We start from the raw sequence: 125,786 nt of genomic DNA on the forward strand, positions 1-125,786 counted from the left end.
GCACAGCGGGGGCTCAGAGTAGGCACTTAATAAATGCTTGTTTATCGATTTTTTTTTTTTTACCAATTCTGTGAGGTTGGCAGGGGCTGATTATCATCATTTGGATTAGGGAATTTCATTGTCGAAAGGACATTAGAGATCATTAGACCCAACCCATCTTCAGAAGAGAAAAACTCCAAGAAGTTAGGTGACTCATCTAAGATCAAAGACAATGAGAGGCAGAGCCATAAATAAAACTCCCATCTCTTCACTTTCTGTCTACAGTTCATATGCTCCCTATTTTCTATTTCCTGTGTAAAGTCCACGATCAGCCATTATTAGAGCTGTAGACCCTCGTCATCGTCTAGCTCTAGTCCAAAGGCTCTTAACCTGAAGTTCCCAGGCTCCCCATCCCTAAGAATCCACGAACTTGGATGAGAAAAAAAAATCTTTCTTTTCACTAGCCTCTCAAGGAAATTTAGCGTTTCCTTCCATTATTTATTCTGAGAAGAGGTCCATAGGCTTCGCCAGACTGCCAAAGGGGTCCATGAAACAAGAAAGGTTAAGGAGCCGGGGGTTATCCAATCCTCTCATTTTATAGATGGGAAAACTAAGGCTGAGGAGAGAGGGGCGCCGTTTGAGCCTTAAGTTACTCAGGCTGTCTCAGTAGTGGAGGGAGATACCGAGGTTCCTTATCCTCCACCCCCCCCCCATGAAGAGATTAGCCTCCAGGCTGGGGCTCAAGAGCCTCCGGCAGATTGGAAAGAAGGAATGCACAGGAAGAAAGGGAAACCGAGACCCTGACAGGCGTGGGCGGAGCAGAGTTGGGTGGTGGAAAGAGGATCTAAGGCAGAGCGAGGGAAGAGCCTTCTTCCTCCTCTTTACCGCAGATACCTCAGCTCCTCCTCCCCAAGCTGCTCAGCGGCAGAAGGCTTTGCTCCCTGGCAACGGTCCCCGTAGGATCCACATACTCTCACCATCGAGTTCCGCCCTCGCCGCCAATCAGTGTCATCATAGCAACGGTGGTCTCTTGCGTCATCTCGGTGCGCCGGAAGTTCCTCTTGTTGGTACTGGCGACAATAGGTAGGGCAGACTGCGGAAAAGAATAGAACTAAGGCGAGATGGGCTGCGATGGTGGAACGATTCCGAAAAGGCACGAGCTGGTGAAGGGGCCGAAGAAGGTGGAAAAGGTCAGAACCGGGCCCCAGAGTCAGGGAGGAGAATCACGCGAATTGCGGCCTCCCGGGGAATCCTATGGGAGGGGAGGCACTGAAATGGGTTTGGGAACGGAGCTGAATAGTAACAGTCCCCTCCCCCCACCCCCTTTTTAGCGTGATTTTCTTACGTCTGTCCCTCCTGACTCCTTCGGGATCTCGCCCTTTGGGATCAGTCCCTCCTTTTGGACTGACTCCTTTCTTGGCCTACAGACACGCCCTGGTCTCCTCAAACCTGAAAAAATAAACAGCACGCACTTGGGTTCGCTGTCTCTTCCAGTTGGCATCGTGAATCTCTTCCTCCGTCCATAGCCAAATTCCTGGGAAGAGTTGTCTGTAATCGTCGCCTCAACTTCCTCACTTCTCCCTATTTTTCAATCTTTTTATAATATGGCATCTAACCCCACCATCACTAAATATATTGGAACTTCTTTCCCAAAAGTCACCGATGATTTCTTAATAACTAAATTGAAAAGCTTTTTATCAGTACCCATCTTTGATATCTCTGTCGTTTTTGACACCGTTGACGAGTCTCTTCTTGAATACTTTCTCCTACCTTTTTTTTTTGGAGGGGGGAAGGCAGCGCAGTTGGGATTAAGTGATTTGCCCAAGGTCACCCAGCTCGTAAGTGTTAAGTGTCTGAGGCTGGATTTGAACTCAGGTCCCCGGAGTCCAGGGTCGGTGTCTACTCACTGCACCACCTAGTTGCCCTGCACTTTTTCTTTTAAAACCTTACCTCTACTGTTTCTCCTCTTGTCTTTTCTTCCCAGTCTGTTTCTCGGGATCATCATTTGCTGTCAATGGGATTGTCATGCATTGAAATCTTTCTAGAGAGCTTCAGCCTCTGGTCCTGGGCCTTGTAGTTTTTTATTAGTTTCTTAGTGATCTCATCTTCCCTTATGGATTCAGTTTTCTCTCTCTTTATGATTCCTACATTTGCATATCCAGCTTTAATTTCACGGCAGGACTCTAGCCCCGCAGAATAATAGCTAACGTTTCTATAGTGCTTACTATGTGCCAGGCACTGTGGTAAGAATTTTAAAATTATTATCTCATTTGCACCTTATAACAACCCTGAGAAATAGATACTGTTACTGTCCCTATTTTATAGATGAAGAAACTGAGGCAAGCAAGAGGTTAAGTGACTTACCCAGGATCAGATAACTAGTGTCTGAGGCTATATTTGAACTCAAGTCTTTCTGATTCCAGTCCCTGTGCTTTATTCGCTTTGCCATCAGCTGTCTCCCACATCCAGGCTCACACCCACACCTCTAGTTACCTGCTGGACATCTACATTTGGGAGTCCTGTAAACATCTCAAACATACAGTTTCCAAGGTGAAACTCATTTATTTCCCTCTAAACATTCCCCTCTCCAAACTTAACTATTTCTGATAAGAACACTGCCATCCTCTCAGTTATTAAATCTCATAACCTCCAGCTAATCCTTTGTTTTTCCTCTCCCTTAAATATCATATCTATTTTATTTGCCAGCGCTTGTTGCTTCTTTGTCTTTATCCTTTGCATCTGCCTTCTTCTACTCTGCTCCTAGCCTTAATTCAGAGCAACATCCCTTTCAGTGAAATGTTGTAATAAATTCCTAACTGGTCATCCCAACTTCATCTGTCTCCCTCTCCAATCCATTGTCCACATAGCTATCAAAATAATCTTCCTAAGGCACAGATATGACCAAATCCCTGTCCCATTGAAGATTATCAGTGGCTCACTATTGCCTTCAGAATTAAACACAAACGGAGCCTGGCATTCATGTACCTTCATAGTGTGACTGACCTACCTTTCTAGTCTTATTTTACAGTATTCCCCTTCAAGCACTTGTATCCAAACTGGGCACTACCTGTTCCCCAATGTGACCTTTCATTTACCCTTTCCTTATAGTTGTATAAGCCACCCCCCATGTTTTGGAACTCTCCTTCATCTCTGCCTTTGAGGGCCTTGCCTTTCCTTCTGGGCTCAACTCAGACACCACCTCTTCTGTGAAGCCTTCCTTGCCTCTCCCACTAATTGCTAGTGTTCTCTGTAGTCAAATTACCTTGTGTTATCTGTGTACGTGCTGTAAGAGTGAAAGCTAAAAAGCAGGGATTGAAGTGGTTTTTTGTTTTGTTTTATTTTTTTATACCCAGCTCAGTCCCTTGCACATACTAAGGGTCTAGTAAAGGTTTGTTGAATGTCCCTGTGATGTAGACAGTGATAGTATTATGAGGTAGGGTTGATTCTAATAGATGAAATGTAATAGGAATAAATATAGTGTGTCCTACACTTAGTTTCAAAAACTTGACTTTACCAGTACAAGATTGGAGAGGAAAGTGACTAGATTAGATAGTAGTTGATCTAAAGATCCTGAGAGTTTTTAATGGACTGAAAGTTCAATTTGAGCTAACAGTGTGACAGAATAATCAAAAAGTTAATGCCATCTTAGGCTGCAATAGGAGTGTTAGGTGTTCAAAACAAGGGATATGGTAGTCCTGCTGTGTAGAGTATTGGCAACTAGGTGATACAATTGATAGAATGCTGGGCCTGGAAGACGAGTTCAAACCTGGCCTCAGTCACTAGCTGTGTAATCCTGGACAAGTCACTTAACCTGTTTGCCTCAGTTTCCTTATCTGTAAAATGAAGATAGTAGTAACACCTACCTCGAAGGATTGTTGTGAGGATCAAATGAGATAATTATTGTAAAGCACTTAGCACAGTGTCTGTCACAGAGTAAGGGCAATACAAATGTTAGCTATCATTATTATTATTACAGTGGATGAACACTTGTTGGAAATGTTTAACGATGATTGTATGATTTTTCTTTAATGATATAGCCTTCCCACTTTCTCCTTCAAAGAATTTATTTTGTACACTGGGGGTTGAATGGTTAGAGAATTGGGAGGAGGAGAATACATCATAACAAAGATTAAGTTTTGTCAGGGATGGTCATATATAGACAGGAAATATCTAAACAAAATGATCCAGAAAATTTTGAGGAGAGAGAGAACGTTTTTTGATTGAGATTAAAATCTATGTAAAATTTTATTGACATGACAGGCAAAATTGCTTGTTTAATCTCAGAGTTTAGAGAAGCCTGAGACATCCGTCACTCCAAGCTTTTTTTTTTAATGGAGAATACTGCACAAGCACTAACTCCAATATTGTCATCCTGTTATCCCTATTTAAATAGTTGCTTTTGCCTGAAATGCTCAAAGCAGTCAGCTGACATTAACTCAGCAATCTATCCAAACTGCTGTGAGGTAGGTAGAAGGCAAGTATTATTATTGCCTGTATTTCACAGAGAAACAGATAATGGAAAATGACTTTAAAATCCTGCATGAAGTCAAAAGGCAACATTGCATAAGGAGGAGAAAAACAAACTAGATTTAGAGTCAAGGAACTGGTTTGAATTCCTCCCTTGAGGTGTGCCGATATGGAAAACTACTCATCCATTGTCACACTTGTACAAGTCAGTGGTATACACTAGACTGCCATCTAGGTCTCTTGACTTCTACTCATACCTGCATTGGACTTCTCTCTGTAAACTTGAAAGAAGAATTTTGAGCATCTATACTTTTCCTTCCTTTGCCTGCCTTTAACCAGATATCCACTGGTCTCTGCTGAACTCTGATATTAGGAAGTTTGAAACAATACCTTCACAGCTTTTGAGTTTTTGAATTTTAAAAGACATAGCAGCATGGAAAAATATTTAATAAACAGATATATCACCTATGATAAAGTTTCAGGCACCAGAAGAGAATTGTGGGGAGGGCTTTTTTGATAGCTCTTCTGCCAGTTTTTCTGATAGATTCATTTTTGAGGTTTAGTAATTTATTCTTCTTCTTGGATTGTTTGTCTAATGAATGACAAGTGTAAAAGTTAAAAAGTAGAATGAAAGCTGCTCTCAAAAGAGTAAGGAGGGAGATTGATGTTAGGGGCACGGAGCCTTATATAGCTACTTTCTGCATTTTTAGAAATATCAGGTTAGCTATATGAGTTCAATATTATTCAGAATTTTGTATTTGTGTATTTATATATTTCATAGTACTTTGGTTTACAAGTCAGTGTTACCTTTAATCCAAATTTAATGGCATGATATGCCCCCTGGTGGACAGATTATATGATACATTTATTTTAATTAAATTGATAGTATTATTTTGTGTTTTTAATAGACATTTAGAAGACTTATACTGAAAGCAAATGGTAATATTTATTCTCTGATGATCTTTAAAATCTCCTATTTTTACTTCTTTTATGTTTTGATACACCTTATTGTTTACTCCATTTTCTGAACTATTTACAGGATCATTGATTTAGCATTAGAAGGGATCTCTGTGCCATCTAGACCAGTTCTCTCATTCTAAGAAGCTAAGGTGAAGAGGAAGTAAAATTCTAGATTGTCCCCTGTACAAAGGAATAGCTTGATATAAAGATTTTTTCTTCCATTACCATTTTAAGAAACCGTTGTATTTATTTAACCACTCCTATAGTCTTGGTGAGAGGGAATGAAGGTTTGAACCAGGGTGGTAACTTTGTGATGGGGAGAATAGGATGATATGAGGGATGTTGTGGAGGCAGAATCAAACAGGATTTGGCAAGTGATTGGATGTGTCAGGTGAACATGAGTTGAGAAAAACCTCGGAAACTAGGTGGCATATTGGATAGAGCACAGGACTTAGAGTCAGGAAGACTCAGGAAAACTGCCGTAGACATTTATTAGCAGTGTGATCCTGGGCAAGTCATTTAGCCACTTTGTTGTGAGGATCAAATGAGATAGGATATGTAAAGTGCTTTGCAAACTTTAAAGTGCAATATGAATTCTGACTTTTATTTTTTTATTTTTTATTTTTTAAAGCAATCGGGGTTAAGTAACTTGCTCAAGGTTACATGGCCAGTTATTTCTGGGTGTGGTGCTGAGTGTCTGAGCCCGGGATTTGATCCAGGTCTTCTCAACACTGGAACCGGTGCTCTTACTCGCTGTGCTACCTGGCCGCCCCTGAATTCTGACTTTTATGATGCTAAGGTTGCAAATCTGGGTGACTAAAAAAATAGATCTCTCTCCTGAACTCCAGTGCTGCATTATAAACTGCCTTTCAGCAATTTTGAACTAAAGGTCCCACAGGCGTTTCAAACTCAGAGAACTTATTATCTTCCTCCCCAGTACCTCAAACCTCCTTCTCTCCTAAACTTGAGCAGTTTGGGGAAGCTTAGGAGAGGAGGAGGTTTGAGGTATTGGGGAGGAGACAATAAATTCTCTTTGAGTTTGAAACGCCCGTGAGACCTGTAGTTCAAAATTGCTGAAAGGCAGTTTATAATGCAGGACTGGAGTCCTGGAGATAGATGAAGGCTGCATGTATCTGCATAAAGATAATTGAACCCATGGGGACTCAGTGAGATCACCAAACAAGCGTGTAGAGAAGAGACTTAGGGGATATCTGCAGTTAGCAAGCATGATATAGATGATGATCCAGGCTAAGAAGGATCAGCCAAAAGAATGGAGCAGTATAGGAAAATCTAGAAAGGAAAGAGAATCTGGGTAGTCGTGTCAAATGCTACAGAGATATCAGAAGGGATGAGGATTGAGAAAAGCCATTAGAATTGGTAGTTAAAAGTTCATTGGTAACTTAGAACAAGGCAGTTTGAGTTGAATGGCAAAGTCAAAAGCCAAATTGCAGAGGGTTTACAAGAGGGGGAAAGGAGAGGAAATGGGGGCATTGAGTATACATGGATGGCTTTTTCAAGAAGTTTAGCTGGGGGGTTGGGGGCCGGTAGGTGGTACAGTGAATAGAGCACTGGCCCTGGAGTCAGGAGGACCTGAGTTCAAATGTGGCCTCAGACACTTAACAGTTACTAGCAGTGTGACCTTGGGCAAGTCACTTAACCACAATTGCCTTGCCTTCCCCCCTCCAAAAAAAAGTTGTTTAGCTGAGATGCAGAGAGAGGAAAGACATAAGATGATAACTAGTGGGAATAGTAGGGTCAAATGAGGGTTTTAAAGGTGGCAGGGAATAAAAGGGGATAGGAAGAAATGTAAGATTAGAGGGAAGCAAGAATTATAGTGGTGACAGTCTTCCGGAGATCATGAATACATGAAGGAGTCGGTGGCCTTGGCAAGGCCACCTCTAAGATCCCTTTAAGCTCAAACATCCTATGTTTCTAAAAGTATTTAATCAAGTCTTTATACCTATCCATCAATCAACAAGTATTTATTAAATGCCTTCTGTGTGCCAAGCATTTTGCTGTGTGCTGAGTATAGAAATACAGAAAATGAAACAATCCTTACTCTCATAGAACTTACATTTTAGTGGGGGAAACAAGTGTGTGTATGTGTGTGTGAGTAGATATGTATGTATATACATATCTATACACACACATACATACATACAGAATAAATATTTATTTGCTACTAGGGAAGCAAATCCTGTGGAGAAGGGTCAGCCATCCCTACTGGCTGCCAACTAAATGCCACAGAGGGGAGACAAACCAGCCAAGCTGAAGTGGCAAGGCACCCTCAGGGAGAAACGGGAGTCAGCATATGCTGTCAAACCATCTCTACCACCAGTACACTGAATCCATTCCCCACCCCACTTGCTGGCTCCTAAAGGAGATAGCCCAGGACCCTAAACTTAAGAGCTTTGGGAATAGCAATGCTTTCAGCCCACTGCTTGAAGCAAGGAAGCAACCTGTGTTGAGGCCTAGCAACTGCTCTTCTCAGTGCTATAGCCACATCTATTGAAGACCCAGAAAACAAAGTTCTCATCACCAGGCTTTGGCACTGTCAAATGATTCAACATCAGAAACTGGTCTTATTTTTATCAGTGGAAATGACATTAAGGAAGAGACATTACTATTTGCTTCCTAAAGCCAGTGGGACCTTTGCAGTTGAAACCTTCCATGTGTGTTGTTTCCCACAGTAAAATGTGAGCACCTAGACAACAGGGACTTTTTTATTTGCGTCCCTAACACTTAGCACAGTGCTTTGTGCCTTATAAGCACTTAATAAACATTTTATTCTTTATTCATTCATTCATTCATTCAAATATGAAGAGTGAAAACAAATAAATATAAAGTAATTCATTATGGAGATAGTCTGAGAAAAAGGGTATGCCAGGTAATAGTTAGAGGATCAAAAAAGGCTTCATAAAAGAACTCTGTTTAGTGCTTAAGCTGTATCTTGAAGGAAAAGAGGGATATATATGAGTCAGAGGTGAAGTGGGAGTTCATTCTAGGCATGGGAGACAGCTAGTACAAAGGCAGAGATAGGTGATGGAGTGTCCTGTGTGAAGACTTGAGAGAAGACCAATTTCACTGCAATTCAGTGAAACCAGAAATGTAGTTGGGGGTCAAGTTGTGAGTAGCTCTAAAAGCTAACTGTAGGAATTTATATTTGATTCTTGAGGCAATAGAGAGTCAATGGAGTTAATTGAGTAGGGGAGTTAGATGGTCAGATCTCTAAGGAAAATTTCTTTGGCAGTAGTATGTAGAATGGACTGGAATGGGGAGAGACTTGAAGCAAAGACACCTTTTAGAAGGCTGTTAAAATGATCTAGGTGACAAATGATGAGGGCCTGAATGAAACTTGTAGCTGTGAGAAGAGAGGAAGTCAGAAGCAACAGATGTTGTGAAGGAAGAAATGCCAAGATTTGGCCACTGATTGGATATGTGGGGTGGGATAGTGGGGTCACATATTGAGGATAATGTCAAGTTTGGGACCTGGGAGACTAGAAGGATGATGGAACCTTTCATAGAAATAGGGAAGTTTGGAAGGTTATAGGGTTTGGCGAAAATATGATAAGTTAATTTTTGGACATGTTGAGTCCAAAATGTTTGAGGTGTCTCCAAGATATTTCGTTTAAAATGTCTAGGGGCGGCTAGGTGGCACAGTAAATAGAGCACAGGCCGTGGAGTCAGGAGGACCTGAGTTCAAATCCATCCTCAGATGCTTAACACACAAACTAGCCGTGTGATCTTAGGCAAGTCACTTAATTCCAATTGCCCCTCAAAAAAAAAAAGGCAAAAATAAAATGTCTAGTAAGCAACTAGTGATGCAGGGCTGAAGCTCAGAGAGATATTGGTGTTGGATGTATAGAACTGAGAGTGTTCATAGGGATGCTTGTTAAACCCATGTGACCCAATGAGATTACCAAAAGAGAAATTGTAGAGAGAAAAGAGGGCCTAGGTTAGTGCTTTGGAGAACACCCACACTTAAGGGGTTTGATGTGGATGATGAACCACCCAAGGAGATGAAGAAAAAGCAGTCAGGCAGATACAAAAAGCAACAGGAAAGTAATTCCATGAAAACCAAGATTTGAGAGAGGACCTAAGGAAAAGAGTGGTTAGTATCAAATGGAGAAGATAGATAAAGAGGATGAGGACTGAGAAAAGACCATAAGATTTGAAAATAAATCATTTGTGACTTTGGAAAGAGCAGTTTCAGTTGAGTGATAAAGTGAGAAGCCTGATATCAAAGGATTGAGGAAGTAAGTGAGAGGAGAGGTAGTGGAAGCAGTGAGTATGGACTAATTTTTCTATTAGTTTGGCTAAGGAAGACAAGAGACATATGTGATGATAGCTTAAGGAGGTGGTTAGGTTCAGTGAAAGTTATTTGAGGATGCAGTAGACTTGGCCATGTTTGAAAGGCAGTAGGGAAGGAACCATTATATTGGGAGAAGTTGAAGACTGAAGTGAATAAAAGACATTCTACTGAAGAAGAAGGGAGGGGATAAGATCAAGTGTGTCTGTAGAGAGGTTGGCCTTGGCAAGAATAAGGTCTACCTGTCATGTCTGGGTATAAGTGGAGGATAATATCAAGGGATTTTGAAATGAAGGGAATGGAGGAAGAGGGGACTAATGTTGAATGACCTCAATTTTCTTGGTAAAGTAAGAGGCAAGTTCTTCTGCTAAAAAGAGTAGGGAGGGGAAGTGTGTATGTGTGATTTGAGGAGAGAAGAAAAGGTTTAGAAAAGCATCTGTGGGTAATGAGATAAGGCATTTAATTAGGGAGAAATAAAAGGACTGCCTTGCTGCAGTGGACCCAGTTGAAGTTGGCTAACATGAATGTATAATTTTTTATTTATTTTTATTCAGCAGATTTATTCAGCAATTCCTTCTTCTTTCAGTTCCATTTAGTTACCTTTGAGAAAGAACAGCAATCTAGTGGTGAGTTTTGGAAAGAGATGAACCAGGGCAAGACAAGGGAAGTCAGAAGCAGAAGAGAGTATGGAGTTCAAGTGGCTAACAATAGGGTTGAAATTGGAAGGGAAAGAAGCATCAATAGCCTGGGAAAATGAAGGGATTGGAGATATCAGTGAAGATGATTTTGGTTTAGGAGGGGTAAAACATAAGAGATAGAGTTATGAAAGTTATGATCAGATAGAGAAATGGCTAATTAAGGAAGTGAAATACTTGTGCATAGTGATGAGATCCCATGTGTGACCATCCTAGTGTGCTTGAAGTGGAATGAAGGAATAAATAATGGGGAAAAATCTGAACCACACATCAAACAGAAAATGGAAGTAATTTAAAAGCAAATGTGTCTTTTTTTTTTCTTTTTTCACTTCTTAGGTTGACAAAAATGCTGAATTAGTGGCCCAATGGAACTATTGTACTTTAAGCCAAGAAATACTAAGAAGACCAATAGTAGCTTGTGAACTTGGCAGGTATGCTTGTGTTATTTGAATGATTACTCTCTTTTAAAAATTAATTTAAAGTAAATTTCTATTTGTAAGTAAGGCTATTATCCTCAGCAAATATCTTCATTCTGGATTCCTTTTTCCTCTGAACATATCTATTCTTCAAGCCCAATCCTTCCTTAAGACTTCTTTTAAAATCAGTTGCCTTCCTTTTACACACTGCACATATCTAAGTCAATTCTAATGATAATAATACATTCTTGTTTATATTTCTCTGAAATACACTTAAAAGAAACATTATGTAATTACATTCCATTGTCAAATGTAAACAGTTTATACCATCCTTATCACTGCTTCAAGCATTTAATGAATTCTGCCTTCATTAGCACAGATATTTTATTGTCTACATATAACATTTTCACTACTTCTTTTTATTACAGACTTTATAACAAAGATGCCGTCATTGAGTTTTTATTGGACAAATCTAATGAAAAAGCCCTTGGGCAGGCAGCATCTCACATTAAGAGCATTAAGGTAATACTAATAATTCTGAAATTATTCAAGAGTCACAAATGTTTGCTTTGTTAGTGGTATACTTAAAGAAGGGAATCATAAGTGTAAGTTCCAATAATAGCTTTACTAACTTGCTTTGTAACTCTAAGCAAGCCACTTAATGTCCTTGAGCTTCATGTAACTCATCTTTAAAATGGACATAATATTTGTCTTCTCTACAGACTGTTTGTGAGGGATTAAATTGGATAATTTAATATATTAAATATAAATATATAAATAAATATATATATATATGACCTAATAATTAGGTCACACAACTAGTAACTTGGTTGTAGTTGGGCTCTGGGTGGTCTCCTGACTCTCAGGCTAGTCCTTTTTCCATTATGTCATGCTCTGTGTTTTAATTTGTCTTGTGGAAATTATTATTAACAATATTTCTTTTGTAAAGAGAAAAAAAACTTAACTGTATCATTGAGATCAGTGCAGTTTTTGTCTCAAGATTTAATTTTTAATTATGAAAGTTATTTCTTTCTCTCAAAATACAGTAAAATAGTGCTTTGCATCTAGTAGGTGTTCGATATGTGTTGGTTGATTAGGTTGAAAATTGAAATTTAAAATGACCAAATATTTATTAGCTCATCTGTGGATAAGTAAAACACTAATTCCTTTCATAATTTTAGAGTAATGTTCTCTCCAGGTTTGAAATTACTTAGATCATATGATTCATTTATTCATTTGAATAACATTTAACATGCAATTACTATGTTCCAAATCTGTTATTTACTGGTGATACAGAATTTTTTTTTAAAAAAAGCAAAATAATCCCTGTCCTCAAGGAGGGTTTCCTTAAGGGAACAACACACAAATGTAAGTAAATACAGAATACTTTTTTGATGGGGAAAAAACATTAGCAACTGGGAGATCAGGATAGTCTTCATGTAGGAGATGGCATAAAAAAAACCTAATGATAAATGAAAAGTTTGACCAGGGAGGGAGTAAAATAATAATTTCTGTCTTGGTTTTATGCATTATTAAGGGGAAATGGGCAGTTACTGGTTTTTTAAAATGTTGATGATTTTTCCTAGAATGTGACACAGCTGAAACTCTCTAATAATCCAGCCTGGAGTGATGATAACGAAAATACAAAAGGTGATAAATATGATGACCTCCAGCGTGCCCGATTTATTTGCCCTGTTGTAGGTCTGGAGATGAATGGTCGGCACAGGTCAGTAATTCATAAATAGTTGGTATGAAGTCCTGCCTTGAACTTTTGTCTTCTAAAGGTGCTATTGAGTCACAAGTTGGTATTCACATTAATCCCTTTGTAATGTAACTTCTAAGTCCAGTGGAATTTTAAAGAAATCTTTTTGTATTTTAAAATGTTATTTACTATGCACTAGTTCCCACATGTGACCCATTTAAAACTCAGTTTGCTTGCCTGATATATTTGAGCCTGGGAAAGGAAGTAAGGGGCAAATGTTTCCCATAAAGTGAGTTTCTTTTCCTTGTAACTACAGCTACAAATTACCACAGTGGAAAAATGTTATGGAGTATGTGGTTGATTCATTGGCTTTCTGCCCAGCAGATAGTGATAAAAAAATAGCCTTGAATTTCTTCTCACTTCAGTACTTCAAAGATAGTCTTTTCTTTAATTACGTGGATACTCTTTCCACTGATACAGATCACATCCCCTCTAATGAGTTAGTCAGATACCTTTTTGAATTGCTGTGGACAAATACCTTCATAACCTTTCAACCAGACTCTTGATAAGACACTTTGAACTTCCCTAGGCTGATCCTTGGACAACAGGCCAAATGTTTTCAGCTTAGTAAGATATACCAGAGTAGGCATTCTACTGATAGAATTTTTGGTAACTCAGAGTCAGTTCCCAGCCACAGTGAGGCACTGAAGTTGTACTTTAATGGAGAGCCTTGAGTTCATTGGAACCTTGGTAGCATAAATCTTTTAATCTAGATTTGTACTGTTGAATTCATGTTACAGTAGACAGAAGGTGGGTGTGAGTACACTGCAACACATTATAAGGAAGACATTATGAAGGAGAACTGAAATAAAAGATATTATCAGAAATGTATGAGCAAAAAAAAAAAAGATGAACTAATTGATCGTGTTGAAAGCAAAGTATAACTTATGAACAGACCTTGTGCTCTGCAAGTGTTTTCACAGTGTTAAGAAATAACAAGGAAGACCTCTTGCACTAAGTAGACTCCCTGTGGTGAATTTATGAGAGGATCTGGCAATATTCACATTGGATGGGTAGCCATCTCTCTTGTTGGAGGGAATGCCCACCTCGATGAAATGATAGGCCTGTTTTAGTAATATGCAAGCCTTTATTTGATAAAAGAAGAGTTTGTTTTTGTCTTTTCTCCTTACAATGAAGGTGACAATTTTTTTTGTATGGATACTTGATATATTTTAGGCAGTGAATACTATTATCAGTCAAATGTTCCTTCACAATAAATAATAAATAGTTTGTGAAAAATTAATTTGAGAATTTTCAAGCAACAACCCATTTTGACATTTTTAAAAAATCATACTTCATTTCAGATTTACAATTTAGACACAGAATTTCACATTACAAATACATTTGTTGAAAAAGGAGCGCAATACCTTTCACAACTATGAATACATGAAGAATTCATGACTGTACAAGAAATAGAAAGATTCAGCTCACAAAAGTTAAAATGAGCTAATTTCAGTTATATAAAATTTAAAAGGTTTTGTGTAAACAAGAAAGCAATCAAAATTAGAAGGAAAATAGTTAACTAGGGGAAAAAAATCTTCACAGCAAGTTTCTCTGCTAAAAGTCTCATGTCCAAGATACATACTTCATTCTAAATTTAAGTTTATTTTGTTCATGATAAATATCTGTGTTAGAGAGGCTCTGGCTTCTTACCTTGAGTCTAAGTCACTACTTCATTCTTTGCTTCTGTGATGCAGTAAATGCCCACTTAGCCTCTCATTCTTCAGGTGCAATCAGAGTCTAATATCCGAAAAGTTTAAGGACAAATAGTTGAAGTGTTGTTAACATTGGTTAACTCCTTAATTAGCATTTCATTGAGTAGTAAAAATAAAGGCTCTGCATCTTTCCCCTTCATTATAGAGGTGGGTGACTATGAATGTTTGTAATGCCCTGTTTAAAGTACAGATTCTTTTATTGAAATGAGGATTATTGTGGAAAATCTAGGATGAATGGTTTCTATATGGAAAGTGCTTGTGGATATATTGTGCCTTGTTGGGTATATGCTTTTCCCCAGACAACCACAAGGGGTCATGTGGAAAATAGGCATTTAACTTATTTTTGTAAGATATTAACTTCTTCATGGATACAGTATCTTTTCTACCAAGATTATTTAAAAGCATTTAACCCCCAGAATTTTAAAAACAATTAATTCCCAAGTTTAGAAGCTAAGATTCCACAGAATAAAAGTAGAACAAACAGAAAAAGGAGAATGTTCTGTCTCTTTGACTTGCATTCTTTTAATAGAACTTGTTAACTTTCTACATATAGAACTCAGTCACTTTAAACTGATACTGTCAAACAATATATGTGGACATATTGCAGGAATGTAAATTATGTTCAGCAAATTTTAGGTAATAATATAATTATTAATTTGTAATATACATATAACTTGTGTTATAGTTGTGTAATAATATGCTGTTTGTTTACAATATAATGATATTGTGATTGTTTATAATAAGCATTAATACATTAATAATAATTAGTATCTAAAATAATCCTTGTATTTTATTTTCAAGGTTTTGCTTCTTGCGCTCCTGTGGTTGTGTATTTTCTGAACGAGCCTTGAAAGAAATCAAAGCTGAAGTTTGTCATACAGTAAGTAAATTCTTTGAACTCCATCATCTTTGCCATAGTGTCTGTTGAGAATAGCTTTTGATTTGACATGAAGCATGGTTCTATGATTTTATATAATGAGAAATCACAAATAGCTGTGTAGTGAGCCAGGAAAGTTCATAAGTATTGATAGTGGTAATATCAGTCAATAAACAGTAAGTACCAGTAATGTACCAGGTGCTCTGCCAAGCACTAGGGATACAAAAAGAAAAAAAAAATTCCCTTCCCTCAAAGAACTTACAGTGTAATGGGAGAGAAGACATACAAACAAATATATACAGAGCAAATTACATATGACATAAATAGGAAATAAGTAAAAAAGAAAGCACTAGAATTAAGAGTATTTAGGGAAGACCCTTAGAAGGTGGGATTTTAATTGGGAACTTAATGGAAGCCAAGGAAGTCAGTAGTTGGAGCAGAGGAGGGAAAACATCTTAGGCATGGGGAGCAGCCAGAGAAAATGCCTGGAGCTGAATGATGGAGTGTCTTATTTGTGGAACAGCCAGGAGGTCAGTGTTAGTGGATCAAAGAGTTTTTGTTGGGGAGTAAAGTGTAAGAAGACTGGAAAGGTAGGAGGGGGGCAAGGTTCTGAAGGTTTGAAAGCCAAACAGAGCATTTTTATTTGGAGGCAATAGGAAGCCACTGGAGTTTGTTGAGTTTGAAGGGGCAAGTTGTGTGATATGATCAGACTTGTGCTTTAAGAAAATCATTTTAGTGGCCGAATGGAGTAGGGAGGGACTTGATGCAAGCAGACCCACCAACAGGTTATTACAGTAATCAAAGAGGTGATGAGGGCCTCTGCTAGAGTGGTGTTCGTGTGGATGGAGAGAAGAGAGCATACTCAAGAGATGTTGCAGAGGTGAAATCAGCAGGCCTTGAAAACAACTTGAATATGGGAGGTTGGGGGTGGGGTGTGAAAGATAATGAGGAAACCTGGATGACTCCTAGGTTTTGAGCCTGAGGGATTAGGAGCATGGTGTTGGCCTCTACAGTAATAGGGAAAATAGAAGTGGAGAGGATTTAGATGGTCAAAGATGAGTTCTGTTTTGTACATATTAAGTTTAGGATGTCTATTGAACATCCAGTTTGAGATGCCTGAAAGGCAGTTGGAAATGCAAGATTGGAATTTAGCAGAGTATTGTTAAAATGATGTTGCCAGGAAAAATAGCCTTAATTTGTTTCCTATTCATTTATTCTACATACATTTATCACAGTTGCTTATTTGCAAGGAAAGCTGTATTAGGTGCTGGGAGAATACAGTTTTGATTAGACATGATAAGCCCTTGCTTTCATAGAGGTGACCATGATATAAAGACAGATTATGATAATATACAGTATTAGATGATAAGTGCATTAAACAATTGTAAAATGCTATGTGTGGTTCAAGCTCAGGGAAGGTTACTGATAGATAACCATGTTTTTAACTATATGGTTTAGTATGACAATTTAGTTTTTAATAGAATACTCATTATAAACAAATAAATGCAAAAGTATTTGTTAGGTAGCTACTATGTATCAAACACTTTGCCAGGCACTGGAGATACAAATAAAAAAATGAGAAATTGTGTATTGTATAGTCAAACAAAACAAATTTTCCCTATTGGCAGTGTCCAAAAATGTATATTTCATTCAGCATATTAGTCCATTACTTTTCAGTAAGGAAGTTCATTTTTCCTCATTAATCTGCTGGATTCATGCGTTGATCAGTTAAGTCTTTCAAAATTGTTTTTGCAATATTGCTGTTGTAATATAAATTATTCTCCAAGTTCTGCTCACTTCACTCTGCCTTAGTCCATGCATATTTTCCAGTTTCTCTGAAACCATACTTCTTCATACAGTAGTAGTCTATTATATCCGTATGCTACAATTTATTCAGCTATTCCCCAGTTGATGGGTACCTCTCAGTTTCCCCCCAGTTTTCAGTTCTTTGCTACCACAAAAAGAGCTGCCATAAATATTTTCATACATGAGTCCATTTCCTTTTTCTTTGATTTCTTTAGGGTATAGGCCTAGTAGTGGTATTGCTGAGTCAAAGGTCATATACGCACAGCTGAATGATTTGGCAGGTATAGTTCCCAAATTGCTTTTTAGAACGTCTAGATCAGCTCATAGCCCCACCATTAGTGCATTAGTGAATCTATTTTCTCACAGCCTTTCCAACTCTAGTTATTTTCCTTTTTTGTCAAATTTGCTAATTTGAAGGATGTGAAATGGCACCTTAGTGTTGCTTTGATTGGCATTTCTTCAATCATTGTTGATTTTGAGCAAATTTTTATTTGATTGTTCATAGCTTGAAATTCTTCTTTTGAAAACTTCTTGTTCATATCCTTTGACCATTTATCAGATGGGGAGTGACTATTATTCTTACAAATTTGTATCAGTTCCTTATATATCTTAGAAATGAAACTTTTATCAGAGCAACATACTGTAAAGATATTTTTCCCCGATTAACTATTTCCCTTTGAATCTTAGCAGCATTGGTTTAATTTACGCCAAAACTTTTAAATTTTATTTCCCTTCATCCTATTATATTTTTTCCTCTCTTTGCTCCCTGCCTCCCTTTTTACATAGAAGAAGAGGGGCATGGAATAGGAGTGTGTTCAGCCCCAGTGTTCAGTTTGATGCCAGCAGCTTCCAGTCCCTTGCCCCTGTTAACTTCCCTTCACTCTCTGTTCTTTTTTTTCCCTTTTAAACCTCTCTTCAGATCACTCCTCTGTATACTTAAGGTTTGTTTTGCCCTTACTAATTTCTCCCTAAATCTACCCTCCTTATTTTCCCCTTTCCCCTCTCCCTGTTTCTTCCTGTTTCCCTGTTGAGTTGAATATATTTATGTACCAAAACATGTACTTGTGTATGTTTGTGTGTGTGTCTGTTCTACCATCCCCTGAACAGTTAAATGAAAGTGGATTTAATACTCAACCCCCCTCCATTTTCCCCCCCAGCCTTTCCTCATTTATATAGACTTCAATTTGTGCTCCTTGATTATGTGAGAGAATAAATGCCCCCCATTCCTGTTTTTCTTCCCCCGTGTATACTTTTTCACCTCCCTTTCCTTTCTTCTTTTAAGATCATCAAAACATAATAAAAATTACCCCTAAGACCTCTATTTGATTCCCTCTATGACCCCTGATGATATTATGGGTTTTAAGGTATGTTTATATCATTCCCTTCTCCCCCTTACCTAATACTTCATCCCTAGAAAGTATTTTCTGAATGCTCACTTGTATTTACCTTTTTAATTTTCTTTTTACTCCTGTGCTTATATTTTAGTTTCTAGTCTTTTCATTAGGAATGTTTTTAAGTCTTCTGTTTCATTAAAATTTCATTTTTTACTCTGTAAGATTATACTCAGTCTTAGTATGTAAGTTATTCCTAGCTATAAACCTATGTCTTTTGTTTTTCTTGGAATATCATATCCCATGTTCTCTGCTCCTTTATAGTTGTATCTGCTAAATTATGTGTTGTACTGATGACTGTGGTTCCTCAGTAGTTAAACTATTTCTTTCTGATTACTTGTTGTATTTTTTTTTCCTTTGACCTGGAACCTGTGCATTTTGGTCTGTAAGGTTCCTGGCAGTTTCTTCTTTTTTTCAAGCTTTTGAATTGCCTTGGTTATTACTATTTGCCCATAAGTTTAATTTGTGATCCTGGGATGGAAAGATGACCTACTGTGGTTTTTCCTGTTTTCCAATGACTACTTGGTGTCTGGTGTTCTTAAGTTATTGGAGCACTTGTGAAGGGCTTTGGATTGTACTACTTTATTCAATCCACCTGTTCCTGACCTCCAAATCATACTGTTTCATCTTAGAACTTCCAACAGTGCCTAGAGCCTCCTTAACCAGGAACATTTAGCCATCCCTGCAGCATTCTCGCCTGGCACATCCCTTTGTAAGGTCCGCCCATTTTCCGCATTAATGTGTTGCTCCTGAACCCTCCATTTTGTGGAGGGGGCCTTTATTCTCCTCCCAGCCCTCTTTTTCGCTTCTGGACTCTATACCATATGCCTATGCTGGGTGCCCTGTTTGCTTTCTTTCCCCATTAGAATGTAAGATCATCACAGGCAAAGACTGTCTTTCTTTTTGCTTGTATTTGTATTCCCAGTGCTTGATATAATGCCTAGCACATTGTAACTACTAATACTTATTACCTTCCTTCCATCCATCCATCCTTCCTTTTTTTTTTTTTTTAAAGCAATCAGGGTTAAGTAACTTGCTCAAGGTTACATAGCCAGTTATTATTTCTGGGTGTGGTGCTGAGTATCTGAGCCTGGATTTGATCCAGGTCATCCCGACACTGGAGTCGGTGCTCTTGCTCACTGAGCCACCTGGCCGCCCCTAAGCAATTGGGGTTAAGTAACTTGCTCAAGGTTACACGGCCAGGTGTTTCTGGGTGGATGCACAGTGTCTGAGCCCGGGATTCGATCTCCAGGTCTTCTCAACACTGGAGCCGGTGCTCTTACTTGCTGTGCTACCTGGCCGCCCCTCCATCCTTCCTTTTAATCATGGAAGTGGGACACTTTTAGATGATGGTGAGATCAGTAGTATGACAGTCTTTGTTTTTGGCTGAAGTAATGAAGTAGGTGGTAGGAATTGAAAAGATTAAAGAATCAGGATACCACAGTGTTCGAGGGAACATCAACATGTATGTTGAAATGCCCTTGTACAAGAGGAGTGGATGGTGAGACTGTGAGCCTGATACTGAAGTCCTTGAGAAAGAAAAGAGCATGACCTGGGGTCTGGTAGATACTGACAGCAGCAGGGTTTGTATTGAATGATATTTCTGAATAGAGTGACCCTCAGAGGAGAAGAGGCTGCTGAGTGATGAGAGAATCTGGATATGGCAAAGGGAAGAAAGAAGTTTGCTGATTCTCCTTCCCTGACCTGTGGGGGAACAGGAGAGGAGGTACATCCAGCATTGGGAAAGGTGTTGAGAGATACACTGTCTTTCTGTGCAGAGCTGGTTCTCCTTGAACATCAGAGGGTGGACGGAACATAAAGGGAAGAGGTTTAAGATGAAGGGAAATTTGTTGATAATGGAAATGACCAGTAACCAGCCCTTTTATGTCTGTTAAGACATAGTCAGTTTCATTTTTTGGTGCTGTTTGGTGCTTGCCATATCCAGTGCCTATAGTTGGTGCATTATAGAAAATACTTTTTATTTTAGATTGATGTAAAACTGTTTTGAGTTCGTTAACTTTCTTTTTCATGTGAATTCATTCATTCATCACACGTTTTAAAATGCTTATTGTGTGCCAAGCACAGTGCTAGGTACTGGTCGGGGAAAGACCCAATTTAGATAAGATCAGTGCTTCTCTTTATAGAGATTACAGACCAATTGGTTGAAATAGCTAGCAGAACAATTCTTTACAGATTTTTATTTTACATATTACTCAAATGAAGATAATGAGGTTAAGTATTCCTTTCTCTAAGTAGAATGGGTTTTAATTGTTCCATTTGGACCTTAAAGAAGAGAAAAACTTAATTTATAAAAATTGATTTCATTTATGTCAGAAGGTAAATTAGGTATAAGGATTTTTGAATTTAAATTTTTTTAACCTTTTCAATAATTTGCATGTTTTAAAGTGTAGGATATATTAAATACTTGTGGTTTTTAGTATTTCAAAATAGTGAAAAAATAAGTGTCTTTTGGATATAATTTCTTGTTCTTTTGGTCATAATACAATTTATAATTATCTTTATATTACTTTCATAAATTTTTGAGATTTTGCAAATCACTAGGCAGTGAGTAGAAAAAATTCTTGATTAAAGATAAAGAAATGTGATAGCTTTTGTGTTGTCTCCACCACTATCTCTTTGACTTTGGGCAAGTCACTTAACCAGCTGCTCTAAGCCTCAGTTTCTTAAACTGTAAGATGACGGAGTTGGACTAGATTTCCAACTTTGCAATTCTTTTTTTTTCTTTTTTGGAGGGCAGTTGAGGTTAAGTAACTTGCCCAAGGTTACACAGTTAGTATTTTTTTATGTGGGTGTTAAGTGTCTGAGGCTGGAACTGAACTTGGGTCCTCCTGACTTCAGGGCCGGCGCTTTACTCACTGCGCCACCTAGCCATCCCGAACTTTGCAATTCTTTATTTTTATGAAAGCAAAAATTAATTTGTCTAAACAATATTTTCTTTCAAATAATGACAATTCTAGTTCCAAAAACCAAATTTCTAGTTGTTTCCAAATTTTAAATTCATTATGGGAAGACTTCAATGCACCACTCCAGTTTGTATTAACTACAATATGTAATAGTTAGGGTTTTTTCTGAGATTTAATCTTTGTAAGTAGTATACATATTTGCCCCACATAGGAAAATCTTTATCTTTGACAGTGAGTTAGTGAGCCATTTTATTCTGTTACCTCTGCAAGAGAAGCTTCCATCACTCCAAATCTGAGGGTCTAAACTTGGGTGATAGTTGACTGGTGAATCCTGATTTAAGAATGACAACTTTTGTATCCATTCTACCACTGATTATCTTGATAATACCCAGTTTGGTACACAAGACTGCAGTGTTTGAAATTGCCCTGGTTCCATGTTTTAAAGCAGATAGGATGGGCAGTTTAGAAAATGGGTTCCTAAGAGATGTGGTTGCTAGGTTTTCTGTTTGCTAATGATTTGTTTATATTAAAAAGAAAATTTAATTGTATTCCCCACAGTATTCTGTGCCTCATGTAGTAATGAGAAACAAATTGGGTGAATGTAAGTTGCACAGCAAGAAACAATGCAGCATTTTATGTTATATTAGTGGTGTATTTAGTAATAGTAAACTTAACTAATTTTCTAGACTGGTTAGGTTAGGACAGTGAAATATTTGTGAAGTAAGTGATGTCTCTGTTTTACCAAAAGCCCCGCTATAACAACAGCTTATAGGTGAGTGTATTTTGTTAGGAGAAACAGCAAATAAGGTGTAACCATATGGATGCCAGGTCTCAGGTGTGTGTGTATATGTTTTAAATAAGAGAAGAGAAGAAACCTCACTACAGGTTGTATGGCTTATTCTAATTTCCAGGTTCTGTACTGAATATCATTATCCAAGGTCATGATAACCAACTCGATGCACTCTTTGTGAGGCTGTTTGGGATTCTTTTAAATAATACTTCCAGAGCCATACTGTCCATTAATTCTTTCCAGCCCTGCTTTTTCCAGTAACAAAATGAACAAGACATATTTGTTTTCTGTGAATCCATGATGACATATTTTCTTTTTTTTTTTTCTTTTAAGCAATTGGGGTTAAGCAACTTGCTCAAGGTTACACGGCCAGTTATTTCTGGGTGTGGTTCTGAGTGTCTGAGCCCGGGATTCGATCTCCAGGTCGTCCTAACACTGGAGCCGGTGCTCTTACTCGCTGAGCCACCTGGCCGCCCCTAAGCAATTGGGGTTAAGTAACTTGCTCAAGGTTACACAGCCAGGTGTTTCTGGGTGGATGCAAAGTGTCTGAGCCCGGGATTCGATCTCCAGGTCTTCTCAACACTGGAGCCGGTGCTCTTACTTGCTGTGCTACCTGGCCGCCCCCATGATGACATATTTTCAAAGATAGAAACTGGCATTTCTACCAAGATAACCATAGAACATTTTCCAGGTTAAAAAAAATCCTGAAAATACTTAATATAGAGAATTTTAAAAATAGTGTTTGTTATACTCTTGAGTAGCATCTAATGCTCTTTTTTCATTAACTTTGTGAATCCTCTTTATAAGCCTCTGCTTATAAAGCTGCTCTTCAGAAAATACTTATTTTCTTCTCTGTTCTAACTAGCGACTTGAATTGCTAGTTCTTTCAGTAGCCTGAGTATCATTCTTTAAAAAGAAAAAGGCTTTTGTAGTTTTATGTCAAATCGTGCCCTCAGTGGAATACTCTATCAGCTGAGAGACTTTGGGGAGCAGGGGGAAGTGCATGAGGACGGTATGTTAGGACACCAGGTTTTTCATCTCATTTTTACTTAGTAACTTGGTACAAACTTAGGCAGTATGACCTTTAACTTCTCTGGATCTTAATTTCCTCATCTCTAAAATTTGGGTGTTAAATTAGATCTCTTAAGCTTCCTTTCTGCTCTAACATTCTCCAATTTTAAAATTCATATTCCCTACTTCTATATGTAACATGTATTGTATTCTGTACCACAGAAAGTATAAAAGGGGGTTTTTATTCATCTATTATGTTAACCATTTAAAGTCTGTTTTCCAAGTCCATTGCCTCTTGTCTTCTGTTTTCAAGCTGAAAGCATTCAGACCAAGTGTATCTCTTTTTTCCAACTTAGAAATTAACCATTTGCCTGTTTGGCTGTCAGGACCCAGTTTTTGGATATAATTTCTTGTTCTTTTGGTCACAATACATTTTATAGATACTGTCATTCCCCTTCCTCACCCACCCCCTGCCACCATGAGTCACCTTGGTGATCAAAGGGTATTAGAAATAATTAAGCAGGACTTTACTGTCTAACCTTTAAAAAAATTTTACTGAGAAGGTTCTTGTCACTTGCCGAAACTTAATTAAATTTGGGCATGTGATTAAAATAACCCTGGAAAGGCTATTTTTATAAACTTTTTTTAACTTTATGGTTGATAACCCAAGGAATATAATTATGGTGAATCTGAGCTTTATAAACAGCCAACCTCAAATAAATTTGAATGAGACACAGAAGAAAATTTTTACAAAGTATTATCTCCAATGTGTTAATTTTAGGAGAGTTGTTGTAAATATAATCATAAATTGACTTTTTAAAAATTCTTTTAAAAAACCGTTCAATACTTAAATACTCATTGAAACCACACATTTTTGTGAGGAATGTTTTCAAAAGGTAGCGTTTCAAGGTCACTTTGGTTTTTCTTCATTTGGTAGACTATTCCTTTTTCTCTTCCACTGCTTGCTTTCAAGGGCAGTTTCTTGTATTTCTGCCACCATTTTGGATACATTTGCCAATTTGAGGGCTCTCAAAATTTGCTTATATTTTATATATTTTTTTCATGATGCCCTTCCTTTTTATATCATTTGATCTTGGCTCTTTCCTTATTTCCTTTCTCTATTATTTTTATTGTGTTGTTATTGTATTACATATATACATATATTCATATTTTATGTTGTTCTGAGGTGCTTAGAACTCTTTTGGAGGAAAGACATTTTATAACTTTTTATCTCCTTAGTCAGGGTGCAGGTAGCCATTGGTTAAATTCATATCATTGTTGGGGAGTGATTCAGGTCAAATAGTGATATTAAAATGTTAGCTGACAATTTTTAGATAAACTATAAACTTCTTAATGACTGTTTACCATAATAGACTCCTTTTTACTTCAGAATAATACAGTCTTCATCCTATTCCTATAACAAAGTTGCTCGTTTCACCATTAAGGATAACTATAGACAAACTAATGTTTAAATAAAGTATATTTGTTTCTTTACAGCTTTCTGTAAGATAGCACAGAATTTCAAAATGTGATTTGCCCATTTTATCCAGCCTTTATTCTCCTTTGATTGGTTCTTGAACATTCTTTATATTACCCAGTGCTTAGCATATAGCAAATGTTTAGTAAATGCTTGTTAATTGATTATTCTAGAACTATGTTAAAGAGTTATTTTAGTTTTCAGTGACTCATATCGTAAAGCAATTTGAAGTTTGAGGATTTCTTCAATGAATAATATGGTATTATGATTTTCCTTTGCTTCCCTGAATTTATGAAGGTTCAGCATATAATATTCTTCATTTCTAAATCCATTGTTCAGTTTTTAATGGGAGTGATAGATGTAGGCTGTCAGTGTTTGTATTCATTTCTTCTTATTTGGATCTGTGTTCCTTTCCTTCTAATCAAGGGAAACACAACAGATTACTAGAAATAAAAAAGTGAACTAGAAGGCTTGATAGTTTTTCTCTTTATTCTTTGACAGTATTAATTATTTGTTGATCAAATATTTATTTTCATATTAAAATAGCAAGTCTCTTGCAAATGCCAATGTGATTCTGAAGGGACCTCTGCCTGATTTAGTACTTTAAGTCTATATCTTCTCTCTAAGCATTCCATCACAAGTGGATATGTTGTAAGCTCAAATTTGTTGGCAAATAAGTGAGGGGATTCAATAATCCACTGCAAGTCTCCCAATCCATATACACAGATATTTCGAACATAATGGCCTGTTAAGATAAATTAAAACCATAGTTAGTACAAGCTCAGCTGCCCTTGTTTACACAATAAAATTCTAGTTCTGTAAAAATAACTTTCTATAACAGGACATCATCTGTGAGTTTGTTGGTTTGCTTGATGTGTGTTGAAATTATAAACTGGTTACCTGAGGTTACCATAGTAGCTTTGATGGCAGGGCTTTTAGAGTTTGGCTTATAAATAGCTAATTGGAAGTTTTTATTCCCATTGACTATAGTTTTTGAACAAAGTTTAATGGCTGTCATGGGTGAATGCTGTGGAATCCTTTGGCTGGCTAAAAGCACAAGGGAACTGGATTCAAAAAGCAAAAATCAAAAACAAAAACAAAACACGGTGGGGGAGGGAAGGTTACAAAAATAAGGCAAGCCAGTACTGCTTCTTCTAAGGCATTGCAGGGGGGTTTGGTAATCCAAGGCCTGGGGTGTAGTGTTCTCTTGGGTTAGACTAGATGGGCAAATATGTTAAATTTTTAAGGGATGATTTCCAAATGGAGAGCATAACTATTTTATTATGCATAATAAAATTTTTTTAAATTAGGAATTAAAGCCCCAAAGCATAATAGTGATGTTGTATTGGTTTTTTACATCTAAATTATAGTCTCATGGTAACACAAGAATCTGATAATTTGTACTTCATTGTATTCTGGTTACAGATGCAAGAAAATGAGTTTATGAAGAACACCATTGATTTGTCAAAAACTTACATTTAGATTTTTCATGAAACTTTGACCAGAGCCTTTTCCTATACAAGTACCTCTTCCACCTTATTTCATGTTTGTTTTTCATGCTCTCCACACTCCAGCCAAACTGTACTGTCCGCCTTTCCTCTCAGCTGCATTTGTAATCTCCAGCCTCCTACTATTCATGAAGATTATTCTCCATGCCTAGTATGTATTCTCCTCTCCTCTTCCTACAGGCTCAGCTCAGGGCACTGCCTCTCCAATGTTTTCCCTAAACTTTCCCTCCCCGGCCCCTTAACAGCTGAAAAGAATTCTCTTCTTCCTCAAATTTTTTGTAGAGCAATCTCTTTTTTACCTGTCACTGTCCACTTTGTGTTATACTTACCTAGGTGCATGTCATATCCTCTCCAGAAGAGAATAAGTTTCCCAAGGGTTTAGATATGTTTAAATATGTGACTTATTTTTATCATTTTATCCCTAGAGCCTCACACAGTGTCTTGCACCTAGTAGGTGCTTAAACAATGTTTATTGAATGAATTAAATTTCTCTGGAATGTGAATGCATGTTTAAATAGAGATGTCTAGAAATATGTGGTTAAAATATAAATAATTTTTTTTTGTATTTCAAATTTTAAGCAAAATATTACTAGTTAAAGTTTAACTTTGGAAAGAAAAAATAATTTTGTCATAAAATTTCAAATATTCAGGTTTTCTCTTACCTTATTAATAATAGAATCAATGCTTTATAACTTTATGTACCATCTTTTCTATTATATGATAACTGACATAAGTGATTAGAACTGACATAAGTGATTAGTATAAGTGTTGGTCCCCAACTTCTCTTGATAAAACTGAACTCCCTCAAACTCTTATAAACACAATAATTCTACACAGCTGCAACTGAAGTAGTTAAATGTTATTCAGATGTGTGAGCCTTCCACCAAAGCTTCTAATGCAGAGGTGTGAGACACACAACGTGTAGCTCACATTCCCTAGTGTATCCCAAACCAGATTAAAATATAATTGGGAAATGTTAGCAAAATAAATTTTAAAAATACAATAAATAATATGTATTACCAGTTTCTATTTAACTTTGACATCTCTTCCCTAATGCCCCCCATATGGCATGAAGGTGACCCTGGGTTCTTAAAGGCTGTGTCAGTTGAATACATGTGTTCTGGTATTGAACCAGTGGTAAACTGTCTGTAAATAAATCAACAAGCATTACTGGCCACTTGTATACTTTACATCTCTTCACCAGATTGGCTTCGGGTTGATGATTTTTTTTTTGTTTTAGTTAAAAGCAGTTCTCAAAGATGATCTACCAAAGTTATAGATTGTGATGTATGTTGATGGAGGGAGTACCAATACCAGGGAAATTATAGATACTTGGAGTATTCATTTATTTTACACTTGAGCAGCTATTGAATAAAACCGTAATAAACTATTGAAGAATCTTACTTTGTTACCTATATGTGATCTTGGGCAAGTCGCTTAACTCACCTAATCCTCAGTTTCTAACTGTAAATCTAGTAGTTCTACATTTTCAACATTTACCTGTCAAAGGATCATGCCATTGAATATTACTGCTTGAAGATCATACTTTTATCTTACTCTAATACTTCAAATCAGCAATTTCTTCCATTAAGACAACAACTCCTCTAAGCCTTAATGTAGATGGTTTTCATAAATTATTATGGGCAAAAAAAATCTACCAGGTGGCCAATGTCCTCATGAGGAGACCATGTTCTTGTCTGATTAAAATTCTTATTAAGCCCACACAGCCTGTTTGTTTTAGCCAGGCCTGGCTTTCTTCCAGCTCGTTGGTCTGGTGCACCTGATTCATTTGCATGACCAGTGTATCATAATCAAATAAAGAATTGTACCAAATTTGAACTTGTGAATTTGCAAGTTCATTCTCTAGAACTGATTCAACATATACAAATCAAACTCTATGTAATATAAGAATAGGTAAATAAGCTATTTACATCATCGTGAGAGGCAGTGCGCCATAATGGATAGAATTCAAGAATGTGGAGTCAGGAGACCCAGATTCAGATTCTGCTTTGTCGTGTAGGAAATGCTTATATGATAATGGACAAGCCATTCAGAGTCTCAGAGCTTGTTTCCCAACCTGTAAAATGGGGATAGTGTTATTAGCACTATGTAGTTCACAGAGTTGTTGGGAGAATCAAGTGAGCCAGTGTCTATAAAGTGTTCTACAGATCTTAAGGTGTTATCTAAATGTGAGCTACTATTATATTTTCTTTCATTTCTATGGATAGGAGATTGATTATAGTCAGAAATGACTGACTCTTTACAAAATGCTTAGTGTATAAATGGTGCACAGATGTCTTTGGTTGGGTAGAATTTTTTCTCTCAAGCATCTTGCTTAAATAGCCCATACACAGTGAAATTCATTTTGTATGTGTTCATTCCCCCAGCTAAATATTGTAAAGTCCTTAAAAGACAGAAATAATTTTTTTTTCTTTTCAGTCCATTTTGAGGCCTCTTGAACATGTTTAACTCAGGTAAATAAATGGGTTTGACTTTTTTTCCAACTTAAGAATGCCACTGACTATTCATTTAATGGGCAGAAACATAGTCTGCTGAATGTCATTGGAGGGAAGTTGAATTTTGTACCTTAAACATTTTGAAACAAAGTTTAAACAATGTTGCACCTTAAATCTAATTTTAAAATCATATTCTATTCTTTCTCTGCATTATTAGTACACAGAAAGAGAACTAGAAGAGACAGGTTGACAATTGCTTTATTATAAAACCTTAATTTATCTATTCTAGTTAAATATTGAGCACTAGTTTATAAGATAATATCCAGTTTGTTTATAGATGTTTTTGTCAGGTGGAAGAGTACTGTTTAAGAGTCAGTGCTTTTATTATTCTCATGCCATTTGAATATTACAGAATCTCAAAATTACAAGGGATCTCAGAGGCTACCTTGCATAACACATACCTTCCCAGGAACCCCTTCCATAACATATTTGAGAAGTGGGTGTGCAACTTTTGTTCAAGGACTTATAGTGAGGGGTAACCTCTTAACTCCCAAAGCAACTCTGATTTGTAGGAAGTGTTTCTATCAAATTGGAGCCTATTACTTCTGCAACCTGCATCCACTATTGGCTTTCTGGAGCCAAGCAAAAGAAGTCATCATATTTTTTCTATATGACAGTACTCCAGATACTTGCACACAGTTCTCATGCCTCTTCCCACCCCTACAGATTTAATAAACATGCCATCTTTACTTTAATCCCAGAAATTGATGATAATTCAAGCTTTTTTCCAAGGAGAAATGGAAGTAGCATTCAGCTAGTTCTGAATCCACGTACCTACTCTTCCTTCTCTTTCATATATCTCTCATGAGAGGAGCACAGGGAAACTTGGGCCTAGTACTCTGCTAAAATTCAGCTGAACTATATGTACAGCATTCTCCTGGCTTACCAGTGTCTCTACTTTGTTTAAAAAAAAAAGGGAGAAGAAGAAATTTTCTGACTTGGCCTGTGCTTAATGACTTAATGACCCTTAATAATATGTTTTAGATCTTTAGTAACAATTTTAAATCAAATTTACTGGTCTATAGGTTATAGACACTACCATTTTCCCACTTAAGAAAGTCAGAACATTTACTCTTCTTGCTATTTCTATAATACCTTTTATGTTCTTCACAATCTTTCAGAGATAACTGTATATTTAACTATAATTTGACGTTTAATATTACCTTTGCAGCCATTATGAACAACTCCTTCCATATCTTTCCATTTAATAGCCCGAATATGCCCTTCCCACTCAGCGTTTGGGGTAGCCCCTGGAGCATCTAAGAAAAAAAAGATAATTTCAGTTGTGGGAGATTAAAAATAACCATAATTATCCATAAAGAATACCTTTCCTTCCTCAAATTCAAGAACTAGTGAACTGATATTTTAGAACAGAATTTTAAAGTATATGTGGGAAGTCATTAACAGTAATTAGTATTTTTTGTTTGTTTGTTTATACTTTGTTGGGCACAGAAGTAAAAAAAATGCCACATGGTCTAGTAAAAAGAATACTGGGGGTGGGCAGGTAGCACAGTGAGTAAGAGCACCGGCTCCAGTGTTGGGATGACCTGGGGATCAAATCCGGGCTCAGATACTTAGCACCACACCCAGAAATAACTGGCCATGTAACCTTGAGGAAGTTATTTAACCCCAATTGCTTTAAAAAAAAAAAAAAAGAATACTGAATTTAGAATTAAGGGAATTTATGTTTGAACCCTCTCTGCCTTTTATTATCCATATGACCTTGAGCAAGTTATCAAATGGTTTCTGCGCCTTAATTTCCTCATCTGTTAAATGAGAAAGTTAGATTGGATGATCACTAAAGTTCATCACAACTGAATTCTGTGAATTCCAACTAAACATTATTCCCTTTAAGTACTTCTCTAGCAGTTTCACCTCCTTTTTTTTTGTAGGATTAAGAAGGAATATTTGCCTCATTTTGCTCTCTAGTGAGATCATAGCTTCTGCAAAGGAGAAAAAGAAATTGAATTTGCAGCCCCTATTGTTAACAACTAACAAAGATATATGGATATTAAGGGGTCCAGGACCACTAAGAGAACTCAATAGTTAATATTCTTTCTTAACATTATGTAAACCATGAAGAATCACCTTAATACTTAACCATTAAAGTTGCATTTCATCCATTTTGGCTGCATAAACTGAATGGGTATTTTTCTAAATATTTTCTTAAACTCTCTCATAAATAGTACAGAATGTGGCTCTAAAGAGTCCATGAAAAGTTACTTCTGTTTACTAAAGGAAAACCAAAATGAAGAGGTCTAACTTCTCCAAGACAGAAGAAAAAATAGTTGACCTCACCAAATAATATAGCTATGTGTTTAGATTTCATTTCTTCTGTCCTTATCATGCAACATTTATAAAGCACTTTGCCCCAATAATATGTTTTTCACATTATTTAGTTTGCTAAAATTAGCAACTGTTTAATTTTTTCTTTGTATCCCCAGAACCGAACATGATACCTGACCCATAGTAAATGCTTAACAAATGTTTGTTAATCTTTTGAAATAAAATTAATCAGGATGAGAGAAGATTAAATCCAAAATTATCATTCAAGTTAATGATACATTTTGTGTATTATTTTATTACCTCTGAATTTCTAACATATCGTCTTTTGGTATTGGAAGTCTACCAACATGTGCCAGTTTTCTTTTGTTAAGACTTGGAAAAAATGTAAAGCAGATTTCCTTAAAAGATAATATAAAGGAAAATAAATTTAATCTCCTTATTTTAATTATTTTTCCTAAATAGTAGATTAAATTTGGAACCTGTCAAAAACAGTTCAAAGAAAGTAATAACTACAAACATTATTATAAATAACATTTATATTTCTAAATAGTATTTCAGAAGATTTGTATTCGGGCAGTCTCATAACTTTCAAATTGAGGCTTTTGAGGATTCTGTATAATTGTTTGGGAAAAGGAGGGAGGAGAGCCAACTCCACAGGTTTTGAAGCCTTGGTCTTGGCTGGTTTTATACCATTGATAAAGAGATGTGCCTTGTTACTCCTACCATGGGATGCACATCCCATTTGGCAGCAGCTTAAAGAGCTCTTGGGGAAATTGTTGGAATGGATAAAGTTTGAAATGGAATGAATCTTAGTTGGAGCTGAACGGCTTGCTACTATCCGTTCATGTTCCCCTAGAACCCAGACAGCCCAGCATTCATCTTACCTCTTAATCTATTCAGTGTAACCCAGTAATGTTCATCGGGACTGTATGTATCTTTTGACCACTCAAGCAAGTCTTTTGCCCTAACATCTGTCAGTGTAAATTCAACAAACTGCCTAGTGAGTATATAATAAGCACTTCCAAAGTATATTGTTAAGTTATGCGGGGGATCTTTTTTTTCTTTTTTAGTTGGATAAACATAAGCATTTCCTTGATGAACATATTCTTTGTAACTTTGGTGTGTCCTGTATTTCATGTGTGCAGGCTGAATTACTCCTGGAGTCATATTTTTACCATTCCATTTGCTTTTGATATATTGTATGATTTCTTTGTTTGTCTTGATTGGATAATCTTGCCCACAGAGGTTTATTACATATTTCCACCGAAATGTGGAGCTCACTAGGTCTTTCATACAATTAATATCTGCTTGTAGTCTTGAAAATCCGCCATAAATCACAGTCTCTCTCTTTGATGAAATAAAAATGTTTTCAAAACAGTCAACCAGGTTTTTCACTGCAGCTTTATAATTCTGGGGTGATTTTTCATCAATGTGTATGCAGTAAACATTCTGAGGGACATAAATAGCTCTGAGAAGCTTCACAAACATAGCTAACTCCTTATGAATGGTTATGATATATGCCAAGGAGAAATTACCCTCTTCTGCAGACAGGGGTCTTGTTATGAAATGTAGCCCCTGAAAAATCAGAGAACAGTTACAGCTGCCTGGTGTCCCTAGGCAAGGGCTTATTTCAGGTTGGTTAGTGTTTTGCTGACAGAGTTGTCCAATTTGAGGGGCAGCTCCTTTTCCTTCAAAAAGGGCTGAACATATTTCATCTGGATAAAAACCACAGTCTGTTGATTCTGGGTATGTTGGTTCTTCTTTTGGTTCATTTGGACTTGTATTCTTCACATAAAGAAAAATGAAGATAAAAAGGCAAATACCAATGCACACTAAAAATCCTGACTTTGTTGCATCCAGCTGGTTCATTTTTTATCCTCTGGGCACTTTCTTTTCACCATAGTTTGAACAAATATTTGTTTAAGCCACCTAAAAAAAGTACATAAAATTTAAGAGTAACTTTTTAAAAATGAACTTTTTATGTCTTTTTTATGTTCATTTCTGAAAAAAAAAATCCATAAATGAATTTTTTTTGCATTGCTCTTACAGAAATAGTTAATAAAAATAAAATGCATGCAAAAGAACTGCTAGAAAACCTAAGCTATGTAAAACATGTATGTCTATACCAACCCATATTCTCATGGATAGTAATAGTAAAGCATTTATTTAGCGTCTTCTAGTTTCTGCACTTTTTTTTTTTTTGCTGTAGTAGCCTTGTGAAGTAGCTAGTGTAAATACTACTGTCCTTGCTTTGCAAATGAGGAAAATGAGACTTAGAGAAATTAAGTGATTTGCCCAGGCTCACGTTATCTATCAAGAGCCTGGTCATCTAACATTATCATACCATGTTACCTCTTTTGGATATAGATACTGAAGGAATGTGGCTTATTTTATAGTCATATCACCATTTTTTTACACTGCACTTTCTTAAAAAATGGTTTTTGCTTTGATCAGTCTAATCTAACAAATATTTATTAAACATCTACTACATGCTAAGCTGTTGTTGTTTGTCCTTAGACACTGAGGAGACAAATACAAAACACAGAAATATTCCCTGTCCTTAAGGAACTTACATTCTGCCGCTAGAATAGAGGGTTATGGCTCAAGACCCCTTCTAGCCACTACCCACAATTCAAGAGTGATGATATTTGTTCCCTAGGAACCGTTTGCCACAACCCTAAAGGAAAAGCACCCCAGCCAAAGCTCCACAGGCCAACAGTGACCTTTATAACCCAGGACCTTTTCCAGACCACACTCTATCCAGGCCTCAATAGCCACAACTCATACCCCTTTTTGTTCATTTTGGGGGCACCTGCCTCACGCTGATAGAATGTGTTGGCCATAACCCCAGGTTATTAATTTCTTCTGTGAATTCTTCAGTCACAATCCACCAGGATCCCTCCCAAATATACCCTGGGACTCCTTCGTGCTGGACTATTACAGTCAAAGGACATTGACAGTCAGAGGGACCTCTGAGCCCTACAAAGCCTGGTCTGTAATTTCTTATTCTGAGAATTCTTATTCTTATTCTGAGAACTATTCATTGTGCCTTATTAATTGATTTATGGAATCCAATGTAAGGAAACTGCCTCTCTGTGAATTCAACTGCTGCTCTGCCATTTATAGTGTGAGGGGAGGGAGGGCACTGAGACATTAAGAGATTCACCTAAAGTAACATTCTTTATGTATCTCAGAAGAGGAATTTAAATCCAGGTGTTCTTAACTCCCTATCCTTTATAGGAGGCTGTCTCTTATTATTGTGCTATAAGAGAGGTTACATTTAAATGGTTTATTTTTGTCAAAATTTTAAAGGTCATTATACTTTTAGTTGTGCTGTAAAATATTTTAATCTGTAATGAGAATTGGTGGGGGAGGGGGACCTGTCATCTCTTATTAAGCCAGGCTTAAATTGTGGAGAGAATCAGTGAATTCCATTGTAGATTATGTAAAAGCTTGCTTGTAAGAGGAGCAAAGTAAAACTTTTCATGTTTAGAACCAAATATATTTCTCTCCTTCATATCGTTTTTTAAACTTGGTATAAATTCACTTTCCTCATATGTAAAATCAGAGAGTTGGAGATGATTTCACAGGTACCTTTCAGCTTTAACATTCTGTGGCTTTTATATTGTAAAAATTTTGTATTTGTATTATATTTGTAAAAATCTTTTTTTTCATTTAAGGCATCTTTTGGGGATATACTTTCAAAATTTTACTCTTAGACTAACAATGGATAAACTAAAAGTAACTTAAAGATGCAAAAGGCTTCTTTTAGATAGTTTAGTTTCCTCCTATCCTTTCCCCTTCCAAGCATATTTAATTAGACCTGAAGAATTGAAAAATACTGATTTTGATCTGTCTTGATTACTCCTTACCTGATCACTCCCTAAAGATGCTAATGAGAGGAATGGTGAGGGGGAGGGAGCTAAATAGGCCCTGAATAATTGAAAACTGATAACCCTGATAAAACTAATGAATATGGAATATATTGTCAGTGAAAATTTGCAGAATGCTGTATATCAAAAGAGACTTTCTTATTATGAGAACCATTTGTTGTATTAATACAACCCATTTTAGATTTTTTCTAGCAAGAGCCCTAACCCAAAGAAATGAGTTGAAAAAATGACCAATTTGCTGTAGTTGAATTAACATAGGCCAGAATAATCTGAAATGTTACATATTTTTACTTTCAAACATGCTTCAAATATTTTATTACTTTATTAGCTTTGCCATTTTTGTATTTTATTTTTAAAAAATTCCCTCGCCCTGGGTGCTGCCATTTCCTGGCAGTCTTCCTCTTCAAAAAATCAAGTGACAAACAGGGAGAGTACTCCCATTTTATAGTACCTACCCCCCATCACACCAGAAAAAACCCACACACTTTTACCTCTCTCTTCCTCCAATGGTTACAGGTATAAGGAGCCATAATCTTCCTTGCTGCTCAGTAGATGAGTTCCCTCCCTTTTCCTGGGGTGCATTAGGTGTTTCAAAATGGCAGGGCCCTTAAAATAGAGCAGATGCAAAAGAGTTACCAGCTAACTTCAAGATTTGGTCTTGTAGGAAGGAGGTGTATGCAGCATGAGCATATGATCGTAGGCTTTTCCTGGTGTCTCCTTAAATTTCTATCTTAAATGCTTGTATCTTCTATAATAGTAGTCATTCAGCAAATTTGTTTCCTAGAATAAACCCCTTTTCTTTTACCTGGAGATAATTCACATTACTATAGCAAAAAGAACATTACTCACAACAAAGCTGTGTGACGTAGGTAGGGCTAACTCTTTAATTTTGTCTATATTAAACCATCTGCTTCCTCTCCCATGAATTCCTACCCCTTTTCTTTGACTGTTCCTTTCTGTTGAGTCCTGAGGCCTCCTGTTAAATCATGAGATCTCTTATAGCTGAAAGATTTTCTCCTTGGGTTGGAAAAAAATGCCCACTCCTCTTAAAAATAAACCAAAATCTTCCCTTTACCTCCGTTTCTTGCTCCCCTCTTCCTAGTCTACCTGCAAACATGTGTCTTCTCTGATACTTCCAAAATTGCCTAGGAACTCTTATGAGTTTGGAGGGAAAACATATCTAAAAAGCTCTTGAGGCTTCTAGTTTTAAAGGAAACAGTCAGGAAGCAGTCCCACACCCTGTGCATTGTTTATTTTTCACTGTGAACCAAATTCTGAATTTTAAAGTCATATTACCGATTTAGTGGTTAAGGCAATATTAAGCTATGAAATTCCCCTTTTAAAAATCACTGGCTTTAAGGGATATGGATCTGGTATGGGGTTTTTTTTGTTTGTTTTTTAATCAGGGAGGCAGGGCCTATCTAGGTCTTCTAGGTTTGGATGAAGTATAGTGGAAGTAGTCACATGGTGGTTGAATAAAGGGGAATTAAGCTGAGTATCCTTCCTCCTCCTCCTCCTCCTCCTCCTCCTCCTCCTCCTCCTCCTCCTCGAATGTTTCAACCAAGTAAGGAAAGTGAGAACTTAACTTTCCTGAAATGAGAAGAGTGGCCAGTGGGGAATTATTGCTAAGAAGGAGACTGTAATAAATGGTTCTTTTAGCCTTCTGATAGATGAAAAGGAGAGGCTTGACAAAGTTCTGTGTATCTCTATCAGTTTGTTCTTCTTTCCTTTGCGGGTCTCAGTCATTTCATTTAAGTGTTTTTATACTATCCAAGTTAGTTGAGGTTTAATCCCCCAAACTGGATGCCCAGGGTGAAATTAATGTGGAGTATAGGGATAAGGATTAACAGATGGGTACACAGGCAATGCACTGAGGCTCTGCCCCTAAATGAGAAGCTGGAGAGGTGTCCAGAAAATGTATATGCAGCTCAGGTTCTGTTAGGCAGTGTATTCCCATTTTAACCTTAGATTGTGGATCTTTGGTCAGGGAGTCCAGCATCTTACTTAGTCCATATACATCTGTGTTGTCAGAGACAAGAATACATCACTTTCCAATTGAAAAATTCAAAGTACAATACATTTTTCCTTAAGAGAGTCGAATGGGAATGTGAAGTGGGAGAAAAGTGAGGGAAGGAGGTTGCTTGATACACATCTCATTTCAAGATAAGATCTTCCAAAGTAGATTATTCAGACCCTTGTTTCCCTCACCACCACCACTGGGTCTTTGCTGCTTTTCCTTTTGCTACTTAGAAGTGCTAGAGATCATTAGTTTTACTTACTGATTTTGAATATTGGATGCCACCTTAATTGCGGGGTGTTCTTCTGGATTACCTAGAACAAGAAGGACGTAGTGTTTTTTGAGAGGCATAGGCCTTGTGTTCATATCCCACTTCACACACTACCCACATGATCCTTGGTTATTCCCCAATTTAACCTCAGTTTCCTCATCTGTAAAAAGAGGAGTTTAGACTTGATGACTTCTGTGGTCCCTTTCAGCTCCAAGTCTTTGTTTCTATTATATTAGGGAGTAAAAACATTATCTAAATGGAAATGGAAATAATTCTGTTAACTTAGACATTTGAAGATGTTTAAATTGATTTTTTTTGTGCAGTGGAAAAAAGGTCTAGGTTTAAACCCTGGCTCTTCTCTACTTCTATATTTGTATTACCTTGGGTGAGTCACTTAACTTCTCTAGGCCTCCATTTCCTCCTCTGTAAAATGAGAAAGTTGCAGATTTTCATATCAGCATTCTTCATGGTTACAGAGAACCAGAAACAAAATGGATGCCCATCGATTGGGGAATGGCTGGAAAAATTATGGCATATAATTATAATGAGATATTGTGCAGTAAGAAGGGAAAGTGAGAAAACCATACAAAGATTTGTATGAATTGAAACAGAATGAGACAATTATATACATGATTATAACAATGTAAAATAAAATTCTGAACACTAAAAGAAAGTTGAAAGTTTTTATTGAGTGCCTACTATGTACCAGGTACTATGCCAGATACTAGGGATACAAAGACAAAAATAAAACTGCCACCAAGGGGTCTACAGCCTGTGAGGGGAAACACCATATACACAAATAAATCAATTCAAAGCATTTATGAAATACTTTGGAAGTAAAAGGGAAATACACTCAGCTGGGAGAACTGGAATGAGCTTCCTCTTGTAGGAGTTGTCACTTGGGCTGTGCTTTGAAGGAAGCTTGGGATTCCAAGAGGTGTAAGTGAGAAGAGGGGAGGTATTCAAGGCACAGAGGAGAAGGTAGCCTGTGCAAATACATATGGGGTGAAATGCCCTATCACATATAGGAGATAGGAAGTAGACCAGTTTGGCCGAGTGCCTAAGAGGAGTAATGTGAAATCATTTCAGGAAACATGGATTGGATCTAGGCTGTGAGGGGTTTTAAATGTCAGAGGGATTTGATCATAGAAGCAAAGGGGAGTGCCTCAAGTTTTTGGAGCAAAGTAATCAAACTTCTCAGACCTGTGTTTTACAAATCACTTTGGAGGCTGTTTGAAGGACAAGTTGGAGAGGTGAGGAAACTGGAAGCTGGGAGAACAATTAGAAAGCTATTAATAGTGGTCCAGTGGTGAGAGGTGGATGAGGGTTTGAGTAGTGACTGGATGGGTGGAGAGAAAGAAGTGGGTGTGGGTAATTTAAAGGTAGAATTGATCAAATTTAGCAACTGATTATCGTAATGAAAAAATAATGACTGTTTCAGAAAATATAACGGGGGTGGCTAGGTGGCGAAGTGAATGGAGCACCGGTCCTCCTCAGGAGGACCTGAGTTCAAATTTGGCCTCAGACACTTGACAGTTACTAGCTTTGTGCCCTTGGGCAAGTTACTTCACCCAATTGCCCTGCCTTCCCCCCTCCAAAAAGCAAAAAGAAAATACAATGAAACATCCTTCCACAACATAGGTGAGGAATTACTGTAATAGAATATTGCATACATTATCAGATATGGTCTTTGAATTGGATATTTTTTGTTTAGTTATTTTTTGTTGTCACACAGGAAGATTCAATGTGGAGGGAGGGGGGAAATGACTCTTGTAAAAACAAAAGTATCAATAAAATGTATTTTTTTTCAAGGAAGTTGTTCAGTTAACTGGTCCCTAAGGTCCCTTTCCTCCCTAAATCTTACTTGATTGTTTGGGAAATACTACTTTTTGAAAGGTCTTATTTTCTTTTTTTTTTTTTTAAAGCGATAGGGGTTAAGTAACTTGCTCAGTGTTACACGGCCAGTTACTTCTGGGTGTGGTGCTGAGTATCTGAGCCCAGATTCAATACCAGGTCATCCCAACTCTGGGCTGGTGCTCTTACTCACTTCGCCACCTGGCCACCCCTAAGCAATTGGGGTTAAGTAACTTGCTCAAGGTTACACGGCCAGGTGTTTCTGGGTGGGTGCTAAGTGTCTGAGCCCAGATTCAATCCCAGGTCATCCCGACACTGGGGCCGGTGCTCTTACTTGCTGTGCTACCTGACCACCCCAGGGTCTTATTTTCTTATGATCTGTACAAAATTAATCAAATTGCACCTCTTTTCAGCTAACTTTATCAAATTTTTTTTTCAGAAATTGTTCTTAGGTTTCATTAAAAAAAAATCACCTGCTGTTTGACATTAGATAGAATCCATGTATTCTGACTGCTGATCTTTTACATTATCCAAGGATGCTGTTTCATTATGTTTGAAATATTGGCTTAAGCAGGAGTCTCTCCTAAGAAGGAAGAAAAACAATTATTCTGATTAATCATTTCATTCTGTAGCAAGTGGATCAAGTGTTCTTTATTTCTTTTCCAAAGATGCAGTTAAAATTTTAAAGTTGAGTAAATTTTTTTTTTATTTTAGAGTTGTACTATAAATTTTTTTAATAAATTATGGTGAAAATACTTTACTTTTTCAAATAGTTAAGTGTTCTTTCTTTCCCCAGCTGGGGAAAGCTTGCTCCTCACAACTTCCATATTTTTGGTGATGCAATGTTCATTTCCTCGGGTCATCTTTGTCTCCTTCACTCCACACTTCAGTGGATTATTAAGGACTACTGAATATGCCTACACAATATCACAATAATGTCCATCCTTCCTTTCCACTTACAATGCCAGCATTCCTGTTACGTACCCTGGTCAGCTGTCATGCATACCAATAAATGGCCTCCTCACTCAGAGGTTCTTAATCTGGGGTTTGTGGATTTAGATAAGAAAAAAATTACATATTTATTTTCACTAGCCTTTAGTTTCCTTTGTAATCATATGTATTTAATGCTTTTAAAAACATTATTCTGATAAGGGATCCATAGACTTCACTAGACTGCCAGAGGGGTCCATGACACACAAAATAGGTTAAGAACGCACACACACACACACACACACACACACACACACACACACATCCACATCCTCCCCACCCCCATCCTAACAGAACTTCTGGACTCCAGACTTTTAACTAGTCTTAGATCTCCCTCTGACCCATTCTTCACAAGATTGCCAAAGTAATATACTGAAATACACAGGACCAAAGAACTTTGGTGAATTTCCATTGTCTACCAAGTAAAATATGCATTTCTTACAAATATTTCACAGCCTTTCACAATCTGACTTAAACCTGTATCTTTAGCTTTATTTCCCATTACTCCATTCATATTATCTACACTCAGACCGGATTGGATTACTTTGTTCCTTCTGCCATCTTGATCTCTTCTGCCTTTGGACATTAATGCATGCTCTCTTGTTTATTCCTTGAACAGACTTGCCCCACATCATCTTTTTTCAAGGCTGGGCCCAGTTACTACCCCCTGCATAAAGCCTTCTCTGATTCATCCAACTGGAAACAGTTCTTCCCACCTAGAGTAACTACCTTGATGTGTAACTTCCTCTACCCACTTCATTACATTATTATTTTGAGTGTAAAGTGAGAGAGCACTAGATTTTCAGACCCTGGTGTCCAGTCTCAGCCTCTTCGCTTACTACATGTGAATCTGGCCAAATCACTTAACCCTCCTCTTCTCCCCTCCCCTCCACCCAACCTCAGATTGCTCATCTATAAAAATTAGAGATTGGCCGAGGTGGCCCCCGGGCTCACTTCCAGCTGTAGATCTATGACATCATAAGTTTGTATTATAATTATTTGTAGATGTCTCACTTCTTCACTATCTTCTAAACTCCTCAGAGGCATCTCTGTACCTCTAGTACGGTCAGCATATAATATGTGCTTAATACTTATTTGTTTAATTAAATTGAATACAGTTCCTTTGTCAGATGCCTCCCTCCCTACCCACCTCAAACTAGTTCATGTTTGTATTCTAAAAAAAAATAAGTAAAAGTACTATTATAAACCACAGTAGCTTATTTCCTTAGGAGACTGTGACCCAAATTATCTTTGTTAATTCCCCTCTGATCCCCCATTAACTAAGAATAACATGGCAAGAATACAGTAGCATTTAATTTATCTGGTGTAATGTGTATTCCAGATAAAATTTCCACATAATGAAGCCTGTATCTTTAAATGTCCCAACTTAAAAAAAATTAATGAAAAGCTTTCTAAATCTACCTGACTTCTTAGAAAATAATGTTTAATAACACAGGATCATCATTGTAAAAATAAAATATTATGATTTGATGCAATATAGTAGTGCCCTTGGGTACACTGTAAAGTTCTGAATTGTGCTTCTTTTTAGTTTTTGTCTGTAGTTTTTCTGTGTTTTCCTTACTGTCGAGCTGTCACTTTTCATCTTATTGTTTTTCTGTGTGCCTGCTACTAGCTAGGCCCTACCTTCCCTTTTCTAATTTATTGATTCTGACCTGCTTTGGTCTATGAAATTAATTAAGCAAGCTTATTGGAATTGTGTACAAAATAAAGATAAATAGGCTGTAAGTGAGAACCAGAGGGGCTCTTCTATGGCTGTAATGTTTAGGTGCTTCAGTACATAGACTGTGATGCCTGTTTTGGTTGCTCAGAAGCTTTTTTGCGTTACTTTCTGGTTCATGAAATCATAAAATTTAGAGCTGAAAAAGAAGTCATTTACAGATAATGTAATGATTAATGGCTCACTGCTGTATTGTTGCCAAATAAGTGGCCTCCAGATAAGTGAAATACTAGTATAATAAGAAAACAGATTTAGCTGGGGAAGATTTTAAGATTTAATCTCTTACTGTATCAAGAGACTTTTTCACAAGTTTTTTCAGCTTTTTCCTTGGAGAGAAAAGACTACATTAACAGTGCTTCCTTAAAAACAAATTTTGTAACAAGATAACAGAGATTAGCTTGTGAAATATTGTTGCAAACAACTTAGATATTGAACCCATTTGATACTATGTTGTGACTACATATTTGGCAGCATATGAACTTGGCATGTGTCTAAAGGAAAATGTTGCTTTCTAGGCATTTTGTTTTTAGTAGGTTGTGGCAAGTCAGTATGGAATGTTGACAAGTTCTTGTGAATCTTCTGTGCCTTTTTCCTTTATTTTGATTTTTTGACATTGAGTCATTGTAGGATCATAGTTTAAAATTGGAAGGGATATTAGAGGCCCTTGTTCGTTTCCTTTATCTTACAGATAAGGAAACTGAGTCATAGAACAGTTAAATGAACAATCTCACATCTGAAAGTGTTGGATATGGAGTTGAAGCCTAGCTTGCCCTTGTTTTAAGTCTGGTATTCAATCCACTATAAGAGTCTGCCTTTCAAGGTTTGAACTTGGAAAATGTGGGAGAAAAAGTTTTTGGAAGCTGGCCTTATGATATTTTCCCCAGCAAGATTGAGATAGGCTCATTTGGGTTCTTTATCATTCTGTTTGAGGAACAAAACATTTCCAAAAATAGATTAACTGGTGGACATTCTGTACCCAGTAGCCAAGCCCCAGGAGGGAAGGGGAGAAGGCTTGTGTGTGCATTGAGGAACTAAGATACGATAATGCCTTTCAATAGGGAATACCTCAGGAAGAAAAAAAAAATGTTACTTTGATTTATTAAACACCAAGTAATATTTGTTGCAAAATTTTTAAAAATTAAAAACTAAATTAAACTATAACTCTAGGTCATATGCCTTCGCTCTGGATAACATAACAGAAATCTGACAACTAAATAGGTCATGAATTTCAGGCAGTATTTTAATACAGTAAGAAATTTGGATAGCTTGAGTTTGTTTCAGTAGAATATGACTCATAACTTTGTGATGCCATAATTTTAACAAATATAATTTAGAGAATTTCCTTCATTCCTAGGGTATAAACAGTCATAGATATGCACATGCACTTATGCTTGTCTTTTAAAAGTTTGATGTTAAGGGGCGGCCAGGTAGCACAGCGAGTAAGAGTACCGGCTCCAGTGTCAGAACGACCTGGAGATCGAATCCCGGGCTCAGACACTTAGCACCCACCCAGAAACACCTGGCCGTGTAACCTTGAGCAAGTTACTTAACCCCAATTGCTTAGAGGCAGCCAGGTGGCTCAGCGAGTAAGAGTACCGGCTGCAGGGTTGGGACGACCTGGAGATCGAATCCCGGACTCAGACACTCAGCACCACACCCAGAAATAACTGGCTGTGTAACCTTGAACAAGTTACTTAACCCTGATTGCTTTAAAAAAAAAAAAAAAGTTTGATGTTATTTAGGAAATGAAGACAGACAATAGGATTTCTTTTTTCCAAATGCATATAGTGATTCTTAGATATGACATGTAAGGTAAATCACAGTGATGATTTACTATTCCATATAAGGAAATTAACTGTTACATAAACAAGGAATCAGATTTCCAGCATTCATTACAAAAACGGTCTGTTTTATCAAAACAAAATAAAGAGCAGATTAAGATTGTTAGATGGCAAAAATCGAGCCATCAAATTGATAGCCTTCTGTTTTTCTTTAAGATGGAAAGAAAATTCTCTGTAAGTATGGAGAGAAAATTATATGCTATCAAGACAAATTTAAGGATGGATTAATTTGTTTTTAAATATGAACTCATACCTAGGGCCTTGCAGGCCCACTAGGCTTAGCTAAAAGAAAAACTGTTTCATGACTTCACTCTAAAACCTTTGCTCTAGCCAGTGTCTCATAGTTTTATATCTCTGGTCAGAATTTGTATGAAATACCTAGGTGTGGTCCATCATAACCAGAAATTAAATTCAAAGTACCTATTATGACAAAAGGTTATCTTCCTATATTCTAGGACATTTACTACTAGTAGAATTTAAAACAAATCTTTGCACAAGCTGGAGCTGTAAGTGTGTTAGTTAGTCAAATCATTTTTGGAGAGTTATATTATTGGTGATAGATTTGGACTGATAATTGCATAGTGAATCAGACTTTATTTTTAAAAGGGTTGTGAAATGATGCATTTATTTTCATAATTATCAAATTGTGAAGATGAAAATTTTCTAAGTCAGTCATTAAGTATTGAGTTCTACAGGTGCTGTTTTTATTATAGTGTCTTTTAAAGTTGTGATAAAATTATCTGGGCATATAAAAACAAGAATTGACTTTGAACTTATAAAGGGTGCTATCAGCAATACAGAACAGCTTTTATTACTTAAATTACTAAGGTATGAATGAACATTGGCCCAATTTCTCACTACTCATTGGAGTGATCTGATAACTTATTTTACTGAAGATTAGAGTAACAATAATATATACTTATTAAATTAGAAGAAACATCTAATGTCATTATCAATTAATATTTCTTTAGTGTCAGGGGGTATATGAGAATGAACTAGATAAACAAATGCACATTTCCCAATCACTTCCTGCTATTAATAAAAGTCATTTGGGAATGTACACTGTTATCCTATAAACCTAATCATTTTATTGCACCTGCTACTCTTCTCTGCAATCCCCAACTCCCCCATACCCATATGTAATAAGGAAAGTTCTTTTAAAGGTAATAAACTAATCTTTCCTCACAGTTCTAATTCTGAAAAAGTTTTACATCTTTTTTCTTTTTATTACTTGAATGGGAGGTGGAAATGCAATATTTGTACATTTGTGTTTTATTCCTAATTTGAAACCTGACAGTTTGCCCCAAGTCCTCACACATCTTTATAACTAATGCCATTTGAAAGAGTGAGTTGAAGCAGTTTTTGACTTATCTTTTGGTTAAGCATGATAAAATCAAAGTATAAATGTATAATGGAAATAAAAGGGGGAAAATTTAGAAATAAAAGTCTTTTTCATGGACTCAGAATTCAGCATTATCATATGTAAGTAGCAATGTTTTAAGATTTTTTTCAGTTTCTTTTTAAAGAAACTTAAGTACTTTGATTTTCTGATTTGCAATAGGTTTGTTTCTTTATTTTATAGATTAATATAATGTGGATTCTTTTCCATTAAAAACGTATTCTCAAATTATTGTTTTAGTTTTTATTACATTACATTTTCATAAATCTAACATATCAATAAGCCCCCTTTTAAAAAGTTATTCTTATGTATATCTCAAAATTTTGAGTAAGAAATAAGCCATATACTGTAGACTTGCTACATTTTATACTTACTTGTTTTTGTATATTAAAATATTTTCTCTCAAAACATCAACTAAAAAGGCTCCTTTGACACCATTCTCAAGCACTGCATTTACTACAGTTCATACTGCTATAAGGTCCTAGCACTCAATAATTGATAAAGTATAGAATTCTTGAATGTTAAATTGAAACCTATTTAAATGTGCCTCCTTGTAGAACTAAACCTAGGGAATTTACATTTTTTTTTTTTAGTAGTTTGTGATAACTAAATGAAGGTAAATCCCATATGTAATCCATTATCCTTCAGGCAATACTGAGACTGAGGGTTTCATTACACCTTTCTGAGATAGTCACATGAAATTAGTTAAATATTAATCTGTACCTTTCTGCTAAGTTGGATTAGTCCAGCATCACCAAGTTGCCCGTAGAACCTTTGTTTGGTTGAAAATCCTTTAAAAATTCAGAACCTGATGCACTTTCGGATGCAGTGTGGAGTGGAAGTCTGCTGGCCCTCAGATTTTTGCTTTGTGTCATTGTTCCAGTACAAGCCTTTTAAGGCAGCAAAGCCAGTCTTTGTAAATGAGATCTGTGGAGACTGCATTGCTGTTGATTATAAATAGTCTTGCTGCAGCTTTAACCTTTAGATTGCTAGCAGATCTAGTGAATAATATGAAAATCCCCAATGGATTTAACTCTTTGTGACCAGTTTTTCTCTGAAGAACACCTTGAAAGTTTAGTGAACCCATTAAGCCCTCCTTTGTCTAATTTAGGAAAAATATTCTGTGAAAGTATCTAAATTATGTGGTGGTGATTGTTTTAATTTTGCTAAAAATGTGCTTGCTAAAGCCTATGAGCTTTACAAAAAAAAATGCATTTCCAATTTCAATGTGTTTGCTTTTGTCCATCAAGCTCTCCTTCTTAGCAAAACTGGTTCTATTAGAAGTTTGATCCAATGGAACACATGACCATGTTTGTTGATTGACTAAAAGAGAGGAACTGATTTACTAAATTTACTCCTAAAAGACTACAGCAAGTCCATTCCACAGACATTTATTGGGCATTAGGGATAAAAGAATGACAGTTCTTGCCCTTGAGGAACTTACAATCAAAGTGGGGGAGGGGATTGTGTGTGGAGAAGACAAATGAGTACACAATAAAGACAGAATGTGATAGGGGCAAAGGAAGAGGCCAAGCAAATTTTTTAGGAAAATTTGAGGAGCATAAAAACTTTTTCAGCTGGAGACTAGTGAGCTTCTTGAGAAAAGGCACCTGAGCTGAGCATTTAAGGATTTCAGCAGAAATATATGAGGATAGGAATGGGCTTGGAGGATGATAAAATCAAGGGAACACAGCTGATCATCATTTTGGCTGTTCTCATATAGGTTTTGTGAAAGGGAGCAGTGTGATGGAAAGGTTGGAGTCAGGTTGTAGAGAATCTTAAGTGCCAGGCTAAGGAGTTTGCCAATAGGAAATAAGGGAACCATGAAAGTTTTTTAGTAGGGGAATGCTATGGTCACACCTGAGTATTACGAACATTATTATTTCAGTTATGCAAGGAATGGATTGAGAAGAGTGAGACTGTAGGCAGGAAGCCATTTAGGATGCTGGCTTATTAGTCTTGTCCATTAGAGATGAAGGTCTAATTATTCTAACTGATTCTCCAGTAGAGCGGAGATGAGATGGTGGGTGCTAGAGATAGGGCTCTCCCCCACTTCTTAACTATTGCCAGAGGCTCTGAATCCTTCCCTATCCAGGGATCCATTACTCTTCAATTTCAATTCAACAAAGACTTATTCCTGTTGGGGGGTGAAAACTGTTAAGCACACAGCATTTTAGAAAATTATGTAGTACCTACCTTCAAGAAATTTCTGTTCTCCTAGAGGGTGAGGATAGGGGGCAACATACAGCTAATAAAATATAAGGTAGGGAATGGAGGGCACAAAGTAAGTGCCAAGTAAGGTGCTCCAGGGAAATATGAGGAAGGACAGAATATTTTTAGGTGAGGAAGGATTACGGAAGGTTCCACCAGGGGCAGTTGAACTGTGAAGGAAGAGAGGGATTGTGACAAGTAGAGGTGAGGGTATATGTTCCATCATTCCTTCAGCAGATATCTATTAGTTGTCTGTGTACCATGCACTGTGGGGGATAAAAAGACAAAAGGGAAATTGCCCCTGTCCTCAAGGGGCTTATATTTTAACCAGGGAGCCACCCTAGCTTTCAAAGATCCAGAGTTAGGGAAAAGATAGTCTTTAAACCATTTAACTGTTAACCTAGGCAGTGTGTTAACTGTTAACATTTAACTGTTAACCTAAGTGGTGCGGTTGATAGATCCTGAGGTTAGGAAAACCTGAGTTCAGTCTCACCTCAGACACTTAGTAGCTGTGTGACCTTGGCAAGTCATAGAACCCCTGTTTGCCTCAGTGTCCTCATCTATAAAATGGAGATAATAATATCACTTACCTTCCCAGGTTGTTGTGGGAATCCAGTGAGATATTTGAAAAGTGCCATGCACAGTACCTGGCACATAGTAAGCACTAGGTATGTCTTCCTCTGTTTTCTAAAAAAGTACTTTAATACTAGGTCCAGGGAGTTAGGCCAGTAGGGGTTAGAGATAGGATTTGAATCCATGTCTTAAGACTCCAGGTTTAGTGTTCTTTTCACAAGTCCTTTTCACTGACTGCTTTCCCATCCTTCAAGGCCCAGATCAAATGCTGTTTTCTTCATAGAGCCATTCCTGATGCTTCCAACTAGAAATTACTTCTTCATCTGACTTAATACTTTTATTCTCTTAATTGCATTTATCTATATACTAGTGTTATTCTCCCTTTATTAAACTGTAAGGTCTTTAAGGGCAAGATTTGTCTTAAGTTATTTTGGCACCTTTTCTTTAAAGACTGAGAATAGTACATTTTTCTTGGTAGAACAAATGAATGAGCCTAGAAGTCAGTGGTGATTAATAAGTTTTTAGAATGCTATATTGATCTAATATAAAATATTTTTCACAGGAGATATGTGTGTGTGTATATATATATATATATGTACATATATATATACACACAGTGATTAAAAAACATTGCTTCTTGGTTCACTCTTGTGTTTTATACAGATTCTGGGGGGTGGGGTGGAATATGGTTTATATTTGAATCTATATAGTAAGTATTTGATAGAAGGATTTCTGTTGATGGGTAATTTTTTCAAATGTACATCTAACCTTCCCTTCCCTACTCCTCAAAGAATAAGTAACTTGCTTTGCAATTTATAGATCATAGGTCTAAGGCTATTGCCCAAATCAATTTCTGCCACTTCAGCGTTTATGTAAATTTTAAATTGTTAGAAACAATTTTAAAGTTTGATAATTCTTAAACATCTTGCTAATCTATAACTTTATAATCCTATTCAGTCACCTGTAAATGATTTTTAGTTTTTCTTTATTCTTTTGTAAAAGCTAATTATTTTCCTTTTTCCGTTTCTGAACCTATAAATTCCTCTGGTAATTCAGTTTCATATAAATATTAGTTTAGGAATGGTAGATTACATGATGAGCTAGTTTCCTGTAATTATTTCTAATAAAAAATATCTCACAGTGCCTTTAGAAGCTATGAATCCTGTTAACTGCCTGCCTCTACTTTATAGAAAAAAAAAATCCTTGTAATGAGATCTGCTTAATTTAGTTCATCTTTTTATATATATAAAACACCTGGAACGCTACAGCTCTATAGAGATGATTTTCTGTTTATGGTTAGTAATTGCATTTCTGTATGTGATTTTGTACACTGGTTTGTAAGGGTTAATGAGGCATGCTGTTCTTCCCAAGTAGCAATATATGTTTTTCTATGTCACAGTGGTAAATTTCAAATCATTTTACCAGTGGGACCCAGTAAGAGGTACCGTATTCTAAGTTCTTTCTCACTACTTTTGCCCTGAGAACCCTGAAAATTAATGCCATGAGCTCATATAGATAGTTTCTGATTGTAGAAAATTGTGTGGAGAGAGGGAGAAGGGGAAGGCCTTTTGAGTGTCTTTAAATGGGATTCCCCCTTGTGGCAAAAGGTTTTGGGGTTTTTTTTTTCATTTGTTTGGGGTTTTTTTTTTTTTTTTATCTTTCACGGCCCTCTCCCCCCCCCCCCCCACTAGAGGCCTTGGCAGTTTTCTCTCTAAATTCATCGATTTTCCCTTGGGCTAGCTATACCTCCCTGCGTGGTGATGAATATGTTCTATATAAATGTGGAAGTATTTTTTAGGTGCTTCTTCCCTTTAGCATATGTTTGGGTATATTATATACAGTTTTAAGGCATTTAAGAGCTCACTGATATTAACTTTTATCTGTAATACCAGAGAAATAGACTTCAGTTTGATGGAGTGATTATTAAAAATCACTATAAAGAAACTTAAAAGAACAGAGTTGTCCTAAGAATATGGTGATATAAAGCTGAATGTTTGTTCTGTCTTAGCCTCATCCTCTCTACCCCAATACCAAATTTTAAATATTAACCTATTTCTTCTTTTTACTGAAGTAGATGGAAATATTGATTTTTATTTTTCCAGAAAAAACATATCTACAGAAATGAAAAATGTACACTTGTAATTTAATTGTTTTTAGTCCTAAAATAACAGTGACAGTATCCTAAAAGAATGCCACAATACTTCAAAATCAAATAAATTAACTATAAAACATGTTTATAACTGAAACTTTCTGTTACCAGTTAAGGTTACATACCATTAAAATCTATATTAGAATTTTATTAAATTATAAGGATCATCATTTTTTTTTTAAAGAAAACATTTTTTTTTTAGGCATGACTAATGCAGTAGAATGAAACCATTAGCTTTTAGTCCCAGTACAGTGTGGGACAAGAGAGCTTTATATGTGGCTTTAATGACTCTTCTATTTCTGAATTTAAGAACAGTGCTAGTATATTTCAAGCACAGTTGTTCCAATACTTTGACATATCCCTATTCATTTTATTTATTCAGTTTAAACAGAATGCTAACAGCTGCTCTGTGAGGAGAGATGCCTAAAGATCCTTCAGTTCAAAATATAGCCACAGTAATGGCTGGTTTAAATCCAAAGAAGAGAACAAATAAAAACATTTTTGTTCCAAACTAATACCAGCTTTAACACATGCCACTTACACCCCCACAGTATTAAAGGAAACACTCACTAAAAGGCAACTCTCAGATCCCACGGAGCAGAATCACAGCAGGGTTCATTCCTGGATTTGTTTTCGACTTCTATCAGTGTCCTCTCTTTCAGCAGATCCAGCTTGAATCACATGAACAGAGTTGCTTGGCAGGTTTTGTTGCCCTTTTGTCCCCTGAGAATTTCAGTCTCATTTATTTTGACCTGTGGGTCTCTTAGCTGTGAGTCTTTGAAGAATAGAGAAGAAGCAAAAGCATCAGCCCAGCATAGTGCAGCAAATTTTTTTCTCTTTCATAGTATCAGATTTGGAAACTCTCATAGGTGGAGGTTAAAAGATGATGATTCATATAAGCTAAGAATTCTTTTGGCTGAAATATTGAGCAAGGGTAGATGAAATTCCTCTGGTTTAAATAAATTGTGGTAGGACCAGATGTCACACCTTCCATATTTTATCTAGTGTTTCATTAGGAGGGTAAACTAGTACTAGAAAAAAATGGTCAGTTTCATATTAGCATTTAGGAAAATCTAAATACTTCATATTTCAGCGTTAATCTCTTGAGTACCTTACTGCAGGGGCTGTAGTAAACCTGGGCAGTGTTTCTGTCCTCTAGGACTGCAGGTGATAGAACTCCATTGTTGGTGGAGCTGTGTCAAAATATACTGCAAAGATGGAGTCTGTTTGTCTTCATCTCCAGGATGCTTTTACTTTAAAATCTCCCCACTTTCACTGCTTATAAAGGCATTCTCCGACGTTTGTTGCTTTTACATAGCCAGACCTCTTGGGAATAGGGGAGCAAGCAGAAAATGGGCTCTAAGTGGTTGATAATTTTGTAATCTCTTTACCTTTTCTTTTATGCATCTGAATCAGCTGAGGTCCTGTATTTAATTAATGAGTACAGATTTTATTTATTTATGGTTCCTTGGACTTCGAGACTTGTGTTTGAAGAAAAATTTTGAAATGTTTCTATGAAAGAATCAAGATGTTCCTTTCGTATGAGTAGGATAATGTTGACATTTTTATATCTTTTCTAGAATTACTGAACTCCAATAAAGTCCAGTGTTTTAAAGTCCTAAGTTTAAGCCTCTGAGGTGGGATACTAATTTCATCCAACAAAAGCCAAGAAACAAAAGGTCCTGTTGTGAATAGAAAAGATTAGCTTTTAGCAAATTCAGAAGTTCAGTGCCATGTAGCATCTCTGTTGACCCTGCTATACTTTGTAGTGGGCTGTACTGTGGATAATTTTGAGGAAAGCAGTTTGGTTACTGAAAGCATTAGCTGGTGCCTTTGGACCTGCCTACTTCCTTTTCTGAGCTGCTACTTCCAACTTCTCATAGATTATAAGTTTGTTGTCAAGGATTCATTCATGCCTTCAACAAATACTCAGCTAGTAAATATGCCTAGAGCTGAACACTGTGTGTGAGTTATTAGCTAAGTTAGAAAGCTTAGGTAAGGCAAGCGTCTTGCCTTCATGGAGTTTATATCTAGTGAGACGCAAACACAGTCAGTATAAAGCAAAGCATTACATGGTCAAGAGATATTGGGTAATATGCTTAGAAGCTAGCTGTCCCTAAACTAGCTTGGGTATCTTATCATCTCTTACCAGCTTCCTTCGCTTGTTCATTTGACTCCTTCTGTATTTACTTTATATTTTTTGTATGTGTGTTATAGCCTCCTCAGTAGAATGTAAGCTTCTTGAGGCTAGAGTCTGTTTTGGTTTGGAATTGTAGCCTCAAGTCTAGTATATAGTACCTCGTACATCAGAGACTTCAACTTTGGAAGAGATCTTAAACTTTGTCAGTCTGGTGAAACTTATAGACCTCTTCTTAGAATAATATATCTAATGCGCAAAATAAAATACATAGGATTACAAAGGAAACCAGTTGTATTGAAATAGTTTTCAAAATATTTAAAACGGGTGGCTAGGTGGCACAGTGAGTAAAGCACTGGCCTTGGAATCAGGAGGATCCGAGTTCAGTTCTGGCCTCAGACACTTAACACCCACACACACACACACAAAAAAAAACTAGCCGTGTAACCTTGGGCAAGTTACTTAACCCCAGTTGCCCTCCAAAAGGCAAAAAAAAGAAAATTTTTAAAACAAAGTTCACAGATTCCAGGTTAAGAACTCCTTCCTTAGATCACAAACTGGCAGAGAAGGACCTTAAAATAGTGGTGTCGGGGCAGCCAGGTAGCACAGTGAGTAAGAGCACTGGCCCCAGTGTCAGGATGACATGGGATCGAATCTGGGCTCAGATACTTAGGCACCCACCCAGAAACACCTGGCTGTGTAACCTTAAGCAACTTACTTAACCCCAATTGCTTAAAAAAAAAAAATAGTGGTGTCAAATTCAAATAGAAAAGAGAGCCAACAATCTAAACCCCCTGCAGGCCCCATATTGACTTAGTTTTAAAATGTAATCTGTTGGGACTGCTAGGTAGCGCAGTGAATAGAGCCCTGGCCCTGGAGTCAGGAGGACCTGAGTTCAGATTCTATCTCAGACACTTAACACGTACTAACCGTGTGACCTTGAGCAAGTCACTTAACCCCAATTGCCCTGCCTTCCCCCTTCAAAAAAAATTTAAAATAAAAATAAAATGTAATCTGTTTAATTGCATTTTTATTTATTTTTTTAAATATTTCCCAATTATATTCTAATCTGGTTTAGGCTGCCAGGCAGCGGGTTGGATGCCTCTGCTTTAGAGCAGAAACAGTGAGCATTTAAGTATTTGTTAATTAAAGTGATAGATTTTGACTTGGAAAATAATGTTGAAGGTAGAAACTTATTATAAAAGGATAAGTTTGAGAAACCTGGAGATGTTTTGTTTAGAAAGACAGTTAGCTGGTATAATTGACCTCTAGACTTGGGGTCAGGAAAAAACCTTGTGCAAGTCACTTAAACGCTGTATTCAGTTTCTTCATCTGTAAAATGGAGATGATAATAGCCAGTATTGTTCTATGGCAAAAGTAAGATAATATATGATATGAAGCACTTTCCAAGCCCTAAAGTGCTATATAAATGTTAGCTACTGTCAGTACTAATTAAAGAAGAGGGAGGGAGGGACTTCACAGAGGGAAGAACATGATAGATGTCCTCAAGAATTTGAAGGTCCACATTGTGGAAGAAATGTTTGGTTTGTTTGAGTCCCTTTTCTGTAGTGCATCATGTTATAAATAGTAAATGCTTAATAAATGTTGCTTGATGACAAAAAATAATTCACATTTTTTTATAACACCTTAAGGTTTACCAAGCACTTTATTTACAGTAACCCTATTATTATTCTTACTTGTAAAATGAGAAAACTAAGACTATATTACAAAGAGAGTTCTATTTGGAAGTGAAAGTGGTGTAAAAAAGAAAGTATCTTTAAAACATTTTTTAAAAAACTGAAGCTCACTGTATTGGATTGCATGCCTGCCATAGGCAGGAAAGGGAGAGGAGCAGGTCGGGGAGAAAATTTGGAACTCAGAAGCTTGTGGAACTGAATGTTGTAAACTAAAAGTAAATAAATAAAATGTTTAAGAAAAAGAAAAAACCTTGGAACCCAGAGACATTAAATGACTTCCCTGTGATCACACTCGTAATAAGTGTGGAGTCTCATTCAAACCTAAATCTCATGGTCCACAACCAGTACTCTTTGTGCTGATTTACATTATACTTCCTGAATGACTAAATGACCTTTTAACAAAGAAAATAAGCAACAGTTGCATATCTGTCCTCATTCCCTAAATATTCCTATAAGAGCTACATCCTGAACTCTGAACAATAGCTTAAGCATCAGTCTGATTTTTTTTTGTTGTTAAACACAAGCTCTGTCCCTCATTGCTTGGGTAGGAAATAAGCCAGTATCCTGGTTCCTCCCAGTATCAGTATGATGACATACTAAACAGACACTCATGCTGCTTCCTGTTAACTTCCCTGAGTTTCCTTGAGTATTTTAGGAATCTTTGATTTCTGATTTCATCAGGGTTAACACTTCCTCTGTCATAGTTCACAACCCCTTTATCATTTAGTGGGTGGTCTTCTGACTTACCATGGCTATTGAATTTAGTACCCTGGGGCCTTTTAGGTGAAGAGCCCCTCTACTCTTAAGCTATTAAATGTTGGAAAGAACCTGCAAGAGCATGTACCTTCAAGAACCCACACTCACCTGCTTTGAACAGCAAGGTTTTAGCTAAACTTGAAAAATTATGCAAAAATATAAGCATTTTTTTGAAATGCATGACTTCTCTTTATTGAAAAAAATAAAGGACCTGTAAGATTTAAAAGATAAAGAGCCATTTTGTCTGTGCTACTTCTTTTTAATTGGTGTATCATGTACTCCAGCCATTAGATAGTAATGAAATAATGACTTAAGATAAAACGATGTCACTTGAACTTAATTTCTTTCCATCTTTAGTTAGGATTTTTTTTATTAATTTAAAAATATTGCTTAAATTTTCACATGCCTTTATTTCCTGCTCTCCCTCCCATCTCCCCATTAAGGAAGAAAAGCAGTTAGATAAGAGTGCCTGAATTTTGTAATGGAAAGGGGGAATGTTGCCAGCTTTGCTCTCTAGCTTAGTTTCCATTACAGGAAAAGTAAATTTTGATTATGGTAAATGATAGTTCAGATATTATGAAACATTCTTTGAATTTCTTGAGAAGATGCCATACTAGATATAGCAACTGGATCTAGCACCCAAAATTGTTATTGGGGGAAGGTAAAAGTCAACTTTTATTTTTTACCTGATTCTGTTAATAATAAATGTGCTCAGGGCAGCTAGGTGGCACAGTGAATAGAGCACCGGCCCTGGAGTCAGGAGGACTTGAGTTCAAATCCAGCCTCAGACACTTAACACAAAATTAGCCATGTGACCTTGGGCAAGTCAACCCCAATCGCCCTTCCCCCAAAAAATAATAAATGGGCTCATTTGACTTTACTAATAATTGTGAACTGCCATAGGACTAAGATGTAGGAAAGCTACAAAGATAAGACCTTGTTTTACATTGAGGGCATTAGCACATTCCAAATTCTTTCATTCTTAGACTGTACTTTACTGTTATTCAGGATCAAGACCATGACCCTCCATTTTTGCATCTGAAAGAAGTAGGCGGTATGTTGTCATGTTCTCCATTATTGCCCCAAAGGTTTATGCTTGGTAGCCTGTCATGACTCACAAATGATTCTTAGTTTCTGTTCCAAAGGCAGAATTCAGCAGGGCCTAAAGAAGCAGAGACTGGATGAAAGTAGAACTAGGTCACCAAGGATACTCCAGAAGGATGTCTGATCATTGATTTAAAGTTGGAAGAGACCTAATAAGGCATCTAGTCCAACCCCCTCTTTGCAGATGAGGTAAATGAGTTTAATGTGTCCATGGTCACACAGACAATAAGTGGCAGGTGAACTGTAGCAGGTGCACTGTAGAATGTGTGAATTTCAACCAATACATAGATACTAAGTCATTTTTCCATGGCCTCTGATGTAATCAGGAACAGATTCTGAACTGAATAAGCCCACGGTCCTAAACTGTTCTCTCCCCTTGTTTTAATAGTTATTTCTTAAACTCTTCAGATGAACGTAGGCGTTTTGTCTTTTGTAAAACAACTTATCTCTTTATTTGCAGCTCTCAATAGTAAGAGTGCAGAACTTCATCCATCCTGTAAACATGGTGCTTACAGATTACAGTCGCTGCACTATATTTCCTTTCACTAGAATGAACTCTTTCTACGTGCAGAACTCTGTGGCCACCTGTGCAACAGTCATAGTTAGAAATTCAAGGCTGTCAGCCATCTACCAATTTTAGAATTTCTTGAAATTCTTCTTGAAGACATGGAAGCAAAGGCAGGTAACAGCATAAATGCAAAAGCAAAGCATGGTACTCTAGGAATAGTGTTAGAAGTGGTATAGTTCAGAACTGAGACCAGCATGGTAAACAGATAACAGGTTTTTATTTGAAACCTAGATGAGAAAAAGAATAGAATCAAAGAAGACCATTGTTGTGGGTGGGTGATAATGGGTGACAGAAAATGCAGCTTCTTGCTTATTTTGTTTCATTTTTTTCTTGGAGGACAATGGATGAGGAAAAAACAGACAGAAATGACTAATATAGAGCTGAAATCCAAGATCAGTAGATAGAGACAGGAGCTGCCCTTGACAAATTCCAGCCACTTGGCCAAAATAAATTACATCTCAGGGTACATGGGTAGATGTGATTGTTGAAGTGCTCTGAATATTTGAAAAATCACAAAGAATGAGAAAGGCACTTCAAGATTGGAGAAGGCAAACTCTGTCCTGATTTTCTAATAAGGAAATAGAGTGAAGTTTTCAGACCACATAGATCACTAAGTTTGACTTAACATTCCTGGTAAAATTATAGAACATCTTAAGGGGAAGGTTAGTAAAAAAGAAGCATTGGTTACATAGAGCTGTCATGGCTTCATCAAGACTTTGTCACGCCAGACTAACTTTATTTCCTTTTTTAAATGGAGTTACTAAATTGACAGATTAGGGGGATTCTGAATGTTTTTTATTAGATTTTTAAAAGGCATCTGATAAAGTCCTTCCTGCTCCTCAGGTGATCTAAAAGCAAAGTGTAATTTCAGAACTGCTTAAATGGCTGAACCCAAAGAGTTGTTTACTGGGTCATTATCAGCTTGAAGGGTTTCATAGAGTAACTCAGGGATCTTATGTTGCTTCTGTTCTTTTGAACATTTTTAGCAGTGACTTAAATAAAGACATGATGTCACACTTTGACATGCTGTCAGATTTGTAGATGACACAAAAATGCCCTTTGTGACCAAACTCCTTAAAAAGATCATCTACAATGTTTCTACTTTCTCTCCCTTCACTCTTGTAACTCTTTATAATCTGGCTCCCTACTTCATAATTGCACTGAAACCACTCTGTCTAAAGTTGCTAGTGATCTCTTAGTTGCCAAATCTAATGACCTTTTCTCAATCCTCATTCTCCTCAACCTCTCTGCAGCCTTTGACACTTTGACCCTGACCATTATCTTTCTTCCTTGATAATCTCCTTTCTCTAGGTTTTTGGAACACCAATTAGGGAGTGGAAGGTTGGAATTACCCTCATTTTTGAAATAAAGGAAGAGGTAGATTCTGCAAGTTATTGGCTAATGAGGTTGATTTTCATTCCTGAAAAATTGGGTGGGTTTGTGACAATTTAGGAAAAGTAGTGATAGCTTCATCAAGATCAGGTAACCATAGGGACACTACCTGTAATACCTACCTCAGAGGACCTGAGGCAACAATGAGGTGTTGTATGTAAAACCTTTCACAAACTTGAGAGCACTTTATAAATGCCATTTATTATTTTATTGGTCAGTCAGGGGAATGCTGTATATATGTCAGATATCTAGATTTTAGCAAAATATTTGATAGTGTATCTCATCCTGCCCTTTGTGATAACAGGGGTTCACTGCAATCTCACCAGTTCTTTCTGGATGCTGTTCATTTGGGATCAGTGGCTGGAAAACCTACAGGGCCTCCCTTCTTATCTCCTTATCTTGGGCCTGACCTCCATGTTAGGCCTTGTCATTCTGTCCTTTTGGTTGTACAGCCCTATAGATGGGCAGCTCTGCCTTCCTTGACAGTAGTGATCCTCCCCCTCTGTCTTCTCTCCGGTATAGCTTTTAAAAAATCCTGTTTGTTTTCCTTGCCAGCCTAGCTTGCTCTGAGCTTTCTCATTCTTGATGCTATTTTGACTTGGCAGGTAGGTGACTCAGAGATAGAATGTGAAGTGCATGTGAAAGAGCTAAGTTTGAAATCAGCCTCAAACTCATGAAAACGGTGTGACCCTGTGTAAATCATTTAAACCTCTTTTAGCCTCAATTTGCTCATCTATAAAATGGAGATAATAATACCTATTTTAGAGGGTTTTTTTTAAAGCTTAAATGAATTTATATATAAAAAGCACTTTAGAAACCTTAAAGAGATAAATTATGTTTCTATTATTATTATTCATTACTTTTCCTCACTTCCATATTTTACACGTCTTTTAAAATCTTAAGTTGTTGGTGAGTTTCTTTTATATCCATATCAATAACTTTAGTTACTTTCAAAATATTCTTCTTCATTGGAATTAATTCTTATTGTGTCTTCACAGTTTTTTTCTAGAGAGTTACCCATTCTTCCTGGGTTTACTTTCCTTGCAGAATTTTGGTCTATGTGATCCTTCCTATTGTTTCTTGTGTACATATTAGGGATAGTTAGCACAGTGGATAGAGCACCTGGCCTGATGTCAGGAAGACCTGAGTTCAAATCCCATCTCAGATACTTACTGGCTGAGCAAGTCAGTTAGCCTCTGTTTGCTTCAGTTTCCTCATTTTCAAAATGTGGATAATAACATTACCTAATTCCCAGCGCTGTGAGGATCAAAAGAGATAATAATTACAAAGCATTTAGCACAGTACCTGGCACAGTAAGTGCTCTATAAATGTTATTGTTGTTATTGTTACATATTATGTCTGCATGATGATGTAAAGATGAATAACTCTTGACTTGTGTGATTGAGCAAAACTCTAGTCATTTTCTACCCTGCCAGTGACTATCTAAATTGTGTACCCTTTGCTCACTTTTGCACATGTAAATGCTAAATAAATGCTTGTATTTGCTGAATGAGTAAGGAAACATTAACTCTGGGTTCTGGAGTGATATATAAGAGAAGAATTTAAGAAAAGGAGAAGAAAACTTAGAAATTAAGCAAAAGATGTTTCATAAAAGTGGTGCTAAGTGTCAGGAAGCACAATATGAAAACGGGACTGTGAGAATCTCTGGTGTAAGTGTCAGCTCTGGTATGGTGACTTCTCTTTTCTTTTTCCCTTTACTCCAGTGTGGTGTCCCTTTTCAGGAAGACGATATCATTGTCCTTAATGGCAATAAAGAGGATGTCGAGGTGTTAAAGAAGAGAATGGAAGACAGACGACTCAAAATGAAACTGGAAAAGGTGATGTACTTTGCTTCTCTCTCCAGCATATGTGCCAATGTGTTTATCTTTAATGGTTTTAGATGTCTTTTTGGCAAGATTAGTATTCAACTGAACAATCATGAATGTATTTTTAATGAGGATAAATACAATTTACATTATTCCTCAGCTTCTTAATAGCTGTTAAGAGAATGTTGGTCAAAGTCTTAATACGTTCCACTGTAATCTAGGATAATTATAGAGCACTGGCCAGTTATCCAGTTCAAGGTTTAGAGGTACTTACTGACTTATTCTTCATCAGTTTCACTTCACTTTCAGCTATATAGCCAGTATGACATAGTAGATTGAGTACCAGGCTTGCTTTCAGGAAGATCTGGGTTTAAGTCCAGCCTTTCTTGCTAGCCTTGTGACTCTGAATAAATCATTTAACCTTTGCATGCCATAAAAAACTTCCTTGAGAGTTTCTCTATCTGTTGAATCTGAAATGGTTGCAATCTGCATTTGGCGGGATAATTTCCAACCCTGGAATCCTCAGATACTTTGATAGTAGGAGAAGTGCAAAGAACCAAGCAGCCTTCCCACCAGCAGGGATTATAGGTGTGGACCTCTATCCCATACAAAACAAATGTGATTTTTTTTTAAACAAGACATTAATAAAAATAAGAATTTTTAAAGACAGAAATTGCAATGTGACCTTTTTTTTAAGGCAGAAAAGTAGATAAAATGCATTTTGGAATATTTTCCAAAAAAATAGTTTTTTAGAAATTCGTTTATCTCAAGGGGAGTCACGCAGAATGACACATATCATAGAATGTTTCAGTTAAAAGGAACTTCAGAAGACATATACTTCAACCTCCATGACATTTGCTGGCTCAGCACTCACTCGAGAAATGCCACTGGAGTCTTTCTTTTGTACGTGACTTCCTGAGATTTCCAGATAGCCAGAACTTTATTGTACTTCTGCAGTATTTCACATCTTTAAAAAAATAGTGTTACTATTAAATGTGATATTCAAAGTAATTTGTGTAGATTTTTTTGTGTAGATGATTATTCTGTTATTACATTGTCATCAAATCTTGGAGTACAAATTTAAAAATTAAGAGTGTAGTGGATAAAATATTGGACTTGGAATCAGGAATACCTGGTTTTGAATCTCACCTTGGACACTTAATAAATTTTTACCCTTGAACAGGACAGCTAGGTGGTGCAGTAGAGTGCCAGACTGAGTCAGGAAGATTTGTCTTCCTGATAGCTGTGAGACCCTGGGCAAGTCATTTAACACTTTTTGCCTCAGTTTCCTCATCTGTAAAATGAGCTGGAGAAGGAAATGGCAACCATTCCAGTGTCTTTGCCAAGAAAACTCCAGATGGGGTTGAACAAACCCCTGAATAGGACATTTATTTCTCAACTGTAAAATGAAGGAGTTGAACTAGATGTCTAGTAAGGTTCCCTTCCAGTTCTGAATACAGTTGATTCTTGTCCTTTGAGGTAGTTAAATTCTTTTTTTTTTTTAATCTTCATTTTATGTCATAACTGACTTCTTTGTAACGGAACATTTTTTTTTTTGGAGGAGCAGTTGGGGTTCAGTGACTTGCCCAAGGTCACACGGCTAGTTTTTGTGTTAAATGTCTGAGGCCAGATTTGAACTCAGGTCCTCCTGACTCCAGGGCCTGTGCTTTATTCACTGTACCACCTAGCTGCCCCAGTAGTTAAATCTTTAAAGTCGCTGTGAACCCTGAATTAGTGAATACTGAACCATTGCTCCTAGGGGAATGCTGGGGTAGGTTCCTGAGAGCCTTTGGTCTAATATTTACTTTAGTACTTTACAGAGCAGCCTTACATATCGATGAGCAAATTTCTTCCTTACTCTGGATGTACCATATTATTGATTCATTAACATTGAACCTATGGCCAACAGAACTATAATCATGCCTGATCTTTATCTAAAACACATATTTTCTCTGTAAGGCACATCGCAGCTTTCTTGAGCTTAGAAACACTAGGCAGCACTTAGGCTTAGGGACCATTTTAAATAATAAAATCATGAACAAAAAGCATAAAATATGAAAAACATGACACTAAATAGAACATGAAAAGGACACTTGTGTACAGTATGAGAGCTAAAAGAAGGCAGTATTGCTTTGTTTGACCTCCCTTCAGGCAGATGATTCAGATTTTTCACTGTTCTATGCATGTCTCCAAATATCATAAAAGCATTATGGGCATTGAATTTGGGGATACATAACAAATTTCAGTGAATAGACAAATTTGCAAATCTGGTATCCAGAGATAATAAGGATTGACTATATATGATTTAACTAAATTCCACATCATTTCCCTGAACCTTGACTATGCTATAGCAAATGGTCAACAAGAGAGACGGTTTGAATTCGTAAAGTCAGGAGTCTGGTCAGGAAGATCTGGTTTGAATCCAGACACTTACTGACAATGTGACCCTGGTCAAGTTTCTTCATCTGTGAGATGAGGATAATAGAAACACCCATGCATGCTGTAGGGTTGTTATAAGCCTCAAGTGACTTTATGTATGTAAAGCTCTTTGTGAACTATTACTATTCTATATCATTATACCCTTGCTAGTTAATGGCGCATCCATTTAACCCAACCTTTTTTGTATCAGATTAAAGTGTTAGCTATATTATATAATAAAATTTGGGGAGTCTTTGGATAGGAACGGTCAAGTTTACACCATAGTGGAATACAACAAGACTCCAGAATGATCAGAAGTCATTAGATAAAAGAAAAGTAAGGCAGACTTGAAGAGCAAAGACATAAATAATTCAATTCAGAAATGTTTAAAAAGTGCCTGCTACATTCAAACACTGCACTGGGATGTCTGGGAAAAAGGTGGTGCGGACTGCCAGCTCAACATGAGTCATCACTGCCATGTGGTAACCAAAAACCATTAAGAAACCTAGCATGTGGGAAGTAGGTGAGATTGCTCAGTGCTTTGCCTCCCTCGATCATATCTAGAATATCTTGTTTGATTCTGGACTCCACATTTTAGGAGGACATCGATTAGCTATAGAAAACACAAAGGCGGGCAGGCAGATGGTGAAAGGCTTTGGATGCAAGTCACAGGGGGATTAGTCAGAGGAACTAAAGATGCTTAGCCTGGAGAAGGCTCCTCGTGCACGTGGCTGCTGCCTTCAGTTGTTCACAGGGCCCTCACATAGAAGCATTAGACTTCCATTAGGCCCAAAAGGGTAGAAGCCAGAACAATGGAGAGACATTCCCGAGTGGCAGACTTCCTAATATAATGATTAGAGTTGTCCAAAAGTAGAATGAGCTGCCTCAGGAGGTGGGGTTCATAGTACTCACCCACCTATACCACACTGGAGAGTTTTAAGCAGAAGATAGATGACCAGTGTGTTGAGTATGTTATCATGGAAGGAGTCATTTGGGGGCATGGACCGATTACTTTCTGAGGTCTCTTCCAGCTTTGAAATTCTGTAATTCTTTGACTTAGACCTGGGGATACCAAGACAATGCAATCCCTGCCTTCCAGAAGCTTACCTTCTTCTGGATTGGGGCACAAACCATGTGCATAAGTAGATAAATACAAGGTATGTACAAAGTAAAATACTGACTTCAGGAGGAAGAGTGTGTGCTATAAATGAGAGGATCAGAAAAGACCTCATTTTGGGAGGTTGCATCTGAGCTGTGCTTTATCGGAAGCTGGGGTTCTCCAGGGTGGAGGTGAGGTACAAGTAAAATTAATGACATGAGGGAGGGAGCTGTGTAGAGACCCAGAGACAGGAATGGAGTGTTGTGTAGGAAGGTCAGTTAGCAGGGCAGTTTGACTGTAACAGAATACAGAGAAGGAAAGCATATTAAATAGGTAGGACTGAAAAGCCAGGTGGGGGCCAGATCATAGAGGGCCAGGCTGAGGATTTGGTGTTTTATCCCATGGGCAATAGAGAGTAGGGAGCCATGAGAAACTGGTGGAAAGACAGTGAATGGTGGAGTAGCATGAGCAAACCTCTGCTTTAGGAATATCTATTTGGCAGCTGTTTGAAAGAGGGATTCAAGAGAGAATGGATGAGAAACAGGAAGACTAGTTAGGAGACGTATTCAAACAGTACAGGTGAGAGTTAAGGAGAAACCAGAACTGTAGGTATAAAACTCTGAGAGTAGAGAGAAAGGGACACGTGCAAGAGATGTGAAAACAGAAATGTTGGCAGTATGCCAGGCCTGGCATCCCAAAGACCAGAATTCAGATCTGGCCTCTGACACTTACTAGCTGTGTGTCGTTGGGCAAGCCCCTTGACCTCTGTTTGTCTCACTTTCCTCATCTGTAAAATAGAGTAACAACACCTACCTTCAAGGGTGGTTTTGAGGTTCAAATGAGATAATATGTGTAAAGTATTTAGCACATTGCCTGGCACACACATGGTAGGTATCATGTGAATGGTAGCTATTGAGATGATGATGATGATGATGATGATGATGATGATGATGATGATGATGATAGTGCTGGTGATGGTGGTGGTGGTGGTGGTGGTGGTGGTGGTGATGGTTTTGACAGAAACTGTATGTCTTGGTGACTAATTAGATATAGAAATTGAGAATAGTTGGGGGGAAGAGTCAAGAATGAATCCAAAGTTGAGAACCTAAGTAGATAGAAAAATAATGGTTTCCTCAACAGAAAGGGGAAAATTGGGAGAAAAAATTGGTTGATGGAGAAATGAATTCTGTTTTTGTTGAGTCTGAGATGCCTCCAAGTCATGCAGGTGGAGATATTCAGTAGGCAGTAACATGGGACTTCAGTTCAGGGGAGATGTTAAGCCTGGATATATAGATTTGGGAGTTGATAAGGTAGAGGTGATCATTGAACTCATAGAAGCTGATGAGATCATTTTCTTTGTATTTAAACCTAGAAGGAATTTTAGAAATTGCCAAATCAGTTCAATTCAGCCTACATTTATTAAGTGCCTGTTTTTCCGGTTCTCTGCCAGGTGCTTGAAATACAAATAAAAATTCAACAGCATGTACCCTCAAAGAACTTATCTTTCTATTAGGAGAGATTATATGTGAAGGAAGAGTAGAAGGCCCAAAATAGAGAACCTTGTGGGACACATTTAACCCACCCACATGACAGATCTCCTAGGGTATTCCTTGACTCTAGTTTACACGCATGATTTGCTAAAGCTGTGTTATGTAAAGCAGTTCTACAGATGTGTTCCAGGATGGCTTAGGCAGGCAGCCCCATGACCCACTTGATGGTCTGTAAAATCAAAACTATTTTCTTAATACTAAGATATTTTCATTTTTAATGTGGTTTAAATATTGATAGGTATAACCAAGGGGAGGATTCCTCAATAATTTTTTAAGTATAAAGGAGTCCTGAGATCAGAGAGTTTAAGGAACTGCTGGTATAGAGAGCACGACCAATATCAGTGGCCTAAAGCATGGCCTTAGATCAGTTAGGTCTAAATGTCCTTACATTCGTTTTCTTTCCTTAACTGGTACTTTATTGCTGTATAAGCCATGCAGTGAAAATCTCATAAATGTTATTACAAAATAGTAAACAATTTATCAGAAAGGTTATATCTGAGCATGAATGGTGGAAATTTTTTTTTTTTAAGCAATTGGGGTTAAGTAACTTGCTCAAGGTTACACAGCCAGTTATTTCTGGGTGTGGTGCTGAGTGTCTGAGCCCGGGATTCGATCTCCAGGTCGTCCCAACACTGGAACCGGTGCTCTTACTCGCTGAGCCACCTGGCCTCCCCAATGGTGGAAATTTTGAAGAAACTTTTAGCTTTTAAAAATCAGCACTTTGTTTTAGCCATGTTTCTTTTTACTAAGAAATCACTTTAGCAAAGTGTTTAAAGATTATTATTTTAAAGAAAACCACCAGAGAATGATAGTGTTGCTAAAAGTTCCTCAAAAGCCAATGAAAATGTTAATTTGGCTGAACTTTTTTTCCCCTTCCTTAGTCTTCTTTGTTAGTAGGACTTGCTCTCCAGGAACAAAGGGAGGATCTGTTGGGAAAAGTAGGTAAGAGCAAAAGACAAAAAGAAAAATATTTTTAAATCCAGTGAAAATAATGTACAGTCCTATTACCAGATCAGAGATTCCTTATAATATTACCTTATGATGTTAGTTGTTGCCATGTTTAGAAAGTGATTTCCACTTGAAGTGAATATTTTATTGCTCATGATTATAATCAGATATCTTTAAAGTTTGTGAACTTTTCAAAACTAAACTGACTAATTTTTTGAAAAAATGAGTGTCTCTCCACCACCTCAATTAGGATCATAAATCACAGATTCAGAGTTGGAATGGCCATCTAGTATCAATCTCATTGATTTTACACTAGCCCCTGAGAGGTGTTTAGTGATCTGTGTCACTCAGGTACCAGATAGCACAGGGGCTGGCTTTCAAACTCAGCTCTTCCTCTGAGGCTCCTTCCAACTTGTAATGTAATGCCAAGGAAAGGCAACTTCCCAAGGTTCAAAATACCAGCATAGGTGCTCTCCATTTTATTCAGTGACAAACCCAGAACAGAGAAGATCAAAACATGACATCATTCAAAATACAGCATTTAACTAAGTGTGATTGAATAATCTCCAAGTACTACCCCACCCCAGGACCTTCCATTCATTCAATCAATTACAAAGTTCCTGTTCTAAATTCTACTCCACCCCTAGGCTGTACCTTTATTTAGTCCAACACAAAGTCCCTCTTCTCAAATGGAGATTAGTTTCCAAACATAAGTAAAGTACATTCATTTGCTCAACCATAGAACACAAAAAGGTCAAAAGTTCCCCACCCTTGGATCACAATTGAATCTACCCCAGAGTTACATCAAGTTTAAGCACAGCACTTAATACTCAAATGGAGGTCTTTTCTTCATCTTGACAGGAGGCAAGTTCTCAGCAATCTTAGTTCCTGGGGAGACAAGGCTTAGCAAGGCCACAAGATACATTGCCAGTCCCTTCATTAATTCATCCTCTGTCTGTAGGACAGTCCTAGAACCCCTGAAAACATTAGCAAAACCCTCTCCCAGGATTTCTGTAAACATACAACAAGAAAATCCTTCTTCAGGGCTTCTGAACCAACAGAAAGATTCCCAGACCCCTGCAACAACAGCACTGTCCTTCACTAGTGGACAGTATTCACTCTGTCTGCAGGACAGTCTCCAGACCCCTGCAACAACAGCACTGTCCTTCACCAGTGGACAGTATTCACTCTCTGTCTGCAGGAGAGTCTCAGGAGCTCTTAGCCAACAGCCAGGTTCCAGGACTTCTTCAACAGGACTGTCTTTCACCAGTGGACAAATCTGGCAAAACAACATCAAAACAGACAGACAAAGTACCAGCAAAACAGCCATGTCTCCTCAGTCCTTGGTAGCTCAGGGGCTAGGTCTCAAAAGTCCAGGGCGATTCAAAGTGGCCCCCAGCAATTCTCTCAGTCTCTCTCTGCCTCCACGAGGTGCTGCTTCCAAAAAAGTTCTTCTGCCTCTCTCTTGTGTCTCTCCAAATCAACGTACCAGCTCCTCCCAGTTCAGGACTTTCTTTTCACATCAACAAGTCCATCCCACAGGTGGGATTAACAAGCTCTGGGTTTTAACACAATCAGTTTGAAAACCAAGCCAATACAGGGGAATCTTTAAATGCCATTACTATCACACAACTCCAGCTCCATGAACCTAGGAACCTCTTCCTTAAATCCAGGACTTTTCCCACCATACTATATGCTTCCTTTATGAGAAATGGGCAGAGGTAATTAAAAAAACAACAAACTTTGAATTTTCAGTGCAGTGTGCTTTGTATAAACAGACCTCAGGATCTTTAATATATATATGTATATGTATGTATGTATATGAAGTGAAGAAAAAGAGCATTTGCTTGCTCTGACGCTAATCTCCATAGAAGCTCCATTTCTAGATTCTCCTCTTCCCTCCACAGTGGCCCAAAAAGTCACCCCCACTGAAACAGAGAGATGCATTGAGTCCATGATAGCTGTTTTCCAGAAGTATGCTGGCCTGGAGATAACGAACTCCCCAAATACCCTCTCCAAGACTGAATTCTTTACCTTCATGAATACAGAGCTGGCTTCCTTCACACAGAACCAGAAGGATAGAGGTGTTCTGGATCAAATAATGAAGAAACTGGATATCAACTGTGATGGGCAGTTAGACTTTCAAGAATTCTTTAATCTAATTAGAGGCTTGGCACAGGCTTGCCATGCCTCCTTCACAGAATCTGGCCAGCCCATCAAGAAAATGTGAATGGACCTCCCAGCCAATTTTCCAAATACATCCATCCTCCAAACCAGCAAATATGCACCCATTCCTCAGTCACACACTGAACCCTAAGAAACCAAGGCTACAATACAGAGCTATTTCTTTGTAGCAATAAAACGTGATTTAAAAAAAAAAATAAACTCACAGTTGAGGGGGAAAAAACACAGTGAACTCTCATTTAACAAAGGTTCTCCTTTTTGTATGGTGTTATTTTATTTTTTAAATTTCTGCTGGTGATGCATCTGGTTGATTGATACCTCCTGAAATATCTCTTTAGCACCATCTGCTGGGTGCCAGTGAAGTAGTACTTAATTTCTTTTAAAGAGAAAATTCTATTTGTACTGTAACATTCCAATGATTCCTGTTTTAGAATGGTAGTACTAGAAGGAATATTCAAGATATTCTGATACAGCTCCTTTAATTTTACAGAGAAGGAAACTAAAACCCAGAGAGATCATATGGGTCTGTCCAAGAGTCTACAGCCAGCTAGTCAAAAAAACGGGATTAGAATGCAGGGGTCCTTACTCATAGTCTAGTGTTCATTCCAGTATTTAAACATTTACAAGTTTTACTTTGCTACATTTATTTTTGTTTTGAGGGGGAAAGTGCCCTAGAGAATTACTCTTTTGGAATTTGATGACAAAATTAACTGAGTTCATTGATTAAAGTGGTTCTTTAGCTTGGAGGCCTCTATGTTTATTCTAAATGTCAATGAAGATAACTTAATTGTAAAAGTATCCTGAATACTCTGCTAGCTTTCTGTCAGACTATCTAGAGATTTTACTGCCAATAGGGATGTCATGTTGGGAATAATCATTGCTTGCCTATCTTGTCCTGTCATTTCTCTTTTGGATGCCTTTGCATGTTGTGTCTCCCATAAGTCTGGAATTGTCTTCTCTTTCCCCCTTTGAAACCTTTAAGTTAAATGCCCAAGCCAGAGCCCACTTCCTCCTTGAAGCCTTCCCTGATGATTTAGAGGGCAGCAGGGTACAGTGGTGGAAAGTACTGAATTTGGAGTCAGAGGACAAGGGCTCAACTTTCTGTTTTGTCATTTTGTATTTTTTATGGCGTTGGACGAGTCATTTAATCTCTCCAGACCTAAATTCCCATGTCTGTAAAATGAGGGAGCTGGCCTAGATGACTCTAGGTTTCTTTTCATGAGAAATATGATTCTGGGATCTCCCGTTTTCCCCAGTCCTTTAAGTGCTTCCTACATACAAGGCAAAGATTTTTTTAAAAGACAATTTTTGCCAGTGGTCTCTAAGGTTCCTTCCAGCTCTCATTCTGTGGTCCTATGATCCCTCAAAGATCTTACTTTTTGCTGGGGGAGGCTGTTTTGAAACAGCTGTACTCACAGATAAGCACACTACAAGCTAGAGTACAGAAGAGGTATAGCCTTGATCCAGACCAAGTGTTAGAGGAAAATTTTAACTGGAAAGATACTTCTCAGAAAGTGCAACCCGGGCTTTGATGCACTTAACTCTGTTATAATTTTGATTGTAGTTATTTGGGTTTTTTGTCTTCACTCTACTCCCTAGTTAATTCTGTGCTCCTGAGAGCAGGGATTATGGCATCATCTCATCTTTGTATTCCTAATTCCTTACACAGTGCGGTGAACATAATCAGACAATTAATAAACATTGGATTGAAATTCCATAGATGTTTGGTAGGTGCATACTGGATTGTGAAATAAACGCTACATTATTAGAATTTTGGTGTTTAGTGGAAAAAGCCCTAGATCAGAGGTCAGAGCCCCACTGGCATTCTGGCACTTACTCTGCTGCTAAACTAACTTATAATCTGGGGAAATCACAACCACAGTCTTTGAATCTCTGTTCGCCTCTAAAATGAGAGATGAAAAGATCCCTGTGATGATACCTTCCAACTCTGGGATCCCTGTGAACTAATTGAGTCCCAGAGGCAAACTCCAGAGAGAGCAAATCCACTGGATAAAGCACATTCACATGACTGATAGATGTAAATCTGTTTCCAAGTTAAAATCTGTAAATCACATTTGGCAGTATGCCTCTCCCCAGCTGCTTAAGCATAATCTCACATTTCACTCTCTTCTCCCTTTTTTTTTTTGCCAGAAATCCAAAAAACCCAAGGCAGAAGCAGCTTCTAAGCCAGATGTCACTGAAGGTAAATTTTTAATATAGCTTCATTATACTGAAAAGCTACTTTCTCTGCCCTCCTCTCCCTCCCTTCCTAATTTCATGTCTCTAATTCTTTTACAGAATCTCCAGGGCCCTCAAAAGTTAAGGGTTTAAAACATGAAGAAACAAACTTTAATTCTAGAGAGAAGAAGCTCAACTGTACTCAGAAAAGTGCAGGTTTGTTTGTCTAGAGAAAATAATTTCTGGTTTAGGGTAAGGGTTTGATTAAATTATACACACACATACACACTCTCACTTTCTCTCATAACCATTTCGATATAATTGGTTCCTTTTGTAATGCTATGTATTTTATTTTATACATCTAAAAACATTCTAAGAAGGGTTCCAAAGGCTTCACCGGACTGCCAAAGGGGTAGAAGCTCTACCTTGGTTTCGGGAAAACTAGAAACACTCATTTTCCACTGTCTACTGCTTAATGGAGTAGTCAAATAAGAAAACCTAAAATTGAAATTAGTATTGATTTAAGTTACTACTTCATTTAGTATAAAAGGTTAATTGGACAAAATTGTGATTTGGCAACTGACTTACTGACTTGAACAAATCTCTTCGATATCCATTTTATCATTATTATTTATTTTACAGATGAGGCAACTCAGGTTAAGTTATTTACTTACCCAGAACCACACAGTAAAAGGCAATCAGGAATTGAACCCAGGTCCTTTGTTCTGACTGCAAATACTTTTACAATCCGTCCTTTATTTTAAGGGGGCTGGGGGATGGGGTGTATACCCTGATATAAAACATATATGAAGCAATATAAAATAAAATTACCCTAATGAATCTGTCATTAAAATAAGATATTACTGCATAGAAATTCCCAAATGCAGAACTAAATTTCCTAGCTATGTCAATATTTGGGGAGTTAGGACTGATGATTATCATCATTCATATAATTTATGATTCATATAATTTTTATGTTTATATAATTTGTGATTATTAGGAAAATAGAAGGAAAATGTACCTGAGGAACAGATTGACATTTATGAGTAAATGCAACATGGAATGTTTTTTCTCAAAGGGAAAAAGAATGTTCACTTGCTATGCTAGAATTAAAACTAGTGCCTTTTTTGTTGTTGTTTTTCTAGGAACAAATGGAAGTTCTTCAGGAAAAGTCAGTAAGTCTTCTGGAACCACTAAGAGATCCATAGCAGACAGTGAAGAATCAGAGGCCTACAAATCTATTTTTACAACACACAGCTCAGCCAAACGCTCTAAGGAAGAGTCCTCCAATTGGGTTACTCACACATCATATTGTTTCTAAAGTATTATCCTGTATGATTGCAGCTTCTCTTCCCCAAGGAAGAATAGTTTTTCACATAGGCTAGTTGTAATCTAATGTTATCTGGTTTGTTATATTTTGAAAAGTGTTTATAAACTTGCCTTTGCCTGTGTGAAATATAATTGTTGTAATTATTGTGTGTAGAAAAGCTAGCAGATGCTCAGATAATTGAGAAATTGAGTATTTCTCCAAGTTTATTTCTGGAGTATATTAAATTGTTAAGGCATTAAATGCTTAAAGTAAATTTGATTTCATCTTGACTTTAGAAATTTTAATTATTTTAGGCATTAAAATAATTAAAATCTTAGCAACAGTCTTTTTCATCTTAAATGTCAGATGCAGGTTAAGTTAAAATAAAGCATACATTAATGATGAAATTATCCCTTATTTGTCTTGATTTTGTGTCCAACAGTAAAGTTGAACTGAACAGAGGAGAAAGAATACCTGCTTTGGTCTCCTAGAAGCATTTCAGAAGAAGTCATGCCCTTAACTTCAGTCATAGAGAAAACCAGAAAGTTGCATTTCTCTAAAGTAATTAGAGAAAATGTCTTTGATCTGTGGCTTTAAAGATAGAAGAAGTATAGTTTGACACTGGTGTTCTATATGTAAAATGCAGCTTTGGTGAAAGATTAGATAAAGAGAAAAGACAACAGTCTTTTGGTGAGCTACTGTAATGGGTGGCAGTGACTTAGGACATTGGTATCATCCAAATGAATCTGATCAATGTAATCAAATGAAGAGCCCCCTATTACTAGAATATCTCTGCTTCTCAAGGTCTTAGTCCTTTGTCACCAGTTTTGGTGTTCAATACTACCTCTTTATGTAAGAACTTTTTTTTCTATAAAACCATTGTTCTAACATTGTTAATTTTCCCATCGATATAAGTTTCATTGTAATGTTTCCAAAGATGCATAATAACTATGTGTATGTCCTCTTTTTTCATGTTTTGGTGATTTGGTAGAAATTGGTTAATATTTTTATTAATGTGTAGATTTTAGTCCCAATAGAATACAAGTTCCCTAAGGACAGCACCACATTTTGTCCCCAAACTGGCATGGCCATCTTTCAGTTATTAGGTACTTAGCAAATGTTGAATTGAATCGTCTCTATTCATTTCAGCACTGCTGATTGTGTGCCTTTTCTATACAGAACACTATATCCCAGATGCTGGAGGTAAATAAAAAGATAATTAGGAAACGATGATGAGTAATTGAAGCTTTACCCTCAAGGAGCTAAAGTTATATTTAGTAGGGAGATAATTAGCTGTATTGTGCCCTTGGTTAATCAGATCCATTTTTTGTACCTCAATTTCTTCCATAAAATGAGAGAGTTGAACTCAAACAGTTACTACCATCCTTTCCAATTCTAAAAGTACACGATTCTGTAGTAGGAGGTAGTATGCTCCAGGGGCTCAGAGGAGAGAGTTCACATCTCATTTGTGAAATGGGGGAAATCATGGAAGAGGAGGATGTTGTAAAGGGTCTTAAAGGATGTGTAAGATTTCAGCAAGTGGAGTTGGGGGGGGGGGGGAAGGGGGAGAGGAGCATTCTGGTTGAATGGCATATCCAGTAGCATGAAGGAAGGAACATCTAGAGTGTTTATCAGAACAGTATTTCAGTGCACCTGCAGTCTAGGGGAGTAGAGAGAAGGCAGGAAGGCCACTGTATGGAGGACAAACTACCAGTGGCTTTGACACTACTTTGGTTAGATGTGACTGGTTTGGTTAGATGTGACTTCAGTGACTGTTGCTTCCTGAATGATTTGGCAGTGCTACCGTAGACTGAACTGGAGGGAGGAGGAGACATGAAAGCAGGGGAGACTAATCAGGAGGCTATTTGCAGGATTGCAGTCCAATTCAACAAATGTTTATGAAGCACCAATGTGCTTCAACAACCAGGTATCTGATGACAAAGATGAACATTTCCTATCCTCAAGAAGCTTCTCTTTTACTAGGACTGAGAAGTGATGAGGGCCTGGACTTAGGATAGTGACTGAGAAGGAGAAGGGACAGGTTAGAGACATGCCAGTTATAGGCCTTCATATCCTGAAATCACTGTATTTCATTCCAAGTATAGTTTCTGAAGATACTTTTTCACCAGAACCTAAGCTTTTATTAAATGAAAACATGCTAAAATATTATCTTCTCTAGACTTAGCTCTTCAGTATTCATCAATGAGCTAAAATTTGTTTTACTCCTTTTGGTTCCCATTTTAAAAAATAAAAGTTCCACCAGCCAAAGGTACTTTTTAACATAAAAGTGAAAGAAAAGACATGTTTGTAAATAAACATAATTTTCCTGTTGTGAACTCTGTAAATAGGTATATGCCAATACTGAAAATTCTGAAACTATTTGTTGGAATTTAACTTTTTATGTTTAATGCAGTTCACCACTACTTCCTTCCCCCCCAGACTAGCATATATCCATTGCTTAAAATATCCTTCAAGATCTTGGTCAGTTACCAGCTCCTCTATGAAGCCTTTTTCCATAAAACCTTGTTTTCTCCTTGAAGTCTCCCTGACTTCATGGATATGTCACTGAAGTCTTCAAGAGATGTTGTGAGGGATTCTTGTTTACAAACAGGTTGGCCTCAATCTCTCAGAGGGTTCTCTCAGCCCTGAGATTGTTGGATTCTGACTATTCCATCCGTTATTCATCTTCCTTCTTTGAACTTAGACCACCATATCATTAGCCCCAGGCAATTTTGCCTTGATAACGCCCTATCTTGTACGAGTTATTATGTGTGTGTGCACGTGCATGTATGTGCACACATATGCCGTTTTCTAAACGAAGCTGTGAGCTTGAAGAAGGACCATGACCTAGACTAATCTGCATTCCTTCTACTACACAGCTTAACCCAAGGCTGAGTTCATAGCAGGTATTCAGTAAAAAGTATGATGATATTAAGCACTAAACAAAGTCTTGTGTCGGTAAATATAGAATATTCCCTACTTCCGGATACACATTGGCATGCGACTCCATATATAACCAGGGTCTTTCTCTTTGTGTAAGCTTAAAAAAAAGTTTACAATCTGTGATAAAGACTTATATGCCTAGAACTCAAGGTGTTGTTTGTTGAGAAGACGTATTTGGAATAAGGGCTTATGGTCCACAGGCAGCAAAAAGAAGGAACAGGGAAGCAGATTGTGCTTCAGATGAATTCAGCTTAATCTCTCTTGCCCTGCCCCTTCCTTTAAAAGGCCCTTCTTTCTGACCTGGTGGCATGGGCCATTACATACACACTTCCCCGCCCCCCATCTTCCGAGCAGCTATGATGTATTCTGGTGATTCAGGCAGTTGGTGATGTCACAAGAGACAGACAACTTGGCTTTCAGTTTCCCAGATGTCTGGGGAAACACACTCACCATGAGCAAATATTCACCCCTTTCTGCTCATCATGCATGTACTGAAATGCTTTTTGTTCTTCCTGCTGTGCACTACTTTAGGTTATGCCTTTATGTTCTCTTCTCTGAAAGAGAAAGCCAAGGAACCTGCGGGTGATGTGCCTTGTGGAGGCCACTTTCGGATGAGACAGAAAATATCTGACCAGGCCAAAGGCTGGCTTGGGAGTAAATGGATCTGGCTATTGTTTGTTGGACTACTCTATGCTATAGTAAGATTCCGAGGGGAAGGTGACAAAAATAAGGTGAGAATTCAGTTCTGAATGGAAGAGAAGTATTGGGTTGCCTTTCTATTGTTTGTGTCTGAGTTCGATCAGGCTTTATTTTCAGTAGAGGTGTCAGAAGAGGTAAATGTTACCTGTGTCAAGGAAGTCATTGGATTAAAAAATAACCATATAGGGGTGGCTAGGTGATGCAGTGAATAGAGCACCGGCCCTGGAGTCAGGAGGACCTGAGTTCAAAGCCGGCCTCAGACACTTAACACTTACTAGCCATGTGACTCTGGGCAAGTAACTTAACCCCAATTACCCTACCTGCCCCCCTCCAAAAAAAAAAAGGAAGAAATAACTATGTCAGGAAGAGAAACTAACTAAACAGAGGTTTAGAATCAGCTTCTTAAATGAACCCTTTAAAACTTGTTGTCTAAACTTGACAAGATAAGGAGCCATCATTTCTTAAGTGATTAACTGGCAGAAAGTATCCAAAGGTCTTGTCCTGAAGCTAACTAACTACACAAGCAAATTCAAATACACAAACTCCTCAGATTGGATTTTCCTTCAGAAAATAGGCATTAATGATGACAAGGTAGGAAAATTAAAACACTGGGGTTTTTTGGATGAAAATTGGCTCATCTATTTGAATACAGCTGTGTTTTTCCTAGTGGCTAACAACATGAAAATAATTCTATAAGTATCTTCTATAATATACATACAATATAACTAAAATACAGTAGGATTCTGATCATATTTATGATATTGATGCTGATATGAGTCTGATAACTTAGGTTATCCTGCCATCTGGGTAGGGAATGGCAATTAGTGTGTTTAAGTTACACTTTGACAAGAACCACTGCTTTAGATTGATCCACACTCCTCCCTCCCCACCCCCAAGTATATGACTCATTACTAATATTTTTTTTGACAGGATAAGGACCTAAGCAGTGGAAGCTCTTTGTGCCGCCCCCTACAAAAGAAAAATCAGAATGCTGCCCCTAACAAAGACTATGCACTGAATACCTTAACCCAGCTGGAAATGGATCTGGTGACATTTGTGTCTAAAGTGCGAAGTCTCAAAGTGGCCATGGCAACTGGTAATTCCCTCAAGCTTCCAGACTCAGAGGTCCCTTCAGATCCACACAACAATATTACAATATATGAAATATGGGGGGATGACTCTGACTAGATTGATTTGGATGTCAAAGTAGGAGAGGAAAAAAAAAGTCGAATGATTGACAAACACTATACAGACTAATAAACTATTCCCAAGAAAATAATTCCCTCATTTCATACCTTTTTTAATATTTTAAAAACTTTAACTTCTCTGTCATATGAGACTGGTGACTTGAGGTTTTATTTTTATTTCAATGGGGAATTTTTATGTTAGTAGTCAACACATTCTCCCCAAAATAACAAGGGAAACTTTCTACTTTGCCATAATACTAATTATCTTTCCTCTATTATAACTGGGTCTGGGGAATTATTGGAAAAATACAGTTGTAGAAAGGACAAAATTTTTCATACAACCTTTTTTCTTCCCCAGTTACAAAAATATATGTTCAACCAAGAGTATTATTATTTCTGTTTCAATGTTACATATCTCAGAAATGTGACACTTGATACAGCTGCCTAAATAAAGAGTTTCTATGATCTCTAGGGAGATGGTATTAAAGTTGGACAAAGGTCGAATTCAACTTTTGGAATGTATAACCCTGCAGAATGTGTCATGTAGCTATAATTCTTCTCACCATTCCCAAGAGTTTAAATGTTAGATCAGATGAAAATTCTTTCTTCCCTGCCCCTTGTCTTTTGATATTGATGGAGTCATAGAGTTCCTCAGGAGTGGATTTTATAAGCATGAAAACTTTAGCACTTAGAGCCATCATTTTTCCCTTTGTTTCACATCATGGAAGCTGAAGAAGTAGATTTACATCCAAGTCAATAATTATCAAATGTGTATTTGTTTATAAATACTTAATACAATAATCCGTAATAAAGTTCATGTGATTTCAGAACATGTAGATGATGAAAACTATTCCTACACTAAAATGAATGCAGCCACATTGTTTTCCATCAGTAGAAGGTAAGTGATTAACCCCTGAAATATTGAAGAGCATCATAAACCCCACAAAAAGGGACCTTTGCCAACAGGATGGTTGTAAGCTGTTAAGAGAAGCAACAAGCAGTAACAGCTTTGAAAACATGGAAAAATTCTGGTAAAGTGTCCATACCACAGTCCTCTGATTTAGGAAAAATGAAGCATTTTTTGCGTTAGCAAAGTAAAGATAATTTGATGCTGATTGAATTCACAAATATCCCTGGCATGCTTTCCATTATGAAGTATATAAATTGAGGAACACAGTTTGATATATACTACCTGAAAATCTGGATTTACAATATTGGCCTAGAATAACCCCGTACCATCCTGGCTCCAAAATTGTCTGAAAAAGCCTTCTGATAGGCCAGCCGACATTTGTGTTTTGTAATGGGCAGCTAGGTGGTGCTGTGGATAAAGCATCAGGAAAAGCTGAGTTCAGATGTGATCTCAGACACTAGCTGTGTGACCCTGCACAAGTCACTTAACCCTATTTGCCTCATTTTCCTCATCTGTAAAGTGGGCTGGAGAAAGAAATGGCAAACCACTCCAATATCTTTGCCAAAAAAAAAAAAAAGCCAAATGGGATCATGAAGAGTTGGATACAATTGAAACAATTGAACAAGTTTAGATTAGCAGTGGAAAGGAAACAATGTGTTCCAAATTCCAAACAACTAATTTACAAATGTTTTGTATTGCAAGAGCTCATTTTTGAGTGGTGAGACTTTCTGGATCATTTATAAGGGCTAGATCCTATAGCCATGAGACTAAAAGATCTTATGTATATATCCACATATAATTGGATTTTTAAAAATAACTGATCACTGTCTTCAACAATGTAGTCCCCTTTAACAGGTCACATGTTCTGAGAAATGAATCCCTCCTTGGAATATCTAGAAATTGCTTTGCTACCTGTAACATGGGAAGAATTCCCATTCTTTTTGAATTGAAAGTTTTTTCAATTATAGCAAATCTGCCTCCTTTAAATGTTGATTTAATTTTGAAAACAGCCCCAAATCATATGGATCCAAGATGTTATGACTATAAAGTGATGAGAAAAGCTTTATTCTGTGTATTCTAAGTTGACTCCAAGGGCAGTCCAGTAGATAAGTCTCTAGATGTTGGTACACTAAAAGTGTCCTTTCAAAGTACTTACCAAGTAATGAGACTGATTTTTATCATAGTCTGTGTATAAATATATAGGTGGAGATGGAGATAATTATTTGCATTAAAGTCAACCTTTTGGGGGCGGCTAGGTGGCACAGTGAATAGAGCACTGGCCCTGGAGTCAGGAGGACCTGAGTTCAAATCCGGCCTCAGATACTTAATACAAGTCACTTAACCCCAATTGCCCTGCCTTCCCCCCCTCCAAAAAAAAAAGTCAAGTCTCTTGGACTTAACTTACCCCACATAAATTGATTTTAAAGAGGATGTGATTCAAGAATCTAGTCCACTGTCATGTCAAGGATTCATCTGAACTTCATATATTTATAAACAAAAACATGGGCATTTTAAGAATGTGAATTTTTAAGGGGATATTCGGTCTCTTAAGTACACTGAAGTTAGATCTGGAACCCAAGCCAAGGTCTTCTGATTCTACCTGTTGCCTTGGGTAAGTCACTTCTCTGGGCCTTGGGTTCCACATATGTTTAAATGTTGCATACCTCACATGATACTTGGGAGGACCAAATAAAATGATGTGTATGAAGCACTTGACACTTCAATAACACTTTTAAAGATCTATCCAGTCTTTCCTCTAGACTTCGGTCTTGGTGCCTTTGTTCTGCCTTATTGTCCCACTGAGTATGAAATATCACTGCTGCTTCAGGAGTTAAAAAGTCATGAGGCAATACACACAGAAGTGCAAATCATACTGTATTAACCTAACATCACCATCTACATTTCTAAAACAGAAAGGGAATTCTCCCTGCAAAAAGTAAAAAGTGTTTCAGTCATGAACGTTGGCACCTTACCTGACCAAGTAAGTCAGTAATATAGTGGTTAACATAGAAATAGGGCTTTAAAATGTGCAAAATGCTTTGCAAAGGCTAGAAGTGATTTTTCCTTCATCTATTCTCAGCAATCCAAAATACCCCCCATTATTCTCTCTCATCACTATTTACCTATATGTGTTGTATACTATATTAGAATGTGAGTACCTTGAGAGCAGGAACTGTCCTCATTTTTGTTCTTGTATCCACAGTACTTGGCACATCGTGCTTATAAATGCTTTTTTAACCTATTCATTCATTATTCTCATCTTAATGATGGGGAAACAGTCTCAGAGAGGTTAAGTAATGGGCAAAATAACTAGGGTAGCATAAGAGGAAAGATTCAAACTCCAAGGTCATGTACTTTAAACTACATCACACTAAAGAGATTTGGTTCAAATTTTAATCCTTGTTAGGATTTCTTGTCCACAAAAAAATATGCTAATTTGTTCTATCAACTCATGAGTCAGTCCAGACATTAAATGAAGAAAGTCTGGCTGCTCCAACCTATCCCCATAATCACTGTATTTCACTATGTGTGTATACATACATGTGTGTATACACACACATATCACTATAATCACTATACCATAATCACAAATATTCTCAACTTATTTTTTTCAAGCTACCCTCTTAACATCCCCCCCCCCAAACCTCTGACATATACCCTTCCTTGAATGTATCTGGTAGCCTTAGAGGTGGTAGGAATTTTAAGAATCTCACATAAAATAACTATAATATAAAAATGTATACATACTGTATTGTACTTTGGGAACTGGGAGAGTAGGAGTTGGGAGAAAATTACCATCAAATCAATGAGATGTCACAACTCCACAACTCCAAAACTCTCCACTCTGCACAGCACTACAGAGCCTCAAAATCTTCAGCAATGTGGAATTGTGAGTTCATTTTTACCAAGATGCTTTATCTCTAGCATCTTGTTGGAGCCTTCCAAAAAACCCATAAGGTAGGCTGTATTATTATCCCCATTTTTACAAATAGAAAACTGACACCAAGAGAGGAAGTGGCTTCCCCAAGGTAATGGTAGAACCTGAAGACCTGGAACAGGAAAGTATTCTAGTCTGTCTGCCGCAGCCTAGAGTGCATGAATGAGAGTAAAATGTTACCAGCATGGAAAGATAGGCTAGAGCCAGACTATGAAAGGTCTTAAATGTCTTAAAAGAGAGGAGTTTGTATTTTTATCCTAAAGGTAAAGAGAAACCACTAAAGCTTTGTGGACAATGTAGTGATGACATGGTCTACACCTGCACTTTAGGAATATCAATTTTACAGCAAATTAGAAGATTAATCATCGAGGAGAGGGAAAAAAAAGTTAAATGTGAAGAAACCAATATAATGTCACAAAGAGCTTTCTAAAGAGTTCAAATTAAAAAACAATAACATTAAATATGGAAAGAAGAGTCTAGGATCAAAGACAAATGCTGTCCTGGCAGATTTGGCATTCAGGGTTTGAACCTTTGAAATAAGGTTGTAAAAACTCAGCATAAAATAGCCTATTAAAGTTTTGTTTGGAACAATACAGTCTTTCCCCAAGCCAAGGCTGTATTTTGCTTTCATCATCTATTGAGAGAACTAAAGTGTGGGGTTACCTCTACATATCCATCAAGTAGAATGAGCTCATTTCAATTAGAATAGGTACAACAAAACCCCGTAAGAAGTGAGAAGAGAGCATAGATGAGGCTGCTATCTCAGACTATCCATTTAGGTCACAGGTTATTTACATATGCTATAGTCTGCTAAAGCTCCTCTCCCCTCAGAGAAAGAGGGGGAACAGGTGGAGATAAATGGATGGAATAACTGACATCCATAAATAGAACCTCTGACACCAAAAGAATGTTACTAATCTTTGTGTGCATCTTTAGCTAACTTATTCATGATTTGTTGCATTCAAAAGATGTCTGATATACTTACACCAAACCAAATCTCTAGTAACAAATATGCATGATCAAGCAAAACACAATCCCCAACTGATCATGTCTAAAAATGTCTTATTTGCGGCTTCATCATTGGTCCTCTGAATTTGTAATTTTTCATTGGATCAATGAGAATTCTGTCTTTTAAATTTTTCTTTACAATATTATTGTTGTACAATTGTTCTCTGGTTGCTAGATATGGTGGCACAGACCTGTAGTCCCTGCTTCTAAGGAATTTGAGGCTGATGGATCACTTGAGTTTGGGATTTCTGAGTTGCAGTGGAGCTAAAGCTGATTAAATGTCCAAACAAAGTCCATTACCAATATAGAGAACCCCTCTGGTGGTGAGGGGAATTATATGCCTGAGGAGGGTTGAACTGACTCAGGAGCAAGCAAGAAAAAACCCAAAACCAAAAATCTTGTCCTGATTCAGCTTACTTTTCTCTGCATCAATTCATACAAGTCTTCCTAGGTTCCTTTGAAACTGTAATTTCTTAATGTGCAATAATATTCTGTTACATCTTAAAATATATTTTACTAGTAATTTGGCAGAAATGAGGTATAGACCAACATCTTACACCAGTCAAAATGGGTAAATGATTTAGACATTCATGTGATATCATAAACAAATTAAGATGATATCATAAGCAAATCAGGGGAGCATAGAATATTTTACCTGGCAAATTTATGGATAAGAGCATTATAGAATGTAAAATAGATGACTTTGATTACATTGAACTTAAAAGGTTTTACACAAACAAAACCAATGCAGCCGAGATTGGAAGGAAAACAGAAAACTGGGGGAGAGAGGAGGGCAGCAGATTTTATAGCAAGTTTATCTGATAAAGGCCTCATTTCTCAAATATACAAGGAATGGAGTCAAATTTATAAAAATACAAGTCATTCTCCAATTGATAAATGGTCAAAGGATATGAATGGATAGTTTTCGGAAGAAATCAAAGCTTTCTATAGTCATAAAAAAATGCTCTAACTTACACTTGATTAGAGAAATGCACACTAAAATAACTCTGAAGTACCACCTCATACCTATCAAATTGTCTAATATGACAGAAAAGGAATGTGATAAACGTTGGACGGGATGTGGAAAAATAAGGACACGAATGCATTGTTGGAGTTGTGAACTGATCCAACCATTATGTAGAGCAATTTGAAATTACGTTCTAAAGGCTTTAAAACTGTGCCTACTCTCTGACCCAGAAATACCATTACTAGGTCTGTACACCAAAGAGATCAAAGAAAAAGGAAAAGGTCCTATATGTACAAAAATATTTATAGCAGCTCTTTTTGTGGTGGCAAAGAATCAATTGACGAATGGCTGAACAAGTTGTGAATGTGATGGAATACTATTGTGCTATAAGAAATGATGAATAAGATAGTTTCAGAAAAACCTGGGAAGACTTAAATGAACTGATTCAAAGTGAAAGAAGCAGAACCAGGAGAACATTATACACAGTAATAGCAATATTGTATGATGATCAACTGAGAATGACTTCGCTATTCTCTGCAATACAATGATCCAAGACAATTTTGAAGGACTTAATGATGAAGAATGCTATCCAGAGAAAGAACTGATGAAATCTGAATGCAGATTGAAGCATACTTTTTTTAACCTTATTATTCTTGGGGTTGGTTTTTTTGTTTTGTTTTTTGGTCTGTGTTTTCTTTAGCAACATGGCTAACATGGAAATGTTTTACAAGACTGCACATGTATAATATCAAATTGCTTGCCTTTTCAAGAAGGGGGAAAGGACAGAAGGAGTTTGAAACTCAAAATTAAGAAAAAAATGAGTTAAAAATTTTGTTCACATGTAATTGAAAGATAAAGATTTTAAAATATATTAAAAAAAAGAAATGATGAGCAGCATGGTTTCAGAAAAACCTTGAAAGACTTATATGAGCTGATGCGAAATAAAGTGAACAAAACCAGGGGAACATTTTACACAGTAACAGCAATATTTTAAAGATGATCAACTATTAATGACTGTCCTCAGCAATAGAAAGATCCAAGATAGTTCTGAAGGACATATGATGAGAAATGCTGCCTACCTCCAGAGAAAAAACTGATGGAATCAGAATGTAGACTGCAGCTCACTGTCATTTTCTTTTTCTTAGGGCATTTTGTATGCATTTTCTTTCACAACATGATGGAAATGTGTTTTGCATGACTGCACATGTTGTTATTCAGTTGATTAGTCATGTCAAATTGCTTGCCTTCTCAGTGATGGGGGGATGGAGAGGATGAAGAGAATTTGGAACTTAAAACTAAAAAAAAAAGGTTAAAAATTGTTTTTATATGTCATTGGGGAAAAATATTTTTTAAAACCTTTATTAAAGGGCAAAAGGGAAAGGAAGAAAGAAAAGAGGAAGAGAAAAAGTCTATAAAACTGAACAATACATCAAAAAGAAATCTTTTTCTAAAACACAGTCTCTCAGCATGGCTTCCACTATCTCTTCTGTGTAAATCTGACTTCCAAATCTACACTCCTAGTCTGAATCTCTCTTCTGTGCTCCATACCCAGATCTCCAACTATTCATGTGACACTGCTAGTTAGGGAGTGGCATCTTGGTGGTGCAGTGGATAGAATTCTGGGCCTGTAGTCAGGAAGACTGGAGTTCAAATCAAGCCTCAGACATTTACCAGCTGTGTGACCATAGGCAGGTTACTCAACCACTGTTTTCCTCAGTTTCTTCACCTGTAAAATGGGGATAATAAGAGCACCTTCCAGAATTAAATGAGATATTTGTAAAAGCACTTAGCACCCAATACATGCTTGTTTTCTTCCTTCCATCTCTACCTAGATGCCCCAGTATACCCCAAACTCATCATATATAAAATTAAGCTGATTAGCTTTCCTATTTAGCCAGCTTTTCCTTCTGACTTCTCTATTTCTGTCTGTAGCAGCACCTTTTACCCAGTTTCCCATATTAGAAACCTTTCAGGTTATCTTTTACCCCCTTCTCATCTCTTCCTTCAGTTATCAGGTACCATTGAGTCTAGTACAACATTTATGATGCTATGCAGTACCTGTATCCTATTCTCTAATCCAAGAGCCACCATCCTGGTAAAGACTCTGAACATCCATGTGGAATATTCCAACAACCTCCTAAAAGGTCTTCTTGTCTCTATTCTTCCTCCTAACTCCCTCTTTTTTTCCCACTGAACTGGAAGAATAATCTTTCTATTAAGAGCAAATCACAATCTCCCTGGGCCTCAGTTTCCTCATCAGGAAAATGAAGGAGTTGGATTCACTGATCTCTAAGAGCCCTTCTAGCTCAAAATCTGGGTTTCTATGATGCAATGTTAGCTATTTTATTCCCACTCCAAAACCTACCATGACATCTTTTATTGCCTACCAAATAAAGTTCAAACTTCTTTGCTTAGCATTCAGACCCCTCCACCATCTGGTGACAATGGCATTGAAATGTCCAACACCAGGTCCCAAAGAGAGGAAACCACCTGGTCAGCTTGGGACCCTCCCTCCAATACTCCAGCCCATCATCCACTCTCATCCCACTACAATCTCCTTTCCAGGGATTGTCTGATCAGGCCTTTGGAGCAGTTATGGCTGACCTGCAGCTGGGCTCTCCTATATGGCCATCTTCCCCAGTTAGAATGTGAGTCCCATTTTCCACTTGTATTTCCAGAGCTTTTAGCATAGTGCTTGATACATAGTAACCTTTCAATAAATACTTGAACATTCTATTTTTCTAACATTCTAACTTTTTGGCCTCTTATTCTATTTCTTCCTTCCATGTATTCCCTTCCCTAGTCAAATTGTATTACTCTCTTCTCTCCCCACAATTCCCTGTCTTCTCCTGCCTTTGTGCCTTTGCTTATGTTCTGTCCTATGCCTGGAATGTCCTCCTTCCCACCTTGGCATATAATGTCACTGCCTAGCCTTTAGAACCCAACACAGATGCCACCTCCTTTGTGAAACCTTCCCTAATCCCACAAGTTTGGTAATGACTTTCCATCACTCTAATGCACTTATGATTTATTTATTTTTATTATAATCATCTGAGAGGCAGCCTGACATAGTGGACAGAGAAAGGGCCTCAGAGTCACACAGACCTAGATGTAAATCTCATCCTTGACTCATACTGGGTATGAACCCTGGGCAAGTCACTCAGCCTGTCTTGGTGTTTGAGATAATTCTCTCAGACTACAAATTCGAAATTGCTTTTTGGTACAGGGTTTCCTCTGTGCAAGTTCTCTAAATGAATTAGATCCAAAATCTTATTTAAAATAGTTATCTGTGCTTTTGGCATCCTCCTAACACACACACACACACACACACACACACACACACACACACTACCACCACCACCACAATAGCAACAACTCTATAACATCATTTCTACTTAAACCACATCTCTACCAGGGCCCAGCAAAGTGCTCTATACACAGGAGTTGCTGAATCTGTGGAGGGAACAAATAAATGAATGTAGAAAATTTTTAACATGACTCATAAGCAACTGAAAATGAAAGCAATGACCATTAGGAGTCAATGTAGGTTCACTAATAACTGGCAGGGACGGGCACCAAAGAAGGTCAAAGACATAGAGTATTTGAAACTGAGATAAAGTCTCTCAAAGCCTCTTGGATAGGAAAAGGAATTGTAGGTTAGATAAACAGGTAAGGTCATAATACATTCAGATATGATTGCTCAGACGGTTAAGATTGCTGAACAGGGCATGGCTGAGTAAAGAGTCCTGTGGTAAGCCACGAAATGTAAACACCAAGGAGGATAAAAATGTTACTGTGGCAGATTGGTGGATGTTTTTATCTAAGCCATTATCATTAATTTTGTACGCATGTCTGCTTTGACACACAGAAATATTTAAATCATTTTTAATAAGGAAGCAATTATGAAGCAGTAGTCCCAAGCTAGTATGACAGTATGAAAAATTAGGAAAAAGTATGAGGCAGTAGTCCTAAATCCTTAGCTAAGCCTCTACCTTTAAACTGGAAGGGGGAATAAAAGGAGTTGCATGAACACAGAATGGAGGAAACATCTCTAACACCAATCTACATCAAAAAGACTTCTGAGGTGGCACAGTGAATGGAGCACTGACTCTGGAATCAGGAGGACCTGAGTTCAAATCTGGCCTCAGACACTTAACACTTACTAGCCACGTCACCTTGGGCAAGTCACAAACCCAATTGCCCCTACAAAAAAAAAAAAGCAAAATAACCCCAACCAAACAACAACAAAAAGACTTCTGAGTCTTGATTGGCCATAAAATCAAAATAAGCCGATAGTATGATGTAACCATGTACTGTGATAGTCACAGTTTGGTCTGACTGACTGTCTTCATCCATTCTGGTTTAAAGATTACCTTTTTTAGTAGCCACATTAATATAATATAGCTTGCATCAGAATATGTTGAGGCTGGTGCAATGTTCCTCCTTAAAATGATCTGCCAAGAATTTATATGTAGCCCATTTTCCACTCTATTCTGGCATTCCCACAGATTACTGAGTTCAATGTGAGACCCTGGATATTTAAATTTGGAAATAAGTTTACCTAAATTTGTAATACGTTTACCTAAATTGGCTCAAGCCCCTCATTAAAACTAGGAATTTCTGAAGTCAGTTTGAGTCTAGATATGTTAACAAAAAACCTGGACAAACCATAGCATTAAAAGCAATAGATCATGAAATTTAATAGGAATAAGTATAATGTGTTAGTATCACATTTAGACAAGAAAATGAAACAAACACTAGAAACCATCTCAACAACCATGACATACATGAATCTAATTCCAATCTCTTCTTTCCCAACATAATCCAGAGAGGAAGCTTCCCTTTTTCCCAGATTCTTACCTAGAGAAAACAATACCAGGAATAGTTTGGCAACTCTGTTAGCTGACCTCCTCATAGTAGGGCCAGCGGCCTGCTTGTCTAGTCTGTCTTTGAGTCTGGTTCTGGTTAACTTAATGAGTCAAGATGCTTTTGCAATCCCTTCGATGTGATTCCTCTTTTCTCTCTTCTTCCCCATCTCCTTATGATACTACTCTTTGCCAGCACAGTTTCCTACAGGAATTTGAAGGCCTAAGTCTTGGGGCTCTGAGACTTACTGGAAATGAAGTTCCTGATGGGAAAGGCATGTCCTTGTTGTGCACTGCACTGGGAAATACAGGCTTCCCTTTATCTGACCTCTGCTAACCGAGAGTGGTCTGGAAGCGATATCTTGCCTAGAGCTCTCTCAGCCATGCCTCAGCTATTTAGACTAAAAGGGGGGAAGATTATTGGAAATCTGTCATGTGGAAATGGTAAAAGGGTGTATGTATGGGTGGAGGGTGGCTTAGAACAGAGAGACTTGAGGGAGGAAGTCAATTGTAAGAATCCAGAACGGGAGGAGGGAAGCGATGGGAGAGATTCATTCACACTACCCCCTTCTTCACAAATCTGCTGCCAGGCTGGGCTAAATATCAAAGATTCTCTTTCCCGCCTACCTTGCCCAGGAAGCCGACTTGTGCCAACTAAGTCACAAAAGGCCCGATTGTTACCCTACCTTGGAAAGGTGGTCAAGGTGTCATTTACAAAGCTGATTTGAAAATCTCAACCCAGAACCTCTATGTCAGACTAAGCAAATACTAAACCCTGTAGGCAATGGGGAAACACTGAAGGGTTAAGCAATAAAATCTTAATAAGTTACAAGTCACCTATCCCCTTTTTGCTCCCATTTATATATAAAAAAGTTCCTTTTGGATCTGAGCCTTAGTGGGTTTGAGACTAACCTAAGGTCACACAATGCTGAGTGACAGCTGTTTACTTTTCCAACATTAAGGAATTTGAACAAGCCTTAGCCTTGTTCAAGTGGTCTCACACCACTTCTCCATATATACTCTCATCCTGGTCAAAATGGTCCCTCTTAAACAGAACACTGACTACTGACCTCCTTGGCTTTCTTTTTCCCCGATTTATTTTATTTTATTTTTTGATGCATGATTTATTTTATTTTATATATATAATTAATTTATCTGTTTTTAGTTTTCAACATTTGCTTCCCTAAGATTTTGAGTTTTTAATTTTCTCCCCCTCCCTCTCCTTCCACTTCCCAAGATGGCATGCAATCTGATATAGGCTCTACTTATACATATTGAGCATATTTTCACATTAGTCATGCTGTAAAAAAGAATTAGAACTAATGGGAGGGACTAAGAGAAAGAAGAAACAAAACAAAACAACCAAAAGAAAGAGAGCAAATGGCATACTTCCATCTGCATTCAGACTCCAGAGTTCATTCGTTGGATGCAGATAGCACTTTCCATCATGAGTCTTTTGGGGTTGGCTTAGATCCTTGCATTGCTGAGAAGAGCTAAGTCTATCAAAGTTAGTCATCACACAATGTTGCTGTTACTGTGTACAATGTTCTCCTTGTTCTGCTCACTTCGTTCAGCATCAGTTCATATAAGTCTTTCCAGGTTTGTCTGAAGTCTGCCTGCTCATCATTTCTTATAGCATAATAGTATTCCATTACACACCTCCCTGGCTTTCTTTAAGGTCCAGTAAAATCCCACCTAATACAGGAAGCCTCTATTTACCTTGTACATAGCTCACTTTATATATATATATTTGTTTGCATGTTGTTTCCCCAATTAGACTGTAAGCTCCTCAAAGGTAGGGATTGTATTTTTCTTCTTTTTGTATTACCACTGCTTAGCACAGTGCCTGGTACATAGCAGGCTCTTAATAAATGTTTATTGATTGATACCTTGCACGTTCCCAGCTCTATACATTTGCTCATATTCTTCTCTTCTCCTCTTCCTTTCCCCCTCCTCCAACGAAATACTTTAAGATATCAATAGGTGGAAAGGAGGCTAAGGCAAGATCAAGTTCAAATCTCACTTCCCTCAGGAAGCCTACCCTCATCAGTCCCTCACAGTAATCCTGAGATAGAAGAATCAGATGAAAGAATAAGTGACATTTAGCCTGGAGAAGAGAAGACTTAAGAGGAGCCAGAGAGCTAGAGGTCAAAGGCTATGGTAGAGAGATTAGTCTTACTCTGTTTAATATAGAAGGGGCAGTGACAGATAAGTTGTAGAGAGGCAGATTTAAGGAGCAACTTCCTAAAAGAACTGTCTTAAAATGAAATAAGTTGACTTACAAGAGGTGGGCTTCCCTCTCTAGCAATATCCAAGGAGAGACTGAATGATTATTTATAGGGGCTATAGTAGGGGAGATTCCTGTGTAGATAGAGGTTGGACTAGATGGCCTCTGATATCCCATTTACCTTGAAGATTCTGTGTGAAATACTCCTATGAAAAGTCGTCTCTACTTCTAATTGTGTCTGTACACTCCAACCCTGCCTTGCAGACACACACATGAAAAGACTAATATTCAATTCCTTTAATAACTACATCTTCCCCAACAGAACATATTCTCTCTTTTCTCAAATTTCTAATAGTACCTTTTTCTTCTGGAAAAAGTGCTTGTCTAATCCCTCTACCAATCACAAAATATCAAAGTGAGTGAGAAAGGAACTTCATTATAACCCTCTTTTTTTAACAAATCAAGGAACAGGTCCAAGCGACTGGATAACACTGCACATAGTATGCTGTACTTGGAGTCAGGAAAAGCTCAGTTCAAATACAGTCTCAGACACTTATTAGCTGTGTGACACTGGGGTTGATCACTGAACGTCCCTGAGTCTCAGTTCCCTCATCTGGAAAATAAGGGGAAAAATAACACCTGCCTTCTAAGGAGGGTCAAAGGAGATAACATAAATAAAGAGGCTTGCAAATCTTAAAAATGTGCTATATAAATGGTAGCTATTATTATTGTCAAAGTGCCTTGTATGAAAGAATGAAGAGCAAAATCATTATAACCAGGAGAAAAATATGTGCAAATAACACAATAATGTAAAGGAAAACAAGACGGAAAAGCCTCGGAACTTTGATCAACACAATAACTGGTTTTGAAAGCATACCTCCCTATTTCACATTTGATACTGTTGAATAGATTGTAGAGTATTGATAAGGGAGTAATGTATAAAGAGGCTGGAAAGCTAAATTAGGACCAGACTGAAAAGGACTCTAAAGCCCAAGTACTGGACACTGAGGTCCTTTCTCAAGCTGAACTGCCAAGCATTCAAACCCAAAAGACTATTTTTTGAGGAACTCACACAAGGCAAGTACTCACATGATGGTCAGAAGAAGTGATACAAGGACACTCTCAAGGTCTCTATGAAGAACTTTGGAATTGATTGTGAGTCACTGAAGACACTGGCAAAAGACCACCTAGCATGCCCATATCAAAGAAGACACTGTGCTCTATGAGCAAAGCAGAATTGCAGCAGTTCAAAAGAAACGTGAAATGTACAAATTTAGAGGCATCTCCACCCAAATGTTCATGTGGACTATTTGTACCCAACCTGTGGTAGTTTTCCGAGCTCATATTGGTCTGGTCAGTCACAGTAGGACACACTGTACCTTGACCCTGACATAGTGATGCCATGTTGGTCCTCTTTTAGCAGAAGAACAATAATCAATCAACACTCAGTTACTTCTGCCCCTTTGATTGTAGGGCTGGAGGGCAGAATAAAAACTCTTCCCAAAAACCAACTGCTTTGCTTGGTTTAGACTCCACCACCATCATTCATATCCCTCCCCCATCCTCCATCTCTGGTACCCCCCTCTCTTCAGTTTCCTTTTGTATATTGACTTCTCCATTATACTATAAGTTCCTTAAGAGCAGGGACTTTTTTCTTATTTGTATCCTCACTTCTTAGAACATTGCCTGGCACATTTTAGGTGCTTAATAAATGTTTATTGTATTGTGTTGTATCCTAAAGGCAACAGAGAACCACTAGTTTGTTGAGTATAGGTTAAAGTGGTCAGCACGACAATTGACAAAAGTCACTTTGGCAGCTACATGGAGGGTAGATTGGAATGGAGAGAGACGAGGCAAGGAAGTCAATTAGGAATTCACTGTAATAGTCTAGGCAAGAGAAGATGGAAGCTGAGGTAACGTAGGGGCTGTGTAAGTAGGCATAAGGGGACGGATTAAAGAGATAGTCTGAAGATAGAAGTGGCAAGATCAGTCAATTGCTTATAATATATGAGATGAGGTAAAGTTGAGGCCTATGAAGTTCTGTACCTGAGAAACTGGCAGAACAGTGGTGAATTCAATAGAAATAGGGAAGTTTGTCAATAAGGTAAATTGGGGTTTGGAGATGGGGAGGAAGAGAATGAGTTTTGACTTGGACATTCATTTTGAAATATCTAATGGGCAATTGCTACCATGGAAATGAAACTCCACAGAGAAACTGGGGCTGGATCTGAGAATAATCTAAGTATGAGTGAAAATTGAATTATGGAGGTTAATGAGATCACCAGGAAAGTGTGTAGGGAAAGGAGAAAAGAGAATCTGGGAAAGAGCTTGGGAAACACCCACAGTCAGGGAAGATGATAGGAAAAAGGATAGGAAAGGAAAAAGGAGATTTAAGGAGAGTCAGGCAGATGGGAGAAGCAGCTGAAGACATCAGTGTCACGAAATCCCAGAAAGGAGAGAGTGATCAACAGTGTCAAAGCCATCAGAGAGGTCAAGATGAAGAAGAACTGAAAAAAGACCATCAGATTTGGCATTTGAGAAATTGTTGGTAATTTTAGAGAGAGAACAGCTTCAGTTCTCTGAAGTCAGGTTGCAAAGTATTTGGAAAATGAGTCAGAGAAAAAGCAGAGGCAATGAGTATAGATTGCTTTTTCAAGAAGTTTGACTGAGAAAAAGAGTAGAGATATAGCTTTCATGTGTGTAGGTCCTACTGATGGTTTAAAAAAACAAAAACAAACTTAATCTTAAAGGAAATAATGAAAAAAAGTAGAAAAGAAGGGGGCAGAGCAATACCAGATCTCAAACTATACTACAGAATAGTAATCATCAGAATTATTTGGTACTAGTTAAGAATTAGAGAGACTGGGGGTGCGGCTAGATGGCACAGTGAATAGAGAACACCAGCCCTGGAGTCAGGGGGCCTGAGTTCAAATTCCACCTCAGAAACTTAACACAAAAACTAGCTGTGTAACCTTGGGCAAATCACTTAACCCCAATTGCCCTCCAAAAACAAAACAAAACAAAACAAAAAAGAATTAAAGAGACTGATCAGTGGACTAAATTAAGTAAGCAAAATATAGAAGCCATTGAATATAGCCTATAGTATATAGTGTTGGTCAACTCAAAGACTCCAGCTGCTAGAGTAATAATTCATTATTTGACAAAAACTCCTGGGACAACTGTAAAACACTGGCAGAAACTAGTCATAGAGTCCAGGGGTGAGGACCCTGAGGCCTTGAGGCCACATGTGACAGCATTCAAAGGCTACACTTGAGGACCTGGAGGGTAACATGTGGCCTCAAGGCTGATGGTTTCCCAGTCCTGCAAGACTGACATCTTGCACAGTATACCAAGAAAAGCTTCAAATGATTACAGGACCTAGACATAAAGAATGACATATAAACAAAAAAGAGGAGTTAAGGATAGGGGAGATTTAGGCATATTCGAAAGCAGTAAGGACATAACCAGTACATAAAGAGATTGAAAGTTGGTGGGGAGAAGGATAGTCAGTCAATAGTCAACAAATATTTATTAAACACCTACTATGTGCCAGATATATTGTGTGCTAAGTCCTGGGGATATGGAAAAAGAAAGTCCCTACCCTCTAGGAGCTTACAATTTAATTAGGGAAGAAAACATACAAAAACTTGTGGAACTGAATGTTGTAAACTAATAGTAAATAAATGAATGAATTAATAAAATTAATTAATAAGGGGGAAAAAGGAAGCTGAAAGTTATAGTCGTGGAAAAGTCAGTCAGAGAAGCCCCAAAATACTACAGTAAAATTGGAAACGAGAAGTCTAAGCTTTGAAGTTCTTGGTCTTACCCTCTAATCAGAGAAACAGAGAGTAGTGATGAGGTGGAGGACCAGGGTTGATGAGATCTTAACGGGATGATGAGGTTATCCAAGTATGGCGTTTCCTGGGAGAAGCCAGAGACGTCCCAAAGTAATTCGGGAGGCAATCTGATAGAGAAGATGGTCAACCAATCACTGGCCAAACACTTTGCTAAGTGCTAGGCATAAAAAAAGAGACAAAAGACAATCCTTGCCCTCAAGGAATTACAATCTAATGGGGGAGACAGCAGACAAACAGGGCAAGCTATTTGTGGGATAAAGAGGAAATAATTAACTGAGGGAATGCGCTGGAAATAAGGGGGTGGAGAAGACTTCCTGTAGAAGGTAGGATTTGTTGGCCACTCTGTGGAAGTCTGGGAAGTCAAAAGGCTGAGAGGAGGAGGGAGAGCATTCCAGGCTTGGAGGACATTCAGAGAATGTACTCAGAGTGGAGAGATGGAGTCCCGTGTTTGTGGAACAGCCAGGAGGTCAGTGTCACTGGACTGGAGCATGGGGCGGGGGAATGTAAAGTGGAACACCAGGAAAGCAAATAGTTATGATGGCCTTTGGATGCCAGAGTATTTTGAATTTGATACTGGAGGCAATAGGGAGCCCCTGGAATTTGTTCGGTAGGGGGTAGGGAGTGACATGATCAGACCTGTGTTTTAAGAAAATCTCTTTAGTAGCTTAATGGAGGATGGATTGGAGTGGAGAGACATGAGGCAGACAGACCCACCAACAGGCTATTGCAATAACCAGAGTGGGGGCAGCGTCAGAGGAGAGAAGGGGGAAGCGTTTGGGAGATGTCACAAAAGGCCTTGGCAACAGCTTGCGTATGGGGAGTGAGAGATAGTGAGGAATCCAAGATAACTCCGAAGGTGTGAGCTTTTAGGTACGGGTCCAGAGCCACTGTTGATGGGAAGTAGAAAGGTCAGCTCCTTATCAAAGACTGGGGGGAAAAGGAGAGATTTGGGGAGGGACGTGAAGAAGTTCTGAGACAAGGAGAAGGAAGGGGGAAAGTGAGAGCTCACATTCTGAATGCAGATCAAAGCACACTATTTTCACTTTTTTGTTTTTCATGACTTCTCCCTTTTGTTCTGTTTCTTCTTTCACAACATAACCTATATCAGATTGCTTGCCATCCTGGGAAAAGGGGATGGGAGGGAAAGAGGGAGAAAAAAATTGGAACTCAGAATTGTATAAAAAATGAATGTTGAAAGCTATCTTTACATGTAATTGGAAAATATAAAATGCTATTTCAAAAAAAAATGGGAGTTCGTAGTGAAAGTTATCAGTTTTCTCAGGAAAACAGGAGACAAAGGAAGCAGGTGAAAAAAAGGAGATATGGGAATCTGTGGGGGGCGGAGAGTCAATTAGGGTTAAGTGACTTGCCCAGGGTCACAAAGCTAGAAAGTGTCTGATGTGAAATTTGAACACGGGCATCCTGACTCCAGGACCAAACTATTGCCCCCACCTAGCAGTTCCCAGAGATATGGGAGTCTTGAGAGGAGAAATTTTGAAATATCTTTTGTGGAGAGTGAGATGGAATCAATTAGGGAAGAGTCAAAGGACTGCCTTGCTGCAATGAGGGCCCATTTGAAATCATGTAACATAAATTTATAATTTACCTTGGCAACATCAGCAGAAGACAGCCACAATGGGACATGTTCGTCCTTGGGCTGCATCCAATGTTCTGGGGACTTTCCTCACTTTCTAGGATGATACCAGAAGGACATATGGGTCATCCATGAAATTGTCTCTTATCTCAGTGTCATTAGAGGTAGCCTGAGTCACCTAAGAACCTTAAGACCTGGGTTCCAGTCCTGCTTCTAACACATCCTAGCTAGACTACGAGCAAGTCACTTTACATACTCTAAACATTAATCTAAGATAAAAGGTTTTTAACTTGGCATCCATGAACTTCCTTTTTTTTTTTTTTTTAGCATTTTGATAAACTTCTTTTAATATAAATGGTTGCATTCTTAATCCTACTTAGTTTTATTATTTAAATCCATTATTCTGAGAAACTGAGTTTTATCAGCTTGCCAAAGAGGTCTATGAAACAAGCAGATTAAGAACCCTTTTTCCTAAAACTGTACATTTCAGAGGTGATGCCGAACTGCATTGGTAGAGGGAATTCTTTTTACCAGTTCCTATCGCTGTAAGTGTTACACTATTATCGCTTATTTCTGTGCATTTCTTGTTGAGTTTATAATGGCCCCAAGTAAAGAATCAAGCTCTATAAGGGCAGAGACCAAGTGTCTGTTAATCTCTTCTTCTCAAACAGCACAGGGCCAAAGATGGAGAGATTGTCAAACTTAACTTCTTAATTTATCAATAGAGTGATTCACACCTGCCAACATGGAAGACAAACACATAAATAAGCTTTGGGATCCTGGTGTTTTCCACTTCCAGAAAAGGGGTAGTTGAATCACTTTTTTTTTCCTCTATTGCACAGAAACAAGTTGGCATAGTGGCCAGAGCTTTGGCGGCACAGTCAGGAACACAAAAATTAGTTCAAATTGTGCTAGCTACAAGTCCCTGGGCAAGTTACAGCCTCTCTCAGATTAGTTTCCTTATCAGCAAAATGGAAATGATAACATATTTCAATCCTCACAGGCTTGTGGTGAGGATCAAATGATAATATATGTAAAGCACTTTGAAAACCTTAAAGCTCTAAACAAATATTTATTAATATTTATTAAATGCCTACGTGCTAAGTGGTGAGCAGACAAATGAAGGCAAAAGACAACCCATGCTCTCAAAGAGCTCAAGGTTGAGAGCCAGTGGGTAAGACAGCACTCTAACGTCTGTGGATAAATGGGAAGTTGTGTGGTGCAGTAAACAGAGCTCCAGGGCCTAGAGTCAGGAAGACATCTTCCTATGTAAGTCTTTGAACCCTGCTTGCCTCAGTTTCCCTATCTGTAAAATGAACTGGAGAAGTAAATGGCAAAACAATTCAGTACCTTTGCCAAGATACTTCATGATGAGGATCATGAAGAGTCAGAAACAATTAAAAACCGACTGAACAAATATACAAATAAGCTATATACTGGGCATTAGGATGAGTTTATTTTTATTTGTACTTCCTTAACCATCAAGGATTTAGGATCTTCTCCCACAACTCTCCAGACTTCATACACCCTCACCAGTAGTGTGTTGATGATAAATGTTAAACAACCAGCTCTATGGGGGGGAGGGTGCACATGATACACTTTTTAATTTAATATTCATTATTAACTTTTTCTCTATCACTTTAAGTCAAGAATCAGTACAAAGAATGATAACATTTGGTGATTGTAATGGTTCACACTGAAAAAACTAGATGCTGCCAGCAGATGGCAGCAGAAGCCCATTCCATTGAGTAGCAACGGTGGGTGTTTCCAAAGGAAAACATGACTGCATGTGATACTAAGGAGCAGGGCAGGTAGGTGGAGAGGAGTGGATAGAGCAGCTTAGCCTGGAGTCACAAGACTCATCTCCCTGAGTTCAAATCTAGCCTCAGACACTCACTGTGTGATCCTGGACAAGTCACTTAACCCTGTCTGCCTCAGTTTCCTCATCTGTAAAGTGAGCTGGAGAAGGAAATTGCAAACCACTCCAGTATCTTTGCTAAGAAACCCCCAAATGGGGTCATGAAGAGCCAGACACGACTGAACAACATCAATGAGAGGTCACACTTGCTATCTGTGCGCTCTTGTTTCCACCCCCTAAGTCTCAGTTTTCCCCTCACCTATAAAATGGGGGGCCCAGTGGAAAGAGAACTGGTTCTAGTGCTAGAGAATCTGTCTTCAGATCTCTCCTCAGACTAGCTACATGATCCTGGTCAAGTCACTTAATTTATCTGCCTCAGTTCCTTCAGTGGTAAAATGAGAAGATTGGACTAGACAGCCTCTGAGGTCCCTGCCACCTCCTAACCCTGTGTTCCTGTGAGCTCTAAGATCTCTTCTGTCTTGAAAGTTGGTTATCATACAAAATCCTAGCCCGAGGAGTAGTCAGGGAGGTAGAAGGAGAAGCAGGTAAGAACGATGTCAATGAAGCCAAGGAATCATAGGAATAGGAATTTAAGGCTGGCAGGGATCTCAGAGGCCTATAAGTCCATTTTATAGATAAACACATGGAGGCATAGTGAGATTAAATGACTTTCTAGAGTTTACACGGCTACTAAGTGTCTGAGATAACATTAGAACCTCCGTCTCCAACGTCCTCCTTCCTGCCCTCACCCAGGAAGAGGGAATATTTTGAATGGCTGGCAAAAGTAGAGGTCCAGGTGAATGAGGTCTGAGAAAAGACTATTATAATAGTTCAGCTCTACTTAACAACAATCCAGTATTCCTTCTTGTCCATCGTTATCTTAAGGCAAATATGCATTCTTCCTGGAAGCTACCCTGACTGTTGCATTCCTGTCTGTAAAAGAGGAAAGTTTAGAGAAGGCAAGAGAAAGTGAACAAACATTAATTAGATGCCTGCCATGTGCCCTGTGCTGTGCTAAGTGCTTTTACAAATATTATCTCTTTTGCTTCTTGGTCTATAGTTTAATATGTGTCTCTCTTATGTGTTTAACTAAGTGCTTAGCCTTTTGTCCACAACTAAACTATGAGTGTCTAAAATATTCAAATGGACCTGTGATCTCACTCATTTGGATATTCCCTCCAACAACCTGCCCATCCTGTGGGACTCTTGTCCATGCCTTCCCACAGGTTCACCTTAGGGAATTCACTCAACATGTTGGAAGCCTTCCTCAATTTCTTGTAACATCACAAAGATGCCAGTGGCTCTCCATCACCATGTCACTCTTTCCATGGAATGAGTCCATCTTTTTCAGTAAGACTTCAATGACATTCTTTACCTTGGGTTTTCTTTTTCTATTTGTCAAGCATTTATTTTTTTCCTCCCTTTCATCTCCCTACCCCCACAAAAAAGAAGAAAAGGAAAAAGAAAACCCTTGTAACAAATAAGTACAGTCACACAAAACAAATTCCCATATTGGCCATATACAATAATCTGTGTCTCATTCTAGTCTTCTGGAATCAAGGTTGATTGTTATATTGATTGGAATTTTTAAAGCTTTTAAGTTTATTTGTATTTACAGTGTCAGTCTTATTATATAAATTATTCTGTTGATCCTTACTTCACTCTGCATCAGCTCATAGAACTCTCCACTCTGGAGAATGCTTTACAGCTCTTTATTTGTCAGGCATTCATTGTAGCCAGCTCACAACCTCCCATGTGTCTCCCTGGTGTCCTCTGGAGGGAAAGATACTCAGTTTTAAATCTTCAGATACTCTAGAATACAAAGTCCTACCCAGAGCCATGACATGGCAAAGGGGTGACCCTGTATTCCTCGACTGTGTGCCAAGCTTTGGCAGAGCTCATCACGATATGAATCCAGACCTCATGACAGAATAAGCTGGCTTTACTTGGAGGCTCATCATAAGGAGGCTAACAACTTTTTGGAGTTGGCCATTCATAAAACAAAAGGAAAAAATTATTGATATCTAAATTAAATTCCTTGTTCTCAACTGGATTAGTTCATATACAAAGTAAACCAATCATTGGTTTCTCTTTTGTTATTTCATCATCCATCTTCCCACCCCTTAAATACAACCTTTTCACAACACTTGTCTTGGACCTTATTCTGTAATAATAACAACAATAATAACTAACATTTATATAGCATTTACTGTGTGCCAGGCACTATGCTATAGCTTTAGAATTATTATCTCTTTTGATCATCAAAATAGCCCTGTGAGTTAGGTGCTGTTATTATCCCTATTTAAGAGATGGGCAAACTGAGGCAAATTGAGGTTAAGTGACTTGCCAAGGGTCACACAAGCTAGAAAGTATCTGAGATCACATTTGAATTCAGGTCTTCCTGACAAGACCTAGCACTCTATGCACTGGGCCATGTGGCTGTCAATAACAACATCAATGATTATTTTTTAAATTTTGTGTAATAAAAATTATCTATTTTTTCTCTTTTGTGAGTTCCTCTTGCTTGTTGTCTTTTTAGTGCTCTCCCTGCTTCCAATTACTCCCCTTCTAAGCTACCTTTCACCTATGGTGCCCAAATCATCTGCCTAAGACCTAACGACATCATATCTCTCTCCAATAAAGTAGAAGCTCCTTCATGATGTGGCTAAGACAACCTCCTATTCCAATCTTACTTCATTTTGCTCCCCTTCACCTATTTTAAATTCCAGTCATTATAAATTTCTCTCTGGAACTGGCACTCCATCTCTTGCCTCCATACATTTGTATGAGATATACTCGATGCTTAGAATTCTTTTGCAATGTGATACAATAGAATCCTAGGCCTGGAGTCTGGTAGAGCTGGGTTCATATCCCAGCTTTGACGCTTAATAGCAGCCTAACCTCAGGCAGTCATTCTCAAGGATTTTTTAAATGCAGCAAGTCATTTAACCAACAGCTCCAAGCCCCACTTTGTTCCCATCTATAAAATGGAAATGATGTTGGTAGAACTTACACTACCGGTTTTTGTGAATTTCAAATGAGATAAGTAGTTAAGTATGTGAAGCATTTTGCAAACCTTTACAATTCGCAACCTTCCTGGAACCTCCCAGGATTCCCTTCTAGGAACCCCCCCTCAATTATTAATATTTTGTCACATCTCAAATTTCCTTTTTTTTTTTAAACTTACATATATGTGGTTCTCTTCCCCACCCCCATGCCCCAAGTAGGATCCTTTGAGGATAGGTACTGATTTCATTTCTTCTTTGTATCCCTAACACCCTGAATAGTGTCTTGCCTATAATAAGCACTTAACTAAAGGTTGTTGAATTTGAAGTAGATGACCTCAAATCCTTTTCATCTTTGAGATTCTAGGGTAAAGAGCAAATTGAAAAGTTGGTATTTTGGTGAATGGAAAACTGCTTGGGACTTTTATAAGATGGTACTTGGAAATGATCATACTATCCTTATGTGGAAGAAAGGGTTCCAAATTGGGGAATGATGGAAATTAACACTGTAGAAGTAGGGTGGAGGTACCTCTTAAGTGAGGGGTGATGGACTCAATATGCAGAAGGCCACTCAGCCCTGCCAGAATCTGTGACTCTGCATATACGGGTTTTGTTTTTCTTTTGTTAAAAATGGGTGGGGAGGTGGTAGGAAAGAAAATAGGTACTCCTTAATTGAAAAGAAAAAATGTAGGGTGGAGTCAGGTTGAAGGAAGTTGAATCACTAAGAAATTTGAAATTTTGATTTTCTTCTATAGGTGAAAGCAGTAATTTTTTGTACTGGGGAGGGAGATGTTAGGTCCTATTTTCATCATAAGTAAAAATATAATGGAGTGGCTAGATGGCACAGTGAATAGAGCACGGGCCCTTGAGTCAGGAGGACCTGAGTTCAAATCCAGCCTCAGACACTTGACACAATTACTAGCCATGTGACTTTGGGCAAGTCACTTAACCCCAGTTGCCCTCAAAAAAACCCCAAAAACCAGAAAACTTATCTTTCTTTGGGGAGGCCAGGTAGTACAGCAAGAAAGAGCACCCACCCAGAAACACCTGGCCGTGTAACCTTGAGCAAGTTACTTAACCCCAATTGCTTTTAATATATATATAATGGGAATTTAATTTATGACTCCTTTCTCTCTCTCCCAGGAGAATGACCTTCTTGTTCATAATTGTATTCTGGCAATCCCACTGAAATTCCTTAGTGGAATTTTGTTGTATCTCTAGACCACTGAGAGTATGTTTGGTCGGTGTCTCAGGGGTGAATTAGCAAATGAAAAGAAGTAATGGTAGCCTGGTGATCTAAGGAGTCATCATGAACAATACTCAATTCTTTCATCATTGTTTTGTTCCTTGGGCTAGGAAGGGATTTTCTAGGATGGAAGATTGAACTGAAAAGGTAATTGAATCCTTTCGGTTACTTTGGTTCCAGTCAGTTCTTCTCCTAGTTCCCCTCAAAATGCTTTTATAGCTCTGCTCAGTGCCCCTCTTTCTCATTCATAATAATACCTAAGAGTATTTACCAATCTTTTAAAAGTCTGCCAAGCACTCACTTGATCCTCACATCAACCCAGTGAAGTAAGTTGTAGGTGCTATGAATACCCTCATTTTACAGATGAGGAAACTGAGGCTGAAAGAATCAAAGTGTCTTGCCCAGAGTTACACAACAGTAAGTGACTGAAGGAAAATTCAAACTTCCTGACAAAATCTAGCATTCCATTTGCTGAGCCACCTCAATGCCCTGTGACCCCTCTTCCCCCTGTCCAGGAAAAGCAGTCAGTCCTCCTTCACATAATGATAATCTACAAGCTCTCACCAAAGCTTGTGTGCTGAAGTGTGCCATAGTCAGCTCTCAAGGGCTCTGAAGAGCCAATTATTAAAATTTTAGTGTGAACTAAAGTCACCTCTGACCTCACTGCAAAAACTGAAACTTGATTTATTGTTTTGTTGATGGTTCGGTTTAGGAAAGTGGTCTTAGAAAGAAAGAAATCATTAATGAGGCAGATTAAACTTAAACTTAAAAGTTTTCTGTCCTGCATTTCCCCCTATAAAGAGCTGGTTTTTAAACATCTACCCTCACATTTTAGTTTCTGAGACTTTTTCAAGTTTACTCAACAAGCATCTATTAAATGCACACTTTGTCCCAGCTAGATGCTATGGGGCAGCTAGATGGCACAGTATGGTTAGAGTGCTGGTCCTAGAGTCAGGGAGACCTGAATTCAAATCTTGCCTCAGACACTTATTAGCTGTGTGACCTTAGGCAAGTCATTTAACTGTTTGCCTCAGCTTCCTCATTTGTAAAAATGAGTTGGAGAAGAAAATGGTAAACAAAGAAAAACACTCACATGCTAATAAAGGAGACAGCATGTAAATAGCTAGGTACATATAAGATAAATATAGAGGAAAAAAACACTAGCTGCGAAAGTGATGAGGATATCTCCCACTTGAGAGTGGGATTTGGGGTCAACTAAGTGGCACGGTGAATAGAACACAGGAGGACCTGAGTTCAAATCCAGTCTCAGACACTTACTAGCGGTGTGACTTTGGGCAAGTCACTTAACCCAATTGCCTTGCCTTCCCCCCTCCAAAAAAAAAAAAGAGAGAGTGGGATTTGATCTGAGTCTTGAAGGAAACTAAGAGATTAAGGTCAGAAGGGAGAGCATTCCAGGCATGGAGGACAACCAGTGCAAAGATGCAAAGATAGCAAAGAAATCTTTTGTAGGAAGAGCAAACAGGTGGATGGAACTGGAGTGTAGAGTGCTTGGACGTAAAGAAGACTGGAAAAGTCAGAAAGAGCCAAGTAATGAAGAACTCTAAATGCTTAAGAGTGGGCTTTGTAATAATAGCTAACATTTATATAGCACTTAAGGGTTGGCAAAGTGTTTTACAAATATTTTGATAGTAAGCCTAGTATAGCACCTAGTAGAAGCTTTAATACACTTCTCAGACTTTATCCCAAAGAGACCATACAAATGGGAATAAGACCCACATGTACAAAAATATTTATAGCAGCTCTCTTTGTGGTGACCAAGAACTGGAAATAGAGGGGATGCCCATGAATTGGGGAATGGCTAAGCAAGTTGTGGTATATGAATGTAATGGAATACTATTATGCTATAAGAAAGGATGAACAGGCAGACTTTGGGAAACTTGGAAAGACTTCTGTGAACTGATGCTGAGTGAGGGGAACAGAACCGAGAGAACATTGTACACAGTAACAGTCACAGTGTTGGAGGACTGATTTTGATAGACTTGGCCATCTCAGCAATGCAAGGACCAAAAACAATTCCAAAGGAGACATGATGGAAAATGCCAGCCACATCCAGAGAAAGAACTATGGAATTGGAATGCAGGACAAAGCAGACCATTTTTTTCCCTTTCTCATGGTTTTTCCCATTCGTTACAATTCTTCTATGCAACATGACTAATGTGAAAATGTGTTTAATAGGAATATATTGTAGAGCCTATATCAGATTGCAAACCATCTTGGGGAGGGAGGGGGAGAAAATTTAAAACTTATATAAGTGGATGTTAAAAACTAAAAATAAATAATTTAATTTTAAAAAGAGTAGGTGCTATTTTACAAATGAAGAAATTGAGGCAGATAGAGATTAAATGATTTGCCCAGGGATCATACAACTTTTAAGTGACTGAGGTCTGATTTGAACTCAGGTTTTCCTAACTCCAGGTCCAGTGCTCTATCCATTGTACCACCTAGATGCCTTTATTTGACACTTTACACTGAATCCTGGAGGTAATAGGGAATCATTAGAGTTTATTAAGTAGGAGGTTAAAATAATTAGAAGAAGGTTTAAATAAAGTCACTTTGGCAGCTGAGTGAAAAATGGCTTGAAGATGGAGGGAACTATGAAAAGACCATAGACCTGACAATTAAAAAGTTATTGGTAACTGAAGACATCAAGGCATGGAATCCTGGTTTTCTCAAGGAGTTTAGCAGAGAAGGGGAGGAAAGTTATAGGATGATATCTATGCCATTAGTAAACTGTATACTCTTGGGTGATCAATCAACAAGCACTTTTTAAGGTACATTGGGCAGCGAGACCAATTAGGAGGCTATTTTGATAGTCCAGGCAAAGGATGATGAGAACCAAACTAGGGGTAGCTGTGTCAGGCCGGGTATGAGAGCAATGCAGTGAAGGTAGAAACCACAAGATTTGTCAATGGGTGGGATATGAGGTGAATGAGAGTGTAGCAAAGTACCTACAACCTTGGAGGCCTGGAGAGTGATGAAACCCTAGGTATTAGGAAGATTTTTTGGGGAAAGATTATGATTCTTTTTGGGGGTATATTGAATTTAACATGACTCTGAAACTTTTGAGCTAGCCAAAAGGCAATTGGTGATAGGGAATTGTTAAGTCAAATCAGCAATCATTTATGAATTGATTACCATGTATCAGACACTGCAAAGCCCCAGGAATACAAATACAAGCAGAAAGAAAGATGGTCCCTGCCCTATGGGACTTATATTCTAATAGGGGAAGACAACACAGAAAACAGAGCTGTAAAGAGGGGTAGAAGGATGAAGGAAAGGAGCCAATGTAGAGAAAGTCTGGGAGAGTCAGGAGTACAGGTTGAAGAGGAATCAAAACCCAGCTGGCCTGGTCCTTCTCCTTCAAATGGAAGTTTTATGGCCAGCCGGCTGACAAGAGGAGAAATTGCAGAGAGGGTCGATACTTCAGTGTGTGAAGTCTAGATGTGGAACATTTTTGGGATGAAGTTTCTGGGGCATTGTCGAGAATGTTAAGGAAAAGTCAGGAGTGTAGCCTGGCAAACATTATATAGGCCAGGACTGAATATATAGATCATGGATCATTTGCATAAGGATGATAATAAATTCATGGAACCAATGAGATTACCCAGTGAGATATTATAGAGTGAAAAGAGAAGAGAACCTAGAACAGAGCCTTGGTTAGTGAGTTTGACACAGAATAGAGGAGTAACAAAAGAGACTGAGGCAGGGTCAGAAAGATTAGAAGAGAACCGGGAGAGAGGAGAGGGTATCCAGGAGGGGAAAGTGATGTGCAAATATTGCAGAGAGGTCAAGAACAATCAAGACTTACCAGAGGCCGTAGATTGGACAATTAAGAAGTTGTTGGTAACTCTGGGGAAATCAAGGCTTGAAGATGTGACTTTCTCAAGGAGTTTAGCAGAGAAGAGGAGGAAGATATAGGATAATTTCTCTGCCATTAATAAGCTGTATGCTCTTGGGCATTCAATCAATAAACACTTATCAAAGGGCATTGTGCTAGGTTACAAAGACAAATTAAACAAGTCCTTCCTTTCAAATAGATTATATTCTGCTATGTGAGTAGATGTAAAATAAATAGAATGCTATAGAGGGAGGGAGGAAGGGATGGTTGTGGGGATTCCAGAAAGGCTTCATGTAGAAGATGGCACCTGTGCTGGATCTTGGAGGAAGCAAGAGATTCTATGAGGCAGAATTGAGAAAGGAGTTCATTTCAGGCATGTACAAACAGTAAGACTCCCACTAAACCCCAGTGCAAAATAAGGAAGTCAGGATGGTGGAGTCCCATGTGTAAGAATTAGTATGGGGGGGGGGGGTGGCACGGCTAGGTGGTGTAGTGAATAGAGCACCGGCCCTGGGGTCCGGAGGACATGAGTTCAAATTCGGCCTTGGACATTTAACACTTACTAGCCTTGTGACCTTGGGCAAGTCATTTAACCCCAACTTCCCTGCCTTCCCCCCCCCCAAAAGCAAAAAAAAAAAAAGGGAATTAGTATAGGGACAGCTAGGTGGCACTGTGGATAGATCACTGGCTCTGAAGTCAGGAGGATTGGAGTTCAAATATGATCTCAGACACTAGCTGTGTGACCCTGGGCAAGTCACTTAATCCCAATTGCCTTAAAAAAAAGAATTGGAATAAAGACAATTTGGCTAGATTGTAGATTGCAGAGTAATGAAAGGGGAGTAATGTCTACTGAGGCTGGAAAGACAGATGGAGGCTAGATTGTGAAGGGCTTTAAATGCCAAAGAACTTAGTATTTGATTCTGAAGTAAAAAGGAGATAGTGCATTTTATTGAAAAGGGGAGTGGAACCTGCACTTAAGGAAATCATTTTGGCAGCAAGAGTATAGGGTGGACCTGGAGTGGGGAGAGATTTGAGGCAGGGAGATTAATTTGGATGCTATTAGGATACTATAAACAAGAGGTGGTGAGGGCCTGACCTCTAGTGTGAGGAAGGAGAGAGATGTAAAGGCAGAAATGAGAGGATTTGGCAAATAGTTAGATTTGTGGATTTAGGGAGAGCTAGAATAATACCAAGGATTTGAGCCTAGGAGATTGGAAGGATGGTAACACCCTCAATAGAAACCTGGAAGGAGGTCCCACCTCCCCTTAATTCTAGTCTTCCATCTTGATTATTTCTAATTTGTCCTGTCGGATCATCTGTGCATAGTGTTTTGTATGTTACACCCCATTAAACCACCTTTTTAAGCTCCTTAAAAGCAGGGATTGGCCTTTGTTTTCCTAGTATCCCCAGACCTTAGCACATAGGGCTAAGCATAGTGACTGACACATATTAGGCACTTAATGTTTATTGAGGATGGGCTCCAGACAAGTTCTCCCTCCTGCCTACATAACTAAGCCAGGGCTGTTTACTTTAAAGTGTCTTGGAGGGTGGGTTCTTGGGAAGGCAAAACTGAATCTAGACTGGAATTCAGCTTCCACTGGGAAGGGAGCTGATCTGCCAGAGAAAGTCCTTAAAAGTATAAATACAAGATAAGGGAGGAAGGGAGTGGAAAAAGTAAGTGGAGATTAGCAGAAGAGAAAAAGATAAGAGAGGAAAGGAGGGGAGGAGGGAAAAAGAGGGAAAGAGAATGAGGGAAAGAAAAAGAGAGAAAGTCCAGGGACTATATAATAGTGTAACATTTATATAGCGCTTTAAGGTTTGCAAAATGCCTTTTTTAATGTAAGTCATCTCATTTGGCCCTCACAGCAACCCTTGAGAGGTAAATTCTATTATCCTCATTTTACAGATGAAGAAAATGAGGCTCAGAGAAGTTAAGCCATTTGCTCAGTCACACAGCTAGTAAATAGTTGATGGAGGATTTGCACTCAAGTCTTCTTTACTCTAAGTCTTATACTTTACCCACTGGGCCACCTTCCTTCACATTCTGGGCACCTAATGACATTACAAAAATATTAATCAATCAAGAGACATTTATTAAGCCCTCACTTGGTGCCAGGCACTGTGCTTTAAGTGCTGGAGATACAAAAAAAAAAGAGGCAAAAGATAATCCCTGCCCTCAAGGAATTGACAGAATGGGGGAGACAATGTACAAATATGTACAAAGCCAGCTATATAATGGATAAATATGCAGTAATTAAAAAAGGGTACGGACTGGTATTAAAAGAGGGGCTAGACAAGGCTTCCAGTAGAAGGTGGGACTTTAGTTGGGACTTAAAGAAAGCTAGGGAGGTCAGCAGTCTGAGAGGAAGACTGTCCCAGTCATGGGAGACAGTCAAAAGATATTACCTGGAGCAGAGAGATAGAGTCTGTTGTTCATGGAACAGCCAGGAGTTCCATGTTACTGGGTTGAAGAGCAGCTTGGGTGATGTAAGGTATAAGAAGATTGGAAAGGTAAGAGGGGGTTAGGTTTTGAAGGGCTTTGAATGTCAAATAGAAAGAAAGCATTTTATATGTCCTGGAGACAATAGGGAGCCATTGAAGTTTATTGAGTGAGGGGTGTGTGTGTGTGTGTGTGTGACATGATCAGACCTGAACTTTAGGAAAATCACTTTCTAGAGGCTGAATGGACAGTTTGGAGTGGGGAGAGACAATGAAGCAGGCAGATGCCCCCCCTCCCCCAGTAGAGGAGAGAAAAAGGGCATATACTTGAGATGTTGAGAAGGTGAAATCACCAGGCCTTGCCAACAGCTGTACATCAATATTTCAAGGGTCAGTATGATTTCCTTTGTGGCTAATCCACTATAACTTAATAGAAAAATCTTGGAGAGTTTGCCTAAGGCTCAAAGAATTTAATTCACTTACCTTTGGTTACTCAGTTAGACAAGTGATTTAAACTTAGAAACATTCTATCTAAACTTAGGAACAGACAGACATTCTATAAGCCAGATGGAGTAGATACAAGACTGGGAGTTCAAATTTTAGACATTTAGTAGTTATATGATCCTGAGCAGGTAACTTAGCCTCTGCCTACCTCAGTTTCCTCAGCTGTAAAGCTCTTACCTCCCTGGATTGTTGTATGGAATCAAATGGGATAATATATATGAAGCACTCAACATAGTGCCTGGCACATAGATGATGTTTAATAAAGGCTTGTTCTCTTTCCCTCCTTAGCCAATTAAAGCATGCTGCCTTTCTAGCAAGTAAATTGTTATTGTTATGACTTAATAAAGTTTGCATTTTAATTTTTTTTAAATTAAGCAGCTTAGATTACCCTACACACTAGATGATTTTTATTGTTAACATTGAGATATTGGTTACTGGGTACCAGGCACTATACTAAGAGTTTTACAATTATCATCTCATTTCAATCTTCACAACAACCTAGGAAAGTAGATGCTATTATTATCCCCATTTTACAGATGAAGAAAGAGGCAGAGGTCAAGTGATTTGCCCAGAGTCACACAGCTAATAAGTGTCTGAGTTCACATTTGAACTCATGCCTATCTACTGCTAACTCTCTTTCTCTCTCTCTCTCCCTTCCCTTTCTCTCATTCCCTCTTTCTTTGTTTTCTCTCACTCCTTTTTCTTTTATCCTTTCTCTTTCTCTCTCTCTCTCTCTCCTCCCTTTCTTTTTCTCGTTCTCTCTCCTTTCCTTTTGTTTTTTTTTTTTTTGGCTTATATTTATTGTGTAATTTTAAAAATCTTGTCATCATAAAACCAAAGATGCATTTGTTAGGTCTATGGAGGTTCCTAAGCAGGTAGGATCCAGCGTAGTTGCTCCCCCATCCCTTCTTCCCAGCAAACCTACTTTTAAAATTCCACCCAGGATGGGTCATACTTTAAGTAAAAGTTATCAGTTTTGAGTTTATCTGATCCCTTTGCTTTGGAGATCAAAGCCTTAAGCTTAATGACAGGGTGGGGCTAAATATTACACCCCCCAGGCCTTGATTGAATGATTTGAGTTCTGGGGAGAATCTCTGCTGGGTCTGACCCACTGATAAACTTTTGTGGCTGACTATTACTTGTCTTTCATTTCCCCACTCCACCACTGCTGCATCCAGGGCCATCTCAAATCGAGACCCACCCAAGGGACCTAATCCTAGGTCTAAACCCCTTGGCCCCAGAGGGAAGAGCTAGAATCAATTTAGTTTTGTTGTGAGGGAAACTTCCTAACTAAAGTCCCAAGTTGAAAGGGACTGCCTGGGAGCAGTGGGTTCCCATCCTGGAGGTGTAGTGAGTTCCCACCCCTGGGGTTTACCAAGTTCCCATCCTGGGGGTGTAGTGAGTTTCCTTCCCTGGGGAGTAGTGAGTTCCCATCCCTGGAGATCTTCAAGTTGGGGCTGGGTGACCTACTCATTGCAGAGAGGATTCTGTATACATGTGACTTATAGTACATTTCTCTGGGAAGGCCTTTACTAGTTCAGGATCTGAGAAGGGGTTTCTCCTAGAAGAACTCTCCTGACTTCTAGGGAGAAGCACTGGGGAACAGCAGTCATCAGCCCAACACAGAGGAAAATGAGGCATGTCTGAGTATCCTGAATAATGAGGTATTCCATCATGTTTGCCTTTCTCTGTATCCTCAGATTGAACATAGAGCCTGGCTCATTGTAAGAGCTTAAATATTGTTTATTGGCTTGTTGAATAACTAACCAAGAGGCATTATGGTGTAAAGGTTAAAGAGCAGGCCTCCAAGCCTGAATTGAAGACCTGGGATCAGGTCCTGTTTTTGGCCTTGTGGCCAAGATTTAAGGTCTCAGTGCCCTAGACAGTTCTCAAAGACTATAAATTAATTACTTGGTCAATGAGCATTTATTAATTGCCTGCTGTGTGCCAGGCATTAAGTACTGGAGATTAAAAAAAAGGCAAGATAGTCCCTGCCTTCAAGATCATATTCAAATGGGGGAGACAATGTGCAAACAACTATGCACAAACAAGATATATGAATGAATGAAGTAATCAGTGGAGGGAAGGCTAGGAACAGGTTTCCTGTAAAAGACAGGACTTAGGAGCCAGGAGGCAGTGATGGGGGTCAGTCAGCAAAAATACCTAGACTTGGAATCTTGTTTGAGGAACAGCAAGGAAGTTGGTGGTACTGGATGAAACTGGGGAAGTGTTTGAAGGTCAAAAAAGAGGATTTTGTATTTGATCCTGGAGGTGCTAGGGAGCCTTTAATGAGCAGGGAGGCAACATGGACCTGAACTTTAGGAAGATTACTTTGATGGCTGAGTGGAAGGTAGACTGCAGTGAGGAGAGACTTGGGGCAGGCTATATTTTAATAGTCTAAGTGTTTGTTAATGAAAGTATGCACTAGGATGGTAGCAGTATCAGAGGAGAGAAAGGGATATATTCAAGGAGATCTTGAAAAGATAAAATCTAGATAGGCCTTGGCAATGGTGAGTTAAGGAAAACTTCTAGGTTGTGAGGGACTGGGAAGATGGCAGTGCCCTCAACAGTAAGAGGGAAGCTGGGGTGGTGGGGCAGGAGGGAGCACATTTAGGGAAAAAGATAATGAGTTCTGTTTTATTCACATTGAGTCCAAGATACCTGCTAGACATCCATTTTGAGATGTCTGAAAGGCAGCTGGAGATTCTGTGAGTCTAGAGGTCCAGCAGAGATGTTAGGGCTAGACAGATAAGCCCTAACCTCTGATGAGATAGCCACATGAAGTAACATAGAAGAGAAGAGGGCTTTGTTCCACAGAGCCCTATGGAAACCCCATAGCTAGTGGGTATGAAAACCCAGCAAAAGAGACCCCACAAAAAAGGAGCAGTTCGATAAATAAGAAGTACTGAAACTTCTTCCAAGAAAGAGTACTGTCCCAAAAACCTAGAGAAAAAAGAATTTCCAGTAGAAAGGGGTAATTCACAATATCAAAGGTTTCAGAGAAGGAGAATAAAGAAAAGACCATTAGAAAGATATCAGTCTGTATTGGGAGGAATTGCAGATAGTGTCCTTATCCCTAATAACACAAACTCACATCCTTGAACTCTAGGATTCAGTATGAGCCGGAAGGCTATTTTGGACTAGCTGACCACGATCATTGTCCATAAGTTATAACTCTGCTAGTGTTAGAAGGTTCGTACTGTGTGTGTATCACAAAGTCTGGATTTTTCTATGGCTGTTTAAAAAAAAAAACTTGGCCCTTCCCAATGGCTGCACCTCCCTCTCCTTACCCCCACATCTATAGAACCTCTCCACCCCTACCCCCAGTAACAAAGTACAGTTGAGAAAAACATCCACATTGATTCCAGTGGAAAATAAATGCCTCATCCTGCACATATAGTTTACCTCTTGGATGAGAGGTAGGATGCACATTTTACCATTAGTTCTCTGAAATCCTTTAAACTTTTAGTCTGAAGTCAAGATGCATATACAATCAGAAGCTTTCATGTAAACCTCCTAAAACAAGTTGGCAATAGTCTCATGGATAAGTGCTGCAAATCTTCCTCCTTCTTGTTCTAAGATTAAATAGGAAATAAAGGTGTTTGAGAAGCAGAAAATCCATTTACCAGTCATTTGCCAAGCCTACTGGCTAAGCAGAAAGCAAAGCACCAACCAGGGCTGAAAATCCTAATGGGATTTTAACTGCCAATCCAATCTAAACCAAACCCTGGGGCAAACTCCTTTTCTTATATTATTTAATGCACTTCATAAAGATGAAATACTCCCAGCTTGTTTTTGCAACTGCCCACATACCAATGTAACCTTGCTGCTTCCTCCCTTCACACACCATGTTTCAGTTAACCTGGCTTTCTAGCTATCTTACCATATACTACATTCCTTCTTCAGCCTCCTGCCTTTACACAGGTGCATGCCCTAGTCAACAACTCACTTTTTTCCTCACTTCTCCCTGTAAAATCAATCCTTAGCTACCAAGGAAGAAGAGGATGGACATGCATTTGGGGGAAGCTATAAAAACCCCATCTGTACCCTAAGAAAATGCAGCTACTACCAGCCCGCGCAGGCTTCCTTAATGTGCCAGTAAATTTCTTCTCCTTTCGGTTTGGCTACTCATTTTATTTGACAGGAAGTCTTGCAGACCTGACAGTAGATAAAATTACCCCTTGGTGTCAAGGAACCTAGGCTAGGAAACTTCTACAACCAGCACTGCCTTCAGAACATAGCTCATGTGCCACGTCTTGCCAGGAAGCCTTTCTTGATTCCCTCTGTTAATGCCCTCTCCCTCTGGAAATTATTTACTTATGACCAGTAGAATACTCCTTCAGGCCCCACACAGCTTTGTGTCCTCAATGCCTACCAGAGTAGTAGGCACTTTATAAATGTCTGCTGAACTGAATTGGTACCTTGCACCTTAAGCATAAGAGACCTCCCCATTTGTATTAGTAGCAACCATTAACTCTGCCTCTAAATAAGCCAATGAATTCTGGAGAGGAGAGACTTTGACCTTCTCTGGACCTCATTAATGATGTGTAAAAGTTAACAGTCCTACCTCACAGGACTCATTAGGATGCTTAGATTTCAGAACTAAGAAGAACCAGAGAGTTCATCTAATTCCACCTCCTAATTTTTGCAGAAAAAGCAAAGCCCAGAAAGTAGAAAATGACTTTTCAATGACCATCACACAGGTAGAAAATGGCAGAGCAGGGATCTAGGTCTTTGGGATTGAAAAGTAGTACCATTATACCAGGCTGCTTAATGCTACAGGGTGTCCCTAAAGTCTGGACACATAGGAAATCTTGTTAACCATGCATATTTCCAAGAAATGAAATGAATGAAATTTTCAACAGCATTTTATTCAATTAACATAAATTTTAGCCATGACAATTTCATATGGAATAAAAGCTTTCATTAACTTTTGGGGACTATTTTTCATATTAATGAGGTTAATTTAATTAATTAATGAGATTTCCTATGTGTCTCCTATGTCTTCCTATGAAATCTTATTTATGCTACTTAAATAAAATTGTTGAAAATTTCATTTCATTTCTTGGAAATATGCATAATGAGATTTCCTATGTGTCCAGACTTTAGGGACACCCTGTAGTTAGAGCCTCCCCTTGGTCCAGTACAAAGGGCCTTCACATCAGCTCTGCTTCTTATGATCATAGTTAACATTTACATAGCATTTTAAAGTTTTCAAAGTACTTTACATACTTTCTTTTATTTTATCTTCACAATAACTTTGTGAGGTAGGTGCCCTTATTATCCCCATTTTACAGATTCTGAAATGGAGCCTAAGAAAGAATGTGACTTGCCCAGGGTCACAGGAATAGTAAGTGTCTTCCTAGCAGATTGACCACTATTCTCTCACTAAACTTCAATTACTCCATTACTGGCTGCTTCCCTATTGTCTAGAAACATTACGATGTGTCTCCCCCATCCTCAAAAATGTCTTCAGGTCATCTTATCAGTCCCCAATAGCCATCATCCTGGCTCTTTTCTGTGACTAACACCCTTAAGATCCTTGAGAAGGTTGTCTACAACAGACGACCCCACTTCCTTTTCTCTCACTCTCTTCTTAAGTCTTTATGGTCTGTTTTCCCACCTCGTCTTGGTAATTAAAGAGCTTAAAGCATGGAGTATACTGGGGACTGGACTCTAAGCCAGGAAGCCTGGGTTCAAATTCTTGCTTCTCTATTTATTAGCTTATGTGATCATGTGCCAGCTAAGTGAAGATGTAGATAGAGCTGGACTTGGAGTCAAGGAGTCCTGAGTTCAAATGCAGCCACAGACACTTAGCAGCTGTGTGATTTGGGAAAAGTCGCTTAACTTCTGCCTCTGATTTCTCATCTGTAAAATGGGTATTATAATAATAATACCTACCCCCCAAAGCTGTTGTGTGGATGAAATGGGACAATATAACCTAGCTATTGTTATTATTATTAAATCACTTTCTCTTTCAGTCCTAGTTTCCTTTTCTGTAAAACCTATGGGTAGAGGATATCTACATGTAGTAGATTTATTTCATACTACTCATGATACTACTACTATCTACCACATAGAAAGGTTATCTACTTCAAAGGGTTTTTTTGAGAAAACACTTTATATGGATCTTAAGGAGTTATAGAAATATAAATTATTTTAAATATCATTCATAAGAGAAGTAGTATGTTTGAGTGGTCAGAGAGTGGCCCTTGAGGCCAGGAAGATCTGGGTCAAGCCTTCTCTCTCTCATACATCCATCCTGACTACATGACTCTGGATAAGTCCCTTAAGGAAAGTGCTGAGCTGCATTGGTAGAGAGAATTTCCTCACTTGGGGGGGAGGGAGAGAGGGTTTTTTATACTAGTGAAATCACAGGTTCAGTCATTATCCTTATTTTTATCTATAGGACTGTAGACTTAGAGCTGAAAGGACTTGTAGAACTCATATTGTCCATTTTATGGTTGGAGAAATTGAGGTCTAGATAGGTAGTGATTTTTCCCATACTCACACGGGTACTAAGTAGAAATAGTAAAGCCAGAATGTAAATATAGGTCCTCTGGTTGCAAACTCATGACTCTTTCTCCCTAGTACTTTAATATATACAGAGGTATAAAGCTGAAGAAAAAACAGTAGGCTAACTAGAATAGCTATACTGGTATTATGAAAAATTCAGGTTTCTTAACTGTGATAAGAGCATGGTGTTATGGGAAGAGCCACAGAGTCCAAGTCTGAAGACTGGCTTTATATTTGCCACCTATGAGACATTAGGCAACAATCTTTGTCTCTCTTGGCCTCCATTTCCTTATTTTATCATATGAGGAGATTGATGTGAATCACAGGATCTCCAACTTCCCTTCTAGGTCTAAATCTAGGTAGCTAAGTGGTATAGTGGATAGAGGATTGGGGCTGGAGTTAGGAAGAGTTGAGTTCAAATCCAGCATCAGACACTTACTAGCTGTGTGACTCTGGGTGAGTTCCTTAAGCATTGTTTCCCTTGGTTTCCTCAATTCTAAAATGGAGATCAAAACAGCACCCATCTCTCTCTTTCAGCTGAGATTATATTTGTATGCTACCTAGCACCATGCACTGTTAACACTTAATAAAAGCTTATTCTCTTCCTTCTAAATCCTATGATATTATGATATTTGTCCAGTACAATTTTTTGCCTCCACTAAACTCTTCTTTGGATGCCTCAGGGAGTCAGAGGTGACTATGTGGTATGTCCTAAAATACCATAGCCTCTGGCAAGGTCCTAACACATTAGAAAGGCTTAGAGTGGAAACCGAGTTAAGGACCGTATGCTATCTGAGGACCAGCCCACCTGTTATCTGGGTATGCAGAAGCTCATACCCAGAAGGCTGGCCATAGCATCCCACTAGGCATATCTAATTAAAGCATAGTGTCAAGGATCTGCTCAGGTACTGACTTACATTGAGTTTATAGTTCAACTTTCAGTTGTGTCCAACTCTTTATGACCTCATTTGAGGCTTTCCTGGCAAAGACACTGGAGTGGTTTGCCATTTGCTTCTCCAGCTTATTTTACAGAGGAGGAAACTGAGTCAAACAGCATTAAGTGACTTGCCCAGGGTCATACAAATAGTCAGATTTGAGTTCATGATGATGAGTCTTCCTGACTCTAGGCCCAGCACTGTGCCACCTAACTGCTCCCCATGGCATTTCAACTAACCTTCCTCAAATGCTGAACTTTATATTTATTACTATGAGATCTATTCAATTTGGTCCATTTTCCCACCCAGTCAAGATGTTTTTGCATCTGGAACTCTCCAAACTCATTCAGCTTATTAGTTTTAGACCCCTGAGTGTTTAATCCCAGAATAACTACAGAAGGATCCCCAGGATTCTTCAGCCCTCCTCTCCCTACTCTGTCCTCCATTTCTGCTTTGCTTCTTCTCCAGTACAGATAGGCCCTCCTGCGTTAGTCAGTCAGTAAGCATTTGTTAAGTGCCTACTATGTGCCAGATGCTGTTCCAAGCACTGCAGATACCAAGAGGGCCATCTCCAGTCATCCTGATCTATATCTTGCCATTGGACCCAGATGACTCCACTGGAGAAAGTGGAGGTTGGTGACTGTGCACAGCCTCCCTCACTTAAATCCAATTCACTTGCAAGTCATGGCCTCTCCTTCCCGATGTCATGGTCCTCTTCAAGAATGAAAAACAAACAATAAGCAGATGCCCCCCCCCCCCTCCAAAAAAAAGGCAAAAAATAGTCCCTGCCTTCAAGGACATGCAAATAACTATATACAAGCAAGCTACCTACATGATAGATAGGAAGTCCTCAACAGAGGGAAGGCACTCAAATTAAGAGGCTTTCCATAGAAGGTGAGATTTTGGCTGGGACTTGAAGGAAATCAGGAAAGCCAGGAGGCAGAGATGAGGAGGGAGAGCATTCTATGCCCCAAAGAATGGGAGAACAGGATGCTGTGATATTGGATCAAATAAGTTGTATCAGGAAATGGCATGAAGGCATTGTAGATGGCATGGATGACCATGGAGATTGGTCAGTTGGAGAGTAAGGATGTAAGACTATAGATAGATATCCTGTGTAGTAGTGGCAGTTCATATATTATAAGGACCAGTAGGGGTAACTAGGGGATGCAGGGGATAGAGCACTGGCCCCAAGTTCAAATCCAGTCTTAGACCTTAGTTGTGTGACCCTGGGCAAGTTACTTAACCCTGATTGCCTACAAAAAAAAAAAAAAAAAATTAAAGGACTAGAAGCCTCAGAGTATAAACTAAGACATGCTTTGAGATATGGCCAATGAAGGCATTAGTTCTGCCTGACTATATATATTTACTAAAAATTTTTTGTTTTTTAATTTCTTTTCCCCATGGGAAAGTGAGGTGGAAGAGAAAATAGATTTTTATCGATTAAAAAAAATTAAAAAAAAAAGAACCAGATGACTTTGGCAAGCATCCTTTGTTAGAAGAATCATGGAAAATGATAGACAAGAACGGAAAGTGGGGGAAGTTTTCTGTCTCCATCAATGAAGGATGGGAGTGAAAAGCCACAGCAAAAGCTTTGAGAGGTCTTGTCTAGGATCCCATTCACTAGGATTATCTTACACACTATACAGACAGTCCCACTGAGAACCAAGTGGTCTTCTCACTGAAATTGCCCTTGAAGAGAAATCTCAAGCTTATTATCAGATCAAAATTAATCAACAAGCATTTAGTAAGCGCCTACTATATGCTAGGCACTGGGGCTACAAAGACAAAAATGGAATATTCCCTCTCAAGGTTTTCATTCTAATGGGAGTGACAGGTACACACTCATCTGGTTGAGATCCAGTGACCTCTATTAAAGATAATAGGCAGGGGCAGTCTCAGAAAGCAAAACTAGACACTTCTTTGTTCTGGAACTCAGAGATAATTGACTCCAATCAACTTACTCTAGAAAGGAGTTAAAGAATCAGAAAATAGGAGTCACCTAAACTTAAAATCTTGAAAGTTGTTAGCAAGGGAAGTCTCTTCCCAAAATAGGAGAAACTGAATACTAGCCCTGTCCTCACCGACATAGAAATGTGAGTTGTATGTATGAGAAATCTTTGAGCTTTCTATCAAAGGGGCTGTCATCTCTATTTTTTTCTAAGTCAGCTAGCTGAATTGAAATTGGATATGGTTTGGCAAGACAAGGAAAAAACAACATTCTTTGACTTTAATGTTTTGGTGTTATTCAGGGCCTTCAATGACTGTAAAAATAGAAATAAGATAGAGGGTGCCCCCTTCCTTCAGGCATAAAACCCTAACCCCTTTTCTCCATATTTCCTTCTGGATCTGGATGTATCTGATATCCTATCCAGTGTAAAACCTTGATATGATCTGAAATGCTTAAGGAGGATGGGAAAATGCTAGTGAGTTCTTAGAAATGTGTGGGAGGCCAAAGCACACGTACTGGAATGGGAAATTACAGCATTTTTCTAACATAGGGCTTGTGTGTCAACTGGAGTGTAGGTTATAAGGCACATGGGGTAAACTATATGTGGGTGGGTAATATTAAGTGTGAAATTATGGTAATGACTTTCTTGATTTTTCCAGGCCCTAGTTGGAGCAACTTGAAGACTTTGGGAGGAAAAAATCATCAAAGCCTTAATCCCTGCACAGTAATAAGGACTTAGGGGAGGGCAATTCAGGGTTTGGAAAAAACCTCCCACTTTGGCTGTTGTTAATGGGAGATCCCATTTTATTGTCTTCAGTGTGAGAGTAGGATTGTAGCAGAGTCCTAGTGATACAGGGGAATTAGACCAAAGCCCGAAGACCTGGGGATTTCATTCCAGTTCTGTGGATGACTGGGCAAGTAATTTCAGCAACTCTGAGCCTCCTCAGTTTCCTCATCTGTATAATGGCGGGTGATACATACCTCATGATTTGGGGATCGATTTAATCAACCAAAGTTTATTTGGATTGGATCTGTGATTTTATTGGCGTAAGGAACTTCCAGTGATTAACTAACTTCCTCTATCAGTATAGATTTGCACCTGTTCTGCAACTGAAAATTTTAAAAAATTCCTGAGGCTCTGAATGATTACATGGCTCCCAGCGTCATACAGCTAGTGTGTATCAGAAAGAAAACTGACTTGAAATCGGGTCTTTCTTATTACAAAGTTAGCTCACTGTACACTATGCAAGGTTGCTTCTCCAATGAGCACTTACTAATCATCTTCCAGGCTCTAAGGAGCAGCCTGCCGTAGCAGGTAGCAAGCTGACCTCCAAGCCAGGAAAAGCTCTGGCTGTGAGACCCTGCGTGAGTGACTTAACCCTTTAGTTTTCTGGCAACTCTCTAATGCCATAACTTATTTTTAAAGATACCTTCCTACATTGGTAGAAGAAATTTCTTCTACCTATATATAAATAAAATGCATTGCAAATCTTAAAATATCATATAAATTTCCAAATGATCTATGAAATTTGCTGATGAGAATTCATCAGGGCATGATCCCACACACTTAATGATGATAGCTAAATTTCATGTAGTTTAAAGTTTGATATATGTGTATATGTATATACATATATTTATCACATAAAATATATATATAATTTTAGATATACTTATGTAGTGTGAGGAAAAAGAGAAGATGAATGTGAGAAAGATGTGAGACTCAAATCCCTGGGCTGTTATGATAATCAAATGAGATCTTATACATACACATTTTACATATTTGTTAGGTATCTATCCCCATTTTATCCCCATTACAGATGAGGAAATAGACTTTTAGGGGTTAAATGACTTACTCAAGGTCACAGAGCTAGTAAGTATCTGAGATGGAAGGTTTGAACTTGGATCATTCTGATCCTAAATGCAACATTCTATCCACTGAAGGACATAGCTAAACAGTGTGGTCTGTGAATCAGGAATGTACATATTTACAAGATTTCTATCTGATGTGGTTAAAGTAAGGGAAGTTTGGTGTTCACTTTGTCTTCTCAATGGCTAAGGATTGCCATTATGAGCATTAATTATTGTGTTTTGCTATAATATAGTGAGTACTAAGTCTGAAGGCTATGTAAGTGTGGGGATCATTTGCTGCTATGCAAAATGGCCCCAACCTTCTCTTGAATTCTTGTGTTTACTTTTTAACAGTTCTCAGTTTCCTTTCTCACTGCCCAGCTACCAGATGATACTTCTTGTCTCAGTTGGCATTTATTATTAAGTGCCTACTATGTGCTAGGCAGGTACTATGCTAAGTCTTAGTGTGCCTTCCTCTAGAATTCTTGCACCAGTCAGTATTAGGACTGGGCAACACAGGAGTAGTATGCAATATACTTTGTAATATTACTTTTTTATAAATGTACATTTTCAATGACCAAAAAAAAAAATCCATTTTCTATGGTCAACAGCTCTTTATTTTGTGCTAAGACAAATGACATATTTTATAATGGTTGCTCAATTCCTCCACCTGTGAAACACTGGGAAAAATTACCCAATCTCTCCCTGACCTGAATGTGCTCATTTGTAAAATAGGTTGTAAAGTAAGACTAATATTCTCAGATCTGAGGCATAAGATCCTTATGGTTGATGATATTAACACCACCACTAATAATAATGATATCTCATATTAATATAATACTATTATAATATTAATAAATAATATTTATAAAGCATTGTCTTCACAAGAACATAGAAGCAGGTAGTGTAAGCATGGTCACCTATTTAGAGGTTAAGTGACTAGCCTAAGCTTATACAACTAGAAATATGATGCCTGGATATTCCATTCCCAATTCCCAAAGTTGCCCATAGGGCCTGCACAAATCTGGTTCATTTTACACCCCTCTGATCAGGCCATTCTCCAATACTGGAATATTTTCCCTTTCCATTCTTTTTTTTTTTCTTTTTGGAGGGCAATTGGGGTTATGACTTGCCCAAGGTCACACAGCTAGGTTTTTGTGTATGTGTGTTGTGTCTGAGGCTGGATTCGAACCCAGGGCCTCCTGACTCCAGGGCCAGTGCTCTATTCACTGAGCCACCTAGCCACCCCCAATTTCCTCTCCACTCTTAATTCTGAGTTTTCTTTCAAGCCCCACCCCTACTTCTCATTCCACCTTTCTCTAACTCTATCTGGGGTCATGGTTGGATATGACTGAAAAAATGAATTAATAATAAACTAACTCTATCTGTAGCATGTTTCTTAGTGAGTCAGACTGGTCCAGAAAGATTCACCTTCAATCTCTCCGTTGAATTTAAATATTTCAACCTAAAAAAGAAGGATTTAACACATAATTTACATATTCAAATAACAATACAAGCCAGCACATGGATCTTAAAGTCTAACTTGGAAGCTAAAATCTTTAAGCTTTCTACTTTCTACTCTTAAATCTCCTTGATGTATCTTGGTAGGTAGGTGACCTGGGTTTCAGAGTCTATGTCAACAGAGCCTGAGTTCTGAAAGGTCCTCATAAACCAGAAAGACACTGGGTATGACTTTCCTGTGTATTTGTGGACCAATCTAGTTGAGCTGAAAGAGCTCATTGCCAGAATTTGGGCCATTAAGCAATACTTTTTTTGGCCATAGCAATTCCCTGTCTATTGAGGTAAGGTGTGAAGGGGCATGGGTGGATGTATTAGTTTGAGGAGTACTCAGATGGATAAGATGAAGGATCTCTAAAAATATTGTCACTACCATGCCCAATTTCCTTCATAAAGTAGCCATTCAAAGCAACAAGCATTCTTATGTACTTACTATGTGTCAACTACAGTGCTAAGTAGGGGGATTCAAGCAATATAGTCCCTAACCTCGTGGGAGAAGATACCTTCCAAGGGGAACTGGGAAAGCTTGGGAGATAATGAAAATACCAGCACAGGGGTGTGGTGCTGAAATAAGGATAGGCCTTATTCGTTACTGAACTACTTTCATTTCCCCTTGAGTGAAGAGGCCTTTGTGAAGGAATAAATTAATTTAAAAAAAAAAGCCCTATACTTATTAAGCATTTACTATGTGCCAAGTGCTCTGCTAATCTCTGGGGATGGAAATAAAAAGGTGAGATAGTCTCTGCTCTCGAGAAGCTCACTTTCTAAAAATGAGAGCCAATGTTTACAGGAGATCTCAATTCCTGGGTAGATGGAAAGGTCCAGTGGTTCTTAAGATGCCATTGCAAGGCACATAATAAAGCTTAGTGGTCCTTAGGCCTTTACTATCTTGCTATTCTTTGTCTTAGTATTAGTTCATTTCATGTGAAGTCAGAAAGTGAGACTCACAGGTGGGAAGGGAGTGAAGGTTGACCATAGATATCATCATAATAGCCTGCCATTTATTTATCATAAACCTACAGATATTATATCCATTTTACACCTGGGAACATAGAGGTTTATAAATTAAATTATTTGGCCATGGTCAAACAGCTGATATCTCATGAGGATTTGAATTCACAACTCCCTAAAATCAAGTCTAGGAAGGCCCTGTGTACCACATTGCTCCATCAGAAGTCAAACATCTACCAGTTCCTAAAATTCATGTCAATATTTAGAGATCAAAAACCACCTGTCCTTTATTCCATCACATTGAGCTATTCATTTATTTATGATATATTTTTTCCTCTTTTAAAAGCCAGGCTTCATCAGAGAAGGAGCAGACACATTGAATCTTCCAAGTCCAGGAGGTGGAAGGGATCTCAAGGATCTGGGTTCAGATCTTATCTTTGTCTTTGTGTATGGGCTGTAGGCACTTAACTTCTCACTCAGTTTCTTAATCTGTAAAATGAAAGACTTAAGCTAGTTGGCTGCTGAGATTCCTTCCCGCTCTAAATCTATGATGCTATGGTCTTATGATCTGGTCCAGTCCCTCCAGTATCCCCCCCTTTACCTCTTGGATTAAATATAAAATCCTCTAGTGGGCTCTGAAAGTCTTTTCCCACTTGGGTCCTTTGTACTTTTCCAGTCTCCTTAGACTTGACTCCCTTCCACATTATCTATGATCCAGGGACACTGGCCTTGTCCCTCTCCTGACTTTACCTATTCATTGGCTGCCCTCCACATCCAGAATGTTCTCGCTCCTTACCTCCAGCTTCACACCTTCTGATTTCCCTGTCTTCAAGACTCAGTTCCAATCCTATCTTCTAAATGAGGTCTTTCTTAGCCACCATCTGGCTCCCCACCCTTCCTTCCAACATACTGTGTCTCTTTCCCTTTGAGATTACCTCCTGTTTAATACTGGATACATCTTATAGGAACTTTTGTATGTTGTTTGCACAGTGTGAGCTCCCTAATGAAGGGGTTTTTGCCTTGCTTTGTATCCTCAGATCTTAGCACAGTGCCTGGCATATAGTAAGTGTTTAATAAATGCTTTTTGATGAGATGACATTTTCAAGGAGATGACTACTAAAGCAGATGGCTGGGTATCTCTTCCTGAATATCTTCCTGGATGGAAATGCTAAAGTCTTACCCATATTACATTAGTTTCCCCTTAAGTGGAGAGGGTTTTGTAAAGGAATAAATTAATTTAAAAAACAACACCCCTATACTTATTAAGCACTTACTATATGCCAAGTGCTCTGCTAATCATTGGGGATAGAAATAAAAAGGTGAGACAGTCCTTGCTCTCAAAAAGCTCATTTTCTGGGGCAGCCAAGTGCACAGTGACTAGAGCACTGGCCCTGGAGTCAGGTACCTGGCTTGGGGGTGTGATAGGTGAGTAAAAAATGGAGAAATCCAAAGAAGTATGAGATGAGTGAGAAATGTAGAGATGACTCTGGCCTCAACACCTTTATTAGATGGAGATTCTTGGAGGGACTCTTCATTTTGACCTCCAATCAGAGGAATGTAATACTGATAAGGTGTGAATAGCAAGGCTGATTTGGTCATGCAGCATGATGAAGTTCCTGGGGTCTTGATAGAGAACTCCCATAAGACTGTTTACTGGGAAATGAAGAGCAGGGAAGTGATATGTATAAGATAAGGAGGAAATAGTGGGATTAAAATTTAAATTTAGGTTTTTTCACTCCCAATTCACTGTTCACTCAATGAGATCTCTCTGACTTCTAACTTTTTGCTTATAAAGAAGATATCTACTCAGGGTACCAACATGGATTCTGAATTATTCCACTGAAATTGTTGGAAAAACCCCATTAAAATCATTCAGAGTCACAGTAGAGTCCAGCAATGATGACCAGATAGATTAGCATCCAGAGAAGGTAGAAGAGTTATGAGATGGGAACACCACACTTTTGTGGGTGGAAGAAAACCCCTCCCTAGACACTTTGTGGCATATGAAAGGATCACAAGCAGATAGATTGAAGGTCTTGTAATTTCCAGGTAGGAAAAACCCTTTGGTGTGGCCATGAAAAACGACATTCTTTTTGGCCATGTGAAAGAAAAGATGGATTTACCTGAGAGAGTTTGAATAAAAAGCCATGCCTTTAAGATGGGGGTATTGGCACTAGTACTGGATATTGGTGTGTCTGGATAATGAGGAGGTGGCAAAGGGAATGTCATTGGTCAAGAGGAATTCGACTACAGTCACTGAAACACTATGTTTTACCATGTTGCAAATCATCAACTCTGGGGCATAAAACTTAAGTTATAGTCCTAGCCCATATCCTTATTGATAAAAGATAAAAAATACTTTCCTTTTGGAGTGAAGCCTTTCTAAAAATATTCTGTAATTCTTTGCCTTGCTTTTTTTCTATTTGACTTAAAGATTTTTTTTTTTTTTTGGAGGGGGAAAGCAAGTCAATTGGTGTTAAGTGATTTGCCCAAGGTCACCCAGCTAGTTAAGTGTCAAGTGTCTGAGGCTGAGACTTAAAGATTTTATTTACTCATTTTGAACTTCAAAAAAATTACTTTATTGATGTCAGTCAATAAACATTTATTACACATTTATATGAGTCAGACACTGAGCTAAGTACTGGGGAGACAAATATAAGCAAAAAGAATAAGTCCTGCTCTCAAAGAATTTACATTCTGATGAGAGAAGACAAAATTTCAAAGGGAACTTAAGGTGGGGGGAGGGGAGAAAGGTGGCATGGTAGTCAAGTCCAGAGAGTCCTAACAGAGCCTGGAGAGGAATTTTGGCTTTTATTGTAGGGTTGAAGTCATTTCTGGCTTTCCTTCACTGAGCTCCCCCCTCCCCCTTTTGCAAAACAAAGAAAAAATTATATAAAACCAATGACTCAGCTACCACACCTGACTATGTGTACAACATTCCTTTTTCTGTAATCCTCCATCTCCACAGAAAAGGAGGGTGGTAAATATCTCTGTGCTCTCAAACCAAAGCTGGTCACTATAATTCCTGACTATTTGGTTGTATGCCTGACAGTGTTCTTTTTTCACTTGCAGTAGTGTTGTCCTTTGTGCACAATGTTATCCTAATTCTCTCTGAGCACCTCCTTTGCCTTTTTATATATTTATTTATTCACTCTATATGTTTATATTTATGCTAGGTACTTGTTAATTTTTTTTGTAATCTATTTATTTATTTTTAGTTTTCAAATTTTTTTCCACAAGATTTTGTGTTACAAATTCTTCTTTGCCTTCTTAAGAAGAATATATTGCACACGTTTTTTTCTTACAAAAATATTCTTGTTGATAATCTTGTTTTTATATAACCTATATTTTTCCTGCACCCTTCATTGAGTCCCCTTTTCCATATTCCCTATTCCCACTTAGAGACCAATCCCTTATAACACAGATAAAGGAAAAGGAAGGGGAAACAATGTTCTGCAAAACCATTCAACACCTGGAAAAAGTGTGATGTTATATGAATGTTCCTCACCCATGGACTCCCACCACTGCAAGAAGTAGGAAGAGGTGCCTTTTCTTCTCTCCTCTTTGAGACCAAGTTTGGGCATTATGGTTTCACAACATGAATTTCAATATTTTTGTTGTTCTTTTCATGTACATTGTTGTAGTCATTGGATATAGTTTTCCTAGTTCTGCTTACTTTGCATCATTTCAGACAAGTATTTCAATTGTTTTCTGTATTCATCAAGCTTTTCTTGTATTCATCTTGGTCACAATGGTCAAGAGGTATAGAGGAGGACTATAATGACACATTTTAAAAGATGACTAGATTCACAATTCAGACCCTGAAAGAAAAGTAGTGTAGTATTGTGGAGAGCTGGACCTAGGAACCAGGAGACCTGGGTTTGAATCCCAGATCAGCCACTAAACAGACTGTGCAGTTTTGGAAAGGTCACTCTTTGGGCCTCATTTTCCTCATCTCAATTAATAGACCAATAAATATTTATTAGAAGCCTGCTATGTGCCAGGTACTGTGCTAAGTGCTGAGAGCACAAAAAGAAACAAAATACAGTTCCTCCCTTCAAGGAGCTTACAATCCAATGATGGAAACACTATACAAACAAATATATACAAAGTAAACTATAAACAGAATAGGGAATAATTAACAGAGGGGAGACACTAGAATTAAAAGGATTTGGGGAAGACTTCCTGGAGAAGATGGAATTTTAGTTGGAACTTAAAGGAAGCCAGGCAGGTCAACAGTTGAAGTTGAAGAGGGAGAGCATTCCAGGCATTGGGGAAAGCCAGAGAGAATGTCCAGAGTCAAGAGTCTTGTTCATGGGACAGCCAGGAGGCCAGTGTCACTGGATCAAAGAGTAAGATATACAAAGAAGATAAAAAATGATGTTCAGCTAGAATCTTTAAAATCCCTGCTAACACTAATGAATGAATTGGAGAATTTAATCTATGAATCTAAAATTCTGTGTTTAGATGGCAGGTAGTGCCCAAATGTTGACCTTTCACATTCCATGATTCTAAGAATTTATGGTATGGTTAAAGATATTGGGACTAGAAAAATCTCTTTTAACAGGTAAGGAATATAAGGCTCAGAAAACCTAGGTGACTATTTGTCCTTGGATAAATCTGGACTAGGAGGCAAAGAACTAAAATTCTACTTATGTACTTTCCCCACACAGTATTAGGATGATCATGATTAATAATTAATGTTAATAACAATAGCAGCTAATATTACATAGGATTTACTATGTGCCAAGCACTGCACTAGAAAGGACAGCTATGTGGCTCAGTGGACAGAGTACTGGACCTAGAGTCAGGAAGACTCAAGTTCAAATCTGGCCTCAGGCATTTAGTAGTTGTGTGATGCTGGGCAAGTTATTTCATTTGTTTGCCTTAATCTATTGGAGAAGGAAATAGCAAACCACTTCAGTATCTTTTCCAGGAAAATCCCATGGACAGTATGCTCCGTGGGGGGG

At 38.1% G+C, this 125,786-nt stretch overlaps 3 protein-coding genes across 8 annotated transcripts; 2 read left to right on the plus strand and 1 right to left on the minus strand.

Annotated features, from left to right (window-relative positions):
* The first annotated feature begins 1,008 nt into the window (after positions 1-1,008).
* RTF2 (replication termination factor 2) lies at positions 1,009-71,398 on the plus strand. Its single transcript, XM_069072457.1, has 9 exons — positions 1,009-1,169; positions 10,747-10,841; positions 11,255-11,348; positions 12,413-12,552; positions 15,105-15,183; positions 59,204-59,317; positions 69,656-69,707; positions 69,803-69,898; positions 70,828-71,398. The coding sequence occupies exons 1-9, from the start codon at positions 1,101-1,103 to the stop codon at positions 71,001-71,003; spliced, it is 915 nt and encodes a 304-aa protein (XP_068928558.1). The 5' UTR covers positions 1,009-1,100; the 3' UTR covers positions 71,004-71,398.
* LOC138149440 (beta-1,3-galactosyl-O-glycosyl-glycoprotein beta-1,6-N-acetylglucosaminyltransferase 7-like) lies at positions 25,051-50,704 on the minus strand. 6 transcript variants are annotated; one of them, XM_069072451.1, is made up of 8 exons: positions 50,396-50,703; positions 39,398-39,507; positions 37,451-37,587; positions 37,062-37,113; positions 35,274-35,388; positions 31,774-32,818; positions 29,767-29,862; positions 25,051-25,324 (listed from the first exon to the last, which is right to left on the minus strand). In XM_069072451.1, the coding sequence occupies exons 6-8, from the start codon at positions 32,756-32,758 to the stop codon at positions 25,098-25,100; spliced, it is 1,308 nt and encodes a 435-aa protein (XP_068928552.1). In that variant the 5' UTR covers positions 32,759-32,818; positions 35,274-35,388; positions 37,062-37,113; positions 37,451-37,587; positions 39,398-39,507; positions 50,396-50,703; the 3' UTR covers positions 25,051-25,097. The 6 variants fall into 6 exon arrangements, 5 of the variants coding, with proteins under 5 accessions (XP_068928552.1, XP_068928553.1, XP_068928554.1 ...); XM_069072452.1 differs by lacking the exon at positions 50,396-50,703 and adding an exon at positions 45,616-45,797; XM_069072453.1 differs by lacking the exon at positions 37,451-37,587 and having other exon boundaries at positions 50,396-50,704.
* Positions 71,399-71,540: 142 nt separating the features above from the next.
* FAM209A (family with sequence similarity 209 member A) lies at positions 71,541-79,291 on the plus strand. Its single transcript, XM_069072458.1, has 2 exons — positions 71,541-74,665; positions 75,564-79,291. Exons 1-2 carry the CDS (start codon positions 74,417-74,419, stop codon positions 75,819-75,821), a joined length of 507 nt encoding a protein of 168 aa, XP_068928559.1. The 5' UTR covers positions 71,541-74,416; the 3' UTR covers positions 75,822-79,291.
* Positions 79,292-125,786: the final 46,495 nt, after the last annotated feature.

Source organism: Petaurus breviceps, unplaced genomic scaffold (genome assembly GCF_028583685.1).
Source record: "Petaurus breviceps papuanus isolate PSGF00001 unplaced genomic scaffold, PetGlider_PUasm1.0 90847, whole genome shotgun sequence".
Lineage (NCBI taxonomy): Eukaryota > Metazoa > Chordata > Mammalia > Diprotodontia > Petauridae > Petaurus > Petaurus breviceps.

Bases quoted from the DNA above. Each gene is read 5' to 3' on its own strand.
- RTF2 (XM_069072457.1), top strand. From the start codon at position 1,101: ATGGGCTGCGATGGTGGAACGATTCCGAAAAGGCACGAGCTGGTGAAG. The intron at 1,170-10,746 runs GTCAGAACCGGG...TTCACTTCTTAG, and splicing joins GGCCGAAGAAGGTGGAAAAG to GTTGACAAAAATGCTGAATT. The intron at 69,899-70,827 runs GTTTGTTTGTCT...TTGTTTTTCTAG, and splicing joins CTGTACTCAGAAAAGTGCAG to GAACAAATGGAAGTTCTTCA.
- LOC138149440 (XM_069072453.1), bottom strand. From the start codon at position 32,758: ATGAACCAGCTGGATGCAACAAAGTCAGGATTTTTAGTGTGCATTGGT. The intron at 29,863-31,773 runs GTAAGATGAATG...TTTTTTTCTTAG, and splicing joins TACACTGAATAGATTAAGAG to ATGCTCCAGGGGCTACCCCA. The intron at 25,325-29,766 runs GTAATATTAAAC...TTATCTTAACAG, and splicing joins TGTTCATAATGGCTGCAAAG to GCCATTATGTTCGAAATATC.
- FAM209A (XM_069072458.1), top strand. From the start codon at position 74,417: ATGCATGTACTGAAATGCTTTTTGTTCTTCCTGCTGTGCACTACTTTA. The intron at 74,666-75,563 runs GTGAGAATTCAG...TTTTTTTGACAG, and splicing joins GGGAAGGTGACAAAAATAAG to GATAAGGACCTAAGCAGTGG.